Genomic DNA, 130,343 nt, shown 5'->3' on the forward strand with positions numbered 1-130,343 from the left:
CTGCCTTGTAACTCTGTAGTTCTGGCCCAATTTGAATCTGGGCTTGGCCTATATATGACCTGTTTAGACCAATAGGAAAATAGCAAACTTGACATATAAACACGCAGTGGCTTGAAAAGGAGTTGCTGCTGGACTCCTCTTGTTACAACAACAACAAACCAACATGACTAGGCTAACCTGTTGAGGATGAGATCTGGGAGTGAAGTCCAGTCATCCCAGCTGAAGCCATCATAGACCAGCAACTACCAGCTAATTGTCAAGCCCCAGCTAAAATTAAGTGTCAGCCAAACCAAGTGAAGATCAGCAAACCACCAATCAACATGTAGATTCATGAGAAATTATACATACGTGGTGGTTGTCTTAAACTACTATATTTTGGAGTTGTTTGTTATAGAGGAATAGATAACTGATATATCTGCCAATTTGCCTTTTCCAAAAATATGTATATATTCCCAAGCTACTTGGGTATATTAATTAGCACTCACCATCTTTAAAAAATTTTTTAAATGCAATCTATCCATTAAGTTCAGGATACTCTGTCATCCTTATGGTGGTTTAATGAACATAGATTTTTTTTTTTAGAATTTAGTTGTTTCTTTTGTCCCTAAATCAATCTCCATTAATTTTTTTTTTGAAACCAAGCTACATTATCTTCAATGATGTGGCAATTAAAAGGATGGTGATTATGAGCAAAGGAGAGAAAAGTCTTTGGAGAGGATTTCCTGAAGTCACCACTTTGGAGGTTTCTTTTTTCTCTTATCCTATTTCAGTTTCATCAGTGGCTCAGGGCCTCAGTTAACACAGGACTGATTTCAAATACAGGAGAAAGATGTGTATGCCCAATCAATCACCCATGGTAAGGAAAAAAAAATCCGGAGCCTTTCAGATCGAGATGAATTTGATCTTGAAAAAACATAAAGCATTTATTACAATGATATATAACACACATCGATTTAACATGTTATCCTTACTTTTATACTTTTAAAAGCCTATGAAAGGTATTACAAAAAAAGATGTAAATATTAACATTTTAAATCCTTAACTTTTAAACCTGTCAGCTTTTCTGTCTGTTCTGCTTTTTCTATAATCTCTGTCTTTTCCTTGCATCCTATTTTTTTTAAAAAACAGTCTTCAATTTTCCGACACAAAGGAGGATTGATTAGGACCCCCATTACTGCTTCAGGTGCCCATTCTGGGAAGATGCAGTGCTTCTTCAAAAATCCTTTCCAAACAAGCTCTCAAGTTGATTACTCTCCCTTTTTGTAATGCAAAACAAATTGTACCATTAGTCATTTAACACAACAAAAAATGGCTTTGTGAAAACCACAGAGCCATTTGGTTTGAAAAACTAAAGGATAAATCACATTTACCTAATGGATGGAACTTGAACATTTCTCCATATGTTATTCCTAAAATTGATATGGCAGAAGTTGCCAAGAGGGAGCGATAAACAGTGTCTCTAAAGAAAGAAAAATGGTTCTTGAGTCCTCATTAAACATATTCTTGTTTTAAAGTGTGATTCTGTTTCCACCAAGAAACTGAAATTTTCACTTAGACCTTTGTCTACAATTAAACAGCTTTAAGAAAGCTGTTTTCAAAACAACTATCCCCAAAGCCAACTTACGGAAAAGCAACATTCCCAAGTTACATTTTATGATTCTTAGGTTACCAATGAATGGCTGTATGCCCTTTTTGTACCCAACAAAGCAACAAAAAGATGCCCACATCTTCATCATTTGTTTTCTCAGATAGTAGACCTTGGCACTGAGCGTCATTGGTTAAACAGGAAACTGGAATCCTCCAGAGCAAGTTCAAACTGCTTTCTCCAAGTGTGGTCTGGGTCTCCTAAGGTCATTGCCCATATTCAAAGTGGATCCTCATTTCTCCTGGCAATTATGCTGTACAGCAATGGAGAGCACTCTAAGAAGCTGAAAAGTCTATTCATTTTATACAATATCTTGTGCTATTTGGCAATGGTTTCCCCAAAAATTAATTTAAAAAGCTATAATGGCAACCAGAAATAACTCTTATTCAATGCAAGATGCCACTACTAAATAAATATATATGCATATATTGCCTCACTAGTCTCTTTTGTTTTAATTTTAAAGTAGTTTATTCTTACCTGTCTGGACAGGTTATGGAAAGAGTATTGTTTCTTTCATAATAAAATCAGATTCATGTCGTGTGTTTTTTGGAAAATGTCCCCTCCTAGGTCCACTAAAGAGAGATGTGATTCAAAGAGAGGGCAATATAAACTAATTTAGAAGTAACCATAAGCCAAGTGCTTTACCTATGTTATTTTATTTAGTCTTCATAGCCACAATATAACTTAAGTGTTTTATCTGTCTTGTAGTTAAGGAAATTAAGACGCTTTAATAGATGAGATAACTTTCCCAAGACCACATATGAAGTCAGAGTTTGATCTCACATGGATCTGACTCCAAAAGCCAGAGATCTACTCATTTCTTATTACTCAGTCAGGTTTTAATAAAACCCATTGGAATGACACTTATAAGAAGCCACCAGGATTAGTCTAATTTAATTTCTGGATCTAGAATTATTTTCTCCTCTTTTTTTGTGTTAATCTTCACCTGAGGATATTTTTACATTGATTTTTAGAGAGAGTGGGGTGGGGGCGGTGGGGGGGGGGGGGAGAAACATTGATGTGAGAGAGACACATTGATTGGTTCCCTCCTGCACAAGCCCTGACTAGGGCCAGGGATGGAGCCTGCAATGGAGGTAAATGCCCTTGACCAGAATTGAACCCGAGACCCTTTGGTCCATGGGCCAATGCTCTATCCACTGAGCCAAACCGACTAGAGCTTCTCCTTTTTTTTTTTTTAAATTAAATCTATGACTCGCTTATATTTGACCCTTCTTAGTTGTCCAAAACGTAAGCAATACAATAAAACTATAGTACCCTATTACAAAAACTGAAACATCTGTGACTTACAGGCAAGAGAGGCAAGCTCTCTGCAAGCATCATGGTTTAAATTCCTGGCTCTGTCATCAAACAGGTTTATCGTTCAAATCCTCAGGGGGTCATCTGAGGACTAAACAGAGTCACATATGTAAGCCTCTGATAGGCGTACAACAAGTAGTAACCTAATTTGTCAAAAAGCTGAGCTTATTCCCGCACCCATTAGACAGGCCTTGGAAGAGGAGGAAGGTAATAAAAGGCGAAGGTAGGGGATGAGAGAAATGGCGAAGGGCCTTAGGGCCATGGACCAAAAGCAGCTGAGCACCCAGAGACCAAACCTTCCACTTCACAAAGTCAAGGGCTGTGGCTTTTAACTAAATCTGCGACGTGGTAACGCTTCCTTCTCCTGTTAAAGAAACTTCAGTTCCCACTGGAGAGGGAAACAATCAAGCCTGGCAGATCACAAGCAGCTCCGTGATGACAACAATGCTCAGGCATCAAGCCTGTTGACAGAACAAGCTGACAAGTTCATGCCCTCTGTGTACGATGGCGAATTCCCAAACGTGTTTTGCCACCTTCAAGTGTGGGTAGATGTATGTGGAAGAAATGACTTTACTGTAAATTAGATTTTTGATGTGTTGCTCAGCAGCCCCTGCAGCTTTGACAGGTGCAAGAGAGGCGGTGGAGGCAGGTTTGCAGAGCTAGCCATGACGCCTCCCCCCGCTGGGCGAGGTGGATGATCAGCAGGACGTGCCATTTCTGTTCCTGCCCGCACGTGTGCCATCGGGATGTGAGTGACAAGTGCTTCTTGGAAGAAGGCCTCCTAGCAAAACTCACCCCACCTCCATCTCTCATCTGAATACTGTTCTGAATCCTGTATCTGTAATAAATTATTTATCTTCACATTGGCCTCTGAGGTGGGCACTATCTCATCCCCATTTTACAAGTGGGGAAACAGACACAGAGCAGTTAAGTAACTTGGCCATGGTCATACTTGTAAGTGGCCGGGCCATGTTTTGAACCTAAGGAGGAGGATTCTGGAGACCACATTACATAAAGAACCTTGGATTTGAGAGGGTAGTGATGCCAGGATTTAATCCTGGCTCACCATCACCGCACAGCAAAGGCTATATTCATGGAGTGCTTACAGCAGTCCCAGCCCTGGGCTAAGCATCATCAATATCTTTCTCATTTAATACAACACCCGCAGGAAGTGAATACTATTGTTATCCTTACAAATGAGTTAACTCAGGCTTGGAGTGGGTAGAAACTTGCCCAAGTTTACAAAACTAATAAGACTGGAGACAAAATTGAAAAAGCAATCTATCTGACCCCAGAGCCCATGGTCTTAACTACTATAGTGTCCTGCATCTGATCCTGACTAGTTGTCTTGAATATTTGACCTCTGTAAGCCTCGGTCTCCTCATCTGTGAAATGGGGATAATATTGATAACTAACAAAAGACCCATAAGAGGGTGAGACAAAGAAGGTATTTAAAGATGGTCCACAAACTATAATGTGCTAAATAATCTTAGTTATCATTTCTTCCTGATTTGTTCTAGATTTGCTCCTTAGCTCTTTCAAATACTTATAAACACATTCCTCAGCTAAAAGCAAGTTTCTCAAGGGTACAACAATGACTTCTTTGCTTTTAATTTCATCTCTTACAGAATTTGGGTATATAGTTAGGTACATAGTTAGGGCCTGATAAATGTTTCTTAAATAAACATAGGCATGTGGGACAGCAATACCAGAGGTTTTGTCTGGGGAGGAAGCTTGGTTAAGCCATTTTGCAAAGGCTATTCAGGCTTTTAGTCAATTGTCCTATGTATAATGATCATTAAATACAAATACATCTTTTACTTTAAAGCAATACATAAACTAAGTAAATCAACCTCAAATCAATGCCGGAAAAGACTAAAAACTTCACAGCTCCTCCAAAAGATCATGTGTCTAGAAGAAACGGGAAATATGTGAATAGTGTATCAGGACTAGTGGCAATAACTCCCCCTTCACTTGAATTTTCTAACTGTTTTCTCTACTCTACAAAGATAAACTCTCTAAATAGTGTTAATAAAGGTAGTTTGATCAGTGTGTGACCATGATGTTATCAATGCACACTTTCTAAAAGGCATACTGTATGAAGGCGTGGGGTAGGTGGCAGGGATGGGCTAGAAGAGGTCCATGGGGTGATATGGGGGACATATGTAATACTTTCAACAGTAAAGATTTTTAAAAATAAAATAAACAAATAAAAGACATGCTGTAATTCTCCAAGCAAATTAATTCAATCCTTCCAAAGCTGGAGATTTTGATGTTTATCAACTTAGCACATTTAGAGAGTAGAGGGGAGAAAAGAGAAGAAAGGGGGCAAATCACTTGCCTCTATCTCCCCACCAAGTGGTTCTGTGCTGGAGAACCCCAGACAATCCCTGCGGCATGGCCATGTCTTTAGTCTTGAACGAGGTAATGGCGAATGAGCCTTTTCCCTTCCAACATGACAAGTTCCCTATAGGGCAAGGTCCTTGCATCTGCTGCTCTCCCTGTCCCCAGATTCCCCCATAGCTGCTTCTTTTCCATCTTTCAGGATTTTTTTTTTGCATCTCTAGCTATTAGCCCCACCCGACTCAGTCCCACCCAATAACCCTATTTAAGCATCTCCACATTTATCTGGGCCTGAAATTATCTTGTGTTTCTTGTCTATCTCTCTTAACTTGAGCTCCTTGAGGGCTGGGAACTCTGCTACATTCTCAAATGCTTGGCACAGAGCAGGTGCTTCTACCTCCCCGGCATCCCATCTCCAAGCCAGAAAGGCTGTATCAAGGGCACATGTAAGGAAGTGGTGGTCCCTGGTCCTTGGTGGTACCCTGCAGTCTCATGGTGAGTGGAGTATCTCAGCTCTGCCTCTGGCAGTCTCAGCTCAAATCTTAATCCACACACTTGGTATATTGTTGCCAGGAGTCTACATCATGACTGCCAGGGTTCAAATTGCTGCTCTGGCTCTTCCTAGCTGGGTGATCTTGGGCTAGTTATTTGACTCCTCTAGGCCTGTTGCTTTAGTCTTACAATGGGGATATGTAGCACTTATCCTGCAGAGTTGTGAAGATTCACTGACATGAAAGTACCAGGCTGAGCCCAGTGCCTGGCACAAGGTATGATCTCAATAAATGGTAGTTCTGCATTTATTAACGGTGCAAGAAAATGTGCACATGTGCCACTAATCCCTCTCCCATGGTAGACCTCACTAATTTATGATACCATTCTTTCTTTAAAACAAATGGCCTCACAACCTTCACAACACCATCCTCACCTAGACAGTCACTACCAATAAATCATTTGGAATCGGGCAAACTAAAATCTATTAGCTCTTCCTAATGCAGGAAGTTCTCAACAGGCTGTCAAGCAGGATTATTAACATTGAGCTTGGTGTCCAAGAGTAAATTGGTAGGTAATTTTGCCTCTGGATAAGTGGCAAATACAGCAGTAGATATCCATGGGCAAACTCACTAGCATGGGAGAAGAGGAGGTGATGGGAGAAGATGCTCTTGATAGATGAGAGTAGAGGGGAAGGCCCTACATCCTCCCCTTAGATTTGGCTCCCAAGAGATTATAAAGATCAAGGCTATTAGAAGGCAGTGGTGAGCAGTGCTCTGATTTACTCTCCTTAGATGGAACAGCTTTGATGGAAATTGGGATTTCACCAGGAAAAATCATCCCTCATGATTCATTTGAATTATTATTAAACATACCGAACACCTCCTAACAATTTCTGGATTCTAGTCAATATCATCATGGGTCTAAAATTTTAATGATATTTTTACATGACAAAGAATCTAGCAGATTATTACTAATTGGTAAGGGGAGGGGACTGTTTTAGAAGTGCTAACAGGATTAGTTATGGAGCTTTCCCAAGAGCTCAGGAGCCTGCCAGATTGGATGGATACAAGGAAACTTTCAGACCAAAAATCTGAAGTTAAATGAAGTAATTGAGGTGGGGCTTAGTCAATATTATTGATATCCTTATAAGAGCTGATTGGAACAGAGATGGGCACAGAGGAAGCACCAGGTGAGGGCAACAGCAGAAGAGGGTCATCTACAAACCAAGTAGAGAAGCCTCAGGAGGAACCAACTCTACTGACATTGATCTTTGACTTCTTGCCTCCAGAACTATGAGGAAATAAATTGCTCTTAAGCCACCCAGTCTGTGGCATTTTGTTATGGCAACCCGAGCAGACTAATACAAATAGCTTTGGAATCAGTCAAATTTATGTTAGAATCTCAACTATTCCATTCAGTAACTCTCTGGCTGTTAACTCTCTGAGGGTTTTTTTGTGTGTTGTGTCTATCTGTGTGTGTGTGTGTGTGTGTGTGTGTGTGTGTGTGTGTGTGTGTGTTAATCAACAGTAAACAGAGATGACATAATACTCTCAATTACCATACATTTTCATCTGAAGCTACAGGTATGATCTTGGTCTCCAAAATGCAGACAAGAATTGCAGAAAAATATAAGCAAAGTCCATCTTGCAAGAAAAGAGGCAGAGAAGAGGCAGCGCCAACAAATGAAATAAATTTTAAACTTATAGAACTATGATTGATTATGGTTAAATAAATAGTTTATTAAACCGTTAATACTAATAAGGAAGCAGCTTGTTTCTAATTAATTTTCTGAGAAAGCCTCTTAAATGTAGGTTCTCAAATAAATGTCTTCACTTGGGGAACAGATATCTAATAATTATGGTTTCTGGTCAGGCACATTAAGATTTAAGTTAACACTCTGAATTTTGACACTTAAATTATTTTTAGTATAATTGTTTCTCTAGCAATCAAAATTCCAACTGATACCTTTTCTCCTACCTCACAATTTTACACAATGGGTATGAAACATCACAAACCTGTGTGTGTGTGTGTGTGTGTGTGTGTGTGTGTGTGTAAAACACATAGTACTCATAAACTTAGTTTACATAAATGGGATATCCCATATGCTGGAAAAGTAGAATTGGTGCTTTTAAAAAATATATATTTTTATTGATCTCAGATAGGAAGAGAGAGAGAGATAGAAACATCAATGATGAGAGAGAATCATTGATCGGCTGCCTCCTGCATGCCCCACACTGGGGAACGAGCTGGCAACCCAGACATGTGCCCTATTGGGGAATCCAACCATGACCTCCTGGTTCATAGGTTGATATTCAACCACTGAGCCACAGTGGCCGGCCAGTGACTGGGTGAATTGGTGCATTTTTAATGACTTCCACACTCCCCCTCCATCTCCACCTATAATCCATCTCTTCAAATCCCCAGGTAACCATGGTTTACAAGTTGATGTGCATGCTAAATAAGTTTCTATGTGTTCGTATAATCATATGAATATTTATGTAGAGGTGCTTTGAGCAGGGGCCATTTTTAACCTACCAAAAACAAAATCATCTCATATACAATCCTGTGTATCTTCCTTTTCTAAAGCAGTAACACCTGATGGAAATCCCTCTAAATCAGATGCTAACCAACTCATTCTTCTGTAATGGCTTAGTCATATCCCATGGTACAGATGCAATATAATTAATTCAACCATACACTGTCAATGAACATTTTTGGTTTGTTTTTTTTCTCCTTTGTAGACAATATGAACCTCTTTCTATAAGTATTCTTTTACATATGAGTGCTTTTTAGCATATAGCTCCCTAGTAATGGAATTGGTAAGCTGAAGTTTTTAATTTTATTAAATATTTATTGTTAAGTTTAATGGACATTTCCATACAGCTTACTTAGAATCTTTACTTACAATTAATTGACCATAGATAGGTAAGTCTATTTCTAGACTCTATTCTGTTTCATTGATATATATGTCTATCCTTTAAGCCACTAACAAAACACGTTAATTGCTATAGCTTTACACTAAGTATTAAAATCAGTATCAATTTTTCAAGTGGGATCTTTTTCAAAATACGTTTGGCTGTTCTAGCTTCTTTGCATTTTCAAGTAGATTTTTAGAACCTGCTTGTCAATTTCTACACTGCCCCTCCCACCCAACCAAAAAAAAAAGGCCTTCTGAAAATTTTGATTGGAATTGCTTTGAATCTATAAATCAATATGGGGGAAATGTCCATCTTAACCATTGAGTCTGCCAATCTATGAACATGGCACATCTCACCATTTATTAAACCTGCCTTCAATTTCTCTGCAATGTTTTGCAATTGTCAGTGTTTAGATCTTAAACATATTTTAATTCAATTTCATGTTCATTGATGCTGTTGTGAATGGTACAGTGTTTAATATCAATTGCTAAATTGTGCATTGCTTGTATAAAGAGATAACATTGATTTTTGTATATTCCACAAGTTTTCTTCACTCTGGCTAAAGGGAATATGAATGATTCCTGGCCCTATGTGTATAGGACTGTGATTCCTGAAAGGAAGCAAAGAAAGAGGTGAGTCCTGCCTTCAGTCAGACTTTCTACCCGACGGCAATTTCCAGACTGTGACATGGGAAAGAGGAACCAAGCAAAGCCCACCAATCTGCCTGACTTGAGGAGACAGATATTGGATTTGGAGAAGGTCAAGGAAGCTAGAATTTGCAGAGGAAAGAACTAGACAACGTTTCAGGTGTCTTGGGGATTTGCTTGGGTCTTTAACTGAACACAATGCGTGCATGTGTGGGATGAACCTCTCACAGGTTGGGCAATAACTTCTGAGGAAAGAGCAATTACTGGAATTGTAATACAAACAATTCTTCTTCCCCATCTTCAGAATGTTCATTTTTCCTCAGAGTTCAAAAATTGTATCTGTAGATGCTAGGTCTTTTTTCATCCAAGTCATCTGTAATTCTAAAATCCTTTCAATCTGTAATCTCATCTCTCTCTTGGATGCAGGAAAATTATTGTTTCAATTGTGATTTTTCTTCCATCTGTGCCTTTTTCTCCTTCTGGGATTCCTATTACTCATAAGTTGGGGCTCCTGGATTTATCCTCCAACTCTCTTACCCTGATACAAGACTCATTAAACCTCCATCTTCCCAGATTCTCCTGTCTACCTTTTCCAAAAAGCGCTAATAATATGTTACTTATAGTTGGAAATACTACAAAACTTGAATAAGGCCATCATCCAGTAGTACGAAATAAGCAAAACACTCTTAGTTTACTATGATAATTGCATAATTTAAAAAACAAAGGAATACCAACAATAAATAAATATGAAAATTATTAAAGGATGGCACAAATATAGCAAGTATAAAATTAAATGTTGATGGGCTAAATAACCCCATTAAAAGAAGTTTCCTCTGAATCTCTTTTGGAATAGAACATCATCCCCATCAATTTCCAAATAATGCAAAATTGTACAAAACACATCCAGCAATATCATTAATCACAAAGTAAATACAGCATTTTTTAACTTTGTGTCAGAGAATCTTAAAGTGCCAGAGTCTAAAATCAGCTCCTTTCATTGATTTTTCTCCCCCTACAACTAAAGATTGGTAACTCCAGGAGAGAATGAGGGGAGATGCTTTCTTCTCTGAGTGTCATTCTTTAGAATTAAAGAGACTGTTGTGTTAATAATTAAGCATTGTAGTCAAAAGCAAATAGGAAACCACCTAAAATTTTCATTGGTAAACTTTTGTCCTTTTAAAAATGAGGAAAGCTGCTACGACATTTTAAATTTGTTCAACTCATTGCTAAAGAACCTCATGTGGGTGAATAGAAAACAATCAGGCACTTTACACAAACAGGCACATCTACACTCACCCCAGGAGTGATGAAATAACAGTCCTTGTGCTTCAGAGCATGGCTGATCACCAGCTAGAAGAGAGAAGACATTCCCTATAGTATTTCTATAATGTCATCAATTATACTCAGACTAGAGGTCTGGTGCATGAAATTCATGCATGGGTATGGTCCCTAGGCCTGGCCTGTGATCAGGGCCATCTTCCCCAGCTGCCCGCAGCCAGCCAGGTCGCCCACTGCCACCCACCCCGGTTCCCCATTTGCCATCGGGTGATCGGTGCCTGGCGGCCGGGGGAAGGGAACAAGAGGTTGGCTGTTCCTGCCCACTCACCAGCCCTGCCTCTGCGAGGGTGGCCATCAGGCGATCGGAGCCTGCTGGCTGGGGAAAGAGACCAAGAGGTGGTCAGCGCACCTCATAGTTACTGGTCCAGCGGTCATTCTGGTTGTTCTGCCATTAGGGTCAATTTGCATATTACCCTTTTATTATATAGGATGCTTATTTCCCTTTAGACTCATTGGGGGACTTTAAAGTCCATTATGGCCAAATAGTGCAACAGGAAGGTAAAATCTTGAAAGATTTACAAAAATTTTTAAATAAATTAATTCAAGAAAAATAATAAACCCTCAGGTAAGGTAAGCAGAATAGCATAGAAGTGAACAAAGATCATTTTGGGGTATTTTATCACACCCAGAGCATGGCATAGAGTAGAACTCAGGATTTGTTGAATGAATGGATGAATGAACAAATGGAAGAACAAACTTACATGGGCCTGGGTTCAAATCCCAGTCTCACTGATATTGACATTGAGTACTTTGCTTATCCTCAGTTTACTCATCTTAAAAATGGGGATAAGTGTGCCCACCTCTTCTTGTTATTACACGACTGAAGTAGGTAATGTGTGTAAGTGAATAAATCCAGTGCCTAGTGCAGAGCGAACAATCAACAGATAACAGTCATTTAAGAGCTTTCCTGGAATTGACTTAGCTAATTCTTGATCAAATAGATCTCACAACTAAATCATCTCAATGTATTTCATAATAGATCTAATATATTTATATTGCCTTTATTGTAAAACTGTATTTTATTGAGTCTTTGTGAAACCCATAGCATATTACAATACAGACATTCCCTACAACTATCCTTTATTTTGAACTAAGCATACATTTTCTGCTAATAAGCAGACCTCTTAGATGGTGCCTTGTTTGGACTGAGATAACAAAATACCATAGACTGAGGAGCTTATAAGCAACATCATTTTCTTTCTCCCAGTTCTGGAAGCTGGAAAATACAAAATCAAGGTGCTGGCAGTTTGGTATCTGGTGAGGGCCCGCTTCCTCATATGGTGGAAGGAAGCAAGGGAGCTTTCTTGTGCCACTTTCATAAGAACACTAATCCCATTCGTGAAGGCTCTGCCCTCCTGACCTAATCACCTCCCAAAGGCCCCCACCTCCTAATACCATCATCTTGGGAGTTAGGATTTCAAGATATGAGTTTTGGGGAGACATAAACATTCGATCTATAGCAGATGGTATCCTGTGGTAAGTAAAGTTCAAACTCATAAAAAGAGTAACAGTTGCTCACCTTGAAATATCCAAAGCTTGGGCTCAAGGCTATTACGACTTTTGAGCAAATGCATACAAAAGTCATGGAAAGGATTGTATTATGAGTGGTACTAACACCTCTAACAGTTTCTTAATAATTACCTTCTTGTTTTTAGCAATTCTCTTGGGACCCCTAAAATAGATGTATCCTATAGATACAGATGTTCCAAACCCACATGAAGAAATTCTATGTAAACAGAATACATAAGCTTTTGGATGCTCTGAAAGTCGGGTTAAAAATAAATCATATAGCATTTGTGGTCAGTGTAACTTTTTGTTGTTTATTTGTTTTGTTTTGTTTTTGTTAATTCTCACCTGAGTATATTTTTTCTATTGTTTTTTCAGAGAGAGTGGAAGGAAGGGAGGGGAGAGAGAGAGGAAATTTCAATGTGAAAGAGACACAAAGACGTGTTGCCTCCCACAGGTGCCCCCACAGGGTCAGGAGAAAACTGGCAACCTAGGTATGTGCCTTTGACCAGGAATCAAACCCTCGACCCTTCGGTGTGCAGACCGAGGTTCTAACCACTGAGCGAAATGGCCAGGGCAGTGTAACTTTAAATAACAATAAGAACATTTTCCCCAAACAGTGATCAAGTGCTGTTTTCATTTATAAAAGTGTGGAAAGATAACCTAGTTTATTGGACTATTTCTCCAAGGGCAGGGTTATAAAAAGTTATTTTTTTTTCTGGGCAGTAAAGTGGCTTTAAATGTAACTGCATATAATCACATTATCTCATTTTTGGGCACAACCTGGGCATGTGCCCTTGACTGGAATTGAACCTGGGATGCTTCAGCTGCAGGCCGAAGCTCTATCCACTGAGCAAACCAGCCAGGGCTTTTTTTTCTTTTCTTTTCTTTGTTCTCTATCATAAACTCACCAGTTCTGCAGGCAAGGCGCAGGACCAGATATCTCCAGCAATGTTTGGGGAGAGGAAGAAGGGTGCTTAATATATGAGGACTAATACTAGAACCCTCATTGGAACATTTCTTAGAACTTAGGAAGAGTTTTTGTTATTTCATGAATCATTCACAAAAGGCAGCCATGTCACTATGTCATTTTACTCAAAGATTTTTCTTTCTTTTCTTAAAAAATATATTTTTATTAATTTCAGAGAGGAAGGGAGAGGGAGAGATAGAAACATCAATGATGAGAATCGCTGATCAGCTGCCTCCTGCATGCCCCCTACTGGGGATCGAGCCTGCAACCTGGGCATGTGCCCTTGACTGGAATTGAACCCGGGATGCTTCAGCTGCAGGCCGAAGCTCTATCCACTGAGCAAACCAGCCAGGGCTTTTCTTTTCTTTTCTTTTCTTTTCTTTTCTTTTCTTTTCTTTTCTTTGTTCTCTATCATAAACTCACCAGTTCTGCAGGCAAGGCGCAGGACCAGATATCTCCAGCAATGTTTGGGGAGAGGAAGAAGGGTGCTTAATATATGAGGACTAATACTAGAACTCTCTTCATCTTCTTCCCCCGCATCACCATCACTTAAGGAAACAGAAAGAACTCACCGTTCTGAAGCTGTGGTAAGGCCACGTGACATTGAATAATGTTGATTGGAGCCAAATATTGAGACTCCACGGCGACACAGTGATTTATCCGGAGCTGCTGAACTATGGGAGCGCAGGAACAGGCAACCCATTCCTGCCTCGACTGAACCAAAGGTCCTTCCGGCTCAGTGCAGAGAGCACGGCGAGAACACAGCTTTGGGAGGCAGGGAGCGTGAACAGGGGACAACAGAGGCTCCTTTCACACCACACCTTAAGCAGCCTCTGTGCCCAGCCCGAATTTAAAGCGGGAAATGAAGGGGCATAGATGTGAATTAATACAACGAGCCTTTACATCGGTCACCTAGTTTAACTCTAGGAAGTCGATATTATTAGGCACCAGGGACTGAGGGTGAGACTGGAAGAGACTCTTGCCCTGGCTCCCGCCAGGCGCCGTCAGACTCCCGGGATGCGGGAGCGCCGGGGGCAGGCTTCGGCGGGTTCACGAGGGGGACAAAAGCCTGGCTGCCATACAGAAACCCGGGCCTCAGCGAGGGCCTGCCGAGGCTGCCAGCAGCGGAAGAAGAAGGGGGGGTCTGCTCAAAGCCAAACACAGAGTCTTGGCGAGAAGCACCAGCCCCCTCCGCCAGCCTCCTCGCTGCGGGGAGGGGTTTCTCACGCCCCCCGTTCCTGGGTGACTGCACCGGAGTCGGAAGAAAGCGGGGCGAGGGATGAGTCATCCCGCCTAATTCCTCCTTCCGAGTCCCCTCGCCAGCCCACGCCAGCCCCCTCCCGAGATCATGCAGCGGGGAGCGCAGACTTCCCCCGTCCTCAGATCCTCCACCAAATCCACTCTGGCCTGCGGAGAAGGGGGAGGGACGGGGCGTTTGGCCAATAATAGCTTCGCGTTCTTGCCTGCCGCCCAATAGACCGCTGTTTACAGGCAGGGGCGGGACTAGGAGGGCAGAAGTGGGCGGTCCCGGGCTGGCCCGGCGCCGCGGTGCAGCAGCTCACAGGGAGCGCGTCTCACAGGTAGTCCGCGCCTCGGCGACTCGGGACTCGCTGCCGCCGCTGGCCAAGGTGCTGGACACTACCGACCTGTCGGCCACCTCGCCAGCTCAGTTGCCCGTTGCAGCCGCGGCTGCCTCGCTCCCACCCGGGTCCCCATGGAAGAGATGGAAGAAGAGTTAAAATGCCCCGTGTGCGGGTCCTTCTATCGGGAGCCCATCATCCTGCCCTGCTCCCACAATTTATGTCAGGCGTGCGCTCGCAACATCCTGGTGCAAACCCCGGAGTCCGAGTCCCCCCAGAGCCGTCGGGCCTCGGGCTCCGGGGTCTCCGACTATGACTACCTGGACCTGGACAAGATGAGCCTGTACAGCGAAGCGGACAGCGGCTATGGTTCCTATGGGGGTTTTGCCAGCGCCCCCACTACTCCGTGCCAGAAGTCCCCCAACGGAGTCCGCGTGTTCCCCCCGGCTATGCCGCCACCGGCCACCCACCTGTCACCGGCCTTGGCCCCGGTGCCCCGCAACTCCTGTATCACCTGCCCCCAGTGCCACCGCAGTCTCATCCTGGATGACCGGGGTCTCCGTGGCTTCCCCAAGAACCGCGTCCTGGAAGGGGTCATTGACCGCTACCAGCAGAGCAAAGCCGCGGCCCTCAAGTGCCAGCTCTGCGAGAAGGCGCCCAAGGAGGCCACCGTCATGTGCGAACAGTGCGATGTCTTCTACTGCGATCCGTGCCGCCTTCGCTGCCATCCGCCCCGGGGCCCCCTAGCCAAGCACCGCCTGGTGCCTCCGGCCCAGGGCCGCGTGAGCCGGCGGCTGAGCCCGCGCAAGGTCTCCACCTGCACAGACCACGAGCTGGAGAACCACAGCATGTACTGCGTGCAGTGCAAGATGCCCGTGTGCTATCAGTGCTTGGAGGAAGGCAAACACTCCAGCCACGAAGTCAAGGCTCTGGGGGCCATGTGGAAACTGCACAAGGTGAGTCCTAAGAAACCCACCCCTAACTCCCCGCGCCTCCGATCCCTCGGTTTTGCGCAGACAGTCCTCCTCTTTTGCGCACAGTGCATCCCAGCGGGGGCGCAATGCAGGTGCCTACAGCATTTGCTTCCCCCGTCTGGTGCATTGCAGGAAGCGCAGGCGGATCTTAAACCGAGCACACTGGAGTTGACTATCCCCAGAGAGTTGCTGCGGGGATGCCTTAGAGCGGGTCTCCCGGGGGCGTTGCGGGTGATCCAGGCGCAGGGAGCCCCCTCTCCGAAGCAGACGAGCTGTTTGAGGTTGAGGCCAGCATGCGGGAAAGCTCTGCGTGACTGGGCAGAGCAGCACCAGTGCCCAGGGCCGCCAGGGTCGCTCCAGGGCAAAGCAGGCTGCTGGGCTCTGGCCATGGTCCTTGGGGAGGAGGTGGGGGCGGTTGGGTGGCGAGGACCTCCGGGGCTGGAGCTGTTAGATCGCAGGCGTCACAGTCTCCGTGGGGGCGAGAGAAAGCCACGGGCGGAATACTGATGAGTCTGCGCGTGCCCAGACGCCGCGAACCTGCTGGAGGGGCTGCGTGGGGGCCCGTGCTTTGCGCTCGGGAGGCAGAGGAGTGAGGAGTGGGGTGGGGAAATCCTAAATGCTATGGTCGCCTTGGCACCTGGGCCTGCAGGCTTAGATTCCGACCCTCTCCAGGGGACCTATGGCTGGAGTAGCAGGACCTGAGCTTAGGTGCAGTCAAGGCCTGAAGGCTGGGCAAGCGTCTCTCCCAGGGTCATCCCGTCCTGCCAATCTCCCACCCACCCGTTTGTCCAAGATTCAATCCCTTTCCTCTGTGTAAACTTTGAGACACCTGTTACCAGATTTATCTTTCTGGTCTCTTTTGATGACGTTTCCGCCAAGACCTACATGACTTGTTCCCCTTTGACCTGCCTCATCGATGACATTTCCTCCTCCTCATTCCCTCTGCTCCAGCCACAATGTCCCTCTTGCTGTCCCTCAGCCAGCACCAGGCACCTTCTGGCCCCAGAGCCTTTGCATCGGATGCTCCCTCAGCCCAAGGTGCTCTTCCCCAACGTGCTATCCCCATATCTGAGTGGCTCACTCTCTTGCCTCCTTCAGATCTTTGCTCAGATGTCACCTTTGTCCTGACCACAGTTGCTGCCACCATCTCAGACATCCTTTCGTTTCCTTCCTACTTTATTTTTCTCAGTAGAAGTTATCACTATCTGGCATGCTCTATGTTTTAATTATGTTCTTTTTGTATGTCTGCTGCTTCCCTCCTCTCCCTCCATCCCCATACCCTAGAGAATAAGCTTCAAGAGGAAAGAGACCCGCCCTGGCCAGTCTGGCTCAGTGGATTGAGCATTGGCCTGTGGACTGAAGGGTCCCGGTTTCCTTTCTGGTCAAGGGCATATACCCAGGTTGTGGACTCAGTCCCCAGTGAGGGATGTGCAGGAGGCAGCTGATCAATGATTCTCTCTCATTGATGTTTCTCTCTCTCCCTCTCCCTTCCTCTCTGAAATCAATAAAAATAATTTTTTAAAAAAGAGGAAAGAGATCTTTATAATGTTATGTCCACAGGGCTTGGAAGGAAGGGAACCATTCTTGAGATGTACACAAATGTGACTTCTACTTTTTAAGTAATCCATTCAGTGGGGGTGTGAAGGGTAGGGCAGGGGTCCCAGATTGTTGTAGGGAGGGTTTCTTCACATCATTTCATTGCAAGCCCAGGGATAAGGCCGGGCCTAAAGATGGTGTTCAGTCCCCTCGGCTATGCCCCCACTCAGGATTTCCCAGCATTCCTTAGGCCTGGCCTTTGAGAGAGGCCATTGATATTTCATTTACAGAATGAAAACACACACACACCACTTTCAGCAATCAGGGAGGGTTTCTCAACTCAATATTAATTGCCCGTGATCCACATTTACAGTCATTTGTGTTCTCACACATAACCTATCAAACCATGTTAGTCTTGCTGGAGATCTAATTCAGCACAAATTTGAGCTCCACTAGGCACATGCCATTATTTTGAAAATGCTTCAATTTAAGTGTTTTTAAATGACAATTTTGAGTGTTTTCAAAAATTTAGTTCACAGTCAGTTTTCATTTAATTGTGTGCATTCACTCTTAAACTGCTATGTTGAATTGCCTTTCTATCCTTGGAACTAAGAAATTAATCACCCTATCTGGAAAGAGGAACTTTGAGCCACACACTAATTAGGATGGTCAAACAAGAGCGTTATTTTTCTGTGAACAAGAGCCTAAAGTACTTTATCCATTAAGACTAAAAAAAAAACACCTTTAAACCTGTCTAGCCCCATGCAGATTTGAAATGTTAAACCATTTGTTTTATCAGTAATGGGAAGCTGTGAGTAGACTCTGTGATATGGACTGGGTTGAAATTTAGATGCCTGCTAAAAAAGAATAATGTTAAAGCCCTTGAGATTTAAATAGGCTAAGAAGGGAATGTTGGCTTGCTTTTTTTAAAGATAATTTCTTCTCTAATCTTATGCTGATTTTTTCAAAAATAGTAAATAGGTATAAATTTGGTCAGTCAATATCAGGATTATTAAACTTCCAAGAAAAAAATAAGGAAGAAGGATGACAGATTTAAACATTCACTTACCATCTGTTGATGAACAACAAACATTACTCCCCCATGTTATCTGTTTAATAGGGTAGTTAATGTGTTAACGCTTGATCTTCCTCATATAGTTAATGATACCTCTATCCTCAGAAAAAGCTCATGGGCTGGAAGTTTTATGCTCTTTAAGACATAAAAGAACAAAGATTTACACTAATTAATTCTCCCAAAGTTGGGCAATTAGTTCTCTACACAGGTGATTACTAGACCCGAAAGTTTTCATTAACAGTCTACCATGTTAATTAGCCATTTCTAATGATAAAGAAAATCTTATCTATAATAATAAAAGCGTAATATGCTAATTAGACTGAACAGCTGAATGACCTTCCGGACGAAGCCAGGGCTTCGAGGGCCAAGCCCCTTTCACGAATTTTGTGCATCGGGCCTCTAGTGAATAAACATTTTCCTTGGGCACTAAGTCATTATCTGACTCAAGAACAAATGACTGAAGTTATTTTTAAATAATTTTTAAAACTAGTTAAAATATATCTGTTGTCAATTGACCAAATTAAAATACTTTTCAGACATATATGACCTTCAAAATCCATGAAAAATTGCAATGCAAGAAGAGGCATTAAAAGATAAATATCTGCTATTAGTTTTATTTAGTATCAGCACTTGCTATGTTCCTTTATCTAATTTAGGTTGGTATAAAGAATTGTACACACACAAAACAAATCATTTTGTAGATACTTTCAAATATATCATTGTAATCATTATTATTACTTTGTAATTTTTAGCAATTCACATTCCTAAATCTAACATTATTCTTGATTCCTAATGTGTTTTATCAATTATTGAATCAGTGATATATTTGTGGCCAGCTTTGTGTTTATGCTGTTGTGCGAGGATTTACTTTTTCTTTGCATCCTAAACACTAACTATTCATTCATTCTCAAATGTTATTTCTATCTTCTTTTTTGTTGTTGTTGATGATGATTTGCAATTTACAACATTTTAAAATAAACTGTCAGTTGTTGTGCTTTGTTTTTCAAAGTATTCTGGAGAAGAAATATCTGCTTTGCAGTATAGTGACATCTCGTCAAATATTTCTGTAGGAAAATGTGTTATTTAATGTAACTAAAGTGATATTCAGTTAACTATATATCAACAGTAAACACAATATAATCTAAGACATTACCGTGGTTAATGTAACAGGTAGCATATGTTCATGTTTTTTAATTTTTAAAAAGTTTACTTCTAGTCCAATCAGAACATTCTGTGTGTAATGTAAACATTCTTAGAGGCATTAAGGAGAATGTTACAGATAAACAAAATTTTCCTCTTTGTACTGAGACATAATGGAAAGAACTAGATGACAGGAGATCTGGGTTCCAGATCTGATGTTACCACTTACTTGCTGGTAACGTAAAGCAAGTCTCATAACCTCTCTGTGCTTCCTACCCACAAGGATGCAAAGGAGCTAAAACTATACTGTGGAGGTATTTTGAAAAAAAAAAAAAAAGTAAATGTTTACAACTTACTAACTTCAGTTTGACCCAGGAGAAGGTTTTTTAATAAAACAGAAGTTATTGTCTCACTAGTCAACAACTACTACATAAAAATCTCACCCCCCAGCTTGGAGTACTTTGCTCGCTCCTTCCAGAACACAGAGTATAGTACAAAGGCTACTCTGGATGGTGGCCTAAAAGAGGGAACTACATCATTACAGGTCCAGAGAGAAAGCTCAGGGAATAAGAATGCTACCCACAGGTTTATTTGTATATTAAACGAAAGTATCTTGTTTTTCAATAACGAAGCTAAAAATGATAACTGATATGACTCAGGTTTTTTTCAGATTCTCCAGTGAATATATTATTATTATGTTGAGGTATTATAAATTGTTCTTCCTGTATATGCCACGAAAAGATGCTATTAATTGGAATTCAGGGTCAAATCACAGTTTGCAAAAAGTAAGAGAAAATGATCACAGTCATCTGTTATTAAGTAATAAGATAATGCACAGACAAAATTTACCTTTACCATGAATACAATAAATTGCACTTCTCGCACCTAAACATTTGTCAAAGTGTGTGTATGCATATAACTGAACCTTGGCACAGAGGATAAGATTCATTACAAGATAAATGTTTAAGAATGAAATAGTTCTACATAATATCATTTTTGTCAGTTTTATGAGGGATTGTTGGTTATAACCCCACTTAGGTGATCTCAGAGGAATTCATGGGAAATGAAACAAAATCAACTCACAGAGAGAATGGAACTAGAAAGCTGGAAACTAAGTTCACTCTCCATACTCATCAGTTTGGACTAAGATATGCTGCAGTCACAATTTCCAAGTCTCAGTGAATTACAACCGCAGCATGTAATTTCTTACTCATGTCAATGCCCACTGAGACTTAGCTGTGGCCCTCCTCTTCATCCTCCTTATTCTTGGACTTAGGCTGAAAGAGAGTATTTGAGATATGCCAAACTTATGGCAGAGGAAAGAGAGCAAAGCAGAACCCCTCAATGGCCCTTACAGATCCTACTCAGATGTGACATGTCACTCCCCTTACAGCCCATCGGCTCAAACAGGTCATGTGGCCCAACCTGATGTTTGTGTCGCAGGAAATACACTCTTCTAACAGAGAGAGGCACAAGAGAAGAGTTCTGTAGAGGTGGGCAGACAATATTTTGAACAAATAATATTGTCTCTCTCTCTCTCTCTCTCTCTCTCTCTCTCTCTCCTTAGCCTGCATGAGGCCCTACATGACTCCTCTAGCCCAGAATCAGCTCGACATTTCAGTTCAAGTCTGCACTAACTAGTGTCTCTTAGTTGACATTTTCAAGTTTAGAGAAAGAATCCAATTGGCTCAACTTGAGTCAGGTGTTTCCTGATGCCGTCTGGGTCCTGGCTCTGCCCCTTTGGTTAGGTGGGTGCAGAAGACTAGGGAGAGGCAAGTGAGACATTCACCTCAGGTACAAGACTTAAAAAGGCACCAAAAACTAGAGGTTTGTTTTTTTTTTCTTAGACAGAAATGACAAAAGAATAAGTAGAGGATGGTTTTTAGGTGGGTTTTTGTTTTGTTTTGTTTTCTGTTTGTTTTGTTTTGGGGTTTGGGGGGCATTTTAAGTATCTTTATCTCTGCACACCTAAAACATTTATAAGTTTATCTGCGAAAACATAAAAAGATGTTTAAACCTGTAAGCAGGTATCTGCTTTATACTCGCTTTCAGTTTTTCTCTTGTACCTTTTGCAAAGGTGGTTGAGAGAAAATACATGTATTCCTGTTCAAGAATACATGCCGGACCCGCTTTTACCATAATATTGAAAGCAATCTATGAACTGGAAAAGCCTATTGTTTAAAAACGAACTTAAGCACTGCCAGATAACATCGTTTCTCATAAGCCTTGCATGTTTTGTGCTATTATTTCTGATCAAAGAAGGAACTGTTTCTTAAAGAATTGGCATGGCATGTAGAATGCTCAACACTGTTGTGTGGTGTGGGAGTGGCCCCCTCTGTCGTTAGCCGGTTCAGTCTCACCTGCTGCTGATTTATGCGTGTGAACTGATTTCCAGCCAGAGAGCATCACCTCAGCTTTTTTTTTTTTGAGATTTTTGTTTATCCTCTTTTTACCCTTACGTAGCTTGCAGCTTGCATTTTTGGAAGCAACTGTTTGACACCAAATACTTACCACTCTCTCCCGTGTTCCAGTACCAGCCTGTGGGAGGGCCATACTCCTCTGAGCTGTGGTGTCATCCGTCTAAACCATTACTTAGTCTACGAACAAGGCAGGTTGCCGAGAGAAACAAACGTGAATATCAGAAGTTAAACAGTTTCTACCCAATAAGGCTTTTTTATTTTGTAGGGAGCAAATGCTTGGCACGTTAAATATACACAGGTTCAATTGTATTACAACTCATCAAAAGCCAAAGGCAAATGACTCTATAACATAATGTACCATTTTTGATCATCAGTACTTCAGTTTCTTTCCATCAGTACAAATAACCAACAAGTGATTTTACTGTAGACGCGTGTAGTCCACTGCGTAGCAGTTTTTGCATAGAGATATTCATGCCATCACCCAGATACACCAATTTATGAAATTGATGAATGGGTGTAGCGTATCCTATGCCAACCCCCCCCCCCCCCCCCCGCATGTTATCCCAAGAGCATTAGTAACAAAATCAAGTGTAAAATTGGACTTCCAAACAATCTAATAAATCTTACATGGCACAGAGAAATCTGTGGTGCTTTTAGCAAGCAGTTATATTGATTTTATTGACCATCAGTCATCTGGCCAAGACTTAGAAAAGAAATATGATAAACACATTTCAGCACACAATCAGTGCGGTGTGAGGAAGCTTGATGTCTACATTCAGCTTGTGCTTTATGGCTATCTTCTCCCATTATGGAAGCGAATCTGACATTGGTAAAATTTAAAATATTATTCAGGATTAAATACAATTTTCCCTACTTTCCCCTTTGAGGATCAAGAAATGTAGTATATAGAGACTTATATAAGCACTGATTTCCAAGCTGGCTTCCACCAGCACAATAAGGATATGGAATGTAACTACTATTTCCTTACAGTTCAAAAGTAGCACCTTTACTCCCAGACTGGGACATGGATTTCTGACGCCTCTGGTCACTGCATATAATAATTTTGTGGGAAAACATATTACTTAAACTTTTGGTATTAATTGGCAGATCAGCACATACATATTTTACATGAATCTTTAAAACCACAAAGCAAAGATAATTTTAAAGCTTCTAACATTGAGAAGGTCCTTGATTCTTGTTTTCTAAAAGGCTGTACAGTCTTACATTTGTGTCAGCAATGTATGAGGGTTCCAGTTTCTCCATATCCTCCCCAATACTTGTTATTGTCTGTCTTTTTGACTAGAGTCACCCTAATGGTTGTGAAGTGGTGTCTCATTATGGTTTTGATTTGCAGTGACTAGTGATATGGAGCATCTTTTTCATGTGTTTGTTGGCTTTTTTTTATATATTTTTAGAGAAATGTCTATTCAAATCCTTTGCCCATTTTAAATTGGGTTACTTCTCTTTTATTGTTGAGTTGTAAGAGTTCTTTTTATATTCTGGGAACTTTTTCATTTATAAAATTTAAAGAACAGAGATGTGAGCCTCTTATCCCTTAGAGATACTTATAAGAAATAAAAAACAGACATAGAGCTGAGCATGAGGGAAAACTTGTCAAGACTGGCCCACCAGCACCTACTGCTAATTCCTTGCCCACAAACCTTTATTAGCCAGTTCTGAGGCAGAACTTGCATAAGCCCTACCAGGATTGGCTCCTGACGGATAGAAAACATGGAAAAGTCCAAAAGCAGGAGGGGGAAATAACTTAGCTAACCAGGTCGTGGATGTGGTGGGAAGCTTCCTCCTTACCTCTAGTTCCACTTCTCCTGACTGTGATAATGAAGTACAATATTATCAAGTCCCAGCGGGGCTATGATTTCTGCTACTACCAATGTGGTATCCAAAAAAGTCACTGTAGGGTGTCAAGGTGGTGGCTTCTCTACTACATTTAAGAGTTATGAATGGATAGAAGGGACATTGGATCTTTGAGAACATTTGCCCAACACCCTCCAAAGTCAGAACAATAAATCCCAGAACACTTCAGTACATCACCAAAGACAAACAGTACATATTATCAGAAAACTTTGATTTCTGTGTGTGTGTGTGTGTGTGTGTGTGTGTGTTCAAAGAAGCTCAACTGAAACACTAATTCTCTCTTTGGAGGCTCTCCTACACCCCCAGACAACGATAATCACAGGTTTTCTTCTATAGTCCAAAGTTTACCTTACCCTTGTTATTGTATCTTTAAGGGCATAGTATATATGTCTATACTATTGAGTTAATAATTTCCTCATTATAAGTAAGGTCTTACTTTTTTAACATTGGCTTTTAATAGATAGTGCCTTTGCTCAAAGGATCCCTCTAATGGTAGGAGTTTCAGCACAAGGGTGGAAAAGGAGAAATCTGTACAGATGAGGTTTTGCTTTGTCCCTTACACGGGGGAACTGCTGCAATGCAGCACAGCTATCCCCTTGCATTGGCTGACTGACTGGCTCCTGCTCAAGCCAAAAGCACAAAGGAAGTTTATGGATGAAGCAAAAGAGAGCCTCCCGCTGCTCCTCTCCCCTCCAGGGGCACTACTTGCCAGCTTTGTTGGCCCCTTACTGACCACTGGTACTCCCTTCTTCTCTTCCGGCCTGTGGTCTCCTGTGAATCTTCTGTGTGTGCGCCCAGATTTGGTTTCAATGTATGAGCCTTCTTTCCTGATCATCTCCATGCCTTGTTCTGACCACTGTGTGTCTGGTCTTCTCATCCAGCTCCAGAACCTTGACCTGCAACTTCTGGGGAGTGTCACTGCCCAGTCCACCTGGCTTGAGCACCTTCTGCCTCCAGCCTAACACTGGCTTTCTCAACCCTGACTTCCCTCCCAGGGAAGGTCCCAGTGCTGACAGCTCCTCCACTCATACCTTGTGGGCAGCAACTTCAGGGTGGGCACTGATCCCAACAGTAGATTAGTGTAATGTACTTGGCTGGTCACCTGTAATGTTAAAATAAGATGATAACATACACATCTGGGTTGTATAAAAAGGTACTCACGTAACTCTTTTCTTTTGAAACATGTCATAAAATGATTTAACTAAATACAAACACAGAATCCATTGACAAAAAGCCACCACTGAAATTAAATATGATGGATATATAATAGAACTTGGAAGCTCTGCTTACGTTGAGAGCAGGAAGTACAGAATAATTTATAAATTTAATCTACAAAACAGGGAAGGAATGATTTAATAGGCAGAAGATTATTACTCAATTTGGAGGCTAGCCAAAGACTGGTCAATTACTCTCTTCTGAGTGGAGCCAAATAGTCCAATTATATTATAGTTTTAGTCCCTCAAGCTTCTATTTACTTTTATGAGGACAAAATCATCAAGTCACCATTTATATTATCAGTTTGCATGTTGTTACAGCTTTTGGGTTATGGTCAATTATTAAGTTTTCTAAAATTTTATGTACAAAAGGTTATTATTGTGAGATACAGCCATAAAAAATAACCCAGTGTTTTTAGAGACATTTTAAAACTAGTATGTCTGAAGGGATTGGTATAAAATTTGCAAAAATATTAGACTTGAAAATTAATTTCATTTAGTATTTGTTTACATCATCTAATTTTCTTTAAGGATTAAATCATATTTATCATTGGTATATTAAACCCACTGCATTCCTTCCTGTCATAGTGTTCTTTAATCTTCCCAGGCATTTATATGATCTGTATTCAAAGCTCCAACTCATTGTAACTACTTCAAGGCCCAGGGTGGGCTGGGTGAGGCCCTTACTGTTAATTCAGACTCAGGATATGGATGGTGCAGCATGAGGCCACTGGCTGTTTAACTGGTACTAAGCTTTGGTTTTATCCAGCTGCTCAGCTGGGGAAATCCACACAGTAAGGGAGATTTCCAGTTTGATCACATAAACAAAGCACTTTTATATGCCCAAAAAGAGGACTAAATAACAGTTACACAGATAATGGTGTTTGACTACTTTAATTCCCAAGTGCCTCTGAGAAGAACTGGTTCTTGTAACATATTAAAACCAAAGTTGTGGAACAACTGTTGCTGGAAAAAGATTTGCTGTGTAAACTGTGCTATGAAATGTGACTTCATATCAGTGTCTTGTCCACCATGAACTCTTTCTTTGACTTAACAGTGGGGATCATTAGAAGTGAGTTAGGAGCACATTGTCCATGTCGAAGCTGAGACTGAGGGCCAGGACTTAAGTCTGATAGCTCATGACCACCTTACCTCAAACTTTAAAATACCCAACAAGGTAACCATGACACCTACAGGAAATGAGACTCCTTCCTGCCTGCTCCTAAAAGCAGCTGATCATGTATGCCATTATGAAGTTGTCACATCAATGCTTGGGAGCAAATGATGACAGCGTTTTGACACATATATAAGCTAGGAGAATCTGAGATGCATAGCAGGGATTCAGGGAACAGACAATAAAACAGGAGAAACAGGAAATAGAATGAACATGGCAGAAATGCAAAAACTAGTCTCTGGTTAAGCCGTTTTATAGCAAGCACTGAAATGAGAGTGAGGGCCACAGGACTAGAGCCCAGCGGAAGAGGCCTTTTCTTGATGAAGCATTGGTGGGGATTGCCTGCATGGTCTTGTGCAGCTTACTGGTATAGGGTCAGAAAAGCTGGGCTCTCTTCCTGGGTCTACTATAATTCAGGCATCACAGTGGAAGGGTTCAGGACATGGGCCTTGAGGCAGATGCCTGGGTTTGATCCCTGACATTCTCATCACTTAGCTGTGTGAACTTGGGTGAATCCCTTGACCTCTCTGTGCCTTGGTTTTCTCATCTGTAAAATGGACATAATAATCAGACCAGCCTCCAAGGATTGTTGTGAGGATGAAAGGAATGGTGGACACAAAGCCCTTGGAACAGAGCCTGGCCAGAATAAGTGCATCTTTCATGTGTGCTAGTGTTACCTGTTAAATGGGACTGGTAATTTCTGCCTAGCCCTGGGGTGGTGATGAGGACTGGATTTATTATATATGGTTTATTGTAAGGAATTGGCTCGTGCACTTGGGGTCTGAGAAGTCCCATGATCTGCCATCTGCAACCTGGAGACCCAAGCAGGCACCAGGAGAGCCAACGGTGTAATTCCAAGTCTGAGGGCAGGAGGAGACCAATGTCCCAGCTCACGCGGGCAGGTGTAGAGAACAAATTCTATCTTCCTCCACCTTTGTGTTCTGTTTAGGCCTTCTGTTTAGGATGACCCCTGCCCGCTCCGGGGAGGGCAATCTGCTTTACTCAGTCTACCAATTCAAATACCAATCTCACCTAGAATCACCCTCTCAGACACATCCAGGAGTAATATTTAGTTAAATATCTGGGCACTCAGTCAGGCTGACACATAAAATTAACTTCCACGTTGGGTGAGTTAGAAGTGAGAAATGAGAAACTCAGCTGGATCAGACCCCTCCCCCCACAGTCTTGAGCGTTAGGACAGCTCAGCCATCTGTGGTGCCATTTGTTTCTCACCAGAGCCTGATCCAAGGCTTTCTGACTCTCACTCGCCTCTGGGTCTTTGCAAGGAATTCAGGCCACGACTTAAAGGAGGGCAGCAAAAATGGGGGGAAAACGTGACAGGCAACAAGCTGCTAAGAAATGTTTCCAAAATGCAGCCCCACGTGGGCACGTGTTCCTGGAAACTTTGCATAAACCAATTGTATTTTATATGTACTAGAGACGTTTTCAGTATATAAAAAAACTGGTAGGCATTTCCAAACGTAAAAATCTGTTGTAAATCCACATTGCCCAGATTCCAGGAAAAAACACACAAGGAAAATAATTTTTTTAAAGCATTGTAAGGTACTTCCCAATTTCAGAAACATTAACATGGAGTGTGGGGGAGAGGGTTGGGGGGGGTGGGCGTCCATCAAGGAATTTAGAATACTGGTGGCCAAGTATAATAGAAAAGGAAGGAGATGCAGAGTTAGAGGCCCCTGCTGTGATGGTGTCTACCTCTTGGACAACCTACTTGACTCCTCAGGACCTCCACCTTCTCGTGTGTAGAATAAGGATGTAGAATTAGATGGGAACTAAGGTCCCTGTCGGTGGCAGGTTTAATTGGGACCTAGATTTATTGATGTTTCTCTGGACCAGTTCCTGACAAGAGTTTCTTAGATAAAACTGTCTGCTACCTGCTGCTTGTGCCTTTGTAAGAGACACTTTAATTTTCCTCCTGATTCCAGTTTCTCAGTTGGAGCTTCCACAGTTCGTGATCAAAGGAAGGTAGACCAGGTAGCTGCAGCATCTTTCATTCCCCTCGTTTGACCCCGATCTTGGAGGTGCCCCAGGGGCTCCAGAGCCGTGTAGGAGGGAGGCTGACAGCTCAGGAGGCAGCTAAGGGGGGAGAGGAGAGCACAGGCTGCCCGGCTTTGAGCTTTGCTTCCAAACCCCCAGAGGAACAACCCACTGGTGGATCGGTAATGACCTTGTCTATAGATGACACTCCTTGTCTTTTACTGGCAGAGAAAGAAAAGGGTGGGGCGGAGGGGGATCAAGAAGGAACGAAAAAGCTGTTTTTGACATTTACTTTCTAAAATGAAAAAATGACATTTGATTGAGAGAGAGAAAAGGTGAACACTAAGGGTAAGAATGCTCATGCCTCCTCACTCCCTCATCCTGGAGAGTCTGAAGCTGGAGTTGAGCTGGGAACCTGGACTGGAGTGCCTTATTTCAGTGCAAGAGCCCGTTCGGTGCTGACCTTCTAAGAGGAGTAATGTATTGTTAATGTTGAAGCCAAATTCCTTCCATTTTGAGTGATTATCATTTATGCCGAAGAAATGGATGTGTGGGGTTTTTGTTGTTGTTACTGCTGTTATTCAGTGGTGTGCTGGGAACTATGGGAAGCTCTGATTTTTAGCATTTGCCATGGCTGACTTCAGGCGACCCGACATGAGAGCACTGGCCTTGGGGTTGGGAAGAGAGTGAAGACAAGCCAGCTCCAGCACCCCACAGCTTGTTTCTCTCTGTTGCTTTACGTCAGACAGAAGGAAATGCCAGATTGTAACTTTTCTAAAATAATTTCTAAAACTATTTAAGGCTGCAGCTGCAAAAAATGACATTACAGAAATTATTAGTGTAGACATTAGGAATGTACAGCGCAATGAATTTTCACAAGCTGATCACGCCTGTGTAATTAGCACTAAATCAAGAAACAGAGTATTATCAGCCCCTGGAAGCCCTCCTCATGCTCCCTTCCAATCAACAATCTCCACCCCCCGCCAAGGGTGCCCAGCAGCATCCTGCCTTCTAACAGTAATCAGTCTTGCCTGGTTTTGCACTTCGCATGAATGCAGTCATGCAGTGTGCACTCTTACGCAAGGCTTCTTTTGCTCACTTTTATGTTTGTTGGACTCATTCATGTTACTGCATGTAGTTTAAATCATTCTCATTATTTGATAGTATTCCATTTCAGGAACATTCCACAACTGATCCATTTTACCATGGGAGGGATTTGGGAAGTTTCCAGATTTTGGCTATTGTGAGCAATGCAACTATAAACATAGTACTTGTCCTTTGGAGCAAGTTCTGTTGGGTGTATCCCCAAGGAGGGGAATTCCCGGGTGGACAGATATGCATAAGCTCAGCATTAGTACATGCTGCCAAACAGTGTCACTGAGTCATGGTATCATAGTACGTCCCCACCAGCAGCACTTCTCATTCTCACCAATGCTTGCTAGTATATGTTTTCGGTTTTCATTTTAGCTATTCTAGCGTGTAGAATACCAGCTACTCTAGTGGTATTATAGTGGTGTAATAACCAATGGTATTAAGTAAGCATCCTATATAATAAAAGCCTAATATGCTAAGAATCCGGTAGTTCGGTCGGCCATTCAACCAATCAAAGCACAATATGCTAATGATATGCTAAGGCTACTCAACCGCTCGCTATGACGTGCACTGACCACCAGGGGGCAGACAGTCGACTGGTTGACTAGTCGCTATGATGTGCACTGACCACCAAGGGACAGATGCTCCAACCAGTAGGAGTGTCTGGCCTATTGGAACTGAGCAAGATGGGCCAGACACGCCCTGGAGCCCTCCCGCAGTCCCTCCCTGGCTAGCCAACCTCCCATGTCCCTCTCCAGCCCCGACTGTGCACCAGTGGGGTCCCTCGGCCTGACCTGCTCCCTCTTGCAATCCAGGCTGAGGGACCACCCCCCCCCCCCAAGTGCACACATTTCATGCACTGGGCCTCTAGTGTTTTCATAAGTTGGTCATTTTGTGTGGCATCTGATAAGTCATTTGCCCACTTTTCCATTGAGTTGTTTGATTTTTTCTAACTCACTTGTCTTTTAAATTTATTTTTTACGCACAAATACTAAAAACAAACAAACAAACAAAATTAATTCTGAAATAAGCTGCTTTTTTTCTTGTGGGCCAGAGGTACTAATTAGAACAGACTTGTCCCTCCGCTTTCTCTTTTATTTTTTTCTCAATGCAGTTCTTCTGCTATGCCGTGCATTGCTCTCCATCAAGTGTTGATCATATTTTGTGGATATTTCATAGCTTCACTTTGAAATATAAAGCAATTTAGAGAGAATGGTTTTATAAGAGCAAATAGTGCAAAGGCAAATGCATTTTCAAAAGAGAACAACTCTTCTTAAAATGAAAGTAAGAAAGAGCTATTCAATTCTTTCTAAATGAAAGTAAGAAAAAGTAGTCTGCAAGAAAAAAAAATGACTTGAAACCTCAATAACCTCAAAAGGTAATTCTGCTTTCATATGAAATATGAATTTCAAAAAGTTTCCAGAGGTAAGGCTTCTTTTCCTTCCCATTATTTCAGTAGAAAGACCTTCTTCCTTATCTGCCAGTCTTTTATTTAATCCTTGTTCACTAAATATTGAATTCCTCCTATGTATTGTGCGAGCTGTTTAATTTTTTAAAATCCTCATTTAGATATGGGAGTGCAACCTGTTAATCCTTACTGATTCTAAGGCCAGAAAATACAACAATAACTTAAAGAATGATTTATTATTTCAGAGGTTAATGGGGGGTCAAATATACCAAACAGGCCTTTCCTAGATGCCTAATTGCTCTACTCTTCTTCAGTATTTTTTCTCATGTAATAAAATAAGATAATGTATGAAGACTGCGATTTCAGGAGCAAGAGTTAAGTCTCCCCAAGAAGAAAGGAATTTCCTGAAACATTCCAGACAGAACCGGAGCATTCCCAGGGCCTCCTGAAGGTCCAGGCCCTGTGTTTTCCCCAAAGCCCGGGTTGGCCCTGTCCTGCCGTGTGTGCCTTTTCGCTGCCGACAGCATGGGCAGCCCAGAGCAGAACTGGGAAGAAGGGGAAGTTCCCCCTCCGTGCACTCTGCTCCCCTTGTCTCTGTGCTGTCCCTTCATGGTGCTCCCTCACGTTGCTGAGGCCGGGATTGGCAGATGGACAGCATGGCAGCCATCACCGTCAGTCATGGCACTTTCTCCCCAGTGAGCCCAGATGCAATCCAAATGCAGCTCAGAATTCTGAACATGTCACCTTGAGAAACCAATACCAGCTTCAGATTTGTCATTTAAGATGGTGTTTACTTTCCATCATTTCCTTTTTCTTTTTTTTTTTAAATATATTTTATTGATTCTTCAAAGAGAGGAAGGGAGAGAGATAGAGAGCCAGAAATATCGATGAGAGAGAAACATGGATCAGCTGCCTCCTGCACATCTCCCACTGGGGTTGTGCCCGCAACCCAGGTACATGCCCTTGACCGGAATCGAACCTGGGACCTTTCAGTCCGCAGGCCGACTCTCTATCCACTGAGCCAAACCGGCTTCGGCTGCCATCATTTTCTTAAGTGATATGATTCTTATTCTATATCCCATTAGCCCCGAAGTGTAAAGTATTACTTTCCCCAAGATTAGGAAATTATCTTCTATGGCAGTCCCTGTTGTCTGAATCTCTGGCTCATTGTTTTCTATCATGGTTCTGGCAACTTCCCAGCTCCAGACACATAGGATTGTTCGAGAAATGCCTTCAGGGACCAGTTGCTACAAACAAGGTAGCAAGGTTTACACATTTAATATTTAGTCTATAGAATAGGAATAATAGCAATAGTTTTCACCTTTAGACAGAAATACACTGTCCATTTTTTAGATAACATGCGACACGTGGTCTATCTTTGATTTGTCCAGTTTTGAAAAAAGCATATAGCCGATTCTCATTATTCAAGGTAGTTATGTTCTATAAACTACAAACACTGGATTAACAAATACTGAACCATTGATCGTAGGGGAAATACAGAGTTAGGTTCCTGCAATCCTCTGGTCACAACATTTTATCAACTGATCAATATATAACCTTTTTTATGTGTGTTTCTGTTTATAGATACCTTATTTTATATATGTTGTTATTTCATTATCATCAAACTTACCACCAACAGCACTTTAACTCATGCCTAAATGAAGTTTATCTAATGCATGATGAATTCATTGTCATAAAGTTATTCATACTGATAATATTTATTTATTATCTTTTTCTTTTTTTCCTTCAGATTGAATAATTGCTATTAATCTCTTTTCAGAACCTGTTATTCTGCATACTTCAGTATAATATTAAGCCAATAAATTATATTTATTATAGATACTGGACTTTTCCGTTCTAGTATCTCCATTTGGTTCTTTTTTTATAGCTTTCATTTCTTTGTCTAGATTCGCCACCTGTTCATATAATGACTATATTTTCATTTGAGGCATCAAACATATTTATAATAGTTGTTTTTTCAGTCTTTCTCTGCTAATTCCAACATCTGGATTGTCTCAGGTGTTGTTTCTACTGACAGATTTTTATTCATTTTTTCTTTTCAACAATGGATCTCATTTCTTATTTCTCCACATGTCTCAAAATGTTTTATTATGTACTGGACATTGTACATAATATATTTTTTAAATTATGCTTTCTGTTATTTCTCTACCGAGTGTTTTTCCTGGCACACATATAAATTACTGGGTGATCACTCTGAACTTGTAGAAGCTTAATGTGTTTACCAACTACTCCACAGTACAGGACTCAGACAGATTCCTCTTAGGTCCCCTTTCATTACTCAAATATCTCTGCTCCTTTATTTCACTCTTATAGCTGTTACTAGGTTTCCCTAGACTCCCCAGAGTTTCTCCCGTATATCTACAATTAGCCAAGCATTTCGGGAGGCGGGGGATTTGAATGCAGATTTTAGGGATCTGCTATCGGTAGCACTCTCCTTTATAATATCACCCTTTCAATTTCCAGCCACTCTGTCACAGATGAACTCTGTCTTTCCTAACCACAGGCCAGTAACACTTCAGCTTATTCTAGTTGCCCTTGCCCCAAAGAAAAATCCCTATAACACAGGTCTACATGTAATCCCTTCCAGTTTATGTCTCCTTTTTTTGTTCCTTAATGCCTGTACTTATTAAATATATATTTTGCCCAAGGTTTCTAATTGATACTAGTATGAGGGTTATTTCAATAAAATCTACTCCACCATTAGCAAAACTGGCACTTTAATTACCCTTTTCAATGTGATATCTGACATAAAATCAAAAATTGTGAAACATATGAAGAGTCCAGAAAATATGACCCATGGTCAAGGCCAGAAGCAGTCAATACAGCAGGAATTGATATTCTAAAGAAGCTATACTGATAGCTATATGTCCAAAGCCATAGTAGAGGAATATTAAATTCTCTAGTAGGGCTGTATTTTTTTTCCTATTCTCTTCTTTATGCTCCCAATTCTGTTCCTCCAATTTGAATATTGATGAACAATTAAAAGTAAATGTTGAAAGAAAAGATTACCCATCCTTGTATTTTTAGTAGATTACATGTAGGATTTCCTATTATTAATGAAGTCACCTGGTTGAATGCTATGCTCGGCTTCCAAGATTGCTGTTTCTGCAGAAATTAATTTATAAGTCTTGTGGTAACCATGGTAACCTGAGGCAAAGTTGTGGAAGTGGTGTTAGTGGAAATGAAAAATCTCTGCCCTTCCTCTGCTCTGTGATTTTCTGAGAAAAGAGTTGATTTCCCAAGAACTGTTATGAGGAGGATTGGGGCAGGAGGCAGGGAGGGGGGGTTTTGGGGGAAGGAGGATTGCTGATATTGCGTTGGTCCTAGGCCTGGCTGACTAAGCCTCCATTTTATCAGCTCTTTCTTTATAAACATATTCTGACCTGCCCTGGGAGAACCTCGAGAACTGGGTACTCAGCCCAAGGGTTCTAAAATCTTGTTTCCTACTACAGCTGCTGAAGAAAAATGCAAACCATCACATGAGAATTCTTACTTCTGTGTGCAGAGCTAAGGATATAATTCTTAAGCTTAAGAATCAGCAATATTTTTCTCATTTTTCAAACATCTCATAACAAATCCTATTCAGAATTTTCATGGCATTTGTCATTCTGAATTTGTGATAGAAACACACTGCATGCAGCTGAATTGAAGGGGCTGAAACAAAACAGAAATTTATTTCACATAAAAGTCTGAGCTGAGATATTTGTTCTGCTGAAGCAGGCCCAGGAATCTAAGCATCTTCGGTCTTGTTGCCATCATCCTCCTGGCCCAGGATGGCTCCCCACCACACCTGCATTCTTACCACCACAATGGGAAAGGCAAAGGGAGGGCATGTCCTGGAGGACCCACATATGACTTCACCTCACATCCCAATGGCCAGAAATTAGTTCTAGGTCCACACCCAGCTGCAAGAGAAGCTAAGAAATGTAGTCTTTATTCTAGGGGAGAGAATTCAAATTCACTTGCAGCTGAATCAATAGCCTAACATACATACATGATCTCATTTGGTCTTCCTAACCAATGATGTTGATAGAGCAGGCAAAGCAGGAATAACTCCCCATTCTGTGGATGAGAAGCGCATAGCTACTGAGTAGCTCAAGGGCCCTCAGATAAGAGGTGGTTATGTCTGGACTAGATTCTACTTTCAGCTCTGGGTTCCAGTGCATGATTGTGTTGTGCTATAATGCAAGGACCCCTCCACCCTACTGTGGGGGGTTGAAATGTGTCAGTCCGGGCCCCTAGATTACCACGGGACTTTTCTTCATTTTCTCTTGCTTTTCAATCTCTTCGCTGATAGGCTATCAGCTGTCACCTCCAGCTGCAATCTGTTGATAAAAGTGTTACTTTCAATGAGTTGTAGACTTAGAAACTAAATAAATAATCAAGGTTGTTAGAATTTAATTTAAAATTAGAGTAAATTGGCTTGAAATCAGGCCCTAAAGTTCTCTTCTTTGAGTAAATTATATTTAATTCGTCTTTAAATTGATGTATCAATGTCTTTCTTACCTGAATTCGAGAGAGATGGTTTAGTCTTATACAGATGTTTTAATCTCAAAAGAATCTTTTTGATTTGTGGATTTAAAAGCTTGGCCTATTTTGTATCAATAGACTATTCTATTAAAATAAAAGTAAGTTCAGATGAAAAGACCACAATTTTAATTTTATAACAAAAATAAAAACATGATTTTTATACCTTCTGAAAAATTGCTAATATACATTGCTATTCTGCCCATGTATGTCATATTTTTATGGACAGTTGACAAGCAGATTTTAAAAATGAAAAAATCTAAGAAAAAATTTCAAATATGATAAAGCAATGTATTAAATTTAATGTATTTTATTTTAGCAGGTAGAATATGACTACAATATAGGGAACTCAAATTTTAATAATATTAATTATGATGATTTCCAGAAAACAAATCTCTTGATCTATAGGAGAAAATAATAAGACTTCCATTATAACTTTCTTGAATACAACTACAGGGATATCTGTAAATTTAGAAGACAGAAACATTTTAATTCTGTCAAAAGAGCAGCACTCCTAATAATAATCAGGCTAATAGCAGTGATAGAGCAATTCATTAGCTCAGTCATTTGCTGTCAAGGCTACCCAAGTAATTTGCTTCCCTTTAAAGTGTGAGCAGCAATTCTTATCAAAGGACAATAGGGTTTTAGGGTGATAAAATAAAAATCAGGAGACTTAGAGCAAGAAGATATAATGTTTGAGGTCCTATGCTGTCTATGCAAAGAGATTTCTCAATAAATACTTTAAAAAGTAAAAGGCTCCAGAATGATTCTGTTAATGAATGGGAGATGGGTTTGTTTATCTGATGGACAGAAGCTAAACTAAGCCAGATGAATATTTAAGAGGTACAAGATATAGCCTTAAATGTCTATTTCACCTTAATAAATATTTCTTCTTGATCCCAGAAACTGAAAACACTGACCTTTGATATGAAGGAGATAGGGGAAAGGCTTGGGCAACTTGCATTATGGATGAAAAGACAGCAATGATAGCAGAAACAAAGAAATAAAAACTGCTTGCCAGAAAAATCAAGAACTTGGACCAGCTACAATTGAGATCCTGGAATTGTAACACTGGGAGGAAAGATAATGGCCTAAGAATAACAAAATAATAATTTCCTTTGATGGTTTGCTAAACTCTTGATCCAAACCAACTGCCTGGGTCACTTATTTTATATTCAGAGTACTGTACCCTCTTGATGAATAGTTTGCTGTGCACATGTGAGATGACATTTCAAACTGCCTGAAAAAATGCTGGACTCATTTGTTTAATGTCAAGGTTTTATATGTGCGATTATGAGTTCTGGGATCTAGAGTGTAGCATATCTGGCATTAGGGATTATTTCATTTATTTTGTTTTCTTGTTAGAAATTCAGCTTTGGATTTAGGTAATACAGTTGCAAACTCTGCATTTGTGTAGAATTTATGTATTTATGTGCTGGATCGAGGGCTAACACAGATAATTTTATTTTTTAAACTTTCTAAAGAAAATAAATATTATTTTTTTCATTTCATTGCATGATAAAGACTCACTAACTGTAAACTAATTTCTGGTCTAGTTAGAGAGGTTTTAATACTTCTGAAATACTCCCGTTTTTTAGCTGGATCAAGGATGATGAATACATAGGCATAATTTTTGTCCCATTGTAAAGGTTGGCTTTTCCACAGCTATAATAAATAGAGGTGGATGAAACATCAGAGACATGAGTGGAGTGTTGAGTAGTGAGGTTAGTTCTGAATTTATAAGTCCTAATGAAGGCTGTTTCCTATGGCAGAAGAGTGTATAATTAATCATTTCATCATTGTCTAAAATTGTTTATTTATGAGTAATAGTTGAATAATTCTCATGAATTTTTATACCTAGTAAAAGATACATATTATAATTTCAAATCTGTACAAGTTATATTGCATTTATGGATTCTAAGATGTATATAACATGAGCTTCCTATCTCTGCCATAACAAGTTCTACAAACTTAATGGCTTGAACCAACACAAATTTATGTATTATCTTTACAGTTCTGTAGATTAGAAGTCGTGATCAAGTCTCTCTAGGCTAAAATCAAGGTGTCAGCAGGGCAGCATTCCTTTCTGGAGTCTCTAGATGAGAATTCATGCCCTTGTCTTTTCTGGAGGCCGCCCACATTTCTTGACTGATAGCCCCTTTCTCCATCTTCAAAGCCAGCAACCTTGCTTTTCTCTGACCATTCTTCTGTAATCAGATCCTCCTCTGACTTCTGCCTCTATCTTCCACTTTAAGGACCTTGTGATTACATTGTGATTATAACCCAGGATAATCCCCCAATTTACAGTGGGCCCTTGACTTAAAGTTTAATTCGTTCCGTGACGGAGCTCATAACTCAAATTACTCATATGTCAAATCAAAAAGTTAACAAGTGAGACACATGATGCTGGGCTGATGTTGTGGCGTTCACTGTGACCTTCGCTGTGCCAACTAGCGGTGGGGTATCTGAAGCTGGCTCGTAACCCGAATTTTAGCTCGCAACTCAAAGCAAAAATCGGCCGAGAGACGGCTCGTATCTCAAAAAAACTAGTTAGTCGGGACACTCGTAAGTCAAGGCCCCACTGTACTGATTAACAACCTTAATTTTCTTTTGCCATATATCCTAACAGATTTATAGGTTCCAGGGATAGGAATGTGGTCGTGTTTGGGGACCATTATTCTGCCTACCACACACATTTTTTTTTCACATCTTATGATCTTTGCCATCAGGACATGTCTTACAATCAATGTGATATGAAAACATTGTTTTATAGTTTAATTGGCAATGCTTTTCTTCCTTATTGGAACATAAAGTAATGGTCCTTCTTACAATTGATAGCATTGGGACTTCATGAAATAACATCATAACTTCAAAGTAATAAGCCAAGTGAGTATAAGATCCAATCCTTTTTCTTCTATGTGAGTCATAAATCATACTTTCAAAATGATGTCAGAATGGTTTCTAGAGAAAGATTAGTTAATTCTGTGATAGTCTCTGGACTTAATAATTAAATTTTAAGATAATGAATTTTTAAAATTCAGGTTGACCATCTATCTTTGGAGATGGTAGCTGATTAAACTGACAACTGTCTTTATTAAAGATTTTAAGACAGCAGACCCTTGTAGACTCATCCTTGCCTATACATTTTTTCCTTTGTAGTCTTTATCCTGGATATCTTTGTAACCGTTCCCATCCATAACAATGCCTGTTTTGATCAAGTTTACAGTTGAGCCTGGGTCTCTGAGACACTCCCAAAGCGTGTGAACCATGCACTTCACACTGAGTGTTGAATGACCTTTTCTGCATTTGAACTGAGGCATCCCCTACTGTCAGTCTGTGCTGTGCATCATTTCCCCATCAACCAGAGACACCCCTCCATAAAGACTCAACTCTTTAAAGAAAGTGCTAGAAGAAGCGCAGGATTTCCCTGAGGACCATGGAAGGAAGTGGACAATTGAAACTTGACTCCTCTTGGGGCTCTCTGATAAATGTTGTGAGAGAACCCAAAATAAAGCTCATCTTATTATCATTAATAAAACATTTCATAAATATGAAATATGAGTGTTTTACACAAGTCATTTTTCAGGATTCTTATTTATTCTGAGTTTTGTTTTGTTTTGACACTAAAGATGGTAAAATGACAACTTATCTCCATCAGTGTCAGGAGTGAAGTATGGGGCTCATACATACAGGGCACCAATAAAGTGGTGTGACCTGCTGTACCCTAACTCTCAACAACTAGAGATTTATAGGCAATGATGTCTGCTCCTGGAGTCTAAAATAGGGCTGAGGAAGAATCTGCTTAAGTAATAAAGTCTGAGTACCTAGTGGCAACAGCTAATCTCAATGTTATAGAATCTTGGCAACCTCTGTGCCTACATTAAACCTCCTACTTTGAAATCAAGGGTTCATACCATTGAAGCGTGATGGATGGTATGTCAGATCGACTGTGCTGCTTCAGGCAATCAAAATTGTTGTCTTCTTTCCACTTAAAATTAAATCCATATGGATTAAATACAAATTAAGTGTTCCTGATAGCAATGGTTGATAGCCAGAAATAAATAGTGCTAAGGGATAAGGCTGTTAATGATCAAATTTAATTCCCAGGAGAAGAGGGATTCCAGCAGACACGATGGGGGTAAAAAGGTGTTGAAGAGTCATTATTAGCCAACAAATAATTCCTAATCTTGTTGGTGAACCTGTCTCTTGTGTTATTTTTAAAGGGGTTCATTAAGTGGTAGGGAGTTGGTAGTTTGCTTTACAACATTTAAAGGACTTTTTTCCACCATTGGAAAATGTGTGTTAAGAGAATTAATTTAATGACAAGCCAGATAAGGACATTAATAAAACTTAGTAGCTGGATCATTACACCTGTCATATAAAAGACCTTAAGTATGGTTTGCTAGACTGTTGTATCTTTTTCTTCGGGGACCCCATTTCACCTCACTAACAATCCAAGTTTAGGATCATTTAGCTATTTGCGTTATACTCCTCTGATAATTACACCCACACTAGCAAGTTACATGAATGCATCTCTCCCTAGGTATTTTGTATAAAAATTTCCGTCTCTCAATCTCAGTGCAGCATAGGTTTTCCAGGTAAGGTCTGCTTGCCTTCATCCCACCCACTCCAAATTTCTCTTCAACCCTTCCTTCACAGTGATGGTTTGGCTAACAGAATTACAGCTCCTCTGAATGGCCTTGGACAGGCCAAGGAGGGAAGAAATGAGAATAACTGAGAGGAATGAAGAAAGCAACAGGACTGGGAGGAGAGAAAGAGAGCTAGAGAGAGACATTAAAGAGAGAGCAAGGATGGAGAATAGAAGGAAAAAAGATAGATAAAAATTTTAGGGACAAAGAGGGTTTCCTGTGGTTATCTAGTTACGATAATATTTTTTTTGTAACTGGTAAATCATAGCATATCAATTTCTTATTAAAACTCTCCAATGAGTTGCCACCACACTTAGAATTAAATCCAAGATCCTTACTATGACCTATAAAACTTTACATGTTCTAGATCTTAAATACCACTAAGAGACTAAAAACAATTCATCGTTGCACAGTGTCTGTGGGTCAGGAATCAGGAGTGGCTTGGCTTGGTGGTTCGTGAGGTTTCAGTCAGATGTTAGCTGGTGCCAAAGTCATCAGAAAGCTCAGGGAGGAAAGCTGGGTTGTGGAATCCATTTCCAAGGAGCCTCATCAATCAGCTGGCAGGTTGGTGTTGGCCATCTGCAGGAAACCCCAGTTCCTCTGTATGTCAATTTTCCCAAGTGGTCTGGGCTTCCTCACAACATGGCAGCTGCCTTCCAATTGTGAGCATCCATGGGGAAAAAAGAGGGAAGGAGGAAGGGATGGCAGAGGAAAAAGGGGGAGGGAAGGAAGATAAGAGGGAGGGAAAGAAGAAGACAGAGACAGAGATTTAAAGCCAAACAGAAACTTTATTGTTTTTACTACCTCTCCTTGGAAGGCACATACAATCACTTCTAACATACTCCACTGGTTGGGACAATCCCAAGCTTCTCCCCAGATTCAAGGAGAGGGTACATAGAGCCCTTTTCTTGTTGGGTCACATTGTTAGAAGTACATGTAGGAAGAGAAGTATAGATATGGTCAATTTGGAAGAATATAATCTTCTGTGGTTGCATGATTATAATAACTTTTATGTAACTGGTCAATCAGATCATATCATTCTGTCCAATACCTTCCCATCAAATCCAAAATTCCTTACCTACAGAGCCTACCTGACTTGGTCCTTCACTCGGAACCTCTTTTTTACCACTCTTGACCCACCCCGTCCCTCCCCAGGCACACTCATCTTTTTGCCACTTCTCACACATACCTATCTCATTCCCTCTGCCTGGATTGGTTTTCTCCCAGATATTCACATAGTTTTGCTTCCTTGCTTTATTTGGGCCCCTGTTCAAAAGGTACCCACTGAGAAAGGCCTTCCCTGAGACCCCACACTAGGGTGCCCATGCACACATTCACTTTCTCTCTCTCCCTCTCCCCTTACCCTATTCTATTTTTGTCCAACGTAACTCTCACTATCTGACATTATAGTGATATAGATATATATATCAGTATGTCATACATATATATATACATATATATAGTCTTACATTATATATCTGTATGTATATATCTATCTTTCTTCTTTTGTCTCCCATCAGAATTGTGAGCTCTATGAGGGCAAGAATTCATTTTGTTCACCATCCTATCTCCAATGCATGGAACAGTGTCTACCCCAGAGTGGATATTCAGTGTGTGAGTGTGTGTGTGCACGTGTGTGTTGGATGAGAAAATAGAAAAAACCACACACACACACACACACGAATGGTAACTCTTTGTGAAGGTCATTTCCAAGTTGCTCTGACCAGTGGTGGCAACACTGTAGTGAATATGTCTGGGAAGAAGACATTCTAATGGGCAAAAGTCCACAGCCTGTGCAGATTCTTGGTGCTAAGAAGCATTCACATGACTGCATTCACAATGAGGCCCAGTGTAATCTCTTCAGTCCTGAAGAAAGAATAAAAGACCATAATGGTGCCTACACTGAACTATGTTCATGTAAATTATAAGACTGAGGTGTAATGACTTCTCATTTGTGCATTCAAAATCTAACCCAGCCATTTGCTTTTGAATTTTCTGATTGTTCTTGCCCAAATCAATCATCTTTGAGGTTTGTGAAACAGCCTAGCACTATTTTAATGATGATATATCAGAGGATTAAAAACTTCAAGATAGATAGACTCTAATGGATTTTAAAGACATATCACTAGGCACAAGGTAAATTACACTGCTAATGAAATGATAGTTCAGACCTTTTCCGAAAGCCAGCAGAATAAACCCAAGCATAATGCCTATGCCTGGTAATTTAAGAAAGTTAGGAACAGCTTGATTAGTGATGGCTGTGTTTACTACTGGAAACGGAGAGAGCATCAAGAAATCTCTGGACCATGTCTTCTCATTGCCCTACAGCAGCCTCACTGAGCGGCTCACCATTCCAACCAGGGCAGGCCATCTTACACCTCCATGCCTATGCTAGCTATAGATGAATTCTTCTACCCTCTTCCCAGTTTCCCCAGTGGTAACATTTTGCACAAACTATAGTACAATATCACAATATTACATGACATTGATATAGTCCACTGATTTTATTCAGATTTCCTAATTTTACTGTTACTTTTCTCAACATTACCCAAAATTTCCTTAGCTAAAGACAAAGTCTTTCATTCGACAACTAGAAATAAAAGATTTAAAAGGGAAATCTTTGGTTTAGATAAAAATTTAATGTGGATGAATTTCGATGAAAGGATGATGGATGGGGTATTTGGCAGATCATTCTTTAGTGACTGGTATCAGATCATTCCTAAGCTTTGAGAGAAGGAAAGAGAGAGATGGCATAGGAAGAGGGGGGGCAGGCTGAGGGGACAAGACGGTGAGCAACATAGATGAACACTTTCCCATATTTGACCATAATTGTCTTCTGCTGGGTGGGGATGGTGACAGGCAGTGTACTGAGACAATGCTGTTGAATACTTGCAGTGGCTTTTAAAAACCAGCTCCCTTAGCATAATGCATCACGAGGCGGGATGGGAGGGAATTGATTCAGCTATCAGGTTTGCACTTGGCAGAGGGTCCTCATCACATCTTGACTAATTGCATCCATCTTCAGAGCTGCACACTCATCCCCTCCTCTGATCTCTGCGGAGGACACAACCTCACTCCAGCAGCATTTCCTGCTCCAGCAGTGAGTCCCGCTGCTCAGAAGGAAACATGGCTCAATGGATTCAGGACTGGAGTTCATGGAATTCGCTTTAAGTGCCTACCACTACATTGACTGCATTCTTTTCTTACAAATTCCAATTAACCATTATGATCAGTATAGTAAATGTTGTTGGCAAAATACATTTGTACTAGTAAAGCATTATTTGAAACAACATCATGTTAGGCTTTTAAATGAAAATGAAAAACCTGAAAATGTTTCCATACAATTTTTAATTATTAAAAAAGGTAGATTACTAAGAAGGGGAAATGATGGCAAAGAGGTTCAATAGCAGCAGCTAGTTTTAACAGAGAAATAGATCATAAGAAATTAAATCCATACCATATCGGATGCCTTAACAACAGCTCTGGGAATCTCATCTTTTCAAGGAACTAATAATGGTTTCTGGAAATAAGGAGAAAGACACTTGGAGGTGAACACTTGTCATTTGCTATGAGATGCACTAAAATCTATTCCTTCCACCTCAGATTAAAACATCATTGAAATTCACAGGAGGTCCAGGCTGTGCAGCCCACACTTGGCGGGTGCAGAACAGAGCAAGTGCAGCAGCTCAAAACAGGCATTTCCTGCACGTTGCTGTCTGTGTGATGTTTGCGGCAGATTCACCAGTCACCTCGCATAACCTACCCTTGCTCCTGCAAGCTTGTAACAGGCTTTTCTTTGGAAATGATTGCACAGTTATTAAGTTGTTTACAAAATCAACCCACTCCCATGGTGAGATTTATTTCTGCAGGAGTCAAATCTTACATTCTAACTAGCAGAGCAAAGACCTGTTGTCATGGCAACCATTCCCATTTCACTGGGCTGGCACTGCAATTCACTTGCATGAAGATGGGGCTTGACAAAGATGCAGAGGGAAAGGGTAAAAGGAAATCAGACATGGCTTAAATCTATTTCTCTGAGCAATATTGATGATCACTGTTAATTTTACTTTGGATGGAAATTGACCTATAAATGCTGGACCCTATTAAAACCTTTCCATACTGGGTGTGGAGGAGGGATTCCTAAATGTGTTTCAGAAGCCATTGAAGATATCCCAAGGGGTTTCTGTTTTGCCAATAAAGAGGATCATTTATTAGAATAATAAGATTGTGTTTGGTTTGTTCTCAGAGTAATTAAAACCATGATAGTGAGAGGGAGAATTATGTTAAGGATAATTTAATTGCAGTGTATTCAGGCTTTATAAATTAAATGTTAGGACTGTCAGAGACAGAATATGTGGGTTTATTATCAACTAGAGGCCCAGTGCGCAAAATTCATGCACTTGGGGGGATGTGTCCCTAAGCCCAGCCTGTGCCCCACAGTCCAGGAGCCCTTGGGGGATGTCCGACTTATGGCTTAGGGAGCGGGCCTAAGCCAGCAGTCAGACATCCTTAGCGCTGCTGTGGAGGCAAGAGAGGCTCCCACCACTGTGAGCCCAGCTCCTGGCTGAGTGGCACTCCCGCTGTGGGAGCTCACTGATCACCTGGGGGCAGCTCCTGAGCATCTTCCCCCTGGTGGTCAATGTGCATCATAGCAACTGGTCATTCTGCCATTCAGTCGATTTGCATATTAGCCTTTTATTACACAGGATATGAAAGGAGCACATGCTTCTCACACTCATAGTCAAAGGAACCCAGCACATCAGCCCACAAGTTCTTCCTACAAACTTACGGCATCATGAGTTGACCAGGAAGAGCACGTACATATTACAAGCCTTATGGTATTTGTGCCTTCCTAAAGGGTGGGGCATTTTTGAGTGTGGGCAGAGGTACTGGCAAAGTGGGGGGAGGGGGGGTGTCATCTAATTTTTTACTATTTGGCTCCAATCATTCCTGCTCCCTCTGAGGAATCGCCACTTTTCAAATTAGGTATACATTTCCTTTTGAAGGACTGTCAGCCAGACATGTCTTTATATTTAAAATTATGTTATTGTGAGAGGGCACAGAGTTGAGTTGGCAGTTGCCATGTGACTAGATTTCAGGTGGTGCTGGGTGTCTGCAACAGAAGAGAAATGACAGCAGGACCAGGGGAAGGACATGAGAGAAACAGCCTCTGAGTGGAGGACTCTCAATATTGAGCATATGAGGCTTGAGGGTTTTGTGAGTATTTATTTAAATTCAATTGGAAAAAATAAAACCATCTGAAAATAAAACTTTTTTCCTACACAGTATGGAATTCTCAGTAAATAGAAATTAAATGATATAAGGAGTATTTATTCTTAGGGGAAAAGTCCATTTTTTAAAAGCATAAATTATCTATAGCAGAATATACAAACCTTATGTTTACAGCTCAATAAACTTTTACATATATATGTCTGTATATGTATATATAGATATGTAATTACCACCCAGACCAAGATAAAGAACCTCTCTACCTTAGAGAATTTCCTCACAACACTTTCCAATCTCTCCACCTCCTAAAGTCACCATTTTTCTGACTTCTATCATCATAGGTTACTTCTGCCTGTTCTTGAAATTTACATAAATACAATATGTACTTTTTTGTTGTGGCTTCTTTTGCTTAGCGTAATATTTTTGAAATCACTTGTTTTGCTTATATCATTAGCTTGTACTTTCTTACTACTAAGCAGTATTCCATTGTATGAATAGAAATGATGTATTTACCCCTGTTATTATTGGTAGATATTTGGGCTGTTTCCAACTTGGGGCTATTATAAATGAAGCTGCTATGAACATTTTATCAAGTCTTTTGTGGACATATGCTGTCATGTAGGGTAGGAGTAAATTTAACTTTATTAGAAAGCTCCAGTTTTCCCAAGTGGGAAATGGTTGCACCATTTTAAGTCCCAGCAGCAATGTGTGATTCTCCCCATTCTCACCAGCACTCAGCGTTGTCAGTCTAGTGGGTGTGTAGCGTCTCTCCTTGTGTGTCCTTTGTTTATAAAGAAGCTATGCTGATGTCTGCATCAATGCTGTAGTGGGGCCCAGAAGTCAGAATTAAAATTCAGATATTATGATTAACATTTGCCAGCCCTTGAAAAATGTAGTTTTTTAAAGATAAATACAAGTTCAAGTAAGCTGAAATTTCTGGGTAACCATAAGCTGATGACCAGAACAGATTTAAGTTGAAAAGGAATACTTCATTATTCAAAACACACATCAGTTCGGGCTTCTTAAATGGACAATCGCCACTTGCTCTGAAGAGACCAAAAATCTATTTCTGTTCCTACTTTTAAGAAGTCAGTGAAATTCAATAGTTGACTCCAGCCTGATGGGGAAGCTTCACTTTTGATGGTTAGCTACAGGACTGATGAGCCAGCTCGTTCTCACAGAATTCTAGTTTATCAGGAGCTCAGGTGCCTCAAATACTTCACAAGTGTATGAAAAGAGCTGAAGAGCCAATTCTTGGTCCTTCACTCCACCTTGAAATGTGTCCACAGATTGTGATGAGTCAGATTCTTTTTATTCTTTGTGGTCATATTGCTTTCCAACTAAAGCATCTGAACTCCAAAGGGAAAGCAAAAGATGCATATTCTAAACAAATTTATAAAATGTCAAGTGAAGCAATTTGGCCATTGCCAAAGGGAGTAAGCATCCAGCTCAACTGACTGCCTTCTCCGGTGCATTAGGTTTCTCTTACCAAAAATGTTGTGACTTAAAACAGCACAGATTATTTTTTAATCTTATAGTTCTGTAGATCATGAGTCCAACACACAGAACTGAGTCCCTTCTGGATGTTCTAGGAGGAATTCCTTTCCTGGCCTTTTCCATCTAGAGGCTGCCTCCATTCATCGGCTTGTGACCAACTTCAGAACCAGCAATGTGACTGCTCGCTGATCCTTCCCTTGAAGTCACATCTCTCTCTCATTGACATAGCCCAGAGGGCCTCTACTTTTAAGGACTCGTGTGAGTAGAATGGTCTCAGCCAGATAATCCAGGATAACCTTCCCATCCCAACATCCATAACCTTAGTCACACCTGCAAAGTTCCTTTGGCTGTGTAAGACAACATATTCACAGGTGCAAGGGTTAGTGTGTGGACATTAGTGGGGGCCATTATTTTGCCTACTCTATCAAGATACAAAATCAATACCCAGTCACTCCAATTGTGGTGGCGTGGCTGAGCCCTGTTCCAGTGATGCTGCTGAGGCACAGGTGCTCCATTGAAGTGAATAGTAATTAATGCAGCTTACTGATGTAAGGCCACAAGTATGGCTTCTATCCCTCCCAAGGTATCTCAAAGGCTGAGGAATGGATGATAATGCCATCAATTGTAATTGTCTCCCAGTAAAGTTTAAAGGCATCTTGTGTTGTCAATTCCAGATACAGGGTTGCTTAGCTATGATCTATTCTTTGAAATTATGAAAAAATCTACACTAATAAAAGAGAAAGATGCAACTTGACCATACCTTCGTGATGCCCACCAGCTAATCAGAGTGAGTATGCAAATTAACCCAACAAAGATGGCGGGTTAATTTGCATATGCAGGCACCGAGCGGCCGGGGGTGGGGCAGGATGCTTGTGTCATCACCATGGCCACGATGCAGGCATTCCACACACCCCAGCTGCTCCGGGCCTCTGGGCAGTGTGGAAAGGTGGAAAGGCAGCTCCGGCCCAAGCGAAGGTGTTGCCAGCAGCCAGGAGAAGGAAGGCCCATTCTTGCACAAATCTTCACGCATCAGGCCTCTAGTATTACATAAAGAGTGAGAAGCCACAAATGGGGAGCGGGGAGGACAGCTGTAATAGTGTTAATTTTTAAAGAGGATTAAAAAGAGAGAAGGGGGAAGCCATTGTATCTTGCAATGAAACTCATAACTTAATACTGGAAGAAAATACACTCTGAAATTATTGAATGTTCAGAACATAAGAACAGTCTGCAAGAGCCATCCTAGATGTAAGCACTTAAGGGCAGAAAAGCCACCTCTTTCTTTAATGATCTGGCCACCATTTTGATTTAGCTTTGAAAATATAGGACAGGTGGGAAGGATTCTATTATGGGTCTAGGAGGTGCAGGATAGGGAGGAGGGGAAAAAACTCTTCCTGTTTTTTTTAGTTTCATCTAAGAACAGTATTCCTAGTGGGAACAATGTTGTAAAGAGCGTTTGGGTTTCCTAGTCTAAACATCACGTTTTAAAAAGCAATATATTTTTGTAAACTATTCCTTCTCAATATCTAGATAATTCATAAATTCAGTTTTAATATCTATTTGATCCAGGGGTTACTTAGAATGTTAATTCTTAATTTACAAGAGATACTAAACATTGAGTGAAGCATTTTGGGGAATGTGGTAGAGCAGGAGGATCAAAGTTATTAGTTAATTTTGACTTAGTGATGGACAAATATAGGTTTACATGTGATGAAAGATGAGAAGGTAACAGCTTGCAACATGAAAAAGCATAGCAAAACATCCAAATTAATTGTTGAGTGGTATTAAGATATTAAAAGAAATGTAATAAAGCCACTTAAATTTAAAAAAGGGAAAATGGGTTATAACTAATAGTTATACTGTAAACAATATTGATGGAAAAACCAACTATGTCAATTAATACAATAAATGTAAGTAGCCCAAATTTCCCTATAATAAAGGAAATAAACATCAGATTCAATTTAAAACAAATGTAGTTTTAAAATAAAAGGTAAGCAAAGTTATTATACTAGAGAGATAGAAAGAGCAAGGAGGGTATATATAATAGCATCAAGTGAAAAGGAGTTTAAGACCGAAAGAACTAAGTGAAACAGAAGGATCTGATCTGATGTTAAAGGTATAATGAATGCACAAAGAAGATGTAACAAAAAACAAAGCCACAGATTACATAAAGCAAAAACTCGATACAAAGAAGAACATGATTAAAGCACAATCCTTGTGAGAAATGCGATCACCTGTTTATTTTAGAATGCTATAAGTCAAGGAGACAAATAATGAGCAAGAATACAAGATTTCTGATTAACCCAGTTAACAAGTTTAAATGTATTATGAAGGTTTATATTATGAATATTATCTTATACATCTATCCTCCACTCCTACAAGAAAATATATTCTTCTCTTACACCCATTGAATATTTACCAGAAGCTACCATACACGTGCATAAGTCCACAAAATAATGATTATACTATAAATTCTAAAGAGTAATCCATGACTTTTCACTTCCTCTTCAACAGACTACCTAAAATTTTCAGATCATTTTTTAGTTTGGGGTCCCCAAGGATTTCTTGGTGAGCAAACACATGATGAGGCCAGCCTTGTTCACTGATAGTCGTCAGCAGTGCAAAGACACTAATTTAACAAACACTGTGGGAGCACCTCTTCCAACTGCTTTACAAATAATACAAATGAGAACTTAAACCTTAACTACAAAGAAAAGATCAGTAAGAAGCTTTAAAAAACACACCACTCTGGTAATTTTTAAATGCAAATTTAATAAATGAGATTCCATTCTTTACCTATCAGGTAACAAAAAATTCTATATAATAAAGAGCTAATATGCAAATGGTCATTACGTCCTCGTGCCCTCGCGCCCTTATGCCCTCTCACCCTTGTGCCCTCGCACCCTCACGCTGGGCTCCCCGCCCAGTGGGGCTTAAGAGGGGACCAGGGGCTGCGCCCCCCGCCCAGTAAGGCTTGACAGGGGACCTGAGGCCATGCCCCCTGCCCGGCGGGGCTTGATGGGTGTGGGGCCGGGCCGGGTCTGGGTCTTGCACGATTTCAAGAAGTGCACGGGTGGGCAGGGACTTGACTTTGGGTCCCGCAGCGTATCCCAGACTCTGAGAGGAGGGAGATTTTCATATACATTTTACTAATTTTCTTTCATCTCTGACACTTCTATTATAGAGAAAGGGCAAATAGCAATATTAAAATATTTCCTCTAATTAATTCCCTTTTAATGTGTACAAATTTCATGCACTAGGCCCCTAGTATAAATTATAATTGGATTAAGATATACAGGCAAGTATTACTCTCATCACTCACCACAGCAGGAGTGTAAATTGAACTCCCACTCAGAGGGACATTTTGATAACATGATGTTTAAAAACCTCTAAATTTTGAAAGTTTGTTGATCAAGCAATTTCATTTCTGGAAATAGGAATAATCAAAAAATGTGTTTAAATATTTATTATGTGAATTTCATTTCAGCTCTTTGCAACAAGATGGAAACAAACTAAATGTCCTAAAATAGGAGATTGGTTAAATAAATCATGAGGCACCCACACAGTCATTACCTTACAGATTAGCAGTTAATAGAATAGATTCTGGCCACAAAATCTCTGTATTTGAATCCCTGCTCTGCTTTTTAACTGCTTATGACTTTGGACCACGTAACCTCCCTTGCCTTAATTCTATCACTATAAAAAAAATTGAGTAATAATAGTACTCACCTTTGCTGAGTTGTTTTAAAGATGAGTTATATGTGTAAAATATTGCAAGCAGTGACTACCACTTAGCAAATTTTATCAGTGTCATATAGCTATTAAAAAAGTTATTGTCATATATTTAGTCAGAAGCAAAAATATCCTATCTAATAATAGCCAAACATGGTAATTAACCGTAACTTCGCTAGCCTTCCCATTGGCTAATCAGGGCGATATGCAAATTAACTGCCAACCAAGATGGCGGCCAGCAGCCAGGCAGCTGAAGCGAACAGGGGGCTTGCTTGCTCCAGTGATGGAGGAAGCAAGGTTCCCCGCCTGCCGCTGCCAGCCTCTGAGCTGCACTCTAAGAAACAATGTTTCAATTATAGAAGCTAAACAAACCCAGATACCTGCTTTCAGCCAGCCGCAGCCTCAGAGCTAGAGCCGGGCCTCAGAGCTGGAGCCGGCTCTCAGCTCCAGTGACAGTTATAGAAGGTAAATAAATCCCAGAATAAAAATAAAAAGTAAAAATTAAAAAAAATAAAAACAGAAAAAAAGGAGAGGCTGGGAGCTTCAGTTGCCCGCCAGCCTGAAAATGGCCCTTAGCCCCTCACCCAGACTGGCCAGGCACCCCAGTGGGGACCCCCACCCTGAAGGGGGTGTGACCAGCTGCAAACAGCCATCAGCCCCTCATCCAGGCTGGCCAGGCACCCCAGTGGGACCCCCACCCTGATCCAGGACACCCTTCAGGGCAAACCAGCCAGCCCCCACCCGTGCACCAGGCCTCTATCTTATATAGTAAAAGGGTAATATGCAAACTGACCCTAACAGCAGAATGACTGGGAATGACTGGTCACTATGACACACACTGACCACCAGGGGCAGACGCTCAATGCAGGAGCTGCCCTCTGGTGGTCAGGGCACTCTCACATGGGAGGAGCTCTGCTCAGCCACAAGCCAGGCTGATGGCTGCCAGTACAGCGGTGGTGGTGGGAGCCTCTCCTGACTCCTCAGCAGCGCTAAGGATGTCCAACTGCAGTTTAGGCCTGCTCCCCGCTGGCAAGTAAACATCCTACGAGGGCTGCCGGGCTGCCAGAGGGATGTCTGATTGCTATCTTAGGCCCAATCCCCCGCGGAGCAGGCCTAAGCCAGCAGGTGGTCATCCCCTGAAGGGTCCCAGACTGCAAGAGGGCACAGGCCGGGCTGAGGACCGCCCCCTCCAGTGCACAAATTTTTGTGCACTGGACCTCTAGTTTATAGTATATTAAGTGAAAAGAGGGGATTTTAAGCGAGCAATGGGCATATGACATGATCTCAGTTTTGTTGATTTACATTATTTAGAGACATACATATCTGTCTATAAATGTATACAAAATTTCACAGGCTAAACATAAAGAGTTCATCATCGAGGCTGTGTGACTCTGGAGATATTGATAGTTTTATTTTTTTTTCTTCTAAGTCCTTTTATTTTCTGACTTTTCTGAAATGAGCATGTTCTGCTTTTGAAATAAGGGGTAAAAAGTTATTTCTTAAAACAAATAAAAAATCTTGCTCCCACCAGTTGTTTTGTTCTCCTCCCTGGAAATTTGAGGGGAATGAATAAGAAGTCATTTTTGCTTTAGCATTTAACACTTGAGTCTCCAAAAGAGCACAGGGAAAGCATTTATATATGAAAAATAGCCCAGCGATTTTTCACTTTATCACCTACATTTCGAACAGCATGTTTTTGGCCTCATCATGTGTTTGTTTACCAAGAAAGCCTTGGGAACCCCTAACTAACACAGACCATGGGTCAGAATGTCCGTGGAAAGGCGTGCTCTCTGACGGAGCCTTGGGCGGGTTGGCGTTGACCTTGCAGCCTGTATGCCATCAGCTTTATTAAAGTTTCATGCCTTCAATCACAGTTCCTGCATGAATTCTCTTACAGCTGCCAGCACGCTAAGCAAAAGCCATAGAGACATGGCAAGTCCGTTTTCTCCTAAGAAACTGTGGACATTGGGTGAGGCCACAGTTTTATTTGCTGTGCTGTTCATAAACAGCCCTTACTTATAGAACTGAGAATCTCTACTTGCGGCACTTAAATAAATACTACAGAGAACTGGGCACTTACAGATCTCAGATCTGTTTTTCTTCTTCCCACGGTTGCCTGGTAGCAGACCAAGCAGAACGCCAGGGCTCCTGGAAGAACTCGGTGGACCATGAGGTGTGGACGTGAAGGCAGCCAGAGGGGTTCGTGGAGGAAACAGCTTTCTAGAAAGGGATGCAGAGCCTGCTGGTTGGGGCCCTACCATCCTCCAGAGGAAAGGCAGCATTTGCACAAAGGAGATCTAGCCTGTAGTCCATCTGCAGGATGTGAAATTCAATATTTACACAAAGCCTTAGCCCAAGGAAGGCATGTTTTTGATCCTTGGCTGTAAATACATAGTAACTGCCTAACAACACACAGACCTTGGGTCAGAATATCCATGGAAAGGCATGCTCTCTGACGGAGCCTTGGGCGGGGTGGTGTTGACCTTGCAGCCTGTATGCCTCCTGCTTTATTAAAGTTTCATGCCTTCAATCACATGAATTCTTTTACAGCTGCCAGCACGCTGAGCAAAAGCCATAGAAACACGGAAAATCCATTTTCTCCTAAGAAACTGTGAACATCGGGTGAGGCCACAGTTTTACAAGGTCTTTGCTGTGCTGTGATGTGAAAAGTGGCTCCTGGGTCTCCTTGCTAAAAAACCCTGCGTGGTGACCCGCATTCCCAGGTTAAAAATTTCCTGTCTCAGGCAGAGAAACATCTTCCGTTTGATGGATTTAAAGCTGCTCGAAGTATCTCTGGAATTCAAACTGTGGCCCGAACTGGCCATGTCCTGCTAGGAAAGCAGATGCTTGGCATTTTCCTCTGAGGGTAGAGAAGCTACATTCTGTTGGTTGTTAGAATATTCGAGTCTTCCACTTCATTAGAGCGCCTATGGGAGAGGGCTCTGACATGGGCATTACCGAGCTCAAAATAGTGGTCATTTCAGGGCAGTGATGGTTCCTTGAGGGAAGAGATTGTGTTGACTTTCTTTATCATTATTTTCCTAGCATGAAGCACTGTGCCTGGCCCATGGTGAAACCCTGTGAAGAGGGATTACATTAATAAATTGTGAAGGGAAAAATTATCCTTGTTATCTGTATTAGTCAGTTTTACGGCATAACAACTGCCAAAATCTCAGTGGCTTTTAAGACAAAGGTTTTTTTCTTGTTCGTGGGAGTTTCCTAGGCGGTAGTCGAAGTTCTGTTCTGCTTGCCTTCCTTCTGAGGCCCACAGCCGCTGTGTGGGGCATACCCAGTGCTGTGCGGGCCTGGCTCCTACCAGCTCACAGCTCAAGAGTTGATGGTGCGCATCTCTTCCCAACTCCATGTTCAGTGATATCGTTGGGGTAGTCTAAAATCACCTTTGCATTTACACCGTGGAAATGGGCAAACACTTTAAATCAGAATTTTTGTTTTTTGAGAACCAGTTTATCAACACACTACCAGCTTCATGTGACAAAGAAGAGCAAAGGAGCTGGCAGAAAATCATGATGCCTCTTCAGACCAAAGCAAATTACACAGCCACAGATGACAACGGGGCAGGTACACCATTTACAGGAGGCCCTGCAAGTCATGTGGCAAAAATGGGGAGGGAACAATCTACCCCACTGTCTGAATGATTGTAACTGACCAAACCCCAAAGTGGGACATGTGGAATGACAGTCTTTTAATGATATAGATCAGTGATTCCCAAAGTGGGCGCTACCGCCCCCTGGTGGGCGCTGCAGCGATCCAGGGGGGTGGTGATGGCCACAGGTGCATTTGTTTTAACTTTTTTTATATTACCTTTCTATTCTGAGTTCAATAAATAGTTTCATAATTTCAAACTTCAATGTTTCTAATTTACACCTTTCTTTACTATATTTTACGAAAAAGGTAGAAACATTAATACATATATCTCTCTGTTTAATTGCTATTAAAATTTTAAAAAAATTAATTTCCAGGGGGCGCTGAGTAATATTTTTTCTGGAAAGGGGGCGGTAGGCCAAATAAGTTTGGGAACCACTGATATAGATGTATATTTTAACATACTTTTCATTATAAAAATAATACTACTTATGAAATAAATGCTTATAATATGCCAGGTGTTGTATAGAAGAACTTCCTACCCAAGATTTCGTATAATCCTCACCACATCCTATGATGTAGGTACTGTTGTTATCCCCATATTGCAGATGAGGAAACTAAGCCCAGAAAGTAGTGTTGTAGGTTGGATTCCCTGGACACAGACTCAGAGTTGCGTAGGAATGTTTAGCTGCTGAGTGTTCCCAGTAGATCCACCTGTGAGGAAGTAAGAAGTGAGAAGTAGAGGGAGAAGCAGTGGCCTCAGCCAGTCCTGCAGGGAGTTCTGGGACTGAAATGGCCTGTCAGTTTGTTCTCAAATGGAGTCAAGGGGGTCCCAGCAGCCACTCATGGGCCACCCCAGAAGGAAGCGCCTTGAGCAATGTAGTTGCCTGTTGGCAGGAGCAGTTTCTAGTGCAGCCGTGGGCAAACTACGGCCCGCGGGCCGGATCCGGCCCGTTTGAAATGAATAAAACTAAAAAAAAAAAAAAGACCGTACCCTTTTATGTAATGATGTTTACTTTGAATTTATATTAGTTCACACAAACACTCCATCCATGCTTTTGTTCCGGCCCTCCGGTCCAGTTTAAGAACCCATTGTGGCCCTCGAGTCAAAAAGTTTGCCCACCCCTGTTCTAGTGGAATCTATCAACAGTGATACCCCAGCAGCTGGAATAAAGGAGTTATTGGCCTTTCAAGGGGAATCTGGGCAGAGCACCCCAGTATCCACTACATTTAGGTGCTATGTCCATGATCACATCGCTAGCAAAAGGCTAGAATTTAAACCTAAGTCCATCTGACATTAGATCTGTCCTCTTAATCCCAGTGCTATATTGGCCCCATTGTCCTATCTATTTCAATTGGTACAATCTGATGAGATAATGGCATTTCTGGTACACGTTTATGGTTTAAAGAGTGACTGGAACAGAATGTTTGGGTTTAATTTGTTACTAAACAGGTGGTAAATGGCATTTGTCATAAGCTTTGGGTGTGAATGTTTGTGTGCGTGTGCACACAGGTCTAGCACTGAGATGGGAAAGGGGTAGGAAAGCGGATGTAACTGTTAGATTAAAAGTCCATAATGTCTTCCTTCTTTCTGTCTTCCACACAACTTATAGGGTCAGGTTCACGATAAAAGGGGTGAGATTTGTTTCATGTGTGGGATGTGCCAGCTCAGGCAGGGGAACACGGACCTGCGGGGGACATGCTTCCCTACTTATCCTTAAAGTTAGCCTGAGCCTTTGAAGGGCCAGTTCTTTGGGGTTGTCCCAGCTCTCCTTCCGTCAGAGCTGGGGTTGGCCACCGTCAAAGGTAACAAAGCCAAACACCAGGTAAAGTGGTAAGGACAGATTTTAATCAGTAATATACCATCGCAATAGGGAAAAGAGTCCAGCCTTCACTGATCTCAACTTTAATTTGTAGAGAGGTAACTGGGTATTTTAAGGGGAGAGTGAAGGAGGAGGGAGGGACGGAACTCAGTAACTGAGTCAAATAAGGGAAAAATTACAGAAAGTGGGAAGGAGGGGTTGGCTCATGTGATACCCACCTGGGTTTGCTAACTGGTGTTTATCGGGGTTAGGCTCCTACCCTCCCACAGAGCCTGGGAGACGGGGAATGGGGAAACTGTCTTTAGATGGAGCCTGGAACAAACAGTATATTCTTCTGACAGTCTTTCTCAGACAGATGCTCTAAGGGGGGATAGTGTCATCCTAGGGATGTGGCTTTGAGCAGTTAGAAAACTAATTAGTGTTTTGTTCAAGTCTTTCTAGGCAAAAGTGGAAGCCTAGTTGACAAGCACAGCTCAGAGAAGCTTGGCTAGAGTTTAGCCACAGAGAGAATCTTTGTCACAGCCAATGAGAAATAAGCAGTTAGTGGACCAAATCCCTACCCATCAGACCTCTCTGGTGCCAGTCTTATCCAAAGCCAGGAGCCTACTCTACTGATGGGAGATTTCATACACACACATTCACATACTCTCTTACACCCTTACACACTGTACACGCATACTCACACACATATACACATACAATCACATACAGTTTCACACACTCTTATACACATAGAGCCTCACCCACACTCAGATCAGATGTTCTCTCTCTCTCTCTCTCTCTCTCTCTCTCTCTCTCTCGGCTGGGCTGTGTGTTTCAGTTCCCAGGCTCAGCTACTCGGCTTGCAGATTGCAGCCTGTTCAAGCCCTAGCCCTGCTGCTGGGCTGAAAGACAGGGTGGCACCTTCCGGCAGACCAGCCTCTGAGGCTGCCTCCCCATGTAACTGCAGTGAGCTGGGACTGGGGTAGATCCGGGAACTTCCACCACCAGGGAATCCAGAGGAGAGACCCCCTCGGGGGGCAGGAGGGGTGCAGGCAGGAAGAAGAGGAGCTTCAGCTAGAAGGAAGACAGGCCCTTGGGTGGCTCTGTTTGAAGGTTCCTCGGCTTAAAGCTTCACTGGGTCAATTCTCATGTGTTCACCTCCTTCCATATTCAGCCTGGTTTCTGCCAAGGTCTCAGGTCAGTAGGTGAGAAAGCCAGGACTGGACCCCGGTCCAAAGCTGCTTGCCCCCTCTCTTCGACAGGGATCCTTTTCAAGTTCACCAAAAAAAACTTTATGCAGGGAAAAAAACGTTGAACATTTCACAGATTAATTGGCCATGCTATGGTTTCCATACGGTCTGATTGTTAAGCATAACAAATCCCCTTATCAGCTCATCGTCTTTGGTTTTACATGCTCTTACCACGGGCTGCTCTGGTTCCTTCCTGCATGGGTGAAGGAAGAGCTCTCTGCTTTGGGAGGGTGAGGCAAAGAGCATGACTTTGGAGTCAGACGAGGGTTTGTGTTTTGGTTCTTCCACATGTGAATGGTCAAACCTGAGCCCAGCTGTACCCCTCTGAGCCTCTGCCAATGGCGGGGTGGTCACTGGGATTACATTGGGCTCGTAGTAAAGGCGCCCGTCAGAGTGCTTGGCTTAAAGTAAATGGCCAATATATTATAACTATTAGAATTTCTTGCTTTTACTTTTTAATTATATAATGTCAGTACGTAGTGAGACTCAAACATCAGTATCTCTTCAAGAAAAATTGTTATTCCCCTGGGTGGGGTTTGTGGGGGGGACGACTTCCTTCAGATCACATTGCCTGGATTGTCGCTTTGCTCCTGCATTTTGTGTTGGCCTCGGTCCCTGGGAAGGAGGTGGATGGGGCTGCAGTCCTGAGCAGCATGCATTGTGACAGAGCCTCCCTGGGGAGGCAGCAAGGGGTGCCTGTAACTTCAGATCCCAGGCAGCCAGGAAGCTTCCTTTGCCCCAATTTGTCTCCATCCAATAGTCGCAGTAAATTTGGGGAGCGGGGGGGTGCGGGAGGTGGACACATGAATAATGTTCCTGGTAGGGAAAGGAAGGAAGACCCTGTCTTCTGTGTCTGCTTGCTTAGCAGCTGGGCTGGGCTGGGTGGATGCACAGGCAAGTAAGGAGTTGGTCAGGATGCATGGAATTTCCTTACCCACTAGCTGAGCCTAAATCATAACAGGCTTTGAGATACCCTTCCTGTGCACTCCCAGGCTGAGCCCCGGCTCCTGTAACGTTCTGTCCTTTGGGAGGCCAGGGGAGCCAGTCCGGGCAGAGACTGGAGAGGAAATCAGGAGAGGAGGGAAGGGGGAGGCAGGGTTCTTTGTTTCTCTCCTCAGGCTCCGGACAACTCGCATCCTTTGGGGAGATCTTGGCTATTCAGAGCATGCTCTGAGCGCTTGACTGGAAATTTGTCAGTGCTTCTCTGGCTACATCATTTTCCCACTCTCATTCACTTTCTGATCATGACACTTTTTCAGTAAATTTGAAAACAAATATCCAACCAATCAGGATGTCATTGCCAAGGCATTATAAACAGCTTGTAATGGCGCGCACCCATAACGAAAACACACACTAAATATTTGCATCTCGAGTGTGCAGGTATGAATTTACAGGGCTACTCTGTGGTCCTGAGTACAGAATATCTCCGTTAGCACAGAGCAGGAATTTAATTGCTTCTGGGAAACAAAATCCATCAATAATAAAGTTCTTCTATGTCAGATGGAGTTTACAAATGTGATCAAAAGACTATCTTGTAAAAAGAACACACACATAAATCCTTACAATGAGAAGAGCGTTTTCCAGTGATACACAGTTTCCGGTGTTTTTCATTGTCTCCTGCTCAATTTCTGCAAGTTAGCAAAGCTTCAGAGAGAGGTTTCTAGATCTTTATCTTATAATGCAGTTGTTTCTCAAATTCCAGAACACTCATTTGCCAGGTAGAAGGCATCCTTAGGACTTAACATAGACACAAAGAGAGGAAATCTGCAAATAGATTTGGCAGCTCATTTATTGCTTTGCCAGATACAATCCTGAGAGTGGAGGAGGCCAGCATTCTTTGTCAACGACAGAATAATTTTACAGCAGCACTTGGTCAACAATTCTTTAGTGGGAGGGGGAGGTTTGACCTACTTTATACAATTAATTGCAAAGCTGGAATGCAAGAAATTAATGTAACTGGAATGTAACTGAATGAATTTAGCTTCTGTACTCCAACCTCCAAATGTTACTAAGGTGAAGGTTACAATCAAAAGGGGGAGGAAACTGGGGTGGCACAGCCAGCTTTTGCTCATTCAGAAAAAGAAGGGCTATGAGTTAGTTCCGAAGAACAGTGAAAAATGCCTCCTTTGGAATATGTCTCTCATTTTATTGCTTGCTCTTCTGAATGAGATCCTCTCCTCCCTTCATCCCTTGGGCTCTTGGAAAAAGTTCTTGAGGAGAAAATTTTACCCCAAATTATAGTGCAGTGGGGACCTAGTAATAAAGAACTGAGTAGCCCTTTCAGCAAGTTGAAAGGGTTAAAGAGAGTAAAACGGGGCAGAGAAAGACTTTTGTGCTTAGCAGATATCTTGCAGAAAGCTTGCAGCCTTGAGCACAGCATAGCTCAGATAACCAGAAGACACCTGGCATGGGAGGAACCAAGGACAGACCAGACCCTTATGTCAGCAGAGCGGCTCACAGCCAGCAAGGATTAATAAAAACCTATCTCTCCCTGCTCTCTTCACTGATGCCTTTCTTGGTCTCAGCCCACCTGCACCCAGGTGGTCGGAATAAAATCTTTTTTGATACATTATGGCCTCGTGTCATAGGTGCGCGACCCCGGCCCACTCCAGACCTTTCACAAGTGTAGTCTCATTTTATGCTTTTTCTTATTCTGTTATGTTGTTGGTCTGGCCTCCCAGAGTCTGAGTACATAAATCAAGGCACAAGTGATAAAGTACATTCTTCTACAGGAATCTCTTCTTCAAATGTCCCCAGTCAGTCAGCAGGCATTTGTGAGCAGGAAGGAAGAAGGTAAAAAAGAGTTAGAAACAGTCAATGTTTATTAAGCATGCACCATGCACCACCGTGGCTTTAGGGATTGTATATCACACAATGCCCACAACCTCCAAGAGTAACAGTATTCTTCTCATTTTATGGATAAGGTAAAACTATGGGTAAAAGTTTGAACAGCCAGTAACTGGCAGCATTCATTAATGCAGAATAGTTCCCTTAACCACTACCCTTAACTAGCAGGAACTTTCACATTAGTGAATACACTAAACCCTCACAATAATCCAACTTCAAAGTATCATTATTATTATTATTATTCCCATTTTGCCCATTGGAATAATTCAGCCACAAGTTAACTTTCTCAGGGTCACCCTTAGTAAGGGCCAGAGCCAGAATTTAAACCCTTCCAAAGGCTTTCTTTGTTCTTTCTACTACTCTACATTGCTTTCACCAAGCACTTGGCATGCATATTCTCAAAGAGATTTAGTGCCCAACTTTGTATTTAATAAGGCAAATATAAGTGCAAAACATACACAGGACCTAGAAATACAATTTTAAGATTCTGTCTCTTTTCTGAGAGGAAAAAGTGGATGGGGCATTGTGTTGGCAAGGAGGAGAGTGGACTTTCGTTTTCAAAGAAGACATGTGGGAAAGGGCGTTTGTCTCTGTAGTGTACAGGAGGGATGGAGGGACATGCCCAGGCTGCCAGGTGATGGGATTTTGTATCAAGTGCAATGGTGATGGTTGCAAGTGATGGGAAACTCCAGTGCAGGGACTCAACCTGGAGTGAGTTTAACAAGAAGCCTAGTGGTAGGAGACCTCAAGTGTTGGTTCAGCTGTTCACAGATGCCACTGGACCTTAGGCTCTTTCTCTTTCTACCCCTGCTCCCTTATCAGGTTGGCCCTCTCCTCTTGAGAATCACAAGAAATTTGTCATAAAGTCAGGAACAAAAGGGAAGAAGAGTGCATCTGTGACACTGGGACCATGTTTGCAGAAATGCAGAGGCTTCCTCAGACTCTGCCTGCCCCAGATGACTCCCACTTAGGTCTCATCCATCAGGGGTGTGTCCCGTGGCCACCCCAGCAGACAGGGAGGCTGGGAAAGCAAGTGCTTCCCTGGACATGTGCCCCCAGCTGAACTGCTTCCCTATACGGATGGGGTAGGGTGGGATATCACAGACAGCACACCTTGGTTTAGGAGGCTAGTGTGGAGAGGAGTTAGGCAACAGGGCTATCCTTGGGAGAAAGAGGATGTTAATGAGGAAGAATGTCCTTGTGCCCTTTGTAGTTATCTTTCCATTTAAGTTATCTTTCCATTCAGAGCATCACACTGGGATGCTTCCTTCCTTCCCTCATCCTGTTCTTGACTCTCTTCACTCCATCTGCCCTGACCCCACAGCAATAGGCCTTTGCGCTAAATAATGTTGATAATTATCAGATCATCTGACTCTGCTTTTTAAAAAAAATTCTTGCAAATAACAGGCATTGAATAAATTATTGCTGAATTAATACTTAATGAGATGAGGAAATTCCAGGCAAATATCAGCGGGCCAGGGCCTTTGACTGCATGGCCAGAAGGTCTCACTTCATCAGAAGAGAAGCTACTCGAAGCCAGTGGAAGGCATCTGGAGGTCTTTGATATCAGAACCCACATGTACCAATGTCGGCTAAGTGGCCTGACTCAGACAAGAGCAATCTGAGGGGGCCGAGGACTCCTGGGCCTCGGGTCAACACTGCCCTGTTTGATCTTGTTGCTGTGTCATGTGATTACAGCTCCATGTCTTCCTTCTTTGTCTTGCAGAGCCAGCTATCCCAGGCGCTGAACGGGCTGTCCGACAGGGCCAAAGAAGCCAAGGAGTTCCTGGTGCAGCTCCGCAACATGGTCCAGCAGATCCAGGTACCTGAGGCAGCAGCACCTGAGACAGGCAGCAAACCCCATAGGACAAGATGAAACTATGTGATGAGGGAGATTGTTTCATCTCTGTTATTTCTATGTGTTGTGGGGAAAATCCCATTTCTTTTCTTCTGCTCTGTCTCTTCCATTACATACAAACACACATACAGACCAGCTTCTGACATGTTCTTTCTTGAGGTGTTACATTTGCCAGTAGCCAGAAAGAACCTGGTTTTCCAAGTAGTTCCCATCTTCCACACAGAGGTCCTAATTCTCCACTGCTGTGTATTTAGAAAGAGGTCTACTTCTCTGTGAATGGAGAGCCATTGTTGTTGAGTTTTTTAAACTCTATAGGTTCCCAAAGCACCTTGCAATGATTATATCTTATCAAATGGTAACAAACAAATCGCACTTACTCTTTTTTTTCTTCCTTCCTTCTTCCCTTCCTTTTCTTCCTCTTTCCTTCTTTTCTACCCCAGAGTGATGCTTCTCCTCTACTTAGATACTTAAATATTTTTCAACCACGATCTCCTGGTGACTATAATTTCAGATTGCTTTATCTGGACACAATGACCAACAGATCAGCCAGCATCTGGACGCTGGTGAATTCTTGCCTAGAGCTAAAGGAGAAGCCATAAATTGCATGACATGCTAAAATAATGACTTTCTGCACTATTTACCAGAGAAGTAACCTGAGCTCTTCCCTCCATTAAATTGTCTTTCTGAACTAATAATTAACCCATGTCAAGGCAGAAATGGTTTTCTTACTGTAAGTCAACCTTCTTTCTAAATCATCTCACACTGATTTCTTTGCCTATTTTTGGCATATGTGCCCGTGTTAAAATTTCTAATTCCTTAACAACCTAATAGTTGTACATGTCCTTCTATTTCTCAAGCAATAGAGCCTCTTCTTTGCTTTTTCTGGCATAAAATATGCAGCCCCAGGCTCGCCTCTGAACCCCACCTCTTCCTCAGACAAAGCTTTCCTTCTGGTCCAAATCAGAGCCTGTGAGGAGAAAGCTCCCCTCTCCCTCCCAGTATTGCCCTGCATGGGACAGAGAGCGCTCTTACATGATGTTTTCCGGGGGCTTCTCTGAGAACTCAAAGCAAGTGCCACTAAAACCAAAACTTAACGTTGCTTATAATTTAGAGAAAGAGTCGCTTAAAATGAATGTGTAATGAATTAAAAAATGTAGCTCCAGCGTTCAATGTAAGCGCCCTGGGGAAGCTGTCATTCATTCAGAATGTGGCCCCCTTCCCCCACAAGCTGTTGGTTCATGTCTGACTGTAACAACCTACCCGTTTCTGTTCACTTGGCTTTCCTGACTGAGAGGAGCGCTCTTGTCCATGATTATGCTTACAAACTTCAGGTGCCGTCTGATTATGGTTTAATATTGAAGACCATTGCCATTCTCTTTCTTATTTCTTTCCCCGAATTCAGTGACTCTTTCATCTCTTGTGCCTTAACAGTAGCCACCCCTCAGGCAACCAGCCTTTCTGAATGTCACCTTCCACCAAACACAGCTGAACATACGCCAGCCTTCAAAAGGGTTCATGTGCAACTCTGCAAACAAAGCTTGATTTTATTTAATATAATTCAGACTTTGGAGACGATTCCCTTTTGCTAAAAATAAGTTGATCAAGTGATATTCTTCCTTTTTGATCTAAATTTAGAGCAAAACACAACCACTATAGAATGAAACTTATACAGTTACTTTTGAGATGGCAAATGTGCATTGTGGATAGAGCTCTCTTTCCTTCCCTTCAATGGGGATCTCTACCCCACAGTGGACAGGCAAGCTCTGTTTTCTCCGGCGGCTTCTGGCTGAGATGTGTGCTCTCTCACACAGGAGAACAGTGTGGAGTTTGAGGCCTGCCTGGTGGCCCAGTGTGATGCCCTCATCGACGCCCTCAACAGGAGGAAAGCCCAGCTGCTTGCACGTGTCAACAAGGAGCATGAGCACAAGCTGAAGGTGAGTGCTGGGCTGTGGGGGGACCAGAAAGTCACGGAGCTGGGCTCCAAGGGCTGTGACAACAGGCTAGACGGGAGGGGGAAGCAGGATGCCCACAGCCTTGGGTGGCCAGTGGCCTGGCTGGCAAGGGGTGGACATAGCCCTTTATTCACCACTCGCTTCTTCATTTCACTCATCAATATTAGTGGAGTGACTCCTCTGGGTCAGAAATTGCTTTGGGTACAGGCATAATAAAATAAATAAAGATCCCTGCCCTCGTGGGGCTTATATTTACCAGGACGGATAAATAATAAGCAAGATAAGTAAGGAAGATCCAGTATATTAGTGAAAAGTGCTAAGAAAACAGTAAGGAAACAGGGCTGGGGAATACTGGGGATTGTGGTTGAAATTTTAGGCAGCGTGATCAGAGTGGCCATGCAGAGACGTAAAGTGTGTTTGAATCGGGAAATGGAGCCTGTACTTCCCAGAAAGCAAACAAGACTTGTCTTAACTTTGAAGTGAATCGTGCGTTTGGACAGCTGTACACACTTGTCATCACAAGGTGGAATCAATCAATCAGTTACAAGTCTGGGTCCCTATTGGCAGAAGGACTGTCCTGGAGCAGGTGATAGCCCTTCACGGCCCCATTGGAGCAGGACAGCAGCAGCTGAGAGCAGGCGGGGTCGATGGGAAGAGCCCAGCTGAGGGGAGCTCAGAAGGAGGAAGTCACCACAGGTCCACATACATGGCCAGCAAGCCTGTGGGTGGCAATCAGCAGATGGTGGGTGTGCAGTGTTGGCCTGGGGTTGGGTGGGGGGAGAAATGAGGTATGACCATAAACTCTCTGTTGGGGTCGGGCGGTCGGCATCAGGGAGCTTCCATAGTGGGCAGCGGTGAGTGGGCACAACCGCGGGGAGCTGAGAGCTGGTGACCATTGCAGTTAGTACCAGGTATCCACGCAAGTTTGGGACAGGATCTAGTCCAGTGATGACAAACCTTTTAAGCTCAGAGGTGACACGCGAACTCATTTTTTTGGTTGATTTTTCTTTGTTAAATGGCATTTAAATATATAAAATAAATATCAAAAATAGAAGTCTTTGTTTTACTATGGTTGCAAATATCAAAAAATTTCTGTATGTGACACGGCACCAGAGTTAAGTTAGGGTTTTTCAAAATGCTGACACGCCGAGCTCAAAAGGTTCACCATCACTGCCCTAGAAGATAAGAGAACTGCCCCACGTCTAAAAGACTAGGATCCAGTAGGAGACCCAAGGAAAAGTTTGAAAATGAAGAAATAAGAGAACACAACTGACAAGATTTTAGACTACAGCTTGGTGGCAGGGAAGCTTCAAGCCAGGCCAGTACCCAGTTCGTGGTTATGAGAAACAAGGCAGGAAACCAGATGCTAACAGAGGCATGGAGGCCTGGGCAAGCCTGCAGCAAGACTGCCATGCTGAGCCCTGAACAGCAGTCACCAGTCCTTCCTATGTGCCCCACCCCCACACCAGGACCTAGAGCTCAGGCGCACAGGGGGCCGGGCAGCACCATAAAGAGTACCATTTCCCCTGGAAGATGCCCGCTTCTCCCCAGGGGTGAAGAAAACCCCCACTCCAGCTGCCTCCTAAGGCACCCTCCTCCAATGCCCACCTGTTGCTCCTCAAAACACATGAAGAGCCACATACCTGCTTCTTCCTTCCACAAAGCCAGGGCCCTCGTGTGGCTGGAATATAACCCTTTCTCCCCTGCCTCTGTGACTTGCCCAGCTGTCACTGAAGGGGCCTGTGGAATGGAGGCGGACAGAAGGCTGAGCTGTGACCAATGGGCCCAGCCCAGAAGGGGCTGACGAGAGCTATGCCCATGATGAAGGCGGCCAGTGAGACCTCCTCTGTCGCTGGGTCAGAACCATGTCTCTGAGCGTTCCTGGTGAGATGGCAAAAGCACAATTTGATCAAGGAGAGGCACGGCAGAGTCCTTGATAGAGAAAACTGCACATCCTGAAGTTGAATCTGAACCAGGAGTGCGGAAAGGAAAGATTGCAAGGCTGGGGATTAAAACACTCCTTCCAGAGAGACCAATACTGTTTCCTGGTGCTGAGTCTAACTGGAAGAACCTCCCAGGTTCATCTTACAACCAACTCGGGCCCTGCCTGGTGGAGCCTGTGCCCTGGAGCTGAAGGTAACCAGGAGGCCCTGGGCTTTCAAAGGAGGCACCTGTGTGGTGCTTAATTCGCAAAGTGTGGAATAATGGCTAGTTTTACCTACATGTATTTCTCTAGCTCATCAGTTCCCAGACTCCAATCTCCTAAACTTTAAAAGTCTGGGTTCAAGTTATTTGCTTTTGAATTCCCTGAAGGACCACTGGGCTGTGTCTCATGGCAACATGTGTAGTGATTCCTAATATGTGGGGAAGAAAGTGGGAGCAGTATTAAAACTACTGTTTTTCACCCAAAAAATTCCCTGAAAGTTTTATCAGGTGGAGATCAATCTTATCGATTTAGCTGCAACAACCTGGGAAATATTTCTACTCCATAAACATTTTCCTCCAAGATAGTCACGTTAGGTCTGAGTGAAACATTCTCCAAGAGTCGCCATTTTTTTAAACTGAATTAAAATCCAGACATGCTCTAACGTGATTCTATAGTTGCCCAGGGAGCAACACAAGAATGAGCATTCTTGGCAACCAAGCCCCGGCTTTCCTAATAGCAATCGCTCACACTCGGGGCACCTGCGTTACAGGCGGCACTGTGCAAACCGTGTTGCAGGGACCAACTCCTCAGTTCCTCCCAACACCTCCACAAGGTCATTCTTACTCTTATCCCCATTCTAGAGGTGAGAAGCCATGGCACCATGATATTAGGAACTGGTCCAAGGATCCAGGATTCCAGTGCTGGTAACCTGGCTTCAGAGCCCAGAATCTGTACTGCCACTGGCTGGTAGAAGCACAATGCACACAGAAGGCCTGTCCCCACCCCCACCATCTCATCAGTCCGCCAGCACCTAATGCCCACCTGCTAGGAGCTGAGTGCTGGGGGGATGGGGAGGAGCCAGGGAGGAGAGAGGAGGTGGCTCAGGATGAGACGTGCCCTTCCAGAGCTTACATTTCAGGGGATGAGATAAATCACACCCACAGAGGACTTCAACAGGCAGAGAGTGAGCTTTCAGAGGGGAGGTGGCCAGAGCATGGAAGTTAGGAGGAGGGTACAATTACTTGCAGCTGAAAGAGTCACAGAGGGAATCACGGGAGAGCTGGCCCTGGCGTTGCCCAAACTTTGGGAGGTGTGTGCTCGTGGCAGCTTACCTTCTCGCCTGTGGGAATCGGCAGAGCGTGGAGGGAGGCAGACGGTGGTTAGCACACTGCACCCCGGCCTTGCTCCATCCGGGTAATCATGAGGACTGATGCACGTGTTCTGATTCTGCCGCTGCTCTGGCGTTATTAACCGATCACCACTCTAGCCCTTCATTTTAGCAGCTTCAGAAAGCCAGAACTCTGGTTGCTATAGCAGAACTCAAGATAACCTTTTGAATCAATCGCATAGAGTGATCTAAAATAAAAACACAGTTGTCTCTAGGAAATGAGCCGTACAGCTGGGGTTTTCCCTAAATAATGGGCCAATGGTTTTAGTATCTAGCCATAACATTGTAATGTTTTCTCAATGGAAATGTCTTTTCTAAAATGTTGTAGACACTTTCCTGGCATTATAAAACTGAACACAGCGAACAGTTTGTGATAAATTATATGGATGGTGACTATCGTGGCAACTTCAAGTTTCCTATTTGGGACGATGTAAGGGCAGGAATCTGGATGGAAGAGGAAATCAGAGATTAAGAAAGCATCACTTATTTATATCAAAAGGTGGCAGAGGGGCATGAAGCTCCCCAGGCCCCTCCTTAGTGCTGCCTCTGCAGATGGTACTGTATGAAAACGCGTTACAGGCTGTGCTGTGGACGCAGATGGAGACCACACAGGAGCGGTTTTAACGCATCACTGGGGCTCCGGCCCGCAGGGCGCACGAAAGCTCTTGGGGGCTGCTGAGCAGAGGGGCCTGCCCTCATTTCACTCTGCCCAGGGCGGAGTTCCCTGCCCCAGATCCCAAAGGGCCATGGAAACCGGAGACAGGTGGCTGGGTGTCCCCCGCGGCAGCAAAGCTGTTCTGTCTTCTGTCTGGAGCGATTTGTTTCTCTGCTGTTTCAGCTGATTGTATCTGTCACTGCTTCTAAAAACAGCCAGCAGTGCCGTCGCCGGCCTCCCTGTCTCCCTCGCTGCTGTTCTCCTGCCTTTTCCCTTTCTTGTCACTTCTGTTGCTACTCAGATTTGTGAGAAAGGACTGGCCTTTCAGGGACATCACTTGCCAAGCACAGTTCTTTCTGTCTTTGTAGGCTAACCCATCCCTCACAGTCTGGCAGGAATCATCTTATGGTCTTCCGCTTCCTTTGGCCGAGTTCTCTGGGGAAACTTTTTGCTGACAAAGAGGAGAGTTGTGTGTGTGTGTGTGTGTGTGTGTGTGTGTGTGTGTGTTCTGGCAACTTTCTCTTCCTGAGCAATCCAAAAGGCTGGGGGTGCTGGAAATCAAGCGTGTATAAAGACAGCCTTCACAGTCTGCTCAGGCCCTCTCTGAGAGCGCTGATGGCTTGAGCACATTGAGCAGTTCTGCTTCAGAGGCAAGATGGAGCTGAGTGGTGAAGAGCCCAGTCAGTCTCTGTGTCAGAGAGAATGGGGTTTGAGGACACCCTTTATCATTTACTGGGTCTCTAACTGTGGGCAAGTGTTAAGTCTCCATTTCTTTTACCTGTAAAATAAGGCTGAAGTAGTCATCACTTCATCTGACATTGAAAAACGCTGAACACAGAACCCAAAAAATATTTGCTATTATTATTGATGTTATTAAGGAGAGAGAATGACTGAAAATCTGGTTTCCCTCAGCACACTGAAGAAGGGCTCCTAGAGGCTTACTCTTCATAAACCATCTATATATATAAAAGCCTACGCGATGGTTACAACCAGTCAACTGAATGACCAGTTGACCAGTCGCTATGACACATACTGACCACCAGGGGACAGACACTCAACCCAGGAGCTGCCCCCTGGTGTGCAGTGTGCTCCCACAGCCAACCTCCTGCAGCCTGCCCTGATCAGCCACAATCACCGGCCAGACGGAAAAACCCCACTTATGCACAAGTTCGTGCACCGGGCCTCTAGTAGTTTATAGTGTAGGATTAGCCTATGCATGGGTGTCGCTGTCTCTGAACCTCAGACATTCTTTAGTGGCCTGAGTTTATAATTGATCATCCTACAAAATAGTTCACAAAGTTGGGTGAGCTATTTTTAAAAGCTTTTTTTAAAAAGGCTTTGAGACATATGCAGATGTGGCCATATTTTAGGAAAACTATTTGAAATGTAAATCACAGTTGATACTATTTTGTGATTTGAAAAAAGCACTGGGAGCCAAATATCTGTTTTCAGGATGTGGTGAGCTAAAGCAAATGCCTGAAAGCTACTGGAGAGAAGGAAAGCTTTTGAGATTTCAAGAAATATTACCAGGTCATATTTGGAACTCCTGGGCAATATCCTCCTGACGGACAGATAGACTGGATCCCAGGTTCCTGTCCTGTCTGCATGTTTGTTAACATCCTTCCCAGGTCTGCCCTCGCTGAGCAAGGCCCTGAGTATTGTCCTCTCTGTGAGATCCTCACAGGGAATTTGTGACAAGTTACAGTAAAATGTCTCATTAATGAGATCTATGCTTTTCTCAGGAACTTTACAAACGCTATTTTTCATTTGCTAAACCCAAAGAAATATCAGATAATTATTGTTATTTAAGTAATGTTCAGAATTTGAAATAATTACCTTAAGTCTATTCTATCTCCAACATGTTTTAACGAATTCATATGTTGAATAGTGTGTGATAGGTGTCTTAATTACCTTTCAACTCCAAGATCCTCTGGAAAAAGAAAGTTATAGTTATTCAAAAATATGCTGGGGAAGTATAATCTTTAATTTCCACATGTGGCTGGTAAAACATACCAACAAAATTACTCAGTGAGAATGCCGAGGGATATTGACAAAGCTAACTGTTTTATGTAGCTTTTCATATTTATAGAGGGTCTCCATATCCCAATTGTAATTATCTATAGAATACTTGATTTTGAATCGTACTGTACTGTTGGATTTTGTGAAAATCATTATTATTATTGTCATCATTATCTTTGTTATTATTTATTATGTATTGCCTGTTATGGTCCCATTATGTTTGTTAAAAACTACTTATATGGCCATATCACTGAGTACAAATTTACACTAGGGATATTATTGGCTTGTCAAACTGCTTACTTCAGCTATTTTACCATTGATTCATAATAGGCGAGAGAGAGAGAGAGAGAGAGAGAGAGAGAGAGAGAGAGAGATTGGGAGGGAGGGAAGGAAGAAAAAAGAAAGAGAGGAAGAAAGAAGGAAGGGAAGGAGGAATATCTGCTCAAGTTCACAAAGAATTTTAAGATAATTATATAGCATTTGACTGGCTACAGCTATTACTAGAAAGAAAAGGCAACAAATTTAAGCCAATAATCAGCTCAATCCCAATAAAACTACTACTGGCTAAGAGTTCAGTTAATCTATTAGAATGAAGACATTTGGAAAAATTAGGCACACTGTAAACAACTTCAAACCTTCAGCTGCTCTCATCAGAACTCGTTAGGGGCCCAACTCTAATAATTAAGCCACAATTATTATTGATTGCAAGCCTGTTATTATGGGCAATTCCTTTCAGTTTCATTTGGCAAATTCTGGGTCCTTCCAGCAGCTCAGGGTCATCCGCTCCCACCATGTAGGAGCAAAAGTCACAGAAGGTCTGTATGGTGGCATGTGACCAAATAAAGATGTTCTTTCTCAAAAAAAAAAAGTTTCAGTGAATGTAATGATAATATGGGAGATAACATTCAACTCTAGGAAAATAACAGGAGAATTCTTTATTGTATTCAATGAATCTAATGGCCAAGGTGCCTCACCTGTAACTCACAAATGAGTCAGTTCCAAGCATTAATTGGTTATCTTGCTTTAAGACAGTGGTTCTCAACCTTGGCTGCACATTAGAATCACCTGGGGATCTTTTTAAAATCCTGATTTCTGGGCCTCATCCTCCGGAAATTCTGTTTCTTTGTTATGGGGTGAGGCCACAACATTAGTAACAAAGAAACAGAATTTCCAGAGGATGAGGCCCAGAAATCAGGATTTTAAAAAGATCCCCAGGTGATTCTAATGTGCAGCCAAGGTTGAGAACCACTGCTTTAAGACATGATGGTACACATAGAAACTCCCCCATTGACCAAAATGACCTGTGAAGAAGAAATTCAAGCATGCATCTTTAAAGTACTTGTACCTCAAATAGAAAAAAAAATGGATTACCTTATAATTAGGGGAATTGGTTTTAAACTGTGATGGGATAGTATACATGATATTTTAAAAGAATTTCTTGAACCAGGAGAAATAGAATGTTAATATGTACTTAGACTAAAAATTCATTAGTGGTATCCCTCCAGATGCTATGATGAGCATGCTATGAGAAAAAGTATTTATTAAAAAGAAAAAATAAAGAGAGGTGAGATGATTTGATTTTTCCCCATCTCCCTTTCAATTTGGAAAGTATATGTAATAATCTTCAAAGGAAAATAAATTTATAATAACAAATGGAAAGAGGGAACAAGGAAAAGACATCAAATAATTAGTTAAACTCCTTCAGTTATTATCTATGAAATCTGGACTGCTGGATGTTTCTGAGGCTTTTGCAAAGTAGCATGAATATCCGCATGTGAGTGACTGCGATTCCCAGGAAAATCTTGTTCAACTCTGTGCTTCAGAAACCACCTCAGGATTTGGGTCACTGAGCAGAGGACACACAGGATGAACATCTCTGAAGAAAGAAACTTTTCAGGGGCTGTCCTGCGTTTGACACTGGGCAGAGACAACTTCCCAGACACAGAAACTGCCTTTCTAGGTTAAAGCTGACTCACAGCTTGGCAAATAGGACAGCCTTTAAAACTGCTTTCCAAAATGAGCTGATTCTAAGTGGGTTATTCTTAAAACGTAATTCGGCAGCCATCTCTCTCTGGCTTACTGGTCATTAGCTCATTGTTTTCCAACAAGTCCCACCTCCTCCCCCACTCCACCACCCACCTGAAGAGTCAGATTGAGACAGGAACTGGGTTCAGATGGTGATGTCTGCTGTTTGGAAGGGACAAGAAGCGGTGGGAGAAGGTGGGCTACTGTGTTCCAGAGCAGGAGCTGCAGCCGAACCTCAAGCGGCTCAGCTCCTTCACAAACTCTCTGTGACCCCCCACTTCCAGCAGCTCAGGGTCATCCGCTTCCCAAGAGGAGAGTAAGGGGGACCTGTGGAAGATGTCCTTGGAGGTACCAAGGTAGCCAGGTTCTCATGATTTCAATCTGCAAGACTTTCTGGTGGGTCCTGTTGTTACAAGTTTCCGTAAGAGCCATTATCCAAGCTGTCCTCTGGGGTCGTTGTCCACAGCAGACATTGCCACAAAATAGTCTCATAAACTCAGTTTTGCTCCATGATGCTCTTGGATTCTGGTTTGAAGAAGCTTCCCAAAGTCCCGGTTTGCTTCTTTTCTACTCTCTGCCATTTTTGGACCATTCTGTTCTGTCATCGATCCTAGGTGGTTCGAGATCAGATCTCTCACTGCACAGTGAAATTGCGCCAGACCACGGGTCTCATGGAGTACTGCCTGGAGGTGATAAAGGAAAATGATCCTAGTGGCTTTTTGCAGGTAAGTATCCATTAGTTTCTGCTTCAGATCCTCAGTGCCCCATGGGATTGACTCTACCAAGGCCAGATTCCGACCAGTCCTAAGTATGAAAGGTTTCTATCTTCTTGGCACCTCCTGCTGCCAGTATGTCCATGATTCCCCCCCAAAAAAAGTGACATTTTTCAATTCCTTGGATGTCTCGTGATTTCTTCAGTATTAGTTGTTTTAGTGAGATGCTATGATGTCAGTTGAATTTTATTTAACTTTCCATCCCAATGATTAAGGGACCTGTAATTAAGGACCATGTAGATCACGTGCAAGTCACTTCCTGCCAAACTGGCCAAGAATGACAGAGACTAAATATAAGAAATGAAAGCGCTCTCTGCCAAAGAATAGAGTGATACATGAAGAGGATGACATCTTCAAGTGTAACAAATCCCATTCTACAGGTTATCATAGGCAGCCTCTCTAAACTACTTGTAGAACTCATTTCCAAGTATGACAGGGTACCCACACCTCAGGTGAGAATCAGGGTTGTTGGTTCTAGTAGGAGTCATTAGTCACCAACATAGCATTATTTAATGTTGCTGGCTTTAAGCTGATCAGTTCTAAACAGCATGATCATCCATCCAGGTTTGTCTATTAGACCATTTAACAGCTGCTGATTTTTTTATATCACCCCCTCTGACTCACAAAAGTGTCCAGATTTGCCTGATAAATCATGGGTCACTCTCACCCTAACCGGCTCCTCACCACCGGCACAGAGTCAGGAAGGTGTGAGTCCCAAGGAAGGTTGCTGGTGACACTCGGGCAGAGTTGAGGGCAGTGTCCTGTGGCCACTGTGGTGGTGTATTTCTTAGGCTGTGGTCTTTGGTGTGACTAGATTTCTGACGCCCTCATAAGGAGAGTGCACCTGACTGAGGACCAGTGGGGGAAAGGCACGCTCACTCCCAGGATGACCACAGACTTCGACTTGAGTCTGGACAACAGCCCTCTGCTGCAGTCCATTCACCAGCTCGACTTCGTGCAGATGAAAGGTGGGTATCTGGATCCCCCCCAGTCATAGTACCAGCCGAGTGGAGACTGGTGCTTGAAGCAGGGTCCAGGCAAACAAAAGGCAGCTGCCAGGTTTATAAATCACCTGAGAGGTGGGAAGGTAAACACACACGCCTGTGGTTAATGTTACAAAACCCGGAATGGCTCCTGTCTTACCGTGTAATGGACACGTACCTGGTAGCTGTGTAACCTACCTCTCAGAACAAACTCAATGCTTGTCAGTTTGAGAATCTTAGGGATTTCAGAGGCTCAGCATCAGAGAACAGCTGGGGTGTGTGTGTGTGTGGGGAGAGAGAGAGAGAGAGAGAGAGAGAGAGAGAGAGCGCGAGCATATCACAGTACATAAATGTTATCTTATTGCAAAAAAAAAAAAAGTAACCCAGGCCCTGGCCAACTTGGCTCAGTGGATAGAGTGTCGGCCTGCGAACTGAAGGGTCCCAGGTTCGATTCCGGCCAAGGGTACATGCCTGGGTTGTGGGCTCGATCCCCAGTGCGGGGTGTGGAGGAGGCAGCCCATCGGTGATTCTCTCTCATCATTGGTGTTTCTATCTCTCCTTCTCCCTTCCTCTCTAAAATCAATAAAGAAATACGAAATATATATATTTTTTAAAGTAACCCAGAAATATTGACAAAAATCAAGAGAATTCAGAATTGCAATGACTGCTTCCACATGGGTAGATAGTGAGCAAATGATTAAGCATGGATTAGTGGGAAATTGAAGGATCAGTGGCTTGCCAGTACTGGTCAGAAAAATTGGGCCTGGATGGAGAAAGAAAATAAAAATTTGAAATAAATGTTAACGTTTTTATTTATGTGATTAAAGGCTATGGCAAGATCTCTGAGCTTTGGGGGTGGCTGAGGGAAAGGAAAAATACTTAAAATTATCTTAAGGAAATTAACTCTTTCAAATCAAAATTAAAACTCAAACCAATCATGCAATGATATTTTAATGGCAGCGTAAGTCATATCCATTTGAAAAATATTTCTGATAGGATTTTTTTTTTTACTTTTTATATTGAAATAATTATATATTTACAGGGAGTTGCAATAGTAAGGAGAGGCCTGATGTACCTTTAATCCAGTTTCTATCAATGGTTAATCTTGCATAACTAGCAAATAATGTCAAAACCAGGAAATCGACATTGGCACATTGTGTGTGTCTAGTCCTCTGCCATTTTGTCAGGTGTGTAGCCATCACTGCCGTCGAGGTGCAGAACTATTGCATCACCACAGAGAGCTCCCTCGGGCTCCCCCTTTAGTCAGCCACACCCCTCCCTCCACATCCCCAACCCCGGGCAGTCATGGGTCTGTTGTCTGCATGATTAGTCACTTTCTGGTGTTTCCGTAAGAAATTGATTTTCTCTTTGCTTCTCCCGACTTAAGCATCCACATAATAAATGACTTAAAAGACACGTACTTTAAAATTTTTTGTTTCCTAGGAAAAATCTACATGCTTCCTTTACCAGACAGACAGAACCATGTAACTCTGCAAGGTGTAGGGCCATGTGCTGATGGCCCACGTCACGCAGTGAAGCGTAGCTTCTTAATGGATCTTTACCCTCTTTTATTTCCAGTTTTCTCATTTTGTTGTTCACTGTGTATTGCTATGGGACAATGCCCTCATTCACACTGAAGTAGCGTATAGATTGCAAACAAATATGCTCTGCTGCAGTGACAACAATGCTTAGCATTTGTAGACTGCTTACCAAATCACTCTTCCAAGTGCTTTCCGTGGATTAACTCATGTTGTTCTCACCGCGCTACGAGGCAGCTGAGGAAACTGAGGCACAGGAAGACTGAGTTACTTGCCTAGACTCACACAGCTAGTGAGTGCCAGGCCCCGGATTCAAAGCCAGGAAGTGTGGCTCCGGAATCCACACCTGCTGCTTCCCGTTTGTACTGCAAAGCGAGTGCCTTACTAAGCGGCTTCTTCCAGGAACCACTAGATTCCTCTCTGAAACTTAGAAATTTAGTTTTTTGTTGCAGCAACTCTTTCTTGCTGTTCAGATATTCTTCTTTTCCCTGGCTGATGTGGCTTAGTTGGTTGAGCATTGTCCCGTGCACTGAGAGGTCACCGGTTTGATTCCTGGTCAGGACACATGTCTGGATTGCCGGCTAGATCTCCAGTGGGGGTGTGCAGGAGGCAGATGTTTCCCTCTCTCTCTCTCTCTCTAAAATTAAATAAAAACGTATTTCAAAATAAATAAACATGCCCTAGCCGGTTTGGGTCAGTGGATAGAGCGTCGACCTGCGGACTGAAGGGTCCCGTGTTCAATTCCGGACAAGGGCACATGCCCAGGTTGCAGGCTCCATCCCCAGGAGGGGGCATGTAGGGGGCAGCCAATCAATAATCCTCTCTCTCATCATTGATGTTTCTCTCTCCCTCTCCCTTCCTCTCTGAAATCAATAAAAATATTTTTTAAATAAATAAATAAATAAATAAAAATAATTTTTTTCTTTAACACCTATGCAGGAGCCTGTGAAATACAGCCATCTGAGTAGTGGTTAGAGTCCCTCCATCAGCATCTCTCTGTACCCAATTCTTTCAAGGAGGTAAAATCGTTCAAAGGTTATGTCACAAGCAGCTCAAAGGAGAAAATATGTCACAAAAGGACAATGTAAGGGCTTTTGGTGGGAGAGGAAAACATTGAGCCAACCCGGTTAGCCTTGCTGATGGGGCAGGTGGAGGATGTGAGCCTCCAGACTCTGAAGAGCTTCCATCAGCTGGCAGAGCCTCTCCTCCCCCATTCACTGTCACTGAGTCTTGTCCTTCTGCCCACCGTGGAGACCAGGCCACTTGGTAGGATGGTAACCATTGTGTTGGAGTGAACAGGCCCTTCATCTGGTCTGGGAACTTCAGGTTTATGGACTAGGCCTCACAGACCTCATTCCTAAAGCATTGTCACTCGGCTGTTCAGGCTGCACCGGAGAGAAGCGTGGACCCAGCTGTGCGGACAGCCCATTATGCTGTGCATACAGCAGAGAGGGCCGAGCTCTCTAAAGCCCCAAATGCACAACACACAGCAGAGGTTCACCGGGACACAACATTGTGCAGAACAGTCATGTGTGAAGGTGCCATAATAGGCCATTGCAGAGGAGGCTGGATTATTCCCTTTTCCTTTTCTTTTTAACACTTCATCTTAATGTAATTTACTGCTGATTGGTGTCCCTCTGCAGAGTTCATTTATATGCTTTGTTTTGTGCTCCTTAAAGTTTAGTTCAGTGAGAGCCATTCCTCTTTAGAATCTGAATCATGTTTATCTGTCAGATGCTTGCGATGGAAGGGAAAAGCCAAAGCTCAGGATGCCCTGGAACTTGACTGGCTGTTGTGAAGACTTCCACTGGCCTCTTTGATATCTGTTAACATCTATACATCTGTATCAGTGCAGCTTTAGACTTTACTTTTTAGTATATTTGCAGTCATTTAATAAACTGCACTTTCATAGCTTATCAGTAAAAAAATATCTCAAGAAACTGCACCCCCACCGTAACCGGTTTGGTTCAGTGGATAGAGCGTCGGCCTGAGGACTGAAGGGTCCCGGGTTCGATTCCGGTCAAGGGCATGTACCTTGGTTGCAGGCATATCCCCAGTAGGGAGTGTGCAGGAGGCAGCTGGTCGATGTTTCTCTCTCATCGATGTTTCTAACTCTCTATCCCTCTCCCTTCCTCTCTGTAAAAAAATCAATAGAATATATTTAAAAGAAAAAGAAACTGCACCCCAAAATCCATGTATAAATGACCAAAATTTAAGTAGCATTTTAAGGAACCTGACCATTGTGAAACTAACAATATGTGTAAGTCAGTGTTTTTAATGGTTCCAATTGTCTTCTAACTGTGGATTATAGTAGAAAGTTAAAATATTTTCCAAATTACTTAAATATACATTTAAAGTTATGATTCAAACCAACAGCTAAAATTTCTACTTACCTTTTTCTTTTCTTTTTTTTCTTATTTCTTGAGTCAAAATTTTAACATCCCTTTGGTTTTGGTGTTTCATCTCAGATGCCTTTTTTTTTTTTCTTGATATGAAAGAAGATAGTTCTGTTGATGGTTTTTACATGTTTCCATTTAGGCCAGTTACTATTTGACAAGAATGCCCTGCATATAATTATTCTATTAACTAAGGATTTAACTAATCTGATCTTTCTGATTTCACATCACCCCCAAGAAATTGAGATCTAAGTGGAGATTGCTGGTACCTGCTTTGTTCAAACATCCCAAAATTTTAATGACATGTTCTCTGGTTGCATTTTGATTAGAAAATTATCTTATCCTCCTTCTATACTATTGAGAGTGGTGTTTGATCTCTCAGACTTTTCTTTTATAAAAAACAATAGATTAAGCTTTGTTTTCTGTTTTTATTCATTTTTGTGTGTGGTTAGTTTGGGGGGGAGGTATTTGGGAAGGTTGTTTGTTTGTTTGTTTAGTTTTTCCTTAATTCTAAGTTGGTATTGTCAGCTTTTCCCAGGTCATGGGAAGGAAATTTTAAGATTCTTTTCCTAAAAGGGCTCTGCTGCTTGGCTCAGAATAGATTTCAGATATCTACGCCCTCCCAGAAAAATATTACCCCACAATTGTCTAAGTACACAAAGTGTCCCAAGATTCACTAGTCTGGGTGGTGAAGTGAAACACTAGAGCAGCCGTGGGCAAACTACGGCCCGCGGGCCGGATCCGGCCCGTTTGAAATGAATAAAACTAAAAAAAAAAGACAAAAAAGACCGTACCCTTTTATGTAATGATGTTTACTTTGAATTTATATTAGTTCACACAAACACTCCATCCATGCTTTTGTTCCGGCCCTCCGGTCCAGTTTAAGAACCCATTGTGGCCCTCGAGTCAAAAAGTTTGCCCACCCCTGATCTGGAGTGTTCATTCTGAACCAGATGAAACAGTCACTTAACACTCCACCTAGCCTTTGTAGCACATATACCAACAGCTGTTAATCCCCTAACTGCCTCTACTCACCTAAGACACATTTAACTTTATTAACTGGTATTGAATGTAAGAGCTCTGAGTATGTACCAAGGTCATGGGCAAAGACAGTCTGACCTTAACAGACTCCCCTATAAATCATGGAGAAAGTGCGCCCAGAGGTTTGGCAGCCGAGACGAGCCCACATAATACTTGCATGTAATCTGTTCATGGTTTGGGGGGCCTAAAAGGCATGTCCTCAAAACCTGTGTTCATGTTTAACCTTGACAATGTAGTAGTGATGGCTTGCCAGAAACAGCTTCCTCTAAAGCAGCGGTTCTCAACCTGTGGGTCGCGACCCCTTTGGCGGTCGAACGACCCTTCCACAGGGGTCGCCTAAGACCATCCTGCATATCAGATATTTACATTACGATTCATAACAGTAGCAACATTACAGTTATGAAGTAGCAACGAAAATAATTTTATGGTTGGGTCACAACCTGAGGAACTGTATTTAAAGGGCCAGAAGGTTGAGAACCACTGCTAAAGTCTAACCTTTCCCTTAGATGCCATTTGTATTGTTCAGCCGCCATAAAAGAAATGAGTTCACCAAGGAACCTTCAGACAAGGTGACTCAGCAAAATTGCATTCCCAACTACCATGGGTTGCGCGGTGAAACATTTCATTAATCCAGGCCATCAATTCTGGGAGGCTTTATCGTTCCCATACAGAAACCAAAAAGAAACTTCCCTTTGGAATTGGGGGTGGGGACTTCCCTCTAGTGCACTATTACTAAACAGCCAACTAGAGAGGCAGTAGAATGCAGTGTAAGCTTGGCTCTAAATCCCAGCCCTGCCACTTACCAGCCAGGAAACCTTTCTGTTTCAGTTTCCTCCTCTACAAAATTGAGATAATACCAGTACCAGTTACTGTGGGGTTGTTGTGAAAATTCAATGAGTGAATACACATAAAACTTCACCCCACCATCATGCATGCAGTAAGTGCTCAAGGCCACCACCTATCATTATTTCTTCATGTCCATAGCGGGAGGCCCACTTCCCTTCGAGTGTCCTCCTACTCCTGCTACCTTTCCCAGGGGAATTCCGAGTGGCTGTGACTGTTCACTATCGGAAGGATTAGGGGGAAATATTAAATGAATATGAAAAATCTGAGATATAATTTGAACGAAATGGACTTAAAAAGTTAAAACACTTGAAAACTTTGGTCTAAGAAGACACTGTTGTAAAATTTAATTTTGAGCCATAGCTCTACCAGGCCCCTTCAAGGAAGTCAGTAAGAACAGCTGCCCCTTTCTCTCTAAGGGGAGACTTTTAGCCTGAAGCTGGATTTTATGGGCTCAAAGAATGCTAAGTCCTAGAATTCTATCAGATAGGAGAAATTAGTTCTTTAGAAAAAAAACCCACAATGATATCTAGGAATGATCACAAAAGTGTCAAGATCAAGATAGCTATGGTAGCTTCAGTAACAAGAGTTTCAATAAAATAAAACCTTTTTTCTTGTAGTTCAGCCCAGGAACTGTGATGCTATCCATTTTCAAACCACAAAAGGTAAAATAATTTGGGAATACTTTGGATTCTTATAGACCATTTATTTTATACTCAATAAAGTAAAACGGGGTAACATAACACCCACTATCAAATGTTTTTCTAAAATGTCAGCCGTAATGTTGTCACATTTGCCTTTTATATGCAACTTCACTTTGGGGTAATTAATGGAAAAAAAATAATTCTGAGCACATTGAGAAATAGATTTAGACTATGCAAATAGTAGTAGTCTCTCTAGTAGTCTCTCTCTCTCTCTCTCTCTCTCTCTCTCTGCCCCTTTTTTGTTTGCTTATTTGTTTAAACCTGGGACAATGTTAAGATCTGAAGACTAGTGAGTGGTTAGATTTTTTTCTACCCTTTTGGTCTTTTAAAATGTACCCACTGAGGACTTACACTAGTAAATGGGGTTCATATGTTTTAATTATACATGACACTATGTATTTCAGTTAACATTTTAATTATGCCTATGTCCATATAGGGAAATTTGAGTTTCTTATCAGTCATTACAAGCATTTGTACATTCAAGTGAAACCAATTGTTTTCTTATTGTGACCTTATTCTTTGATTTTAAAATTGATAACATGTAGACTTTCCTGAAACATGAACAAAGGTAAAATGAGACTGATAGGGGAGCTAATGAAATAAAGAGAGTTCTAGAAATTGTTGATTTATGGAAGTTCTAACCAATATGGCCAGTTAAGAGCAACTATCCCCAAGGAGAATCATTCCTTGTCTCTAGAAGCCCTTTGAAGAATGGTTAGTCTGAACTGGTCTCTTTTTACTCCACAGTTAATATACTAAAGTGTATTTCTTTTATATGGAAAATATTTAAATGACAAAGTAAGTTCCTAACATGTATAATAACCTAAAGTTAACCCTCTAGCCAGAACGGGTTTGGCTCAGTGAATAGAGTGTCGGCCTGCGGACTCAAGGGTCCCAGGTTCGATTCCGGTCAAGGGCATGTACCTTGGTTTCGGGCACATCCCCAGTGGGGGGCGTGCAGGAGGCAGCTGATCAATGTTTCTCTCTAATCAATGTTTCTAACTCTCTATCCCTCTCCCTTCCTCTCTGTAGAAAATCAATTAAACATATTAAAAAAATTCTTAAAGTTAACCCTCTAATTACAACGCATTGGTGATACCTGTTTGTGTTTATATGGTCATTAGAATCGTTAGAAGGAGTTATGTCTTCTCTTTCTTCCTTCCTCCATCCAGTCCTGTAGTCTTTCTATTGAACGAGGTGATGAATGTATCTCCTTTCTCCATGTCCAGATGTTCTGGGATTTCTGGGGCTATGGATGCCATTGTTCTCTGATAAGAGCCACCTGAACTCTATGCCATTGACACTTGAAACATGATGTCCCTTCCTAAACTGATCACCTCCAATTAACACAGTGGTTCTCAACCTGTGGGTCGCCACCCTTTGGGGGTCGAACGACCCTTTCACAGGGGTCGCCTAAGACCATCGGAAAACACATATATAATTACATATTATTTTTGTGATTAATCACTATGCTTTAATTATGTTCAATTTGTAACAATGAAATTGGGGGTCACCACAACATGAGGAACTGTATTAAAGGGTTGTGGCATTAGGAAGGTTGAGAACCACTTAATTAACGGGTCATAATTTTAATTTAATTATATTTGCTCTAGTAACTCAGGCATGGTTTTCTCGTAATGTATCACAGTCTTTTCTTAAGTATAAGATAATTGACCTGCTTCACCTTCACATCTCTCATGGTATATATAGTCACTGCTGTTGTTTCATAGGTTACCCAGCATAGAACCTGTTTCCTATATTGCTATTAAATTAACCATCCTCTGGGTTGGGGTGACTGGCAAGGGGAGCAGATTTAATTCAATGCATGACATTCAGAGTCCAGTTTGGGAACAGCATACCTCTTCCACAATTAGCTTTTGTTCATCGAAATGTCCCTGGATGTGAGCCAAAATGCCATCTTCTATTTTATTTTATTTATTTTTTGAAATATATTTTATTGATTTTTTACAGAGAGGAAGGGAGAGGGATAGAGAGTTAGAAACATCGATGAGAGAGAAACATCGATCAGCTGCCTTCTGCACACTCCCTACTGGGGATGTGTCCGCAACCAACGTACATGCTCTTGACTGGAATCGAACCTGGGACCTTTCAGTCCGCAGGCGAATGCTCTATCCACTGAGCCAAACCGGTCAGGGCTCATCTCCTATTTTAAAGTGTTACAAAAATAAATTCATATTTTGGTGCTGAAAAATAATTGTTAAGCAGTTGGTAAAAACATTGTCCCCAGATACATATATCAAGTTTATATAGGAACTTGGATGATTCATGATTTGTTACCTAACATTTCTATGTCTGTATGTCTGAAGTCAGTTTTAAGTAACACAGAAGACTCAGCACAAAACGGAGACAGGGCTATGTTGTGACTAGTAACACTGTGACAGATACTCCCAAGGTCACGAGGACACCCAGACCCTCCCTGATAGGCCCTGTTGCTCCCATACTGCTCTCTCAGCTCCCATGTGACGGTTCTATGCCTGCAGAAAGAACTGACTTGAGCTAGTGCTGTCTTCAAGGTATAGCTACCTTGAAAGAATGGTGAAAGTTCCTCAGAAGTTTCAAAACTGAGAAATCACTGTTTGTGTCAACTGATACCAAATTTTCAAAAATACACTGTTTTATCTACTTATATGCACAAGGCCTTGAATAGAATCACTGGTTTAAAAGAAATGACAGGACCTTAGAAATATAGTGGTTTCAGAGATATTCCTCAGGAATAGGCAATTTCAAGTTTATAAACTTGGGATGTAGGGCTCAGAATAAATGTTACGATAGATTTATCAGCCATGGTATAGGTTAAAAAGGCTTTTATGGGCTGGACTGGAAATGTATCCCCCTTGCAAACCATTTCCCTTAGAGGGGGTGTCTTTGATGCTCAAGGGAGTGAGAACAGAGCACTCGTCTCCCCTTCAGTTAAGGGAGGAAGTGCCACCTGGACTTGGCAGAAGGCAGCACAGTGGCTCAGGAAGCAGCCCCACTCCTGGAGGCAGGGAGGGAATCCTGGTCAGGTCCCCTCTGCCCGCCCCCCCCCCCCCTTCTTTCGGCCAGATACTTTGTCTAGTCATTTGTTTATCAGAGGAATGTTTATCATTCCAAGATACTGAAATGTTTGCAGTTCAACAGAAGCCAGGGTTACACTAATTTCTGTTTAGCTTCCTCTCCGGTCCCAGCGACCCCCATCCTCCAGCTGGAGGAGTGCTGCACCCACAACAACAGCGCCACGCTGTCCTGGAAGCAGCCGCCTCTGTCCACGGTGCCCGCCGAGGGATACATTCTGGAGCTGGATGATGGCAGTGGTGGTCAGTTCCGGGTAAGCAGAGAGCCTATTCCTGGCTAACCAAAACCAGTGACTTCCTCAGTGCCCCGCCGTGCAGTCTCAGGCCCACTCTCCCTCCCCTCCTGGGGACATGCTATCTGGCAGGGTCTGCCTGCTCTCAGCTGAGGCCTGCTTTCTCCTTGTACCATATCAGAGATGAACGAAGGAGTCTCTGAATAGAAATGGTCCTGCCTTTCTTCTCCTCCTCCTCCTCCTTCTTCTTCTTCTTCTTCTTCTTCTTCTTCTTCTTCTTCTTCTTCTTCTTCTTCTTCTATTAATTTCAGAGAGGAAGAAAGAGGGAGGAAGAGGGAGGGAGAGGGAGGGAGAGAGAAACATCAGTGATGAGAGAGAATCATTGATTGGCTGCCTCCTGCACACCCCTGACTGGGGATTGAGCCTGCAACCCAGGCATGTGCCCTGACTGGGAATCAAACCATGGCCTCCTGATTCATAGGTCGATGCTCAACCACTGAGCCACGTCAGCCAGGCATGGTCCTGCCCTTCTTAAGAGAAAGTTCACACAGTGCTGTGAGCTCTGGAATCTGAATGCCTGCATTCAAGTCCAAACTCCACCACCGAACTGGTGGCTGCCCATTCCTCGCCTCTTTGAGCCTTCATGTCCTCAGTTGTAAAATGGGGGTGATAATAGTAACATTCTTAAGAGTCATGTAGATCATCCACATAAAACCCTTAGCATGCTGCCATCCCAGACTCCAGTCTTCTTAACGTCCTACCAGAGAGTTGACGTTTTAAGGCTGTGCTTTGAACGTGACTTATTTTTACTCATTACATCGGCATAATGTTGCAAAGTGTGCAGCTAAAGAGGGAGGCAGATGCCTCACCTTTGCTAAACATGCATAATGCTAGGATTTATTTTAAGCCTTTGAAATGTCATTCTTTCTCCCTCCCCTGTTTCCTCCCCCTTCATTCTGTACTGTGATGAAAACCTATACTCCTATGGCTTTGAGTGGATAGGCCTTGCAACAGTTCCTGAAGTCATTATTGGAGTTATAAACATAGCACGGAGACCACCCTCATGTTTTCAGATCTGTTGTTCACAAATCACACTGATGGATAAAGAGCTCATAGGTATAATACACTGTGTAAATGCTATGCTAATAATAACAAGTACAATGCTATCTCTGACACCCAATCTTAATTTTTTAAGCCCTAGCTGCTAATAACTCCCATTCATTAAGCTGCCATGCTAAATACAAGGCACCATGCTAGTCAGTTTGCCTATATGACCTCATATAATCCTTACACTAACCTCATAAGCTGGGTATTACTATAACTATTTTCCAAATGAGAAAACTGAGGCTAAAGAGGTCAATTAAATGGCCCAATAGCTCACAGGAGTCAAAGCCAGATCTGATGCCCAAGCACTTTCCCCCTAACCCAGCGTGGGCAAACTACGGCCCGTTTGAAACGAATAAAACTAAAAAAAAAAAAAAAACCGTACCCTTTTATGTAATGATGTTTCCTTTGAATTTATATTAGTTCACACAAACACTCCATCCATGCTTTTGTTCCAGCCCTCCGGTCCAGTTTAAGAACCCATTGTGGCCCTCGAGTAAAAAAGTTTGCCCACCCCTGCCCTAACCACTTGGCAACACTACCCCCTAACGCCTCCCAAGGGTTCCCGTTAAATGGTGGCCTGTTATTTGTCGACCCTCAGGAAGTGTATGTCGGAAAGGAGACCATGTGCACCGTGGATGGTCTTCACTTCAACAGCACGTACAACGCTCGCGTCAAGGCCTTCAACAAAACAGGAGTCAGCCAGTACAGCAAGACCCTGGTCCTCCAGACGTCCGAGGGTAAGGCCCTTCAGCAGTATCCCTCAGAGCGAGAGCTGCGAGGCGTCTAAGCCGGAGGTAGCCCCGCCAGCGCCGCACTCCGCAGTGTGGCCATGACTCGCTCTGCGCCCTGGCCCAGGCCGCTGGTCCTTTCCGGCGCTGGGGAGCCCGTGGTGTGTGGATGTGTCAAACCAAAGAGTCCACAGCGGCAGTTCAAATGGCCTGGGCCGTCGGCTTCCTTTGATAACGCTCTAAATAAGCTGCAGGTGAAGAAGCTGAAACGCGAAGGCCTGGCGCCCCCGCATGTGAGACCGATGTGTCTAGGCTCTAGGGCAGGCTCCCCTTCCCCACCATCCACATCATTGACAGTGTTGCCCAGATGCTTCTCAATCGCCTGTTAGTGCTTGCTTGTTCCCGGGGGTGGGCCGAGGTTCTTTCCAGATGCGGATGTGTGTGACCCACCGCGGTGCCAATGGGTGGGGTGCTGGAGCTGTTCAGAGAGGGCCAGCCCACCTTGCGCACCCAGCATGGACTGCTTCCATTTCACACCCAAGCCCAGGCCGGCAGCACCAGGACTGAGGCTTCCTGTGGGCACCAGACAGGACGAGACCAGCAACTCTGCATTACCTTGCGATTTCGTCTTTGCCAGTCCCTCTAGGCGTGGTCAGAATGCCTAGGGCCACTGTATGAAGTCGGTCTCTAGATATTTTGGTCTGTAAATATTTTGGGTCATCGAAGGCAAGCCATCAGATGGCCAGGTATAACCTCTGAGGCTTTTAACATTTTCATTTTAAAAGCAATTGCAACCCATGAACTCCAGCCTATGAAGAGGTATCTGTGGTTGGTGCCAGATCATACCTTCTGGGTATGATTTTAATCATAGAAGACCCCACACTACTGGCATTCTCCATAACTTCCCTCTGCAGAACTAATTATGTTGATTTGGGTCAAATTCAAGATGTTAGCTAAAAGAACTATGGTGGTGTTCCCCCCACGGCCCCCCCGACACACACACATATACTTTCCACAAACCTCAGCCTGTGCCAATCGCCCCTGAAATGGTTCACATGGTTAAAAACAAGCACAACTTCAAATCCCACAACACGGTTGCTAGGCCCCTGGCCATGAAAACCATGTGTGGGGCGCAGTCGTAAGTCTGCGAGGGATGCTATTCAAAGAGCAGGATTTCTTCAAGGGAAAAATGTCCACGTGGTCTATTTCCATTTGGATTACAGGGATGTGGTAACTTCAGTCTCCCCGGGGTGATCCTTTTAGCATCTTCTCTCTGGGATGACCTATCAGCTTGAGAGCAGCTGCCTCTTTCCCCACAGTCCCATGGTAACTGCTAATGCCTTCCCAGAGTTCCTCTTAGACGCAATGCAGAAGGCCCTTCGGGGCGATGGCCTCATTTCCATGTGTACAGGATGTGTGACTGAAGAGTGAGGTGCATGCCGTCAGAGCAGGGAGACCATTCGCTACTAATGTTACTAATCCATGTCATCAGACTTACTGGGACACTACTTCTACTCCTAATATATCGTGGAAATCATACTTTTCTGCTAAAATCAGTTATCAGCTTAGCAGCTTGAGTACTCACGTCTCTCTTTTCATCCTGCAGGAGGATGTAGTTTGTAGCTTTCACTTAATGTCCATAAGATTGTGGTGTCTAATAAATTACAAAGTTGGAACTGCGATCCTTGGTGCCACAGTCACAGAACTGGGGGTCGTTTTCTAAAAGAAACTAACGGAACAAGTCCTCTTCCAACAAAGAAACTGTGCTGTAGAAATAATTTCCTCCATGAATTTTATATATTGTATACAAATATAAGGTATGTATCTAACTACAAAGACAACCTTATCATCGTGTAGAAACCAGTATCCTCTGTTACTGCACAGAAGTGATTTTCTCATGATGAAATAAAGTTCACACACATATGCCTTCTCCATAACTTTGGTTTGTTCTATTTGTTTCTCCCTCATTCTAACTCATTCAAACAGTGAGACAAGATTTAGAAAGCAAGGAAAAATATAATGAATAGCTTCTTTTAAAAAAAGATTTAATTAATCTCTAACAATACAGAAAGCCTATAGAATTAAAAAAAATATATATCATCTTTGCTTTTTAGAAATCAGTGAGGAAATGCCATTAATGGAGTGTTGATATATTAACTGAGATTATGCTTTATTAATATTATTTCCTATAATTCCTGGAAAGGTTTGCTTCAGATATATTTTTTCTTTGCTGCTATTGGAGGTAAAGGGGTGGTTGGTTTTCACTTTCTATTATAATACAATCTTTTGCATTCTTCTTAGCAAGATTTAACCCCTTTCCAAAGTTCAGAGCAAAAAAGTCTGTATCACAGAATACAATTCATAGGTGATTGCAAGTCAAACTTGTATTTACATGAATTTCGTCTGAGGTTTAAATCACTTGTCACTTACACTCTTTGAATGATCACAAAAATTTCTGCTGATCTAAAGGTAACATTAGGGAAGATCAGATGCCCACATTGTTATGAATTCTCATCATTTTTTTCAAAATCAAATGTGTTTGTGTATTGATCTAGCTGTTGGGCAGTGTTTGATAACTACCCACTGAGTGGCAGGCTGTGGGTATAGAGTGTGAAGCAGACCTCCCCGGGCTGCCTAGGAAGAGAGACAGACCTTAAAGAAACAGACACGCAAACAGTTGCATATTTTCGAGTTATGATAAACAGTGTGAAAGAGGGGAAAGGGAAGACATAATTTTTATAGGGAATTGGTCGGGAAAGCAATGAAAAATAATTTAATTCAATGGAAATGATAAAGGATGTGTTATTAAAAGAGGAGAGGAAAGGCAAATGTATGTTTGGTTAGTTCCCTACAAGCAAAGTTCTTGGGCATGTACCTAAAACAGCCATACAAATAAGGTCTGTTGTATTCTAAACCAAGTTACCCTGACTTAAGAAGAAATAGAACTGTAAGCAATTAAGAATGTGAACATTGTGTAACAAGATCTTCTTAATACGTAGAGTTCTGGACTCAGTCTGGGATACTACTCTTAAAAAAAAGAAAGAAAAAAAAAAACGAAGAACAAGAAAAAGAAAAGGAAATATTCTGTTTATTTTTCCCTATCTCCCCTCTGCCTATCTAAATAGACTATATTTTTTTTCTTTTTCTTTAATCTGAAGAGAAAATGAAATAGACCAAAGGCAGTATTCCTGGGGCCACATACTTTATGGAGACTGTTAACTGGCTGAAAAGAGGTCTCTCTGACAGCCTCAGATCCCAGAGCCAGGGAGTTGCTCTCCGAAGCCTTCTCAGCAGAGGTGGCGCTGTGCTCACCACGCCTCCAGGGGATTAGGACAGGAAGGGTTGCACCCGCTATGTAATAAATACTCTTTAACACAAATGTTTGTGTGAAAAGGTTATTTTCCTTGGATAACTTCCTAGAAGTGGCATTATGGACCAAGCATTTTTAAGGCCCTTGATCTGTGTTTCCAAATTGCCTTTTAAATAGATTTTACACCAGAAATGTATGAACTATTTCATTTTACACTAATTCTACTACTTAGGGTTTCATTTTGACCTACAAGCAGCCTCTCCTAAAAGTACAAATGTTTCTAAAAGAAGGGTTTTTTGGAAGGTTTTACAAGTGGGTTATATTTTTTTTTATTTTTTTTATCTGATTAGGTCTTTTATTTGAATTTTTCAATTTTATTTTTCCATTACAGTTTACATTCAATATTATTTTGCATTAGATTCAGGTGTACAGCATGGTGGTTAGACAATCATATCCTTTGCAAAGTGAGAACCCCAATATTTCTAGTACCCACCTGGCACCTTAGAGTCATTACAATATTATTGGCTGTGTTCCCTATGCTGTACTTTTATAACTACCAATTTGTACTTCTTAATTCCTTCACATTTTTCACTTAGTTCCCCCAATCCTCCTCCCCTCTAGTAACCATCAGTCTGTTCTCTGTATCTATGAGTCTGTTTCTATTTTTTTTGTTTATTTTGTTTTTTAAATTCAACATATAAGTGAAATCATATGGTATTTGGTCTTTCTCTGACTTATTTCAGCTAGCATTAAAAGAGGGTATTTTTAAATGTATATTTTCATGGCTGTTTTACATCTAAGAGCTACATGAAATACATCACAACACATTGCAGGGAATGGACATGATCTAAAGGGAAGAGAAGACTTCCCAGAGAAGAGAGAGGGAGAGAGAAATCCAAAGGGAATAACTGTATGCAAGCCCAAAACTTCAAAATCTGCATTAAGGTGACTGTGAAAAGGACATCATTCATTCATTAACTGAGCACCTCAATGTTGTCTGGCACTGGGCTGGGCCCCAGGACCACAGAGATGCATAAGGCATGGTCCCTGCTTTAGTACGTGTGGGTTTTACTTCTCCTTCCTGAACTGCATGGCACCTGACTCAGAGCATATAAAAACTATGGCACCACCTGACCTCTCTAAAGCTGAGATATCTACCCTACAGTCAGGATAGTCATCTTACAACCAAGAAGTAAGCCACAGTGATCTCCGATGGGGAAGAAAAAAAAGTTCAGGCATAGAAGAGCCTGTGTTATCCTCACAGCAGAGCCCTTGGCCTCACTCACTTCTCACTTACTCTTGGTTTACGCACAGTTCACTGACCTCCCTAACCCATTTATGAAGAGCACTCGAAGCATCACATTAGAGGAGAGAAGAAGGACTTGGTATAGAAGTGAGTTGAGGCTATTGGTAGCATTGAGCAGGAAAGGTAACTAGAAAAACTGAACAGACAAAGAAAAATCAAAAGAACATGCTATGACATATGCTCTGGGTAAGAAGTTACATAATGCATTTTAGAAATATTTCCATCTAACACATTTAAAAGTTAGTATATTATCTGGAATCTTTGGTAATGAAGTATTAGATATACCTCAGAAGGCTTTGTGGAATCCTATATAATAAACGGCTAATATGCAAATTGACCAAACGGCGGAACAACTGGTCGCTATGATGCGCACTGCCCACCAGGGGGCAGATGCTCAACGCAGGAGCTGCCCCCTGGTGGTCAGTGCACTCCCACAGGGGGAGTGCCACTCAGCCAGAAGCTGGGTTCGTGGCTGGTGAGTGCAGCAGCAGTGGCGGGAGCCTCTTTTGCCTCTGCGGCAGCACTAAGGATGTCCGACTGCCAGCTTAGGCCCACTCCCGTGGGGCCTAGGCTGTCAGTTGGACATCCCCTGAGGGCTCTGGGACTGTGATAGGGCACAGGCTGGGCTGAGGGATCCCCCCCCCCCCCAAAAAAAAAACATGAATGAGTGCATGAATTTTGTGTACTGGGCCTCTAGTCATAATATAAAATAAACCCTCCACCCCCCCCCCCCAAAAAAAACACCTCTGATCATTTTGTGTCACACTTCTAAGACCCTCTTCATTGTCCATTAAAATATCCCATGAAAAATGACAGCTACATAGATTTTAGACTCTACCTCTGTACCCACTGCTAATGTCTAACCCCCCCACCCCACCCTGCTCTGTTGCTGCAACATTCTAGATTTACCCTATGTGTTGCTTTCCCATTGCTGCTTTAATTAGTTGCCACTAGCAGCACACATTTATCATCTTACAGTTCTAGAGGTCAGAATCCTAAATGGGCTTCACTGGGCTTAAAGGGAGGTATCAGCAGGGCTGCGTCCCTTCAGGCAGTTCCAGGGGAGAATCCAATCTCTTTCCTTTTCCGGTTTCTGGAAGCCACCTGTATTTCTTGGCTCATGGTTCCTTCTTCCATCTTCAAAGCCAGCAGCATAGCATCTTCCACTCTCTGATTCTGACCATCATGCTTCCCTTCTGTAAGGACCCTTGGGCTTACCGTGGGCCCACCTGGATAGTTCAGGATAACCTCCCCAGATCAAGATCCTTAAGTTGATCACACCTGCAAAGTCCGTTTGGCCAAGTCAGGCGACACAATCACATGTTCCCAGGATTGGGACGTGGACATTCTGGGGCACGCCATTGTTCTACCTACCACACACTCCATCATTGTCATTAATGCACCACTCTAAGTATGGGAAGGTGCAGCCTCTGAAAGGTTACGTAACTTGTCAGACCCGGGCCTTTCAGCCTCCAATGTGCAGCCCAGTGTAGTCTAACATCAGAACAGTGCTATCTGCTCTCTGCTACAGGGAAGGAAAGAGGAGAAAGCAATCCTAAGTTTGACACTAGATCAGTGCTACTTGCTCTCAGCTAAAGGGAAGGCAAGAGAGGAAAGCAACCCTAAGTGTGTCTGCTAGGTGTTTAAACGTCTTGTCAAAACAAAGCAGCATTGTGTAGCTGCCTCACGTGTTTATCCAGAAACCCCAGGCAGAAAGAGGTTTCTGGATAAACACTTCCAAAGAGTCATGTGAGAGTTTTTTGGTTTGTTTTTTTTTTAAAGAACAACATTCCTGCTTTTAAAAGAAGGTGTGAGGTGGTCATTTCCAGCATAATATCTGAGCTCTTCCTCAGGGCCTGTGCTTTATCACGTCTCTGCACTTCCTCTAGTCCCCCAATCCATCCCAGTGAGCGTTCTCCTAGACAGGTCCTCCAACCCATTTGGTACCAGTGTCTGCTGCTCTTGGTCGGCAGAGACAGGTGGCTGTCTGGGAAGGAAAAGGGATATTGGGGCCACATTTTTGAGACTACGGATAAGGCTGCAAATTCCAGCACCTCAGCAAAGAGGTGCTCAGAGCCCTGGGAAGGTGCTCGTAAGCATTTTCTTAGTTGAATGTCCATAGGAGCCATCTCCCCAACACCTTCCAGGATTGCTTTATCTAATGACAATAAAAGGGTTGGGGTCTTCAAATTACATCTTAGAAACTGCTTTCTAAAAGAGAACAGAGAAGGCATTACTCATAAAGATCAAAATGCCTTTTGCCCCGTTAGACTCAGCATCACACTACCCCTTCTACTATGATAGCTCCTCCCACACGTCAAAGGAAATAACCCAGAGAATAGTCAGTGGAGTAGATGGAATGTAGCCCCAGAATGGCCCCCAATGCATCTGTCCTAAATCTCTTTGTAGATATTTTGTGGTGATGTGGGGCCAGCATAAGTGTTGCACTCTCAGACCCTCATGTCCTGAGATCCCTCCGCCAGAGAAGTTGTAACCTATAAGGTGAGGGGAATTTTATTCACCAGGAATTGATCCTGCCTGGGTCCCTCTCCTGTCCTGTCACAGTTAAAGGTTTGGATGTGTCCTTTAATCTCTCAGGATTTTAGTTTGTTGTTGTTCTAGGGTCTTTTCAGTTGCAGCGCTTCTCAACCTGTGGGTCGCGACCCTTTGGTGGTCGAATGACCCTTTCACAGGGGTCGCCTAAGACCATCCTGCATATCAGATATTTACATTGCAACATTACAGTTATGAAGTAGCAACGACAATAATTTTATGGTTGGATCACAACATGAGGAACTGTATTTAAAGGGCCAGAAGGTTGAGAACCACTGGATAGATTTAGAGCAGATGACCTCTAGGCTCTTTATAATAAGTACCCTCTGTTTTTTGCCTGTGGCTTCTCTCTTGAAAATTACTCCTGAAAGCTGTTAACTACTTCAGAAAATGCTATGAACAGGTGTAGACAGCTCCCACCTCCTCAGAGGGTCTTCCTGGGTCTTAGAGATCTGCCTGTGCTACTGAAATTTCAACACTAATAGGAGACAGCTGACTAGGGATCACATCAGGAAAAGTATGGTTCACTGTAGGTACTTTTCCTATGCCTCTGTTTTGCTTTTCTTAAAGCCTCTCCCAACATAATTTCGTTAGGAGAACGTGCATTTTCAGGACAAAATCCTCATGGGAAGTAAATCATTCCTGAACAAATTTGGGTGGATTTTATAACGTCCAAGATGAAAGGCATGATGACAGGTCTCAGAACCCAGAAAGGAGACACACTCATTTCCTTTTAAATCTGAGAACATGCACCGTATCCCAGGGAACTTCCTGAGGTTCTCCACTGGGCCAAATTGGAGCCAGACCCTATTTTTAGTTCTCAGGAATGTGCTTTGCAGTTGACACTCTGGGGAGCAGGTTAGTCCTTTGGAACCTCTTTTATATGTTTAAAATAGAGGGATTTTTGGTTCTTCTGATGACAGTTCCTTAGAAATAATGCCATGGTATTGTCAATTGGAGCGGAGGAGTTGGGGACAAAGTATGAAGCCGTCCCAGAGGTAGTCAGAGGCTGTTGCATTTGTTCTTATAAAAGGTTTCAAAACAGATTTGTTTCTCACTTCTCAACTGCAATTAATGCCACACTTATGAAAGCTTAAAATACCACCTTCCACTGGAAATTATATGCCAGTGGACATCCCTGTGACTCTAGATGCTTCTTAGGCCATTGAAGGAAACTCGACCTCCTTCATTCATTTCTTTCTCTCTTTGAAAATCTTCCCAACAAATGCAAATTCTTTTCCAGCTGGCTTATAATTGAAATGAAACTCACTTTTAATGCTGCTCGTGCCGTCCTTGGTGACCTTTCTTGCTTTGCTGCGCTCTGAAATGCAGCCGTCTCGCTAGGCCAGTGCCCAAGGGCTGTTGAAGTTACCAAGCTGTTCACTAGCAGACAGGGAGACCACCAGGAATCCACCAGGGCACAGAGGCAGCTGGAGTAGCACACGCTATCAGAAGGATCCCCTGTCAGTTTGCCTTTCCTCTTTGAATTTCAAAAATACTGTATACTGTATTTACACTTCCACAATATTCTACGATGTCCATAGAAATCTTTAGTACTTTGTATATGTTGTTAAGAAGCTCTACTCCCAGAAGAGTGAAAAATTTATCAATACTATGAAACACAGACTTTCTCTAAATTATTCTTTTTCTATGGTCAGCTTTCCTGACGGTTCATGTTTCCTGGCTGCTTAGTTCTAATACAATATTTGGCACATGGTAGGTGTTCAATAAATGTTAGCTAATGAATCAAAAAAATATACAGTTAGCCAAATAGAAGTACCACACAGATATTCTTTTTTCACCTCAAGCCCAAAAGTCAGTAGGCAATAAATGAGGTCCCCCAGCCGAACTTGCTTTGATAATTCTTGATCCCGCAACCCCAGGTGAGAAGGGAAAGCAGTCCAGACAAGGGCAAGAGGAAAATGATGGTCCATGTCAGAGCTCTTGGAAAGTCAAGACCTATTCCCATGAGGGACACAGTCCCCATCCCAGTGTCACAGATATGCCTAGAGTGGTCACACCAGTATGCAACTGCCATACTGTTTTCCATTGCTCTTTACTCTTTTTACTTAGCAGACAGGATCACTGCATGGGATGAAACATGACAGGAACATAAAGCCTTTGAAGGATCTACTTGTCTTTCTCTAGTGGTCTACATGCTAAAAACCAATGATCATCATCCTGGATATTAGCTATGAATGAAACATGGCTTTGCATCATGTAATCTGGGGGGGGGGGGGGGGGAGATAATCTCATTCCTGTTTGTCTTGACTAATAGAATACTAATGGCTGAGAAGCCTTCTCCAGGTCTCAATATTTGTGCTTTGAAGAGGGCGGGGGGGTGAGATGTACATACTTCCTGCATCCCATGCTACAACACAAAATACACACATGTCTAGCTGTGCGTGTGCACAATGTGAGTTATGTGATTCAACCAAACAAGGGAGTGGCATACAGTTCCCAATTTTTCTTATTGTCTTTGGTTCATGTCTTTAAACATGTCCAGAAGGGCATGACAAGATTAAAGCTTTGAAAACCTTACCATAGAAGGAAGATCAGAAATAGATTCTACTTATCCCAGAAAAAGGAAAGAACTAAAGGGGATTGGTGACTGCCTGCAAATACTTGAAGACCTAGTGATCTGTTCTGTGTGGTCCCAGGTAGTAATGCTACAAATGACTGGAGCTCCCTAAGAGGCATTTCCAAACCTATATAAGCAATAACTATACACCAATGGGCTGCCCTGAGGTGATGAGTTTCTCAGTGCAGGGTATTTCAAGGGGGAATTTGATGATTGCTCCTCAGATGTTACCACCATGTGTCTTCCCTCTAAGACTCCTGCAACCTAAGATAATACCCAGTGGCATAGATGGTCCATAGGCAGCAGACCAAACATTTTCACTAAGTGCTCATGGGGATGGGCATAAAGACACTCATGTGGAACGTGTTCTCTCTCTTGCAGTTCATTTGAGATGCTCCTTAGAGAACATGGGGTAAGAACCCAGCTGGTAGGGTGTGGGTGGCCATAGGTGGGGAAAACTCAAAGACAGAAATGGACGGTTGGATAATGTGGTTATTAAATAATCCTGCCTGAATAGAGGGCATACTTCAAGAATAAGAGGAGTCAAGGAAAACTGGGTCATCAATAAACAATGGATCCACATAAAAGGATAGAAAAACAAATACTATTTTAGTGTTGAGCTATTAATCCCATGAATAATGATAGCTACCCTCACTCCTCACCCCATGGAGTGGTATCCTCACCAAATTTAAATTGTTTTTTCCTGGTGCTGAGAATAGAAAAGGTAAGTACAATCCATGATGTGCTCATATATGCCCCCAAGGTCTGGATTCAGTACATATCTTTTCACTGATTTTCAGATGATTATTTGGGGTTTCGATATGCTCTGAAATTAATTTTACTATATATGCCCTTTCTCTTAATTTTTAAAGCAACAACTATTTTCATTATAATAAATTGATTGTTACCAGAGATTTTTTTCAATAAAAGATCTTTTGCTGACAAGAATATACTGTAAATGCCTTTTCTCCCTAAAAGAAGTCCACATTTGTTTGTGGTGCTGTATTGTTGTTTTTCAAATTTTCCCATTAAACTAAAAGACTAATTTCCCCTTGAGATAATTATAACAGGAATTAATTCTTATTTACTATTTCTGAAGAAAGACATGATCCTATATGTCAAATCATCCAAACCATATAAAGTTTAGGTAGAGGAAAATTTAAATATATTCTCATTGGGACCATGATGTCTTAGGTCCATAAACAGCAATTCCTTTTCTCTGAGATCTGGTTTACACTTTTCTTTTTTAAAAAAAAATCCCCTCAAGAATAAGTCTAAAGCCTAAAAAGCTAACTTTCTTATCCTAAGTTCAGAAATGAAAATGAGGCGACTCTTGACAATATTAAAATGAAAACCCACCAAGGCCCCTGTTCTGAGCCCTTCAAGGAAGATCATATTCCACAAACATGCACTCAGTTTTTTGCTTGAACATAATAGCATTGTCACAGGATAAAGGGTGTGTTCAAACCAGGCTCAAACCAGAAAAATATCCTCAAGAACACCCTCTGGCCATTGAAGTAAAATTACTTTTTCAATGGGAAGAAAGTTCCTTGTTGGTTTTGGACATTGACTCTTACCATCACGTCATGTGTAGTTGCTAAATTATGACTATCAAACTATGTTCTAAGAAGGCCCCATTTGGTAAAACATCAATCTCTGCCTAGACCACCCGACTGCAAAGAACCAGTTATTGGTTGACAAAAGAGAAAGGAGTGAATTTAGTAATTTAGAGAAACTACCTCACAAGCCCTTCTAAAGCCAGATCAAGAAATTGATAAGTCCTTTCTCTGGTGTAATAGTGATCTTCACACCAGATCTGACTATCTGAACATAAAGACCTTTTCTTGCCACCAATTCACCTCACCATTGCCCACAGTTTGTTTGTTATTAGAGAACCAGAGATGTTCAAGGGGCATCCCTAGGGTCTGATCATAACTCAGAAACAGAGGTAAGACTCCTTCTGCAATGGTCAGCCCTATTTTCCTCGCCTATCCGAAGAGCAAGTCTCGAGTGTGCTGGTACAGAAAAATCATCCATTTTGAAATGGAAAAAAATATGTATGGAGAGAAGAGGGGAAATGTGGAACAGCAGAGAGTTGGTAAAAATCCTCACCTCCTAAGTAGAAACCCCTTAAGAGGTAGTAACTTCAGAAGTAGCTGAAGAGGGTGAAATAATAATCTCCTCTTCACTCCTGGGTAAAATTTACCTCTAAAGTTTCTAATTTCAACTCTAAAAATATTTCATTAAAAGGGAACTTTCTCTACCATGAAAAACTGGGGGAAGTGAAAACAACTGTATGTGACGTCCTCCGTCTGGTCTTGGGTTCTGACCTGCCTAGAATTCCCTCCCAGCCCAAGCCATTCTGGATTAGGAAATGCCTGTGGCAACGGCAGGCTGGAGGAGGCTCGGTACAGACGCATTGGTGAGGCCGGTCTGGGGGAACTGTGCACGGGCAGGTGGCAGATTTCTGATCTCCAGTTTGCATTGATCTTACATTTAGACACAGATTCAGAAGAACAGACACTCCCTTTTCCAGTGCCTTCGGAAAGATTGCCGCTCCGTAGAATGAGTCCTTTCTCCTCCACCCTAAATCTACAGCCCAGCTTTCCCGGGAGATCCTACTTTGATTTCCGATCCTCACCCCACCAGCTGAGCTTGCATTCCTCCTTACAGTCTCTCAATGCACCGGGTGAGCTGAGCTCCTCTGACCTTTCTTCTTGATTGATCTCTGTGCCTTGAAGGCATCTCTGAAAGAGCTGTTTTGTATTTGCCATTCATGTGCGTGGAGCCGGCCATGAGCAAGTCTCGATGTTTGTGGCCTGCTTTGATAGGAGGGGCACTTGGGCCATGGAGCTTTGTGGTGGTTTGTTTGTGTGGTGTGAGGATGCCCCCCCCCCCCCCCCCCATCGAGTTGTGGTCAATGTACAATGGCATTGGAAAGCGATGAGTGAAGTTGTTCTTTTTGCACAAGCTGGTACCACCATGGACAGCCTGCTCTGGCATCATATGCAGTGGCATAGCACGGCACAGGAGCTGGCTGAGGGGAGGCCTTAGAGGTTTGCAACCCTGCTGTATCCAGGAAACCAGCTCTGTCTGGGGCACTGGATCAGTGCATCCTGCCTGGAGTGGTCTGATTAAACATAGACTCAAGAGATCTTTATTGAAAAAAATAATACAAAGCAACACCAACAGCAGAATGCATCATACAAATAAGCAAACCAGAGGGTAGAAAGTAAAAACATTTTTTGCTAAAGCCTGTGCTCACTGGTAGGACAGTTGGGCTCAAGGCTGGGTTTTGGGTTGTTGTTTTTTTCCAAGCAAAGGGGAGGGACCACCACTACCTGAATGAGAAGCCCTTAACTAGCTTAAGGCCCAAAGATCTGAGTCATTGAAAAGTCTGGCCTCCCCAGAGGTTTCCCACAGCCAAGCAGGTTGTGACAGGGCTCTAGGCCGGCTGCAGGAAAGCTAGACCTGTGTTACCATGCGGTGAACTGTCTAGCAAGTAGAAACTTCAAACATCTACGATGCAGACCTATTTGATCTCTTCAGGACTATATTGTAATCATGGAGTCACGTGATGCACATTTCACATTTCCAAGGGTTTCTTTTGTTTCTTATTTTATTCTTTTTGCTCATCCCACATCCTGGAATGAAGAAGACCACAGCATGACAGTGCAAAAAGGATGCAGGGACTTCAAGCTCTCTTTAAAATGACATTTTTCTTTGTGCTTTTACGTTTCTTATTGTTTTTCTGTGCACTCCTGGCTTTCAGACATGCTCTGTGATGGAATTCTTTTCACTTGTGTCTAATGTACTGGAATATTGTAATAGTCTCTGTAATGTATATTGTCTCAAGAATAAAATGGAATGTGGGTTTCGGGGTAATTGATGGCTGTTTGCACTGTTCTAGTTGTATCATCGTTGAATCTTGAATGTTTGACAGTGTGTTTAAAGTAGTGTAAAAAGATTTCACAAAACTTGTTTTGAAAAAGACTTGCACAAAGGCATGATTCATTTAAACGTGTTAAAAGCCCTGTTGAATTTCTACAAATTTATTTCCAAAGCTGGATATGAAATTCGGTTTTAAAACTCCATGTGTTCTCAGGAGAAAATTATTCTTTTGTGTGCAAATTCATTCCAGAGTAACCAAACACAAGTAAGTTCAAAATCTTTCAATTTTGCTTTTAACTTAATTATTAGTGTTTTCTAAGTTCCCTTCTTAATTCTTCTAAAATTCTTTTAATTCAGTGTATCATCCTTCAATTGTTTTACAAGTTAATATATTAGGGTATTATAAATTGAAAAAAAATTGAATTATCCTCTCAAGGGGATACTCTAGTGATCATCAAAAACACACTTTCTAAGCAGTCCCTGGCACCACTTGAAATTATAGTTCTCGCATCTTTGAACATGTTAATACAAGACTGCTTCCTCCACCCAGTGCAACTTCTTATGGGGCAGGTAGGGGTACCAAATCTTAAGGAAAGGGGGTAGTTGGAAAAGTTCCACAGGTGATTCTAAACTATATCTGAGATCACTCACACCCCCACCATCCACCAATCCCCCTTTTCCTTAGATGCAAAGGATGTAGTAGAACAATCTGAGAAGAAGATGAGGCCATTTTTATTATATTTCATTCACGTCATTATTAATAATTATCAGATGCATTTATTAGCATATAGATTAAATTTCCCATTTGGTTACATGTGTAGCATTTAACTTGGGCCCAGTCACAACAAAGGCCTAACCTGAGTTGGAAGTGCATGGAATAGTGATGTAGAATGGAGTTTTCTCAAGATCCAGCGTTTTCTCCCATTTCAATGGGATGAATTTTTCTCATTTCTAAACAGTAATCCTTCTTAATGTGGAAACTTTAGTGGAAGAGATTGAATTTGAAGAAGGAGAAAATTTAAGCTGTACAAATTAGAGGAATATTTATTAAATGGGGAAAAAAAGAGGTACTTCTTATTTCAAAAAAAGCAGAAAAGCAATCTTGACTCAGCAAATAAACTAACATAAAAGGGCTTTGGTTTTTCATGAATCAAGCCTCTGGTGACTTTATTCAGCAGGTGCTTTTTAAGTGTAAACAAATAATTATTATCAACGTGGTTGTTGTTTCATAGCTTTGATGTGTAGTATCTCTTTATAGGATGCAATTTTGAGCCACAATCTGCACCTTACTCTCAATTAGGCAAGTATACCTATTGTAATTGTTATCTTTTACCTATGTGATTGGTATGCTCAATTTCCTTCACAAAATAAATGGCAATAGCTTCTTTTATGTCAATAAAATTGTCTAATTGTCATTCAAATACCATTATAATAGCTTCTCAAATATTTAGAAATATGGAAAAGATACCTGTATTTTAATTTTATACCTCAAACATTACTTTTCCTGACCAGTTTTCTTACATATACACCCATGCAAAGCACTCTTTATGAGCGCTAAGTGTGGGTAAAGATAGTCAGACCAACTGTTGTGGTGTTCCTAGAGTTTAAAATTGAGCCCTTTTTTGGTATTAGCCTATGAAAAGAGCTATGTTTTCTTATCAATGTCAATTTTGCTTCCTATTTCTCTCTCCCATGCCTTTCACTTGGAATGACAACAGTTGACATTAAAAAGCTGTTGGCAGGTATGAAATAAACTTATTCTGTTACAAATAGCAAAGACCACAGCGCCTGTGAGGTGGCTCGCAGGTTCCACAAGTCAGCTGTGACTTCCCTCTAGAGTGTGTGATCAGCAGGCGGCATTTAGAACTCGGGGAGCAGCAATGTGGACAAAGACATCGTTCTATCTGCACCTCGTGTCCCAAATTCCTCCTACAAACTGCATGTTTAAGTTATGAAGGACGCAGCCTGTCTTGTGTCCACGTCACAAGCACTCAGGAAATCCGTTCGTGTCTCTGAGAGCTTCGCAGCTTTTCTGAGCTTTCACTAGCACTGAGGACATTTTCAGAATGACTAGATTTGAGCAGTTCCGCGAAGGCATGTTTCCTGGTTTCACAGTGTGTTTATCCCTCCTCCATCTAGGGCTCTAGATCCTAGCCTCCCTGCCTCAGGGCCACACAGGCATCTTAGCGCATCCCTCTCACTTTATGTCTCCGGTGTACTGTCTGCCAGTCACCGGGTGAGGGGACTTGCACCTTCCAAAATCCATGCCACTCCACTCCCGGATCACCTGGTTGGGAGTGCAGTCTGAGCCAGGTAACCCCTGCTAAGTGGGTCGGGTGACCTTCCATCGGCTTCTGGGCACAGAGAGTCCCAGTTCCCAGGATGTGGCCCCTGTCAGCTCACTCACGGCCCCTGCTGGCCCCCGACGCCTCCCTCCTGCATGGCAGCATGAACGTGGGACACAGCGCCCCTCAGCCGCCCAGGAGTCTGGTATGGTGTTGGGCTCACTGGGTCCGTCTCGCTAACCCCACTCCTTTCTCTTGTTCCCAGTGGCCTGGTTTGCTTTTGACCCCGGCTCAGCACACTCGGACATCATCTTCTCCAACGACAACCTGACTGTGACCTGCAGCAGCTACGATGACCGGGTGGTACTGGGAAAGACCGGCTTCTCCAAGGGTGTCCACTACTGGGAGATAACGGTGGACCGCTACGACAACCACCCCGACCCTGCCTTTGGCGTGGCTCGCATCGACGTGATGAAGGATGTGATGTTAGGAAAGGACGACAAAGCGTGGGCAATGTACGTGGACAATAACCGGAGCTGGTTCATGCACAACAACTCGCACACCAACAGGTACCCTGCAGCCCCCAAACCAAGCCTTCTTCACGTTGGCTTCTGGTCAAGAACGAGAGCCCAAGTTCAAAGGCCTTCTTAAATAGACAACATTAAGGAGGTCGAGGTCGGGCAGGCGGTCTTCATTCAGTAGCGCAGGAGTTCTACTAGTCTTAACTGAGAACATCCTGGTGGGTATTGTGTTTGCTTGTTTGCTCACAGGATGGCAGAGACATAGCTCTTTCCTAGGCCCTTCGTTGTAATATTCCACCCATGGCGGGAAACTGAGAATCCCCATGCCCACCCATGACAGGACCACATTCCAGGATTCTAAAATCTAGTCCCACTTCACAGAAAAGCCGTTTGGACAAGTTATTTCATTTTTCTAAACCTCAATTTTTAAATCCACCAAATTAGGATATTAGTATTTTTCTATGCAGGAATGTTTCCAAGGTTAAATGGAATGTGCAAAAAATGCCTACATCAGAGGCATCTGAAAATAGAAGCTATTGTTTCTCTTCCTATGATTATTGCCAATACCACTGCTCAGAAGAGAGGCCAGTTAATAAACTAAATCTTGTGGATGCCAATTTGGATAGCTTTGTACTTGAAGACGACTCTTACCATTGTACAGATTCAGAGCACCCAGTTTGGTGGGAAAGGAGAACATAGTAATTCCTTCGGTTTACCTCTACCACCAAAATGTAAGCCCACACTGTAACAGTTTTAACCCCACTATAACCGTTTTCCTAGACTTCCTTTTCGTTTGGTTCCTGTCTTCTTCCTCAAATGTATTTTTTATGATTTTCCTAAATAAGTATCTTTCATGGACCCTGGTCCTTTTTATTCACAATGATTTCCCCAGGATACATTCTCATTGGTGTCTCTGAAAGAAAAAAAAAATCGGTCTGATCAAAAGGAAAGTGAGCGAGCCAGTGGTAGGACAGTGGCCTCCACTGTTTCAGCCTTTTCCGCGTGCTCATCGCGGCCCCTTCTCCAGCCAGGGTCTCCCAGGGCCTCCAATGCCTGTTCCCTTGGATGTTTTCTTACACCTCATGCTGGTGTGTATTAGTCACTACCTCTCCAAGTGAGCACGCACACCATTTCAGCCTGCTGTCCAACCCTATTAGAAGCAGCTGAGCAGTTTTCTTCAGTGATCTACATTTTGGGGGAACCCTCTGTCACTGGATCTCTGAACCCACCACCCACGGACCATGCTTCCCTTTCCCTTTTAGCTTCTTTATTTTGAAGTGAAGGGGTGAATAATGACCACTGTCACACTCTGCAGAGAAACACGTTCTTAAAGCTGAACACGCCTGCTTGCATGCAAATTCGTGTCACTTGTGCTGTCACTGTTGAAGGTGTGAATACAAGACACAATTTATCAACCTGTCTTTGAACAGCCATGTGTATAGTCTGTATTCTGCATGCCAGAGGGAAAGGCCAGCACTCTTACATTTCTGTGCTCTGCAGAGAGGCAGATTAAATTAAGTCCTGCTAGACCTCAACGAGGGGAAGTGGCCACGCTGCTCATCCATGCTGGCTGGTGTTTTCGAAACCATCCATTGAAGCATACGACCCAATTCCCTGTGAAATGACATTTGAGTTCAGATTCTTTAAAACCACTCCGTCTCCTACAGGCGAGAGCCCCCTTCTTCGATGTTGTCACTTTCTAGAGAGCCTCCAACTTCTCAATGCAGACTCAACATGCCAAAAATTACCTACCATCTTTCTGGAATGAGTTTTTTCTATTTAATGGGTAGCTAAGGCCCCAAATCCAATTTTTCATGCATATGTTTAAGTTTGGCCTAAATTCTTCTCTATTTAGATTTTTTAATTAAGTCCCTTTCGATTAAATGATGTTGAATCCACACCTCTGTGCAGAGTGTAGGACACATCTGTGGGCAGAACTCAGAGGGCCTTAACGGCTACTCTCTTTATTTTAGTCTTCGATGCTTCGAGTCTCGGTGGTGGTGACCCTGTGTGAATGAGGTCACTCCCAGCAACAGCAGAGCAGCCCTGTTGAACCATCCGTACTCAGCACGGGCCACACTTCCCCCAAGGGCGTGAAAATTGGTTTGGGGGAGTAAGCATAAAACCCTTCCCTTTTAATATATAAAGCACAGATATGCATCCACACATAAATAAGTACACAGTGTACCTGTGATATGAACATGTCGTGTAAAGAGGAGCGATTAAAGAGGAGGGGCCTGTTTTAAAAGGCTCCTGGGAGGGAGGAGACGCTACTTGTAAACAAGTCAAGGAACACCTAACCATACAAATGGGGAGCTCCCAACATGATGACAGGCCAGGGAAACCCAATTGCTTTTTGTTGTTGTTGTTTTCACAGAACTGAGGGAGGGATCGCAAAAGGGGCCACCATCGGGGTCCTCCTCGACTTAAACAGGAAAACCTTGACATTTTTTGTCAACGACGAACAGCAAGGGCCCATCGCCTTCGAGAACATGGAGGGCCTCTTCTTCCCGGCCGTGAGCCTGAACAGGAACGTGCAGGTCAGCACCGCGCCGTGAGTGCAGACGCGGCTTCCGCTTGCTCTGCTTCTGGGCAACTCCACCCCCGAGAGTGGGAAGCTGACCACGTCAGGTCCAGACCCAGACAGGCAGGAAAGGAGGAGGGAAAGGGGTCAACGTTGACAGCTGACATGCTCCTGAGCCAACCTAAGCCCCTTCGTTCTACTTGGACACAGTCTAGTTAACAGCAAGTGGGAAACTGGAATTCTATTCATGGTTTGCTAATGATTGTCCCTCTGAGCCCTGGTTTCATCTTTAGTAGAAATGAAACCCCTGGGCCAGCTGGCACGAAAATAAGTGCCTCGCGCAGTTCCATGAGTGCCCAAGAGAGGGTGTAAGACTGGACTATTAGCACCATTATCAGCAATTTTGAGCACCTTCTCTGCACTCTTACTTGATTTATGGGGATGGAAAACAGTCCCTGCCCAAAAGTAGTTATTTCCAATTTATTGTGAATAGAAAAACAACAGATCCTTCTCATTCGTTCATTCAACAAATATCTGTTGAGTGTCTTTACTATGTGAGGCACTATTATAAGTCTTGTTCATCAGCAAAAACAAAACAGACAAAAATCTTGCCCTCATAGAGCTCACATTCTAGTTGTAGGAGACAGACAACAAGTAAGCACAATTACCATGTTCGTTATAGAGTGTGTGCGAAGGCAGTAAGTGAGAGGGAGCAAAGACCGAGGTAGGGGAAGGGGATCGAGAGTGCTGGGGTTGGAGGGTGTTGTGGTCTTAAACAGGGTGGTCAGTGTGGGTAGGCCTTGAGGCAGTCAGGTGAGCTGAGCCCTGAAGGGAGTGAGGGAGGGAGCTGTGTGGGGCTTTCTAGGCAGAGGGAACAGCCAGAGCAAAGCTTCTAAGGCCTGAGGGGCCTCACCCAGGCAAGAAAAGGCCACGGGGGCTGGGGCAGTGGGAGAAATGATCAGGAAGGGGTGGGCCGGACCAGCCACAGCCAGGACTTGGGCCTTCATTTCCCTCTTGAGCTGGAACTCTCATTGTCAGTGTGAATCTCACTCAGCAAATGGCTACCTTAAGATAGGGCTTGAGAATCAAAACACTGCAGATAATTTTTGCTCTACTCAGAACCACAGTCTTGGGAGCTACTTAAAAAAATCCATTGTTGTCTATCAGGATGTACAGTAGAAGTGATGCCCGCCCAGTGACCTCTGCCCTCCTCTCTTCCTGCAACTAGTTGAGTTTTTCTGGGAGGCTGTAAATCTAATCTATCAAGTTCAACCTCTACATTGGTAAAAAGGAAACCATAAAATACCCTAGAAGTGAGCCTGGGAAAACCTCATTCAAAGTTTTCCACAGTTTTAACTGCTCTGAGTATCTTTAGATCAAGACTCTTGGGCTAGGGAAGACGAGGACAAGAACGGGAACGATGGCAGTACTGTGCGAAGTGATTCTACCCTTGTCCATGGCGGTATGAGGTTGGACAGAAATCAGTGAAACAGCATTAAGTGCCCATATTTCTTCACACCTGACAATCATCTATGCAATCCCCAAAGGAAAGGATTATCCTCATTGGAATAACTAGTGGGCAAGTAATAAAGGAAGGGTTGCCTGCTTATCTGTTCTCTAACCATGGACTTGGCAATGATCACTACAATATGGCCAACAGGCTTTGCTACCTGCAGATCAATGCCTGGGTCTTTAGTCATAAGGAACACAATCTCTCCAGAATCTTAACATGAGGACCATAGGATCAAGTGTTTCCAGGATGACCACCATGATGACCAGGTTCCTAGCACAGGCTGAATTCTACTACAATTCTCTTCAACGTGTTCTAGGGTATGGGTTAAAGAAAAGTGACCAGACCCCTTTTGAATTAGGAACACACCCACTGTGCCCTGGGAAGGAGGGTGCAGGGGGCGGGGGGCGGGGGCAGGGTCCTGCCTGTGCCTCCAGGACTCACAGTCTCTTCCCCCAGGTCACACTTCACACCGGGCTCCCAGTCCCTGACTTCTACTCCAGCAGAGCATCAATAGCCTAAGGATGGGCTGTGGAAGCGCCAGCTGCCTGCTCTTCCCTCCACCTGAGAAGCAACTGCAAGGAGCTCAGCCAGAGCGTGGTGGGATGCCAGAGAGCTGGAAGGAGAGGGAGAAGGAGGCGAGCAAAGCTGGTCCTCTATGCTCTTTACACCCCACAGCTCCGCCCCTTCCCTTCCAACCTCTCTCTTGCTGTAATGCCTGCGTTTGCTCCCATGTTCAGCAACTCCAACCAGCGAAGGACCTAGACAGCCTACGTGTCGCTTCGTTTCCTCTCTCAGATTTTGCTTTTAGTTCACTTCATTTTTATGTAGGTGAGTTACATTGTGTTTCCCTGCTGGTCGTGTTATCAGTGACACATGGAACTGGCCCTGCCAAGAGGAAATTCCCCGGATAACTGTTTTCTTAAGCTTTCTGTCAGAGGTTGTAGGGAGAGATAGGGAAGAAGGAGCTGAATTTGGAGCCTGCAGTTTACCTCCTAGAATGTCCTTGCCCTGCTACCCCTCGTGCAGTGTTCGCTCTGCATAGCTGATCTTTGGGGGGTGGACAGAGTGAAGGAAGCCTTGAAAAGTTTTCCTATCCATTGAAGCACAAAAGGATCAGCTACACAGCTACACCGTGGGTAGGGCCGTTAGGATAGCTGGGTCATTGGGACAGGCCAGAACCCTGGTCATTGAATGAAAACGGAGGGTCTCCAGGCATAAGCAGACCAGGGCACTTAACAATTTGGTTCATTTCTTTAATACACATTTTTTATTGAGAGCCTACGATGGACCAGGCACTATTCTAGACACAGGAGACCGGTGAGTACACAGGTGTGGTCTCTGTCCTCCTAGGAGAACAACCCAAAATAAAATGATAGCAAATTGTTACAACTAGAAAGGAAGTAAACAAGGGAGAGAGAGGCTCATTGGCAAGATCTTTTAAACCCCCTGCCATGATACTAAAAATCCAAATATTTTGGCCATAGCACCAGAAACATACCCACTCAATGCTTTTTCCACCGTGCTGTTTTAATGAGGGTACCTGCTGCCATTCATCACAGAGCCCCTCTTTAGTAGAAATGATGTCAGCATTCTTATTGGTTAATGCTGCAATGATACTAAGCCTTAAAAATGTAGGGGGCGGGGATAGTGGCCAGAGGAGGTGGGCCCGTCCTCAGTAGTGGGAATCTTGGGTTTCAGGCCATCTTATCGCATTCTCAGGATAAACACGCTCACCCCACGTACGACTCTCTGTGCCTGTGACAGATGAACAAATCCATCCTCTCTGCTGCCATTACAACCTGCCTTCCTGGAGTTGTTCAAATAATGTTTGGAAGAAAATGAAATTGTATGCAATTGCTGTGAGTGGTAGCAAAGTAATAATGCTCGTTACTTCTATAGAGGGAGACTGACATGTAACATCCCCTTCAGATTCTTTAGTTTAACATGACATTTTAGAAAATGTAGGACCTGGAAAGATGTTCTGATTAGTGGTCTACATATTCGCCAGTGAGCCAAGAAATTCACCATGAAAAAAACAACAACACACACACACAAGAATAACAAATAAAAGGGAAGAGGTAGGATGGGAAAGCTAACAAATTAAAGTTTGGGCAAAAAAAAGTAATATATGTAAATAGCTACTGGTGTAGTTTTGTGCTTACCTGATTTAGATTAGTTCTCTCAGTTACAGTTTTTCTAGTCACGTGTACCTAATTTATTGAATGGGTGCTATCCTGTTTCTGTCCGTCCTGGTTTCTCTTGGCTGCAGAGAACCTCTGTTGCAGGGCAACACTAGTTTGATATTTGATTTACTCTCCAAATGAGACTCGCTGGCTGGGCCGCTGTAGACTCATAGTTACCCTTGTTCTTTATGAAATTCATCCTGCTAATTAGATTTCTAGTGACTTGTAACATGTAGTTTACACAGAATTGCAAGAATAGAAGCTGCTGTACTAGAAAAAAATGATCTTTCTGGTGTGCCAATAAATGATTTTTATGAGAGAATATGACATGTGTCTTCAGAATCTCTTATTTTTTTGCCTATTGGGACTGACGATTCACCTTTGTCAAGGCAAACTTTCTTCAGTAAAGTGTAATTGGAAAGTCCCCCAGAGCTCTTGAAAGCACCTGTTATTTAACCTTTTCTCCTGGACACTGGCACTGTCTCCTGGGAGCACGCAACTCCTCAGTCTTAACTTTGCAGGAAGCTTTCATTCAGCGGTTCTCAACCTTCCTAATGCCGCAACCCTTTAATACAGTTCCTCATGTTGTGGTGACCCCCAATTTCATTGTTACAAATTGAACATAATTAAAGCATAGTGATTCATCACAAAAACAATATGTAATTATATATGTGTTTTCCGATGGTCTTAGGCGACCCCTGTGAAAGAGTCGTTCGACGCGACCCACAGGTTGAGAACGGCTGGTTTAGATGCAGGTGGGGGCTGCTCCAACCACTGGGGACTGACTCTAACAAAGCTGCTCCTGAAGAAGCCACAGGCTCGTAATGCAAAATACGGTGTCGCTGACCTTTTCAAGCCTCGTTCCTTCAACATTCCTTTGACTGTTTATGTGGCTAAATAATACAATTGTTTTTTTGTGCATTCGGATGGCTAAGCAATACGGGTGTTTTTAAATCATTACAACGTTATGGATCTCCTTTGCATTGTTAGTAGCTTCTCAAAATAAACTGCCTTTGTTCTTCATGAAAAGAAAAACATCACCTAAAAGTATGGGATCCAGGCTCCTCTCTCAGAGCGGAGCATCAGGCAGGTGGTAGCTGCTGCTGCCCTGCCAGGTTTCTGCTCCTTCCTCTTTTCTCATCACCTCCGCCCCTCCCCCCCAGTGCGTTTTTCTTCTGCTCCTATTGGTCCCACCTCTCCTCTGTTTTTCTCTCTCTTTTGTTCACTCCCTAATGGAACACTTTGGCTCATTTTTTCACCCTTCTCATGGTACTAAGGTTAATGGAACTTCTGATTCTTGCTATGTTCTCAGAGGAGCGACTAAGTGATTTACAAGAAATCATCCCATTTCCTGGAAATGAGATCCTGTTTTTCTGCCTCCAATGTGTGCATTAATCTTTCGCCCATCTAGTCAACCTATTGATAAGAGAGGAGGGCTTGCTTTTGAATCAGGATTCCTGATTACGAATCAAGGGAACTTTAGCTAAAGAAGTTCTCAGATCACATTACTGTGTAATTTATATGAATATGCTAAAGACACCTGCATATTGTCTTCAAATATGTGTACCAGCTACTTCCACTGAGATTGGTGTTTATGGAATCTTAGGTCTGATATACATCACACATAACTGAGGCTACCTACATCTGGTCTTTATCTGAAGAGCCAGCTTTTTGGATACATGCAGAATGTGGGGTATTTTGAACAATGGAAGCAGCTAATTACACAGAAACAGCCCTGGCCGGTTGCTCAGTGGTTAGAGCATTGGCCCTTGGACTGAAGGGATGTGGGTTCGATTCCCAGTCAAGGGCACCTACCTGAGTTGCAGGTTTTATCCCTGGCCCTGGTCAGGGCATGTGCAGGAGGCAACCAATCAATGTCTCTCTCACATAGATGTTTCTCCCTCTTTGTCCTCCTCCCTCCCTTTCACTCTCTCTAAAAATCAATGGAAAGAATATCTTTGGGTGAGGATTAACAAAAAATTAAATATACAAACAAATAAATACACAGAAACATCAGTCTGGTCCTTTGCATTTATTATCTGCCTCACTCTGCCACCGCTGTGCTAAGCTCAGAGAAGCTGCAGGTGTAGAGTTAGGTATCACAGATTTAGAAAGTGGGGATGGCTGCATAACCTTGTGAATACAGTAAAAATCACTGAATTGTACACTTTAAAAGAGTGAAGGGCCATGTTGGACAAGACCAGGACTCTCCTTGCAGCCTCCCTCACACCACACCTAACAGTCCGTTCCTATTTCACCAAACCCGTCCTCTAAGGCAGTGGTCGGCAAACTGCGGCTCCGCAAACCGCGGCTCACGAGCCACATGCGGCTCGAGAGCCCTGATTTGCCGACCGCGGCTCTAAGGTAAAGCCCAAAGCAGAGGGGGAAGGGTAGCAGCTGACCCCTGACCTTACCTTTTCTTTCCCTTCCCACTTCCCCACATTCTCTACCTTCCTAACAGGGACTTTAACCTGCCCCTTCCCTGAGGGCCATCGTGGTGGAGAGAGTAGAAAACCTGGCTACCATTAAGGAAGCAATTCCAACTAGCGCTTACATCAAACATGTCAAATTCGGGGCCCGCAGGCTGCATGCCTTGTTTATTTGGCTGGTATTAGCCTTTGAGTTTGACATGCTTGGCTTACATACTCCCTGTGGTTTTGAATTTTGTTCACATATTTTTCCTTCTCCCACAGGTAAACATACCATGAAATCTAAAAGGGTTAATATTGTGGCTGATAATCTTGCCTTTTTCCTCCCAACAGTTTTTCTGGAATTCTCTAATAATTAATGAAGACAATGGAAATGATTTCAGTAATAAGCATGGCTGAATGTTAAATGTTAATTACCTGCTTATCAACTTACAAACCATCTTTTTTTTTTAATCCTCACCCAAGGAAATGTTTATTGATTTTAAAAAGAGAAGAAGGGAGAGGGAGAGAGAGATAAAAAACATCGATGTGAGAGAGAAACACTGATAGTTGCCTCCTGCATGTGCCCCAACAGGGGATCGAACCCGCAACCTAGGCATGTGCCCCGAATTGGGAATTACACCCGCAAACTTTTGGTGTATGGTACAATGCTCCCATCAACTGAGCCACCCAGCCAGGACCAAACCATCTTTTGATGGATGACCATGATTTTGATGAAGGAAACCATAAAGCTAAAGAAACCATCTTGAAGAGGGAAGCTTCGTGAAGGTATAAACCCGGGCTTCTCTATCCTAGCTAAAATTCTCTAATAAGGGCAATGTGTTCACCTATGCATTTATATATGTCCTGCACCAAGAAAGGGACACACATGAGAGAAAGCATGTAAAAGTGCTTTGCACAATAAAGATGGAAGACATGTTGATACAGGATTAATTACTGTAACCTCTGCACTCTGCATGGCAGACAGGCCTGAGAGCTGTCGTGCAGTGGCTGAGAGCAGTTTCCGGCAGCGACTAACTCCTGGCCTTGGCCCTGGCCCTGGCCCTGGCCCTGGCTCCAAGGTGTGCCAGCTGCGTGCCCTGGAGCAAGCGATGAAGCATCTCTAAAGTGGAGAGAATCATAGACTTTTTTGAGGGTTAAATCAAATAATACATGTAAAACACTCTGAACAGTACCTGGCCCACAATGAGTGAGTGCTATGGTATTTTATTTGCGTGCAATTCGTTAATAGTGCCACAGTTCTGTCCCTTCCCACCACCACCCTTTTTGTTTGTTTGTTAATCCTCACCCATGGATATTTTTCCCATTGATTTTTTTAGGGAAGGAGAGAAGGAAAGAGGGAGTGAGAGAGAGAAACCTTGATGTGACAGAGGCACATGGATTGGTTGTCTCCCACACGTACCCTGACTGGAGCCAGGGATCGAACCTGCAACCAGGTATGTGCCCTTGACCGGGAATTGAACCTGAGACCCCTCTGTGCTCGGGCTGCCGCTCCAATCACTAAACCACACCAGCCAGGGCCCCTCCCTTTTTTATTACTAAGATCCCATTTGAGTGTGAATAATAATTCTTACCATCATCTTCTTGGGAGACAATGCCTATTTTTGGAAATTGATGAAATGTTTGTTAAATTCTTCTGCAAAAATCAATGAAAGAATGTAGGCAAGGAAACTGAGAAAAGGTAGTAACTTGACTTGTAGGACACATTAAAATCTATTTCAAAGCCCCAATAATCAAAGTGGTGTAATATTCCTACACTCAACTACAAGATAACTCAGACATAGAAATTTTAGTAGATGTTGAATAGAGAATCAAAATGGAGGAAATGAAAATTATTCAAAAATGCTGAAAAATATTATTTGAAAACTGGCTATTTGGAAAGCAAAACTATATCCTTAATCACAACATTTTCCAGATGGTAAGGTGTTAAACATAAAATATTTAAAACTGTAACAAACCAGAAGAGAATGCTAACATTCATCTGATCTTTCTCAAGGAGGCTTAAGTCACTGTCAATTACTTTATGCAAATGGCGTATCAGTTTTCGAGGACTCCTCTCCAACTTACATTTTACATTGCGAACTCTTCTTTGCCTATGTGTCATAGCCATCTGTTTTCTTCTTTAGTTACCTAGGTCCATCTTTTTCCTGTCCGAACCCACATCTAGTACTAAAGATTTATGGAGTGTATTGATTTATTGCTAGGCTGCCATTTAACAAGTTCCCTTTAAGGAAAGACTGAGGCATTAAATATGAGCTACTCTGCACTCTGTTTCTGGGCTGTATTTTCAACCTAATGGTTAATGAGTTTACCATGAACAAGTCACCTGAGGTAATGAGATCCTCGTGGTTCCTTCCGCGATGCTGACTTCCACGTGTGATCTGTGAGAAAACCACTCCACTTCATATCTTTTCCTAATTGCCTGGTAGGCTGTGTGGCTATCAGATACGAAGAAATAAGCCTCCCGTCGTATCGGTTGGGCAGGTTTAAAATGAGGAGCAGGTGAAGGTTAATTGCAGCTTTTCAAGAGGTCGGCTTCATGGTTGGCAACACCACAGACTTTGCAGAATATGTGAACCTTAACTATCTAGGCACAGTGAAGCACTCACACCTGACAGACCTGCAGAAAAAATGACAAATTTCTAACAGAAAGAAATCAATCTTAGAAACCTCGATGATCAGAAAAAACTTCATGCCGTTATTAAATTCTAGGTCTTCGAGATTCCAACTAAGACCAAGAATTAAGGTGTCGTGCAGTTACCACCTACAATGCGTATACTGTGTGTAAACCAGTTGTCCATCACCAAGATGAGGGGACACTTGGTGTTAAGAGAATTGAGCATCTGCTCTCCATGCCTTGGGAATGGACAGAGACTCTCAGGGGATCAGATGGAGCACTGAGGCCAGTCCAGGGGCAGCGGGGATGTCAAAGCAGGGCCTCAAAGGAAACAGGAGAGAACGGGACGCAGGGGCAGACCCAGTAGCAATGATGGTCAAATGCATTTCACAGGTGCTTCTTTGCTTTAGGAGTCTCGGGTCTCAGGCTTCATCCTTAATGCTCTTGCAGGTGTGTGGCAGTAACTAAAGGAAACTTAGTCATCACTGGGGCACATTCCTAGTACAGTGGGACCTTGACTTACGAGTGTCCCAACTAACGAGTTTTTCGAGATACAAGCCATCTCTCGGCCGATTTTTTGCTTTGAGTTGCGAGCTAAAATTCAGGTTACAAGCCAGCTTCAGATACCCCACCGCTAGGTGGCGCAGCAAACGTCACAGTGAACACCACAACATCAGCCAGCATCATGTGTCTCACTCGTTCACTTTAAGATTTGACATACGAGTAATTTGAGTTACGAGCTCTGTCACGGAACGAATTAAACTCGTAAGTCAAGGCCCCACTTTAGAAACTTTCAAAGACACTATAAAAGAGGGTATTTTTATTGATTTGAGAGAGAGGGAGGAGGGATAGAAGAAGGAGGAGGAGAAGGAGAGAGAGAGAGAAAGAGAGAGACATTGTTTTGAGAGAAACATCCATCTGTTGCCTCCCATACACACCTGGTCTGGGGATTGAACCCAAAACCCTGGTATATGCCCTGACGAGGAATCAAATCCGCAACCATTTTGGTGTACAGGATGACGTTCAACCAACTGAGCCACCCGGCCAGGCTATTTTGCATTTTGAGTTTTGTTTTTCACACTTTAACAGCTCTGCTATGAAGATCCATATTACGTGTGTCGAAAGAAATGCCTCAGCTACTAGCAAAGTGATGGTTCTCAGCCTCCACTGCATATGGAAACCATCTGGAGAACTCTACAAATACGGCTACCAGGCCACTAGTTTCATTGGTCTGGGATGCAGCCTGAGAATGTGGGATTTTTTAAGTTCCCAAGGTGATTTCAACCTGCAGCCAAGGTTGAGAATGCAAACGTAAGACATGAGTGGGTGGCCTGTCGTCAGGCGGTTGTTACCGCCTGTACATTTGGGAAGTTAATAGGATGCAGGGGTGGGGGGCATCAGTTCATCAGTCTGTTACTTCTGTGAGTTATTTGCATTGGTAGCTGATCAATTTAAATTCACATGATTGTCACTTAAAACGTCTTTTAAAAGATTCCACTATAATACAAGATATAATTTTTTTTATTTGGATATGTGCAAAATTAATACTCATACACTGGATAATACAATTGAAGAAAGTAATCATTGGCAAAATTCTGAAAACAAATCACAGATTTTTATTTGTTGGTACCAACTGACATGTCAAGAACTACCATTCAGATGTCCAAATCTGTTAAAAGTTTCCAGCTACCTTTACTTATACCTATAACTCAATTAAAAGCAATGATACAAACCAAGTAGCCAAAGGGGAAATACAAACAAACAAAACCCCACACACAGCCCACAGTATTCTCTGATATGTGTTTAAATTATTCTTCAGCCTCACAAATCTGCTAACAAGGTCCAGATCATGAGCAGGTGTTACCATCACATCATGTGTAACTGCCTACGGCAGTGATGGCAAACCTTTTGAGCTCGGCGTGTCAGCATTTCGAAAAACCCTAAATTAACTCTGGTGCCGTGTCACATATAGAAATTTTTTGATATTTGCAACCATACTAAAACAAATATTTATATTTTGATATTTATTTTATATATTTAAATGCCATTTAACAAAAATCAACCCAAAAAAATGAGTTCGTGTGTCACCTATGACACGCGTGTCATAGGTTCACCATCACTGGCCTATGGCCACACTTGATAGGCATTTTAGACCTCAGTTGTGCTGGTCACTCTGAAGAAGCAAATACCACGTATTTGTGGGAATGAATGTACTCTATTATAAACTAGGTTTTTAAAAAGTTGTGTACATTTAATGTTGTATTTGTTTGCTTTTCTTCAAAAGAGCCAATATTAAGTCAGTTGTGCATTTTATAATTCTGACAAAGGCATCTTACAATTGAGAAATACTCTAATAATATTAGTAGCCATATAGTGAATCTTATTGTGTTCCATGCAATGCATGAAGGGTTTTAAGTGAATCATTTCACTTAATCCTCATGTGACTTAACGCGTTTTTATTATTAGCATTTTAGAAATGAGAAAACTGAAGCACGAAGGGGTTAAGTAACTTGCCCAAGGTCACACAGCAGGCAAGTGTTAGAGCCAGGATTTGAACTCAAACAGCCTCACCCTAGGATTTGTGCTCTTAACCACTTGGTTACAGGACATTGTGATTGCTACACATAGGATGTAACATATACACCACACTCATTCAGTCACTAATTATTAAGTACTAAACAGTTATAACTACCAGGGGTAGCAGTGAACAAAATAGACAAGGTCAAGGTCTCTACCTTCTTAGACCTGATATTCTAATAGGGAAATGCAAATGAAGGAAGGAAAGAAGGAAGGAAGGAAAGAAGGAAGGAAGGAAGGAAGGAAGGAAGGAAGGAAGGAAGGAAGGAAGGAAGGAAGGGAGGGAGGAAGGGAGGGAGGGAAGAAGGAAGGGAAGGAGGGAGGGAGAGAGGGAGGGGAAGGAGGAAGAAAGAAAGCTCAGGATAATTTCAAATAGTAATAAATAGCAGAAATCAAACAGGCTAATGAGATAGAAAGTTTTGGGGTGGTCAGCAATTGCCTCTCTGAGAAGGTGACATTCCGGCTGACGGGCCGGGGTAAACACCTGGAAGCAGTAACAAGCTGGTTATGTCCAAGGAACTACCAAGAAGCAGTGCAGCCGACAGGAAGAGAGGAGAGGGGGCCAGATGGGCAGGGCCAAACCACCAGGGCTCCACAGGCCAAGTACACCAGTTACCAAACACCCAAACCTGACTCTGGCTGACCTAAAGGCACAGAAGGAAGGCACTAGAGTGGTACAGGCCAGCTCAGAATGATGGGCCCCTGGGCAGCTCCGGGAACTGAGGGGGCAGGAACTGATAAACAGGCGGCCTTCTCCAAACCCCCATCCTCCACCACCCTTCCCCCATCCACCCACAAAAGCTCCCCTCTTTCTCACCTTTTTGTCTCTGCTCAAAAATTTGACTCCGGAAATACAGAGTCTGATTTTGCCTGGGTCCTGTGTCTGCACTTAGTGAAGGGAGGACAGGACATCATGGCTTAGAACCCCAACCCCTGCATCCGCTCTGACTGCTGTCGGAAAAGCGGGCATGGGTGCTGTCAGCAAAACGAGCAAAGTGGCAGCTTCTGTCTCTGTCATGCTTTGAATGAATGAGTGCTGCTTACGCCTGTGCCTTCAATTGCTGGGATGTGTTCTTCGTTTTACAAAAGCCAATGTTTTAGAAATGGCGGGAAGCAAGGAGGCTCACATTCAATCCATGCAGAGAATAAACAGTGAAGGAGGAAATTCTCTTCAGTATTGACTCTATGTCTCAGAATATCAAACGCTCACAACTGATTTCGCTCAAAAAGCAACAGAACTTCCATCACCCAGTCAAAACTGGGGCCACAGCCAATATTACCTAATACATCTCTTCCAAGCAATAAACACAAGAATTGCTGCCTCTACGCTACACGAAACTGAACTGGGAAATTTTTTGCATGGCAGAAAGATCCACACAGCTGATAAGAAAAAAAATCATTCCTGGGGTATTGCTGATCTGAATGCCTGGACTTCCAAGTCAGAAAAACCAGGTTCCCAGCCCAGGTCAACCACTTATTAGATACGAGTTTAGAAAAGTTAATCTAATCTTAATCAGCCTTAATTTGTCACAAACCAGAAGTAATAATTCCTACAGGAGAGGGTGATTGTGAGGATTGAGTTAGAAAATATGGGAAGTGCCTGATGCAGCACCTCATTGGGATTCCTGTTCATTAAGCTCTTGTTGATCTTTGCAATGGAAAGTGATCAGCATGTAATTAAAAACACATTGCTAGAATGTTTGCAGAGTGCATGTGGAGGGGGAAAGATTTACAAAAGGTTTTGAATAATTTTAAAAGTTCACACCAGTGTTTCTTAGGGCAAGTAATAATTGCTACTATTACTTTAGGGCTCACAGCGGGTGTCCTGTGCTATTCTAAATACTTCACTTTTATTAACTCACTTAATATACACAACAGCCTAGCAGGTGGCATTACTATCATCCCTCATTTTAAAAATCAGGTGTATGTCACTTGCCCAAGGTCGCAAAGCTGGTAAGTGACAGAGCTGGAATTTGAACTCCCACATGTTGGTTCTGGATCCTTCACTCCTAACTATTCTGCTTTACTCTCCAAAAGGCAAAGGAGCACTAACCCACACCACCACCACCCCTCAGTGGGCTGCGCAACTTCCTCCCTTACATGCAAAGTTGTCCATTTGGGATTTGGAGTAACAAACTAAAAGTCCAATTTTAAAATTATGTGTTTGGTTGGTTCTCCAAAAATAAACTTTAAAAATTGGCAAGTTTTAAGTTTTGTGAGAAAAGTACTTTATGCAAATATGAGGTTTTCAAAGACAGGGACCAGGTCTTCTTCAATATTGTCCCATGTGCCCACTGTTCCCTAGAAGCTGTTCCGAGTAAATGGACGCAAACCAACCGTAACCAATGCGCACACCGTTAGCACCTGGTACAGGTCAAGCTTCTCAGCGCCTCTGTTCATTAGAGTGGCGTGCATGGCATGAAGAAGACGTCAGCTGCGATCAGGCCGTGGTCTGGGAGTAGAGGGAAATAGGCCTTCTCCCCATTTCCTAGAATAAATGTAAATGGTTTGTGTCCATGTATTTGACTATTTTAGATACTTCGTGTAAGTGGGGTCATGCAGCATTTGCCCTATGTGACTGATTTACTTCATTTAGAATAATGTCCCCAAGATTCATCCATGTTGTTGCATATTATCGAATTTATTTTTTTAAGCTGAAGAATATTCCATTGTCTGAATATGCCATGTTTTCTTCATCCATTCATCCACAAATGGACATTTAGGCTGTGTCCATAGCTTGGCCATTGTGAATAATTCTGCAGTGAACATGGGGGTGATAAAACACATAGAATCAAAGAGTGGAATGATGGTTGCCAGAGGCTGGGGACGGGGTATTGGGGAATTGCTAATCAACAGGCATAAAGTGTCAGCTAAGCAAGATGAATAAGTTCTAGAGGTCTGCTATCAACATTGTACTTACAGTTAACAATACTGAATTGTGCACTTAAATTTTTTCCAAAAGAGTAGCTCTGATGTTGTGTTCTTGCCACAATAAAAATAAATGTTTAAGGTTTATGTCCAGGACCTGGAGAAATTCTGATAGAGACCTGGTCTTACAACCTGGCCCTTGACCTTGGCCCTCTTGGAGGATCACCAAGCTGGGGGAAAGAGGCTCTTTTCTCTCAGTTTCATTGCCCATCGAGAATCCTCAAGGACAGAGAACGGAGTCCCAACTTCAGGCGAAACCCCAAAGTAAACATGGGGTCTCTTTGGCGCCCTCTCATTTTCCTTTCTGTGTCCACCACTTCTCACCCAGAATACAGTGCCCAAGGCACTGAAAGCTTCCAACAGCTACAACATCCCCCATGCCTCAGGAGCCATACTCAGCTCAATCTCTTTTCCATTTCCCTCATTAATCAAATTTTCCAGTCTTCAATTTCTGGGTTTTTGTTATATCAGAGTAAAAATCTCTAGTACAGTTTCTTACAACTTCTCACTAAGATATCCATATAAGCTTCTTTTTAAAAATATATATATATTTTTTTTATTGATTTCAGAGAGAAAGGGCAAGGGAGAGAGAAATGGAAACATCAGTGATGAGAGAGAATCATCGATTGGCTGCCTCCTGCACGTCCCCACACTGGGGATCGAGCCCACCACCTGGCATGTGCCCTGACCAGGAATCGAACTCTGATCTCAAGGTTCATGGGTCGATGCCCAACCACTGCGCCAACCCAGCCGGGCATCCATACAAGCTTCTTAAAATACACAAAAGTTTCAACAGCATGAGAAAGCCTATCCATCATTTAACAGTGCCTAAAAAGAATCTAGACCAAAGTCAACATAAAGAAAGCTGAACTGCACAATGTCATTGTGGCCAAGAGGCAAAGGGAACCTGCTGAAATAAACAGACTGCACCCCTGGGACAGAGCAGCATGATCACCTTGAAGGGAGAGAAAAAAGAAGCTTGGGTCACCCCACCCCATCAGCACCCAGCTCAGAAATGAAGGGTCTGCACAGAATAGTACCCAGAGAGCTATGCCCTGCTGCAGCCAAGAGGGCACCCACCCCCTCTTGATGTACCCATTCAAGACCATGCCTCTCAGGACACTGCTGTAGTCGAGGGGCGCTGGCACATGAGGGCTGAGGAGGGAAGACCTTAGAGGCCAGCCATGCTAAGGGTGTTTTGCTAATATTGCTGAAGATAAAAATTATTTTTCTCGGTGAAGCAGAACAAAGGAGTGGGAGTTGGGAGCAGGATGGCTAAAGGTAAGGATTTTTAAACTGCAGCCATTGCTGCACTGAGGACACTATAGACAACTGCACTGGGGGGAAACTGCTTTTTTCCTGTTCCCCTCACCCCTTCATTTGCTAAAATGCTTTAAAGGGACCTCTGATTATGTGAAAGGAAGGGCCCGGCCCAGCCCAGCAGGCTGACTGAGGGAACGTGGAGCTGACTGTTCTGCTGCAGTAACGTGTTGCCTCTTTGTGCGGATGGGTGTGGGCACAGGGGTTTGTTTGTTGTTTCTTTTGTTGTTGTTGTTCTTCCTTTGTTGGGACTTCCTTTTCCTCCTGGCAGCCCAGAGGTTGCAGCTGGGGGTCTCAAGAGGACAAAAAGGTGGATAAAAACACTCTAAAAGGGTGGTCTCCAGGAACATGGAATCAGAGTAGGACCCAAGGAAATTCCCTCTGACAGTGTTTGCCGAATGGTCTGTGGGCGCAGTGATGCCTGGTGTCTGATTTCAAGATACTTCCTGTGTGGTGAGTTATTTCTCTTCTATTACCACCACACACACCCCGCTCCCTTAGCTTACAGAACTAGCACCCCGGTTAAGCGAAAGGTGCCTCCATGCTAGAGACTAAGTGATTTGGAGGTTGGAGAGTCATGCAAAATGCCCAGGATTTATTCTGACTACAATTGTGTTGTATTCATATAATGGAATCCAATGCAACAATGAAAACATATGATGTTTGACAAGAAACGTACAGACACAATGTTGAGTAAAAGAAGTCAGGCAAAATAGAGATGGACTCTCCGATTCCCTTTACACTGTATTAACGCGGCCAGAGGTGAGGTGCAATGTTGGAAACCAGGAGAGTGACTGCCTCTAGGATGGGTCAGTGACTGGGAGGGGGCACCAGAGTGGCTTCCAGCTGCTCATAATGTCTGTAGCTCAGTCTGGGTGGGTTGCACACAAGTTCTTCACTTGTCAAAATTCATTGCAATACAGACTTAAGATATCTTTGTCTGTAAGTACGGTTTACTGCTATAAGAATATTACCCCAAAAAAAGAGGTTTTCAAAGAGCTTATACAGGATGGGATGAAAGTGGGTTTACAATTGTTCATGTGGAAAACAATACAATATTAATAAATTATACAAGAATAAACTCTGTATTTCCCATGCTCACATCTGTAAACCTACTATTGCCCCATCCTGTACATCAAAAGAGAAACAATTATGGTTGTTTTAGTAAATTTCTCTATATCTAAGAATCTGACTAATAGTGTGTACATAATACCTACTTCTCTAGTTCTTAGGAGACTTTTTTGTTTGTTTGTTTTTGAGTCAGGGGACACCTCATGAATCCAGCAAATGTCACTGGTGTTGCTCCTACCGGCCTTTCCAACCCTCCAGCCCCAGCACACGAGCCCTGTGCTTCCGGGAGTCTCCAGAAGGTGTCTCCACCGGCCCGCAGTCTGGCCGGCAGCACCTCAGCCCACGAGCTCCCCCAGACCCTCCCCTAACTGTGCGGGAATGAAATGCAAGGATGACTCTCCTGTTCGCGTTAAAAGATACAGCAGTGTTTCCGGGATCTGAGTATTTCTTATAAAGCTAAGCAAGAAAATTCTTTTTTTTTACTGACTGGCCTCTTTGTCCAATGGAGCACATGCCCCAACCAGACTTCCTGCTGCCCTGACAACTAGGGCTTCTTCCTGGCTCAAGCTAATCAACAGGCGCTTTCTATTCTCAGGGTGAGTTCTCACCCAAGAAGCTCCTCAGCCTTGACTAGCCACCCACAGCTTCTAGACAAGCCTATAGGTACCTTAGCCCCAGCAATGGGCATGGCCTGACTGCTTTCCCGGTGACTCCAACTCCCCAGGGCACACTGACTTCACTCGGGCCTGTCTCACCACTTTGCAGACGTGCCCATGCGGGCTTGAAAACCTGTGAAAGGCCCCAGCAAGCAGTGTAGAGGTCCAGTACTCTGCTACTGTAAGCTCCTATGGTTCACCGGGAAGTCCAAGCCGCTAGCAGACCCGACTTCTGTGTGTTCCGAATCTAGCATCTGAATGTAAAAGTCCATGTCTTTTTATGTTTAAGATTGCATCAATGTTCTAGATCAGAATAAATTATTTTAGATTTCAATATATTTATATGTGTATTTTGAAAGGGAGAGAGTACCATCTACTTTGTGCTCTGGCTAGAGTGGTGAGAATAATCAATTTTTATTTATCTTCAGAATATGGGTATTTTTTTCATAGTGTTTTAGTGCATAAACGTCTGGAGCAAAGAAAGAAATAAAGCAGTAAAATTGCAATCACATCCTTTTTAGAACCACTCAATAGCCTGAGGTGTCAAGTTCAAATGGCAAATTCCTCCACCTGCTGGTGTAAGCCTGTCTCTGCCGTCCTCACACGGAATCTTTTCCTCAGAAATACTAGAAAATTTGTCATGAAAAATGATGAAGGGAGAAACTTCATATTTTCATCTTAAACTGGAAATGTGCAATGATTCAATAACTAAGATACTAACATGCAAGAGGGTAGAGGAGTAAGGACTTCCAGGAAGAAAAAAGAAACATCTGTTGGCTTCAAGATAAATACAAGATTGTCCTTCCTTCCTTGAACTTAGATAGCACTTAAGATCTGGGCTAATTGGGGGGTTTTTCTCTAGTACATTCTGCCTTGTATTTTCATGTGAGCAAGTTGCCTTGACCTAGTTTAAAAGTTCTTGTAGCCCGGCTGGCGTGGCTCAGTGGTTGAACATAGACTTATGAACCAAGAGGTCATCAGTTTGATTCCTGGTTAGGACATCAAGACACATGCCCAGGTTTTGGGGGCGGGGGGGGGGGGAGGGGGGAGTGGTGCAGGAGGCAGCCAATCAATAATTTTCTCTCATCATTGATATTTCTTTCTCCCTCTCCCTTCCTCTCTGAAATCAAAAGTATATATATTTTTAAATGACCACTCCCACAATAAGTATATAGATTTATACTTAAGTATGGGGTCGGGGAGGGGGTAACGGGAGGGCATCAGTTCCCAGAAAACAAGGCACTGGGGAAACAGTGTAATAGTTTGTCTGGCTGCTCTATGGTCTATTTGGTTCACTGATATATCCCAAGTGCTCAGCACAATGCTGGATACATAGTCGGTGCTTAACAAATACTTTCTAGTAAGTCAATAAATTAAAGCATTGAATTTGAAAAACAGAGATAGGTAATGCTCCGCAAAATTGTTTAATGAACTATAATACATCGAAGACAACAAGAAATGCAGAGAGAAAAGCCCCTCATCTGTGTGAGATCAGTTTTCTGTGCCGCGCTCAGCACGGCCAGGGGTGAACCTGAAGCAGGTGGTGAAGGATTAAAGAAGACAGACAAGAGAATAAAGCTGGGGCTAGGTAGGACACTGTTCTCGGATGGAGAGACAGTGCCACAACCTGCAAGCTGAATCTTTATGTTATAGCCAGATTCCACGAGGCAAAGTAAGGGCGTGGTCAATATGTTTACAATGTTCTCGAGGGTTTCGAATCTACTCAATTACATGCACCTGAACTCTATCAAGCTTTTTTTGGCAGCACTTGCTGCACCTCCCACAGCCTGCCTCACTTAGCCACCTGGGACCACAGGTTCGGACCGTAAGGTCAAGCTTTGGCTATAGTTGTGCTGGGAGGGCTTTGCCCTCCAAGCTGGGACTTGCACATGGCTTTGCCATGAGAGGACCGTGCCCTCTCATTAGTCCGAGGCTTGAACCTGTCCAAACGCTGTAGCCGCTCTCCACAGTTTACAATATATCACCCAGTTTCCCAGGCTCACTTTTGATATTACTAAGCGAAAAGGAAGCTATTTTTTTTTCTGTATCCTATATCTTAAGCTAATAAATGTTACCTCTCATTTTCTAAGCACCTTACTGCTTAGAGCTTTAAAGATGGGTAATTAAACAGTTAAGAGGATGTGCTGGGCTGCATATCTGGCGCTTTGGCCAGACGGGTCATGCTGTGCTGTCTGTTCCTAAAACACATAGATAGGAAGGTACTGACATCAGGCCAGGCCTTGAGATATGGTCTCATGGCCCCTTCCCAGCATGCAGGCCTTCTTTCTCAGAAGGCCCAGAAGTTTTATTCCAAATTTAGGAGACAAAGGACTGGAAAAAGTATAAATAGAGTTTCCTCCATATTGGGCGCCCAGAATTTGAAAGACACATTTTTCTCTGGGCCTCCACAGAATTTAATAATAAAATGTAACTCCTGTAGTCGTCACTGCAGTTCAGCCTCTGCTTCGGCAGGGTGTTATAACTGTAGTCGCTGGCCAGCTCAATAAATCCTCACTTGCTGTTTAAGACCTAATTGGAGTTGGTGGTCTTATTCTCGCGAATGTTGGTCCACAACAAGGAGTTAAAGTACATGGCGTTTGGGAGGTTAGTGTTTGTGATTCCTTAGGTTTACCCCTTAAGGGAACAAAATTCTAAAAACCAAAAATACTTGTAGGGGAGCTATATACTTTTCCTATGGTAAATCCTGCAATTAATCAATCAATCTCACATAAAGGGCAGGTCAAAATTGGGCCCCATGAGGGGTTAGTATGACAAAGAGACAGGTGACAGGGAGGCTGTCTCTAGTGCATGTCACATCATGATTATCTGCTGAAACCCTATGCTTAGCACATCTCTCACTTCCCTTCCTCTGTCAGCATTTGGTCATATCTCTTTGCAAATGTTTCCCAGAATTAACCTCCTCATCCATTCCTGTAACAAGTTGAAAGTCTTTTGTGAAACACAAGTCTTGTTGCATGAGTAAGAATACCAGAGGGTAAAGCAAATACAAATGATATATAGACTTGGGTGTGCAAGAAACGCACCTTTATTATATACATACATAAATTTCTAATCAGTTTCTAATTTGAACGTTCATTCCTACAAGAAGGGGGGAAATGTGATCTCAGTCTATTGGTCCATTCAACTGAGGTCCAAGGCACAAGAGGTGGGGGTGTGGAGCCCTGGCCTCGACGTGTCTCCCCTGGGGTATTCTCTGAGTCAGCCTTCGGCACTCACTCTTCAGCCAAGGGCTGCCCCTCACCTGGGGATGGGAAGTCTGTGAATATGTCTAAGCCCCAACTTCTGAGAGCCTCCAACCAGCTGCATCTTCCCTGAGGTCCTGCTCCTTCTTGGAACTCCTCAGAAAGCAGAGCAAAGCTCCAGGCTGCTCTCAGACACTCCAGCTTCCAGGGGTTTCTGCTGTCTCCCTGGGGAAGCAGGATCCAGGCTCCTCCTGCCAAGACCACCGACCTCTCTATGCCCTCTGCATCCACAGTGTCATCTTCTCAGACCCTTGGCCGCCACCCTTATGGTTCTCCCAAATGTTAACCTAGGCCAGCAGGCAAGCCCAGGAAGACTCACATCCTTCCTCGGAGACTCAAAGTTCAAGTGCTAGAGCGGCTCCTCAAGGTAGATTGGGAAAAGGTAAACCACCAGGAGAAAAGTCAAACATTGACTTTTCAAAATATTTCTAAATATAATCCCAACTCAAAAGTTGACATCTTAATAATGCTGCCAACATTCCCTAGCACTTCTCCAGTCATACTTATTTTTTGAGCTGGGCCATCTTATGGAGGGAATAGGACAGCGAGCATTAGCCTTACTTTGCAGACATCAAAATTAAGGCACTAAGTGATTCCCTGGTCTCAGCATATTCCACAACAGGCATGTTAACATTGTAAGTGACTTGAGGGGCAGAGGTTGTTAAATATCTCTGGCTTCTCAGGAACTCCCACTGGGCCACACCTAACGCGTCAAACCACTGTATTGTTGAGCAAATCAAATATGACAGGACCTGAGATTGCCAGGAACACCTGCTTCCTTCAAGACAAGCCAAATTTATCCAGGTAACAAGTGAATGGTCACAGTCACAGCCAATTATAGAGGTGGCAATGCGGTTAGCTGTGCTGCCTACAGATTCTCAGGGTATTCAATTGTAGAATAAGTCCAGGCTCTCAGTCATCTCACTAAATATTTAAAACAGCAGCGCCTAGGTAGTAACGTTGGTTGACAGATTCATACATTAAATATACTCTGTGAAATGTACTGAAATCTCTTCATTGAGCGGAAAGCTCAGCTCATCTTTTACGCTGTCCATCTCTGGGATGCAAATGACCTGTTTGTGGAGCCACTTTGGACCCCTGGCATTTCCCTGAATTTCAGAACTAATTAAAAGTAGGTCAAAAGGCCAGAGAACAGTACAAAACAAGCCAAGTGGAGAAGGTAAGTAGGTCATTAGAGGTGCCGGCAGAATTCAGGTTTACTTAAGAGATCCCAAATCCTGTTCAGAGAAGGGAAAACAATATGCAAAGATTTGAGAACCTCTTCAGCCATTTCCTTCTGAAGTGATCTTGAGCAAGCTACTTATGTCTCTAAGCCTTGGTTTCTTCATCTGTAAAATGGAGAGAAAACTCGAGCTTGCCTCAGAGAGCTGGTGAGAGGACTAAATGAGGGAGTGCATATTGAGACCCAAGCCAGGGCCCTTGGAAAGTGCTCCTTGCAGTTTTGATGAACCTGAAAGTGGTATGTCAACACACTTAGGTCTACTCTGAAACATAGGGGCTGTTAACCTATGTTTGTCTATCTAATATCTGTTATGGTCACTAGAATGGGCTCACAGACCTCCAACTGCAGGGAGCATGTCTAGGGGCCTCAGATATCCTCGCTGCGTTTGTGCAGAAGACACACCTCCCAGGGGCTGCTCCCATCAGTGACTAAGAGAGCCTGGGGACACCTCTGACCACTGACCAGTTCCATAACCGCCCAGTGGCCTTACTGGTTCTCCCTGGGATTGCACTGCAGTCTGAGGTGCTCCCTCACATTCCTCCTTCCCTCTCCCCTTCACTGGGGGGTCAGACTTGCATCATGTTCCAACACCCTCCCAGGCTAACTTCCCCATTTCCTCTCCCACAGACATTGGCTCTAATAAAATCCTGGCATGTTTAATCCTATCTTCTTATCCGCTTCTCTGAAGATGCAGACTAACACACTTCCCAAAGGTTCTTTTCCAACAGTGGGCAACTCGTACTTGTCCTGTGAGGTGTCCTAGACATGTACAGAACAAGCTGATGTCAGATTTCCACCAGACCTGGGAGACCATAAGCTCTGTGTTTCTCAAACTTCAGTTACCCTTATACTCCACTTTTTGGCCATCCCCAGTGTTAGGTCTGATCAAATCGCTAACCTCCTCCCCTTGGAAACTGGCCTTTAGATAATTTAGCAACCAATATTCCCTTTCGCTTAGACCACATTCCATTTGCTAAGACCAGTAACCTCCCCCTCCGGATTTGTCCAGGATCTGGACCTGCCCAGAGAATTTCCCACCAAAAAAAGCCCGCCTAGAGTCCTTTAAAATCTCTGGCTCCCCTTCCCTGGGTCCTGGTGCCACTTGGAGGCTCAGCCCATCTGGGTTCCAGATGACCTAATAAATTCGTAATTCTTTACCACCTTCGGCCTTTGGTGACCCTAACGTTTGGTGCCGAAACTCTGGAGGGTTCCACGGGAAGGGAAGCCATTGCCCGGCTTCCATCACCCTGAGTTTGCTACTCAGAGAGCGGTAGGCAGCGGCAGCTTGAACTGGGCTTACCTCCAAATCCTACTCGGGTGACACATCTCACCAGCCTCGATTAGGCCTCCCTCCCTTACGGGCCCTCCGGAACCAGCCAAGGAGGATGCCAGATCAGGAACCTCTCCTTCTCCATTGCTGACCCTCCATCCCACAACGGCCAATCTTCTCTAGGTGAGTGATGCTCCATAATTTCCCCCACCTCGAGTCTTCTGTCCACTTACTCTCACTGACTTCTGGAAAGACCTCTCTTCTCAAAAGTCCTAGCATTAGGCCGAGAGACTCCTTGGCTATTTGACCTCGGGTCCTTCTGGACTGGGGACACCCAGTCTGGAGAGTCACCCCTCACTTCTCGTAGTGATCTGTTTAGCAGTGGGGATACCTGCTCTACACAGTCACTTCTGGGCTCGTGGTCTTTCACTCACCCTTCCTCTCTTGTGGGCCATGCTTATTCCCCTTACCATGGGGAACACTCCCTACACACCCCTTAAAATGACCCCTCTTGGCTGGGTTCTTAAAAATCTCAACCAATTAGACTCACGGGGAGATCAGGCCCAAACACCTCATTTTCTTTTATAACACTGTTTGGCTATTACAGAAACTTAATAATGATTCTCAATGGTCAGAAAATGGCACTTTCTACTTTGACACATTGCGTGATTTAGATCATTGCTATCCCTGCAATGGAAAATGGTCAGAGATTCCCAACGCCCAGGCCTTTCTCATCCTTTGGTCCCAACCTTCTCCCTGTCAGTCCTGCGCAGTCAGATCCTTCTCCTTCACACTGACCTCCTGGGACTGGCCACCGAAGACTGAAGCTGCCCAGGCCCTGATAAGACCCCACAGACTCACTAGTAGATCACCATTGTTTGCTTTTGGTTACCATTGGCTAAGAGTTACTGAAATTGAGTTATTCTCATGATGGTCATTTCTGAATGGGGAAAGAAGGCTTGTGCAAATTCTAGAAAGGTTTGTGAAAATTACAAAAAGTTGTGAAAATTTTAAGTTTAAAGGAAGACACCAGTCAAGCTCCAGTCCCCTTCCTCCACCTGATTTCTCTCTGGTGGGCCTAGAGTTACCTTTGTCAGGGTGGGAGAAACATACCTGTCCGGCCTCTGGACACAGTGACCCATCCACATGACCGTCCCCAGGCGACACTGGGTGACAGGGTCCTGATCACTCCCTTCTCTCCTGGTGAACTAAAGCAACCGCCCAGGCTCTCTTCTGTTACTATGTCCTTAGATTGGAGCCTAGACTTATTTCTACTGCTCATTCACACTATCATTCAAAGCCTCAACAGGTCTTCCTGTTTGGTATTTAGGAACTTCCCTTTTCTAGCTCTCTTAAAAGTCAGCAAAAGCAAAGAAAAAAATTATAATTTAAATCGTGTGCATGGCCATCATGTACTTGTCTGTATGTTATATGTGTTTTCTGCCTCCAGATGGCACTTTAAAATAACATTCTAGAAATTTCAGTCTGTTCTAGGAAGGAACTTGCAAAGATTCAGAGCTCAATTCAAACAGGAAATTCTCAGGAGTAAAAGGTATCTTGTGTCCGTTGTCACACGCCTAGAGTAACAGTTCCCTATGGGAGGCATCTGGCAGTAATACTCCAGATGTTTATATCCACACATTGGGGCATTATGAATTGCTTCCAGTGCTCAATCCACACTTCAATGAGCTCTGTGCAATGTTTTAAAATCTTGCATATTGTTTGTTCTTTTATATACATACTAGAGGCCCGGTGCATGAAATTCGTGCACTGGGGGGTGGGGGTTCCCTCAGCCCAGCCTGCCCCTCTCACAGTCTGGGAGCCCTCAGTGGATGTCCTACTGATGGCCACAGTCTGGCAGCAGAGGCTCAGAGCAGGTGTCCCGTGTGCATGTGTGTGTGTGTGTGTGTGTGTGTGTGTGTGTGTCCCCACTGGGGTTCTGCCCCCAGCCACATTGGAGGCTCAGAGCAGGCACTGTGTGGGTGTGTGTGTGTGTGTGTGTGTCTGCTGGGGGCCTGCCCCCAGCCACACCATGGAGGCTTGGAGCAGGAGCCCCTCTGTGTTGATCTCTCAGGCTCCTGGCCTCCACTGCATGTTGCACTCTCCCTTAAGCTATGGCCAGGATGGGGGTGCTGCTTGCAAGCCGGGCTTTCCTGCTCCAGGATCGCCATGGCGACGGGGGAGCAGGCCCAGCTGGGGGCTGCCCACAGGCCGGGCTTTCCCGCTTCCAGGTCTCCATGGCAACCGGGGAGCAGGCCAGGCTTTCCTGCTCCTGGATCAGGCCCAGCTTGGGGCTGCCCTCAGGCCGGGCTTTCCTGCTCCTGGATCAGGCGCAGCTGGGGGCTGCCTACAGGCCGCACTTTTCTACTTACCGATGGCCACAGCGACCCAGGGCCTAGCGGCACTTTCCTGCTCTCCAATAGTCATAGGGTCCCGGCTGGGGGCAGGGCTTAGCAGTGCAGGGCTTAGGCGGCACGGGGATCCCAGCTCGGGGCTCAGGTGGCACATAGGGGTCCCGGCTGGGGACGGGGCTTATGCCCCGCTGCCCAGGGCTGCACATGGGGCCCAGATGGCAGCTTGCGCTGTCCCGCCCTGCCTGTAGTATAGGATAGAGGCCTGGTGCATGTGTGGGGGCCGGCTGGTTTGCCCTGAAGGGTGATCCGGATCAGGGTGGGGCTCCCGCTTGGGTGCCTGGCCAGCCTGGATGACAGGCTGATGGCTGTTTGCAGCTGGTCACACCCCCTTCAGGGTGGGGGTCCCCACTGGGGTGCCTGGCCAGTCTGGATGAGGGGCTGAGGGCCGTTTTCAGGCTGGCGGGTGACTGAAGCTCCCAGCCTCTCCTTTTTTTCTTTTTCTTTTTTTTTTATTCTGGGATTTATTTACTTTCTATGGCTGTCACTGGAGCTGAGAGCCAGCTTTAGCTCTGAGGCTGGCTCCAGCTTGAGGCCTCAGCTGCTAAAAGCAGATATCTGGGCTTTGTTTAGCTTCTATAATTGAAACTCTGTTGCCATCACTGCCGCTCTAAGCTCTGAGCCCGCTGCTGGCTGAAAGCAGGTTTCTGGAGCTTGTTTAGCTTCTATAATTGTAACATTGTTGCATCTGGAGCTCAGAGCTGGGCGGCGGCAGGCGGGGAACCTTGGCTTCCTCCATCACTGGAGCAAGCAAGCCTCCTGTTTGCTTCAGCTGCCTAGCTGCCGGCCACCATCTTGGTTGGCAGTTAATTTGCATATCCTGCTGATT

General features: G+C 43.1%; 1 protein-coding gene across 9 annotated transcripts; it reads left to right on the top strand.

Annotated features, from left to right (window-relative positions):
* The first annotated feature begins 14,755 nt into the window (after window positions 1–14,755).
* On the top strand, window positions 14,756–108,056 carry TRIM9 (tripartite motif containing 9). 9 transcript variants are annotated; one of them, XM_070419784.1, is made up of 14 exons: window positions 14,756–15,712; window positions 61,546–61,641; window positions 63,489–63,611; window positions 72,257–72,367; window positions 73,230–73,383; window positions 79,837–79,881; window positions 83,091–83,248; window positions 84,933–85,071; window positions 97,313–97,501; window positions 99,962–100,003; window positions 100,422–100,445; window positions 101,254–101,557; window positions 103,887–104,049; window positions 106,003–108,056. In XM_070419784.1, the coding sequence occupies exons 1-14, from the start codon at window positions 14,891–14,893 to the stop codon at window positions 106,063–106,065; spliced, it is 2,433 nt and encodes an 810-aa protein (XP_070275885.1). In that variant the 5' UTR covers window positions 14,756–14,890; the 3' UTR covers window positions 106,066–108,056. The 9 variants fall into 9 exon arrangements, with proteins under 9 accessions (XP_070275885.1, XP_070275902.1, XP_070275894.1 ...); XM_070419801.1 differs by having other exon boundaries at window positions 101,254–101,503; XM_070419793.1 differs by lacking the exon at window positions 79,837–79,881.
* Window positions 108,057–130,343: the final 22,287 nt, after the last annotated feature.

Source organism: Myotis yumanensis, unplaced genomic scaffold (assembly GCF_028538775.1).
Source record: "Myotis yumanensis isolate MYYU_CA2020_CCGP unplaced genomic scaffold, mMyoYum1.0.hap1 SCAF_1, whole genome shotgun sequence".
NCBI lineage: Eukaryota > Metazoa > Chordata > Mammalia > Chiroptera > Vespertilionidae > Myotis > Myotis yumanensis.

Bases quoted from the DNA above. Each gene is read 5' to 3' on its own strand.
- TRIM9 (XM_070419784.1), top strand. From the start codon at position 14,891: ATGGAAGAGATGGAAGAAGAGTTAAAATGCCCCGTGTGCGGGTCCTTC. The intron at 83,249-84,932 runs GTAAGCAGAGAG...GTCGACCCTCAG, and splicing joins GCAGTGGTGGTCAGTTCCGG to GAAGTGTATGTCGGAAAGGA. The intron at 85,072-97,312 runs GTAAGGCCCTTC...TCTTACATTTAG, and splicing joins GGTCCTCCAGACGTCCGAGG to ACACAGATTCAGAAGAACAG.